The sequence below is a fragment of the Anolis sagrei genome, chromosome 2, assembly GCF_037176765.1.
Source record: "Anolis sagrei isolate rAnoSag1 chromosome 2, rAnoSag1.mat, whole genome shotgun sequence".
Classification (NCBI taxonomy): domain Eukaryota; kingdom Metazoa; phylum Chordata; class Lepidosauria; order Squamata; family Dactyloidae; genus Anolis; species Anolis sagrei.
This window is the reverse complement of record NC_090022.1, coordinates 138,118,268-138,244,321: the sequence shown is the minus strand read 5'-3', so window position 1 is coordinate 138,244,321 and position 126,054 is coordinate 138,118,268. Positions and strand designations below refer to the sequence as shown.

Sequence of the window (126,054 nt, the reverse complement as noted above, 5' to 3'; positions counted from 1 at the left end):
CATTTGGTTTTTTGTTTTTTTTAAAGGGATGAAACTGTACTGGCAAAACCACCTCCGAATATTCTTTTCCTCAGAAAACCCTGTGAAATTCATGGGCTCACCACAAGTTCACTGGTAAACTGAAGGCGCATACACACTTTGAAATTAAGTGCAAGCATTCTTGCATGCAAGGCCTAAGTATCCTAAAGGCAACACATCCTACCTGATCTTGGAAAGCTAAGGAGAGTTAGCTTTGGTTAGTACTTGGATGGGAGACTGCCAACAAATACCAAGTGCTGCAATCTGTATATTTCAGAGGAAGGAATGTCAAAACACTCTCTGAGTATTGTCAAAGTATTGTCAGGAGAGAATGCTTCTGGAACATGGCCATACAGCCCGGAAAACACACAACAACCCACATTCTCTTGAGTATTTCTTGCCAAAGAAACCCTATGAAGTTAATGGTTTCGCATATGTCAACAAGTGTCACACACATATGCCTACAACAGAGATTTCCAGCAGGAAGACAACATTCCTGGTGTTCAAGAGCAGAGCAGGGCTTCTTAAATTTTTTTCACTTGCAACTACTTTCCAATCCTAAAATCTTTTATGTGACTCCAGGTATATAGGTATATAAAATAGGTACAAGAAATCAAACATATACTGACATCAAATCAGCATTTGGAAGGCTGCTAAACAGGCTGATTTTCCTTTCTGTGGAGTACAGTGACCCAACTATTTGGGGTTGGAACCCACAGTTTTAGAAGTAGTTCTGTAGGAGGTGCTGTTGTTATGTCAATAATATAGATTTCCTCATTAAAGAGCCTATACTGTGTATATGTGTTAAGTCTTTCACAGTGCAATCCATGTTGCTCCTCTGGGTAACATATCTTTTTTTCTAATTAGGTAGTTCACACACAAACTAGCTAGACTTGGCCGCTCTCACAAACACTGAAAATCCATCTTGCCTCCATGATGGCTTCAAGGAAGGCTTACTGTTGCTATTCTAGTGAGGAGTCTTCTGTTTAAACAGATGAATGTAAGATCTTAGGACAGCAGAATCTGCGATTGTTTCCTCTCCTAGCTATTCAGTCCCTCCCCACTTGGCCATGAATGTATGGCAGAGTTGCCTTTATTTGGTGCTGTTAGAAGGCACCCTTGTGTATAGCTCTGATTATGGCTACCTCTGCAAGAGGGAAATGCTTCCCTTCCCATTCCTATTGGGCAAGCCCATATAGCCAGATTCGACAGCTAAGCCTAGTCAGGGAAAGAGCATAAATACTAGCCAAAATTAGGTCTTGTATTCTTGTCCATCGCTTTAACAAACCTGCCAAGTGGGGGAGAAGTACACAATGACTTTGGGCTTCTCATTGGTGAAGAAACAGGGCCCTCCCGCATTACTGTTTTTACCAAAATAGAATTAATAATGTTTTCCAGAAACTGACTACTTAAGATTAAAAAAAAACTCTTCATGGATCCCCTCAAAAAGCAACATCAAAAGGAAAGGCAGGAGTTTTCAGGAGGCTGTTAACGGAGTATTGTAAAGCAGATGTTTAAACTGAATACATTTCCCCTCCCTGCCCAAATTTGTAAAAGGCAAACAAACACAAAACTTGTCTATTTCCGTGTCTAATCAGTGGTAGTTCCCCCCTAAAGCCAAGAAAGCCATCCTAACCCTAAACCAGTGCTTGTCATCAGTAATGGACGGGATGAGGGCAAACAAATTTAAACTTAATCCGGACAAGACAGAGGTGCTCCTGGTCAGTCGGAAGGCAGACCAGGGAATAGGGATCCAGCCTGTGCTGGATGGGGTCACACTCCCCCTGAACACAAAGGTCCGCAGTTTAGGGGTCCTCCTGGACTCGGGGCTGAACCTGGAGGCCCAGGGGTCGGCGATGATGGAGCGGGAGGGCCTTTGCACAATTTAAACTTGTGCGCCAACTGTGCCTGTTCCTTGAGAGGCCGGATCTGGTCACGGTGGTATGCACCTTAATTACATCCCATCTGAATTACTGTAACGCACTCTGTGTGGAGTTGCTTCTGAAGACTGCTCAGAAACTTCAGCTGGTCCAATGAGCTACAACCAGGTTGCTCACTGTGGCTGGCTACAGGGAGCAGACAACTCCCTGTTGAAACAGCTCTACTGGCTGCCAGTCTGTTTCCAAGCACAATCCAAAGTGTTGCTTATGGTCTTTAAAGCCTTAGACAGTTCAGTTCCAGGCTGAACTGATCTGCATCCCCTTGTACAAACCTGCCCAGGCCCTAAGATCTTCAGGAGAGGCCCTTCTCTCGATCCCACCTCCATTGCAAACTTGGTTGGTGGGAACATGAGAAAAGGCCTTCCTTCTCAGTGGCTGCTGCCCAACTCTGGAACTCCCTTCTTCCCAGGGAAGCCTGAAGGGACCCCTCCCTGCTTCTTCTGGTGGCAGGCTAAAACCTTATTATTCAGGCAGCCTTTTAAAGGTTTCTAAGATCAAGCTGGGGTGCTGTGGTTTTAGTTTTGAATATGTTTTGAATAAGTTGTTATGGATGGATAAGTTGTCTCACCCTGGTCTTTCCACAGATATATAAACCCCCTTTTTCCCAGCTCCAGACCTCACCCTCTGAGGATGCCTGCCATAGATGCAGGCGAAACGTCAGGAGAAATGCCTCTAGAACATGGCCATATAGCCCGAAAAAACCCACAAGAACTTGTTATGGATTTTTAATAAAAATTAAAATGTTAATTTTTAAATACCAGATATTTGTTTGAATGTTTTCATATTTGTAGATTTTAAATGGTATTGTAATGCTTTTAATGTAAGCTACTTTGACTCTCCTTTGTGGACAGAAAAAGCAGCATATAAGCAAACGTAATAAATAATGATAATAATAGGTTCTCAGTAGGAGCCGGTACGTCTTCCCTAGTGCAGGGATTAATTCCTCTATCTGCCTTAGCTCACTAACATGACAATTTAATGTTTTTATATTAATAAAAATTAAAATTAAGGCCAGGGCTGCATTTCCACTGTAGAATTAATGTAATTTGAAGTCACTTCAACTGTCATGGATTGATACCATAGAAAAGATTTGTGATGTAATGAAGGAACTATATAAAGACAACCTGGCAGAAATAGTAATTAATGGCTCCAAATCAAGAACCATCTACATTAGAAAGGGCACAAAACAAGGATGCTTTCTCTCACCAATCCTATTTGCTATGGCAATAATGACCATTAGCCAACTTAATCAGGAAGGATAAAAAACTAAGGGGTACATGACTGCGGACAAACAAATAAAAATAAAATTATTGCTAGATGATCCTATAGTACTACTAGGTCCTCCAGAGGAATAGGTAATAGAAGTAACAATAATAATAAACTTTGAAAAAATTTCAGGTCTAGCCATAAATATTGAAAAATCAAAGATTTTACACGAAAACATACCCTGAAAAGAGTTAAAAGTTCAAACCATTTTGGGCACAAAATTGGGCAAAAAGAAGCTAAAATATTTGGGAGCCTATATTCCCAAAAACCGTAACAATATAATACAAATACACTATAACCAATTATGGGGAAAAGTTAATAAGCAAATGCAAAATTGGAAAAAAATGGAACTGGGATATAACAAATAGAATTAAGATAGTAAAGATGATTTTACCCAAGTTTTTATTCCTTTTCCAGGGTTTACCATATTGTATTCCAAGCAAAATAATTAAGAAACGGGATAATTCAATTAAAATTTTAGTACGTAAAGGTAAAGGTTGTCCCCTGACATGTCTGACTCTGGGGTGTGGTGCTCATCTCTATTTCTAAGCCGAAGAGCCGGCGTTGTCCATAGACACCTCCAAGGTCATGTGGCCTTCCCGCCGGAGTGGTACCTATTGATCTACTCACATTTGCATGTTTTTGAACTGCTAGGTTGGCAGAAGCTAGGGCTGACAGCAGAAGCTTACGCCTCTATCCCGAACAAGCTCAGCAGCTCAGCGCTTTAAACCACTGCGCCACCGGGGCTAATAATAATATAATAATAATAATAATAATAATAATAGTAGTAGTAGTAGGTGCTAATAAAAGTAGAATTTCCAATTCGGCATATTACGCTCCGCAGAAGAATGGAGGGTGGGGACCACACAGCCTCCAGAGTTATTTTGAAGCCTGCCAAATAGGGAAAGTACTGGAGCTAAATCTTGACAAGACAAAAAGATGGGCCAGAATCGAGAAATCAATAAATGGGTGGGATCACTATTTGTGTTTAAAGGAAGAGTAGACAATAAAGTATAAAGAAAATAAAAGGAGACCCACTGATTCCAACACTCGAATGTTTGAAAAATGGAAAAGTAAATGGTAAAGTAATTAAAAATATGGAACTCAGTGAAACAATAAAGATTGGTGATTTCTTAAAATCTGATGGAACAATAAAAGACAACAACTAGCCCATATTGCAAAATGTACATTAAAACTATGTTGGCACAAATGTGGGAAAATAGAAAACTTTACACATATTTGGTGGGACTGTGATAAAGTACAAAAAAATAAAAAGGAAGATGGGGGAATTATTAGGGATAAAATTAGAGATAAATAAAAAACCTATTTTTTAACTCAGAAAACAGAAGAAAAAAGTGGGAATAAAGAATGGGCCAAAAATACAAAATATATAATAGAAGCTGCACAAGCAACTGTTGCCCAGGGGTGGCAAGACCACAGAAAATGGGAAATAAAAAGCGGTATGAGTACTTAGCAGATGACATGCTGCAGGATTATACTATGGAAAGAATTAAATATACGATCGGATTTCCTAAGGGGAACATTAGATTCGAGTAAATACGGTAATTCATAATAAATAAAATATGAACTCTGATAGCTTGTGTTGTTTTAAGAAAAGGAATGACACTACGATAATTTTTTGGAACAGTTTATTAAAGCAATTGACAGGGAGAAAGAGCCAAACGGTTCTGGAGCTAAAGTGATGCAAGACAAGTCAGCCGAAGATTTACTTTGCTGCACTTCTATTCAGGAGCATCCTTCTGTAGATATTGTGTAATTCTCTAACCTCCCCTCCCTGGACTAAACCAAGAGGTCAGAGAATAGGGAACCAAACTTGTTTCATACACAGATAAGAAGGCACAGACATTTTAAGGATAAATGGGAGGAGGTTTTTACAGGAGAAGCTAGAGGTGATCTTCAGCCGCTCAGAACCATCCGCACCAACTCTGTGGAGAGAAAATAAGAAAATGGCATGAGAAACAGAGCCAAGAACAAAACACCAGGGGCCACGCTAATCCTACTGGGGGAACTGGGACCTGCCAGAACATGGGGATTCAAGGTTAGCATGAGAGTTTGTGTGGTGATGTTTGGATAAAGAATGATCTCTTTCTGCTCTGCACTGAGAGGCAGCTTCCATCTGTACTAAGTCCTACAACTGGGTGGGCAATGTTTGTTGTTTCAGACACTGCCGGAGTGAAATTCTCATTACCTCACTTTTGGCTAATCCCAATAGCATCCATAGGGATGTATTACAAAGAAATAAAAGCCACAACATGCTCCTACTTGCTAGGCTGGAGGCAACAATGTAGAGTTCTAGATACGGAGATTGCACTGGATACAAAAATAGAGACCAACAGGAAAAAAAAAAACCCCACAATCTCATTCAATCACAATTGCTGTATTTCACCTAGCAATAATCACACTTTTTGCCCTTGAAAAGGGGGGGAGGGTGCGACTATTAAGCAGTGAAAATTTGAAGGCCTACTGGACTTCCCCCAAATAAGCCCCATAGGTCTTGTGCATCTGTAGAGGTACAACTATTATGCAAAGAATCTAAATATACCACCAAAATGGGTGTGTGACTATTACATGATGGCAACTATTATGTGATGAAATACAGTATTTTTCTTTTCCCTGCCTGTTGGGAATCCTGGTTCAGAGCCTTGAATCTTCCTAATGTCCCTGCCCAATGCCCACAGCATGCCCCCCTCCTCTGCACCGATAATGTGCTGGGTTTCTACCCACACCCTGCCACCCATGAGTCCCATCCACACCCACTTTGAGGAAGAGAGAAGCCCCTTCCAACATTAGTTTGGAATTGCTCAAGCAACAAATAAACAAGGCGGCAACATGGGCATTTCTACTAACTATTTGCCAGGCGTTAGCTTTGGAGCTGATCCTACAAAGAGGCTCTGCTTTTTCTGCAGAGAGGAAAAGTAGTTGGAGAGAGACTCAGCTACAGCAGAGAAGGAACTCAGCTCTCTGGCCGAGCCTACCTAAGTAGAGAAAAGGGCAGCGGGGAATAAAGGCAGGCAGGCGGCAGCTGCAGCACAGGCCCCTAAAGGAAGACTGTCCAATGAACCTTTGGGGCAGGTGGCAAGTTTCCAGAAAAATGGCAGGATGAGGGCTATGAGACATGGCCAGTTGCCCCAGGCTTAAAAGGAGAACTACAGGCCCTCTCTTCAATATCATTTTAGGACAATTATCTGTTGCGCATCACACAACCCTAATTTTGCACTGACAATGTGTGGGGAAAATACTTGTGTTCAAGATTGAATGTATTCGTCTAGATGTCATATTGAGTACACTTCATCTCCTCAACAATTTCGGCTTCTTTTCTTTGTCACACCCCTTCTGCAGCCATACTGCCAAAAGTATCCCCACACACTGAGAGAAAGAGCCAGATAAATCTGGGGAGTGTATTCAATTTGCCCCACAAAATCCCAAGTGCATTTCTGAACATGTATGTATCCCTAGTGCCATGAAACAATGGGATACCAAACTGGCATCTGCTCTTGAGATACAAGAATACATTTAATCATTCTCTGACTTTTTTTGCAAATTAGAAACTTCACTTTTAGCCACAGCTGTGGAGTAGGAAGCACTTATAGGTGGTAGGAATATTTTGATTCTGGCTTCAAAACAAAAACATACAGATGCCCCATCTCTTTCATAGTATCATATCAATTTAGAAACATTTCCTGATTCAGACATTTTGATCAATCTACGTAGTCTGATGATTCACGTGGTGGCAATAAAATAGCCTGTGGTACATTGTATTGCAGTAAACCTGAAATTGCTGATATATGTTTGCCATTTATGCAGGAGGTAGAGTCTGATAGTAGAAAAGCAGAGGATTTGAAATCAAAGGCTTGATGTATTGACGGCAAAGCCTTGCTTTTAGTGTCATCAACCGCCTTCTTCACCTGCCTCCTGATTTTTTTCTGTATCCCTCATTAGAGGTGATTGGAAAGGAAATAAGAGTCACTGAGTCGGTTTTGGGAGAGGGTCCTATTTGATTATTATATTAAAAGCATTTGTTTTGTTTTTTACGTTAGCACTCCACAAACATATTTTATGGTGCCTTTTTTGGCACAGTGAGCCATTTGGTTCATGCATGTAGTTCTCCATGCAAAGATGCTTTAGAAATTACCACATGGAGAAAAGTTCATGCATGAAGTGACCTTCGTGTTTTCTGAATGAACACAAAAATATGGCTGTTATCTCCCATAGCAGCTCAGGCATGCCCCAGAAGCTAGATAACCAAACACACAGAGATCCAGGTTCTTAGCCCTCACCATGTCACCAAGGAAGGTGGTTTCCCCTCCATACTGCCACCCAATAGCCTACATTTCCAAGCCCAGCAAAGTTACGCAGGAACAGTCTTGCTTTGACCAGTCAGAGCTGCCTCACTTCCCCAGCCACCCTTGCTTTTGTATTATATCAGAGAATGAGCTACATGCAAAGTCATGCCAGAAGATCGGGAGGAAGATATTGAATGAGAGGGATGGAGGGAAAAATAGAGCGCAAACAAAAATCTTCCTTTTTTTAGGTTGACAAAAAAAGGAGGCTGTTAAAAAAAAGAGGTAGGTTTGAAGGAGGCGTACCCCATTCGAATTCACCCTGATAAGATGTGTCTCACAAATGCTGTAGAAAGGAAGAAACATCAAAATTGATCAAGCAAATGAACAAACAAAACAGACACATGGAAGGAACATTTAACTCACAAAACAGTGCACTTAAGGCTCAAGTACATGTTTCCCAATGTTACTTGTACCACACATTCCTAACACATCTTGCCTTTTGAACACAACTTTTACCTTCATAGCTTGCCTAAGGCATTTACACACCAGAAGTGCTACAGTACACATTTGCAGAAAGCCATATGCTTGAGCCACACAGACTATAGCTTGAAGCAGTTGCTTCTTTGGACTAGAACTCCCAGATTCCCCTCAACCACAGCAACCAATATGCTTGAAATTTCATTTGTTTTTATTGTTGTAGTAGTAGTAGTAGTAATAATAAATGTTTATTTATACCCTACCCTTCTCCAAGTACAGGATCAAAGGCAGACACAAGTTCTAGTCCCGCCTCAAAAAGGCAACTGTTCCAAGCTCTGATATGGACAGAATGTATGTCAGTAAATGAGCAATGTGATTAGAGTAAAAGCCCACTATCCACCCATCCCCACTTCAATTCAAAACACACACAATGTCAGAGACACCCGTTCAGCTTATTTCCAGTCTGGAAAAATATCGGGTGTCTCTCTTTACTCAGACTTGGAACAAGGTACGCATAAACCTCCTCATGAGAAAATATGTGTGATTTATAGGAAGCACTCTGTGAGACCTCTAATCACCCTCAGAGATAGGAGCCCCCGGTGGCGCAGTGGGTTAAACCCCTGTGCTGGCAGGACTGAAGACCGACAGGTCGCAGGTTCAAATCCGGGGAGAGGCGGATGAGCTCCCTCTATCAGCTCCAGCTCCTCATGAGGGGACATGAGAGAAGCCTCAAACAAAGATGATAAATACATCCAATCATCTGGGCGTCCCCTGGGCAACGTCCTTGCAGACGGCCAATTCTCTCACACCAGGAGTCACTCCTGACACGACCAAAAAAAAAACAAAACCAAAAACCTCAGAGATCTCCCTTCCTATAGAGTTGGGCCTCTCGAGGCAAGAGGAAAAGGTTCAATGTGCAGCAAATGGGAACATAACATCATACCAGCTTCTTACCTTCATAGTTAATGCAACCGTTGCTGTCTTCATGGCCAGCCACAAGCATCTCTACTTCCTCCTCTGTCATTTTCTCCCCTGCAGAGGAAAAAAAGTATTATTTCTCTCTTCACAACTACAGAGGCAGAAAGATTTGTTGTTCTATCTCTGTTAAAAATATATAAGCCTCATTTTGCTTCCGAGTATGCTCTGAAGAAAACCTGGGAATAAACAAAACACATGAAATTTTAAAAATGGAGTACTCCCAGTTGTCAAGTTTATAAATAATCCAGGCATATTGTTCAATAGCAAGCTATCCTTTAGGCATACCTAAGGTGACCAGAACGTGACGTATTTCTGCTCCCATCACTGTGCCGTTCCCCTCTTTGTCGAAGACCCTGAGTCCCTCCACGTAGTCTTCAAAACATCCCTGGTCCTTGTTCTTGGCAATAGTTTGCATCATGGGCAGGAACTGTTCAAAGCTGAGCGTTTTCATATTCATTTCTGGGGGAGGGGGGGATAAAAAAGAGTAAGAGGCGTTAAAAGATGCCACAGACTACTGTTGCTACCATATTGAAAATAAAACAATAAAAAATCAGAAAATAAGACAAGAAGCTTCTCTCTGTCAAGTATTCAGATGATGTATGCAGGCAAGAATGGAAGCCTTACACATAATCAGAACCTCTGAGATTTCACATTAGGCTATGAGGACTGAAGGAGAGGCACTTGCATTTTGTAAAAAAGGTATACCCTAGTTTTATTAAGTAGTGTACTAAAATGATTCTTTAGAAGTGTATTTTAGTATCAATATGACAATGTAGCTATTAAAAAACATTTGACATGCATCTGGCATATTTTTCTGTATAAAGATGACTTTGGGCCCTCTTATTTATCTTTGACAATTGATCTATGTTTTCCCACAAACAATGCATTGTTTGGACTTTGAACTTTAAATTTGAGCAATGTATTACTTTAGAGATATATTAATTTTTAATTCTTTCAAAATTTGTGAAACGCGCATACACATACATGGAAAAAATGATTAATGAACAAAACTAAAAAAAAAAACAACCTTAGATGCTAACAGATTGTTTTCTCTTGAGTTAGGTCTCATCCCTTATTTTGATGTGCTTTCCTTGGTATTCAGGACAAGTGCCAAGGTGTTGATTGGTGGGCAGTGCTATGGGTGCATTAGAAAGCCTAAATTAGCTCCCTAAAGTGGACTGCTCTTGTCAGGCATAGTGGAGGACGTTAAGTCCCACCGTCCATGCCCAACTGGCAGTCTCATCAAGTTAATGTCTGTGGAAGAAGGAAAGGGGTGGCTTCTTGTCCTTCCATCTCAAGTTGCAAAATGTTTTGAGTCAGCTCATACATTCAAGATCCTGCCCCAAGACAGCAATCCTTACTCTACACATTGTGGCCAAGAAAAGTACTTGCGTTTTAATACCAAGATGGTGTCTGACTTGATCCAGTCAAATGTGTGAATCCATGGCCAAAAGCACCCTCCCAGCTCCCTCTTCTATATGGCACTTCCTCCAGAAACTCTGAAAATGCTATGCTGGGGCCTAAGAAGTGTTCTGCTTCAGGAGAAAAGAAAGCCCCCAAATCAGGTAGAGGCATTTTCTGTAAAGAAAGCCCTGCACCCAACCCAATCTAAATCTGCAGAATTCAACTCTAAAATACACACTGCGGTGATCAGACCCCTTCCTCTTGTGCTGAATGGAGGTTAAGGACCTTTACACAAAGGACAGCAGCCAAATTATTGCTCACACAAGTGCTGTTACAGGACATGGGAGTTCTCACCATCACTCTTGGGGTTCCCAAGCACCTTCATGACTTCAGCATTGGTAGGGTTCTGGCCCAGGGCTCTCATCACGTCTCCACACTGGCTATAAAGGATCTTGCCATCCCCTGTTCTGTCAAAGAGCTGGAAAGCCTCCTTGAACTCTGTGGAGTGTCACGGAGAGGGAAGAAATAAGAACTCAGATAAAAGAAGACTTCAAGGCAAAAAGGAAACCTAAACACAGTTAGAGAGGGAGAATATGTCTTTCCATTGACAGGATGTCACATTTGAAAATCAGACATAAATCTGTCTTTTCCAGAGTAGTGTTCCAATCTTGCAAAGAACCTTCTTCTACGCATACACACCATCCAAAAACATACTTGCTATTCCCCGCACAATAGTCGCCCTTTTATTCACTCACCTGTGGACTCATCCCCTTAGAGCTACAGGGCTTTCCTCGGCTACAAAACTACTTCAACTGCAAAGGGGACAGGTGCATGGGCGGGTGAAGCCTCACTCGCCCACACAACTGCCCCCTTCCAGCCATGGGGCTTCACTTGCCTCGTAATAGTCACCACTGCGTAGTAGTCGCACCCACTCCTTTAAAAAAAAGGTGGGGGCAAAGTGTAACTATTATGTAGCAAAGTATGGCAGGTCACACTATACTACTGCAAGAACTTAGAAACCAGTGTGTGCAACATAGCTTAGCAGTCTTGCTCTACAGACAGTGGCTTCACAAGAAACTGAGGAAACAGAGGGCATGCTGACAGCACCTGATACCTTTTGCTCTGCAGTCACTTGTTATCAGGGATTTGCTATCAAGTTATGTATTATCCTCAAGAATGCCTGAGTTTTGCATTGATTAGAAACTGGAGAATAGTTGATCATGCATTACAGAAGATGTTGCATATGAATAGCCTCACCTAATCCTGGTCAGAGCTGGAGCAAGTGGACTTTTAGAGTCCCATCTTCTTTTCCCCTCTACTTGCCAGTCACTACAGGGCAGCCTTCTTTAACATGGAGCCCACCATCCCCCACCCCCATTGATGCTGCTGCTGATGAATATTGCAAGTCAGCAATCTGGTTTAAAAGTAGCTGCTTTAGGCTTATGGCTGGTTCCCAAGAAGAGTTCAAGAAGATGTGGAGTTTTGGGGGTATCTATTTATAATTTGATTTAGATTCTGCTTTTCACAAAGCAGGTAGCATTCATGGGAAGGTTAATTACATCTTTTAGTTTCTCTCTGCAATACTGAATTTCTACACTGAGAATTCTGGGAACCAATCAAGCAACATTGCCATCTATTACGAATTTCATGTTTCTCACTGTTTTCTGCCTATAAAACCTTAAACATCATCTAAATCAGACATGGGAAAACATCGGCCCTCCAGGCGTTTTGGACTTCAACTCTGGCTGTTAGGAATTGTGGGAGTTGAAGTCCAAAACACCCAGAGGCCTGAAGTTTGCCCATGCCTGATCTTAATCCATGCTCCGCTGTCTTTGATCTCATTTCTAGTGTGTGAGAAGGTGCTAGTGCTGGTGTCAACTCACTTGCATCCAAAAGCTTTCTCGCGCTCTTTCTAGAACCTCGCTATTCAACTTGATAGCCAACAGATGATATGCCAGCTACCTGAGAACTAGGCTGCTCCAAGCAGGATCCGGTTTCTAGAGGCACCAAGTTGAAGAAACTGGAGCCTTAAAGTAACCGAATCTACAAAGACAAACAAAGGCAACCCAGAATAACTAGACCAAATTGCCCTGAAAACATTGACTACTAAACCCTACTAAAAATTCACCTTCTAACGATCACTTCGTTTTCTTCCATTACAGATCTTTTCACACTTCACAGTTATATCACTATGCTCCCACTTTAAATGCTATGGCGGCATCCTACGGAATCCATGTCGGGATGTGTATATTGTAATTTGGTTAGAAGCCCTTCTCCCCTTGTGGGGAGGAAGGACAGGATAGAAATATATGTAATAAATAAATAAATAAGCACCAGAAAAAAATGTAAATGATCCTCCCTAAACTACAGACTCACAGAGCTGGAAGAGATCCCAAGGTCATAGTCCAGTCTCTGGCCATACAGGAAGACACAAGCAAAGCCCTCCTGGCTGATGTCCATCTAGCCTACAAATCTCATGATTCCACAGGATGCAGCGATGACAGTTAAAGCAAAATTATAATACTCAAATTGTGGAATATAAAAGACTCCTGGTTGGATAATGGGGGGGGGGGGACCCTATAGACCCTCTTGGGTCTATACCCATTTAAAATATTTTATCTGTTCTAGTTCCGGCAAGTCAACTTCTGTCAACTTGGATTTCTTTAAGAGCCCACTCTGTCATTAGCTAAACTGGAGCAACCAATAGGATGGGAGGGATGAACAGATGGGAAAAAACACAAAATAAAATGAAACACACAAACAGAGTTGATTTCTCAAATATTACTGACTGTCAATAGCCCCCATGTCAGTCATTGGAGTGCTTATTGTATAGTTTTTGCCTTTTTTTGACAAATGGGGTTTAACCCCTTTACAGTTCAGACTAAAATTCAACATGGATTCACAACTGCACTGTAATCGCAAGCCACTTCTGTAATTGTTGCTTCTCTGAAAAATATATTGTAATTTGGTTAGAAGTCCTTCCCTCAAATGCAATATGTTGAAGTAAGATCCAATCATCTGGCCTATCAGTTTATGTAACTAGGTGCCATCTTGTCTTTTATCTCCATCAACAAACCATCTTAGATAAGCCTTATTGCGGTCCAGTGACTCTTGAGATCTTTGGATGCACCTGGCTAAAGGAGTACAAGCCTTTTGTCCACAAATGTGTGACATTTCCATTTTTCAGATTAATATCCATTTGCTGCTCTAACAAAAGGAAGTGAGTCAACCCTCTTGAAAAGTTTTTTTCACACAGGGACAATCTTGGTGGCATAGAGTCCTTTCTTTGCTCCACCAGAGTCTAGATACTAAAAATGCCATTTATGGCCTGCAGTTCCAAGGCCCTATGCCTTGACATCTCTGGCTGTAAACTATGTGAATGCCAACAGCAGGCACCTCCTGGGCACTCATTTTGGCAGCCATCAGGCATTCTCAGTGATGGCTTCTATCAGAGTGGCAGGCTCCATGCACCAGAGGAACCCTTATATTGGGCTTTTTTAAAAAATTGGGCTGTAGTTAGCAAAGCCTGGATGTGCCCAAGAGTACACCAGAGGGGTTAAATGGCAGCTGGATAATACTAAGGATCAGCCACAAAGAAGTTTGATATGCTGCAGTGCAATGCGTGTGCCAAAGCAGGGCCACAGACTGAGAAGATCGGTTTTAGAGATTATCCCCTTCAGAGATTTCAGTGATGTGTTTACAGAGTCACAAATTCCGTAACAGCCAATTGCTCCAGACATTTGGCTAAAGATGCTTGCGCCTTAATTACCTCAAAGCCTCCCATTTAGCAGGTGTCATTAGGTAATCTCGGCCTTTTAACTGACAGGAAGGTTTCTACTGGGAGCACGTATTTACTGTTTCTCTCTGCCAGTCATCTCCTAAATTATGGCAGTATCATCTACGACAGACTCAAGAGAAACACTTCATAAACACTTGTATAGTTTTTTTTATTTCTTTCTTCCCTCTAGGTGTGCACATGTCCCTTAAAAAATTAAGCAACTTTTAATACATAAGTAAGGTGGCTTTTTATGAGACTTGTTATATATATCTTTTAACTTCTGCATGTTTTAATTGATTTTGAAATGTATTATTGAATATGAATTTAATTGCTTTACATTGTATGATACATGTTTTAACTTCTTGTTTTTGGAAGCCACCTTGTGTACCACTCTGTTAGAAAGGTAGCAATATAAATTAAGATATACATATACACAAATATATGTACAGCTTTGGCAGAACTGAACTATTTCTGTCTGTATTACTTCTAAAGTGCCACATACAGTGATGGTGTTATATAAATATATTATCATCATTATCATCTTGCTGCCTGTGGAAAACAGCTGTTAGCTTCCCTTACCCATTAAAATCAGTTGCAAACTTACCAAAGTAAGTCAAGATATAGGAAATTATCCATAACTTACTACAAAAAATATATGAGCAAATAATTCACCAACAAGGCTAATGACAAATCCATTGCCATGCACACCACGCAAAGACACACAGATTTTTTTCCTCCGACCCCAACTAGAGTGATGCAAATATACTTAGCATCCAAAACTATCAAATGAATCACTTTGGAAGCAATAGAATGCATGCATCTTATTGTAAGGAGATGCCATATAAAGGAAACCCCATGATCAACTCACACTGTGTGTGAGTGCTCAGTGAAGTGAGTTGTAGGTACATCTCTTTAAAGAGTGAAGTATATTATAACATAAAGAAATCATGCATGCTTTAAAAAATGCATACACAACCAGACTCTTTAAACTATCAGGAAAATGTGTGACACCCTAGACGTCAGATTGCATTTATCACCCCTCACCACAGGCTATGCCGAATTATTGCAGAAGGAATCGTAACACAACAAACATCTGGATGGCCACATATTCCCTAGCTTTGGGGTAATGGAATACTGCTAGACACAAAGGTCATTGCTTCTTCAAGAGCAAGGGGAAAAATCATTTTTGCTAACTTGTGATGCTCCCTTTAAGGTATTGTTCTGTCTTCATCCAGTATACCCCAAGTGGCACATTTATTACAGTTTGCAGTATGTGGACTGTGCAGATTTAATCATATAAGTAATTAAGAAAGCATGCAAAACTGGCAGGAAATCTTTTAAATTTAAGAATATGTCAGCAAAATCCTTAAAATGTTCATGCACAAATCATGCAGCATGTCACATACCAAGAAGACAACGAAGAGGCCCATGCAACCTTAAACACCAACACATCTATTACAGCATGTACTCTGGTAGTATATTGCCCACTTTCTCTGATACAAAAAATTCAGCGCTATATATATGAAAAAGAGAAGGAAGATTCTTGTGATATCTTTAACGATTTGATTTCAGCATACCTTTTGGGGGATTCATCTTATATCAAAATAAATTAGTTTTAAAGATGCCACAAGATCCCTTCCTTCTTTTAATACCAGCACTAAGTACATAGAGTTGGATGCGTGCTGCATTTATACTTCTGGCCAAGCATCTGAGAAAGTAGGCAAGAAAAACAAAAAGCTCATGATATAATAAAATGATCCAGTCTTTTGAGGTGCCACGAGCTCCTTTCTCTTTTTGCTGTTCCTTTGAAAACTGTCTCTAAGGAGGGAATCATGCCTTAGAAACAGGACATGATACCCCAATTCCCTTTCTAAATGCACACCTATTACAGCAATTTGAATCTCGGGGCATACCACAAGGGGCAGAGAAAAATTCAACTAGAAACAGAGCTTGACTGCTGCTCTTAAGACCTCTACACTTCGAAACTTCCTTCTTTGCCCAGGAATCTCTCTCCTCATTTACTCCGTCACTTGGGATCCAGGCAGGAATGTACCAGTAAGGCAGCTCCCAACCCTGCCTGCTCCAAAATGAGTTTCTTGCCCATATAAGGAAACCAAGACAACATATACTAGGCACCCATTTTGGCTCATTTGAAACCTCTTCCTTTCAAGCAGAGAAGCAAGCAGTTAAACAAAAAGTTGGGAGGTACAAGGCCATCCCCCAAGTCTTCCAAACTCTCCCAACACAAGGCAGGGGGTGAGAAAACCCTCCTTCCAAATTCAGCTGAATTCTGGAGAGGGAAAGCACCATTCCACCCGCCGTGTTCAATCATATCCTGTCTTTTTGCACAACACCCAAAGGGCCCCATTGCTTCAGAGAGCTGCCTGCCTGAGCCAATGGCATTCCAGTTTCAAATATGCACACTGAGCAGACTGAAAAGCAGACAGGCATCTAGCAATGGAGTGCGAAAGTGAATAATCAGAGGGATCTGGGTGGGTCTGCTCCCAACCGTTTGAACCAGGAAATACCATAACACACTCGCCATACCCAAGTGGGAGGAGGACAGTTTGCAGGCTAATCCTTTAAAAGCCTACGCAGAAGAGCCAGGATCAACTTTTAGAGAAAAGTAGAAGGCTCCTTAACATGGGAACAGGCAGCTCAACAAGGCCCCTTTCTACACTGCCATATAAAATCCATGTTACCTGCTTTGAACTGGATTATATGGTAGTGTAGACTCATATAATCTAGTTCAAAGCAGATAATGTGGATTTTCCGCTATGATAATATGGATTATATGGTAGTGTAGACTCATATAATCCAGTTCAAAGCAGATAATGTGGATTATATGACAGTGTAGAAGGGGCCCAAGATGAGAGAAGCCACACTTAACACTACATGCAGCTGGCTCTCTGTACCCATGGATCCTGCATCCACGGCTTGGAACTATTCTAAAAAAGCAACCTTTGAGTTTACCATGGGATATTTATTACGCTTTTGTGTCTAATAGGCCTTGAGCATCCATGAATTCTGGTATCCTGGAACCAAACCCCAGTGGATTTTTTTTATGTGCCAGGAGCTACTTGAGAAACTGCAAGTGGTTTCTGATGTGAAAGAATTGGCCATCTGCAAGGACGTTGCCCAGATGTGTTACCATTCTTGTGGGAGGCTTCTCTCTTGTTACTGTTAGTTCAATGCAAATGGTATGCACCAGAAGTTTAGTCACATTATTAGCAACAGGGACAAATGCTGAATTAGTCATATGAAGTCCAGTTTCCTCAAACACACACACAACTCACCATGAAGAGTCTGTGATCAAGGGTGAGGAAAGGTGGGAAGGAGAGAAAAGCTAGAAGAAATGGAAAGGAAAGGTGGGGGAAGAGCCACGAACCCAAACAGGCCTGGAAGGGGATCAAACGTGAGAAGACTCCACTGAATAATTAATGCAGTTAGGCATGACTTCAACTGCCCTGGCTCAAGGCAATGGGATCTTGAGAGCTGTAGTTTTGCAAGGTTTTGAGCCTCCTCTGTGGAAGAGTGCCAAAGTACAGCTGCCAGCATCCCACAGCATTGAGCCAGGGCATCTGAAGCGGTGTCAAGCTGCCTCAGTTCCCCAGTGCAGAGAGATGCGCCTGAGGAGAGGGGCTCTGCCTGGTGGCACCCCGACTACTTCCTCCTCCCTCTCATCCCCTCCAAAAAGAAGGAATAGCGGGGCCTACCTGCGGTCTGGTCTTCGGAGAAGTCACACTGCAAAGGAAACACAACCAGAGAGGTCACTTAAGGGGCCTTCCCCCTCGCAAAGCCCACGCCGCCCCTGCCTCATCCCTGAAGGTGACCCGGGATTCCTGGGGCAGAAGCCGCACCCTGAAGCCCCCACCGCTCTCCCCTCAGGCTCCCCCAACACAGGCGCTCCAAAGCCCCCCAAAGCTTGTCGCCCCTGCCAGGCACTCACCATGGCGGCGGCAGCGGCAACAGCAGCAGAGAGTTCCTTCCTCCTGGCCGGCGTTCGGACAAGTGGCACCTCCTTCCGCCCTGGGCGCGAGCGAGCTCTCTCCGCCGGTTGGTCACGGGGAAGAAACGCGTCCTCTGATTGGCTGGACGGGAAAGGCAGAGGGCGGGGGGAAGGGCCGCGCTCCAAGGGGAGGAGCCTCCCCTCCCACTTCTCCAGGAAGTGACTGCAGTCGGCCTCCTTTTTGCCTATAGAAGGGCGTCCCGGCCACCAAGCGCGCGGGGCGGTGGCTCGCGGCGGGGAGGCCGCTAGGGATGCCGGGAAATGTATTCGCCAGAGGCAGGAAAACTTGTTCGAGGCCTTGCTGCTCAGGAGCCCTGAGTTTAGAGTAGTCAGGAGGCCAGTCAGTGTCCTGTGAAGGAACACATTGGAGGGCCTTACAAGTGCCAGTAAGGAGGCACCTTCACTGTGGAAAGTGTGCAATTTGACGCCACTTTGACTATGTATTGTCCGAAGGCTTTCATGGCCAGAAGTGCTGAGTGTTTTCTGGGCTGTGTGGCCATGTTCCAGAAGCATTCTCTCCTGACGTTTCTCTCACATTTATGGCAGGCATCCTCAGAGGTTGTGAGGTCTGTTGGTAACTAGGAAAATTGGGTTTATATATCAGTGGAAGGTCCAGGGTGGGAGAAAGAACTTCTGTCTGTTTGAGGCAAGTGTGAATGTTGCAGTTGGCCACATTGATTCGCATTTAATGGCCTTGCAGCTTCAAGGCTTGGCAGCTTCTTGCCTGGGGGATCCTTTGTTGGGAGGTGTTAGTTGGCCCTGATTGTTTCTTGTCTAGAATTCCCCCTTATTTGAATGTTGTTCTTTATTTACTGTTTTAATTTTAGAGCTTTCTTCCATCCTTGTAATTCCATAGATATTTGTTGTTCATTCTTTTAGTCGCTTCTGACTCTTCGTGACCTCATGGACCAGCGCACGCCAAAGCTCCATGTCGGCCGTCACCACCTCCAGCCCCTTCAGCGTCAAGCCAGTCAGTTCAAGGATACCATCCATTCACCTTGCCCTTGGTCGGCCCCTCTTCCATTTTCCTTCCCAGCTTCATTGTCTCCTCCAAGCTTTCCTGGCTTCTCATGATGTGGCAAAAGTACTTCATCTTTGCCTCTAATATCCTTCCCTCCAATGAGCAGTCAGGCTTTATTTCTTGAAGTATGGACTGGTTTGATCTTGCCATCCAAGGCACTCTCAAAAATTTCCTCCAATACCATAGTTCAAAAGCATCTATTTTCCTCACTCTTCCTTATGGTCCAGTTCTCATATCCGTAGGTTACTACGGGGAATCTAAACCCAATTTTCCTAGTTTCCAACAAACTTCACAACTTCTAAGGATGCCTGCTGTAGATGCAGGCAAAACATCAGGAGAGAATGCTTCTGGAACATGGCCATACAGCCCAGAAAACTCACAGCAACCCACCACTTTGACTGTTCAGTTCTGTAGCATCTTGGAAGTTGTAGCTTTACAAGATCTTGAGCCTCTGCTGAGAAGGACCTCACCAAACTTCAGACACCAGAACTCCATAGCATTGAGCCACGTACATTAAAGTGGTGTCAAACTGCATTCATTCTACTGTGTATTTGGGCCTTGAAATATGATGGGGTAGACCCTGGACTGCAGTAATGCTTAATTATAGGTGAACCTACATGGAATTCATTTCCTCCTGAGGAGGGATGCATGGTTGCTATTCCCATTCTGGACATGTATTGCTGCTCTTGAAAGAAATAGGACGCTGAGAAGGTTTGTTTGAACTCTTGGAACAAAACACAAGAATTCAGAAATTTGGAAGTGAAATTGAAATTCAAACTCCTAATCTAGTAATCTGGAGATAAACATCCTGGTATAAAAATTCCATCTCTGGTAGGGACTTTTGAAATGTTAATGTCTACTTGGCACCTAGGTAGATGAGGAACCTAACTTAAATAACACTGGCCAACACACATTTTGGTGCCTCGAATCTTACACCTGTTTCTGAGTATATTCGTTTTGCTGATTACAAAAACGGCACCAGATTCTCTTTATCAGCTCTAGTTTTTGATACAGAACATATGCCATCTACCAGTTGTCATCTGCTCACCTACAGACAAATGTAATAACCATATCTGTAATAATTAGATCTGATGTGGCCTACCCAATGCCATTTTCTGAATCGGCGCCCCAAATAACCCCAGGAACAGGCCTAATAACCAAGACACCAAGAATATTGTTTTTGGATTGGACTGTGTAATTGATCCCATTGATGTGGATAGAACAGACTTTCTTCCAGCTAAATATTTTTATATTATTGCTGATGAAACCTACTGCATTTTGAGCAGAGAGAGCCTGCATCATGGATGGAATATGTGTGTGTCACAACTGTGTCTCATTTGCCCTTCTAACTTAAATTATATTTGTATAGACATTTTAGTGGTAACACCTGTCTAGATCTGAATAATATGTTCTACCTATATATACTAAATATATATTTGGGGAAGGAGAAAGAATGGAAAAGATAAACAACTGACTAATCCTCCCATACAGGCTTGTATTAATGTTGTGTCTTCAAGTAGTTTCTGACTAACAGCAAGTCTAAGGCTCTGTCAGAATGTTTTCATGTTTGGAGGGGCTTTGCCTTTCTCTGAGGCTGGGAGAGTGTCTCCAGAGTAATAATCCAGTGCCTAAACCACTACACTACGCTAGGTCTTGGACTCTTATTGTTGTTATGAATGAGAGACCTTCAAGCCAGCCTGTCACCAAACACCCTGCTCATGTAGTTTGTTCTCAGAGACAGATCTCATTGTCTATTACTACCTCATGTTAATAATACATATATAGATGATATCAGTAAGAAGCATACTACAGAAGTTTCCATGTAATGTCTCTCAGCCCTACAGTACATGGCACAGACAATCTAATTAATTGTGGAAGGCTTTCACGGCCAAAATCACTGAGGTGTTGTGTGTTTTCCAGACTGTATGGTTGTATTCTAGCAGCATTTTCTTCTGACATTCAATCTGCATCTGTGGCTGGCATCTTCAAGTATCCTTTCCATACAACCTGGAAACCACACATTCCAGTAATTAATTGTGATTGTGGGGATGTTGATATATTGTGGTTGTGGGGATGTAGGAATATAAATTAAGTTTTATTATTATTTATTATTATAACTCTCTTCTTGGTGCAGTTATCAGGCTTTAAATAAATATAAGGCGTTCAAGGAATCAACATGTATGGCATAGAAAGTACATACCTTTTCATTTTCAGGAGGCAAAACACTTCTTGGCTTTATTGATTTGTTCTAAAGCACTGAACCATATAGGCATGAAAATTAACAAGTGGATGGAGCCTGACTTTTTTCCCCTGCTGTCCAAAAATATAGGAGCTCTCTGGTTTTCATTCAGTTTCTCAGCATTTGAGTACAAGGAATGTGACAAGGAATGCAGTGACAAAACAGAAACTAGAAATATCTGAAAATCAAATTTTTTATTGTCCAGAAGGGAAAAAATTGTTTGTGTCTGCAGTCTCATAGATTTTGGTTCTGTACCATTTCAATGGTGCCCCCTTCTGGTTCAATGCGTGATCTTTCACTGATGTCCCCACATTGTAATATAAATAAGATTACTTTTCAGTCTAGATTGGCTGAGGAGGGCGAAGGGACTCATTGCAGACTTTGTTTACGCAAAGACAGATAGAAAAGGAATATCAACTGCACTGGGAAGCAAAGGACTGAGGAGTCCTGCTTGAGAGGTACAGCCATTCAGCACCATTTTAAGCAGCTCTGCGGAGAAAAAGATTAGTATGTGATTCTAATGTTCCTAAGGATCAAATGCTGACAAGTGTTGCTAAAGAAGAGCATGCAGCAGCAACTGATATATGAAGAAGTAAATGCCCAGCATAGTCTCATTTGACTTTATCTGTTGTGTCTTGGCAAACATTGGCACAAGTAAATAGTACTGCACTGATTGTACTGGTTGAGCATCCCTTATCTGGAATTCTGAAATCCAAAATACTCCAAAATCTAAAATTGTCCACATAGATTTCTGAGATAGAAAGCACCTTTGCTTTCTGATGGTTCAGTGTACACAGACTTTGTTTCGTGAACAGAAGCATTTAAAACGTACAATATTGCCCTCAGTGAATTGTATAAGGTGTATATGAAATGGTTACATGTTTAGACTTTAGTCCAGTCTCCACAATGTATCACTACACACACACCTACACACACACACAAATATAGATATTTCAAAATCTGAATAAATTCAAAATACCATACTTCTGATCCCAAGCTTTTTGAATAAGAGATACTCAGTCTGTATATGAATATTTGGGACTGTTTCATTATCTGGGCAGACTTCAAAAGGGAGCCTAGACAGACTAAGGATAGTCAATTTTATTGGGGGGGGGGGAGTTGAAGAAGGAAAACAATTTCTCCCATTTTCACTGGTTATACCCCCCCCCCCTTTTCCCATATGATAAACAATAGTTGTTTCGAGGACATCAACATGACTGGGGGGTATAACAGGAAAACAAATGGTTTAACTCCTTCAACCCACTTCCCCCTGTAATATGGACTATCCTTCTCTGTCTAGAGCTCCCGTGTGGCCTCTACCCAGGTAATGGAACAGTACCAAATATTCTACACCTTGAAGAATATTGTCTTTTGTCATTCAAGACAAAATATAAATGTAAAAGATGGTTTTCTGCCATCTGAAGAGACATTTTTAATAAGGGTTTAATATCTACACAGTTTGCTTTTATTTACTCTTATTGCCTCATGTATCACCCAAAATTAATGTCCAACATTGATAATATAAAGCCTGGCGTATTTCTTTTTACATCACCTCACTGCCTACCCATGTTTTTTTTTTCCTCAGAGCAAGACACATCTAGGTGAGAGCTATCAACATCCAGTATTAGAAAAAGTGCAGAGAAGGAAATATTAGTAGCTGTGGGAAACAAAGCAGCTAGTCAATCCATTCACACACACACATGCAACCCCCCTGCAATTTTATGTAGATATGCAACACCTACTTGTTGACATCTGTTCAGCTTGCCATGATGTGTTTAACAAAAGCTATGGGGGAAAAAGAAGATAATTGTTAAGATATTAAAATCATCCATCTTGTCATTTTGGTCCACTAGTTTCTTTTCAATATTGTGTTTTTAAACAACTGTCATACCTTCCAACATTGTTTCCCTCCATAATGATTTCTAGTTAGATCCTTGCTGGGGAACCATACTGTTGCCTTGTTAGAACTATCTGAATGGACCATTTTATTTATATTCTTATGGCAGCTAGTCTATATGAACCAAGCTTGGCTGAGTGAGGTTGCAACCCCAAGCTTTGTACCATGAAAAAACAGCAAATAGTTGTTTATTCCATCATCATCATCATAATCATCATTTGTGGGAGAGAAGTGTTTCTGGGTGTTTTTTATGTGTATTGATTAACCTTGGATATATATACACCAGTGTTTGCTAGTAGATTCCATGTCAGTGAGGCAGTGAATCCTCCCTGGGTTTTTCGTCCAGACATTAAAGTGTTCTCCAATGTGCTGAACCAAGGAGATTACGCACCTAATGATGGAACAGCCTATTTGACCCTCTCACCTTCATAATTAATGCAACCATTGGCATCTTCATGCCCAGCCAATAGGGTGTCCACTTCGTCTTCGGTCATTTTTTCACCTACAAAAATTAAAAAGGGGGAACTGCATAAAACCAGGGCCCGGTTCATGACATTCCAGTGGTTAAAAATAAATACTATTAAACACTTAACCAACAACATACAAAACATTATGATTAAAACATTTTGAAAGCACAACATCAAGTAGTAGGTAAAAGTAAAGGTTTTCCCCCAACATTAAGTCCAGTGATGTCTGCTTTGGGGGTTGGTCCTTTGGCCAGTGGTACAGCACACTAATAAAAGCAATTTTCTTGTTTAAAATATTTCTAATGACTTGTTGAACAAAACAAAAAGGTGTATTGTTAAACAGTGTTACTATCTTTCACTCCTTCCAGCTTGAAATGGCCAGTGCACATGTCATGCTTTGAGACTGAGTGATCTCATCCTTGGAAATGCATTCCTGCCTAGAAGAGTGGCTTAATCTCAAGGCATTTGCATACCACTTTTAAAACTATAAAGGCTACCTATAGACGCTGAGTGATCATATCCATAAAGTTGTAACCTAACTCATACAGAAATGTATACGAAATCATACTTTTGATTGCACAGGTTACAGTTTCTGTGGACAGCACCCAAAATCATAGAATCATAGAATCAAAGAGTTGGAAGAGACCTCATGGGCCATCCAGTCCAACCCCCTGCCAAGAAGCAGGAATATTGCATTCAAATCACCCCTGACAAATGGCCATCCAGCCTCTGCTTAAAAGCTTCCAAAGAAGGAGCCTCCACCACACTCCAAGGCAGAGAGTTCCACTGCTGAACGGCTCTCACAGTCAGGAAGTTCTTCCTAATGTTCAGATGGAATCTCCTCTCTTGTAGTTTGAAGCCATTGTTCCGCGTCCTAGTCTCCAAGGAAGCAGAAAACAAGCTTGCTCCCTCCTCCCTGTTGCTTCCTCTCACATATTTATACATGGCTATTATATCTCCTCTCAGCCTTCTCTTCTTCAGGCTAAACATGGCCAGTTCCCTAAGCCGCTCCTCATAGGGCTTGTTCTCCAGACCCTTGATCATTTTAGTCGCCCTCCTCTGGACACATTCCAGCTTGTCAATATCTCTCTTGAATTGTGGTGCCCAGAATTGGACACAATATTCCAGATGTGGTCTAACCAAAGCAGAATAGAGGGGTAGCATTACTTCCTTAGATCTAGACACTATGCTCCTATTGATGCAGGCCAAAATTCCATTGGCTTTTTTTGCTGCCACATCACATTGTTGGCTCATGTTTAACTTGTTGTCCACGAGGACTCCAAGATCTTTTTCACACGTACTGCTCTCGAGCCAGGCGTCCCCCATTCTGTATCTTTGCATTTCATTTTTTTCTGCCAAAGTGGAGTATCTTGCATTTGTCACTGTTGAACTTCATTTTGTTCGTTTTGGCCCATCTCTCTAATCTGTCAAGATCGTTTTGAATTCTGCTCCTGTCCTCTGGACTATTGGCTATCCCTCCCAATTTGGTGTCGTCTGCAAACTTGATGATCCTGCCTTCTAGCCCTTCATCTAAGTCATTAATAAAGATGTTGAACAGGACCGGGCCCAGGACGGAACCCTGCGGCACTCCGCTCGTCACTTCTTTCCAAGATGAAGAGGAAGCATTAGTGAGCACTCTCTGTGTTCGTCCACTTAACCAATTACAGACCCACCTCACCGTAGTTTTGCCATCACATGTAGTTTTGAAGTCTCTGACGTGTCATGTTTTTATTAGTGTGCTGGGCATGTATTTTTCCTTTTGTTAAAGTGTAGATTAGGAAATGCTAGGTTCAAAGATGAACTTGGGCAGCCATTTCTCAATCTGCTATCTAAAGCGGGGGGGGGGGGGGGGGGAATTATGTGACCCCATCCAGAGGTTGTTGAACTGGAACTCCCAAGCAGTATTACCAACTCTGGAGTTCCCATCTCCAGAGTAGGCACAGTGGGTTAAACCGCTGAGCTGCTGAACTTGCTGACTGAAAGGTTAGTGGTTCTAATCTGGGGAGTGGGATGAGCTCCTGCTGTTAGCCCCAGCTTCTGCCAACCTGGCAGTTTGAAAACATGCAAATGTGAGTAGATCAATACCTTCGGCGGGAAGGTAACAGTGCTCCATGCAGTCATGCTAGCCACATAACCTTGGAGGCGTCTATGGACAACGCCAGCTCTTCGGCTTAGAAATGGAGATGAGCATCACCCCCCAGAGTTGGACATGACTAGACTTCATGTCAAGGGGAAACCTTTACTTTCGCCTAGAGTAGAAATGGTCAGCAAAGCAATGTCTTCATCTTGTTGGCTTTTCACATTTTTGTTTAGATGTAAGCTGTAGCCATAGTTTTTCCAGAAGTGCAAACCTCTGCAGAGCCAGATTACAATAACCCTTTGTAGTCTCCTCCCCAAGCCATTAATGGGGAAGGAATATTGATCTATGGATGCTAAGATTTGGTCGGTAGCAAGATGGAATAAAGGATTAAAGGACTAATTCCATTCAGTTTACTTACAAAGAAAAACAAAATGTAAACGATAACTCAGTGCAATACTCTCTCCATTAGCTGTTTTAGTGGCTATCTAATTGGCATCAATTAAAGTGTGTAATTTGGGCAAGACTGTGTGTGGGAAGAAGGGGATCCTTTGAGGAGCTGTCTCTCTCCATTTTAACTGCATTCCAAATACTGCTCCTAATGCCAGGAAAATTTCCCTTTTTATTTGGCAAGGGTGGTGCTTACCGAGAGTGGCAAGGACGTGGCGCAGCTCTGCCCCCATGACGGTGCCATTCCCCTCTTTATCAAAGACCCTCAGTCCCTCCACGTAGTCTTCGAAGGTGCCTTGGTCTTTATTCTTGTCAACAGTCTGTAGCATGGGCAGGAACTCTTCAAACTCCACCCGTCTCGAATTCATCTCTGATTGCAGGGATGGGAAAAGACTGTCAGAAGGGGGAAACCAGGTCCAGTTCCAAACACTTCTTCAGACATTTCATATAGCATATATTCCCTAGTATAAGTTGAACTCATGTATGTCTAAGTCAAGGGCAAGTTTTGGGGCCAAACATATGGATTTTGATATAACCCATGGATATGCTGAGAGTCATGCTACCAGCATTTCCCCATTCAGGCATTCAGGGCCCTTTCACACAGCCATATAACCCAGAATCAGAATCATAGAATCAAGGAGTTGGAAGAGAGCTCATGGGCCATCCAGTCCAACCCCCTGCCAAGAAGCAGGAATATTGCATTCAAATCACCCCTGACAGATAGCCATCCAGCCCCTGTTTAAAAGCTTCCAAAGAAGGAGCCTCCACCACATTCTGGGGCAGAGAGTTCCACTGCTGAACGGCTCTCACAGTCAGGAAGTTCTTCCTCATGTTCAGATGGAATCTCCTCTCTTGTAGTTTGAAGCCATTGTTCCGTGTCCTAGTCTCCAAGGAAGCAGAAAACAAGCTTGCTCCCTCCTCCCTGTGGCTTCCTCTCACATATTTATACATGACTATCATATCTCCTCTCAGCCTTCTCTTCTTCAGGCTAAACATGCCCAGCTCCTTACGCCGCTCCTCATAGGGCTTGTTTTCCAGACCCTTGATCCTTTTAGTCGCCCTCCTCTGGACACATTCCAGCTTGTCAATATCTCTCTTGAATTGTGGTGCCCAGAATTGGACACAATATTCCAGGTGTGGTCTAACCAGAGCAGAATAGAGGGGTAGCATTACTTCCCTAGATCTAGACACTATGCTCCTATGAATGCAGGCCAAAATCCCATTGGCTTTTTTTGCAGCCACATCACATTGTTGGCTCACGTTTAACTTGTCCATGAGGACTCCAAGATCTTTTTCACACGTACTGCTCTCGAGCCAGGCATTGTCCCCCATTCTGTATCTTTGCATTTCGTTTTTCCTGCCAAAGTGGAGTATCTTGCATTTGTCACTGTTGAACTTCATTTTGTTAGTTTTGGCCCATCTCTCTAATCAGTCAAGACTGTTTTGAATCCTGCTCCTGTCCTCTGGAGTATTGGCTATCCCTCCCAATTTGGTGTCGTCTGCAAACTTAAGATCCTGCCTTCTAACCCTTCATCTAAGTCATTAATAAATATGTTGAACAGAATCCCACAATACCTGCTTTGAACTGGAATATATGGCAGTGTGGACTGACATATCCCAGTTCAAAGCAGATATGGTGGGATTTTCTGCCTTGTTATTCTGGGATATATAGCTGTGTGGAAGGGCCCTTTAAAATGCCAGATGTAATGCCATGGCGGTGAGAGAAAATAAGGTATCCATGCTTCTTTTAGCTTCTTCTGGAATGTACTAGGCTCTTGCTTTTGGTGACTCTGCTCAGAGAAAGAGGTCCCGTCCCCCCGCTCTCTCTCTCTATATGAGTTAATGTATATTAGTCACATTTACCCATGGATAAGTTGATCCAGGTTTTTTTACTAAAATTCTAGATTTACACATGAGTGTACAGAATACTGTATATCACACCACATTCTGAAACATCATAAATCTGTGTCCTCTTATTATGTGTTTTCTATGCAGGCAGAACTATTAAGTGAAGTGTTATTTTGCAACCTGAGGAATGTGAGATTTAAGGCTCCAGGGGAAAAGAAGAGGAAGAAGTTGGGAAAAGACAGGCAAGACTTTTTTTCAAAGATACCTTTGATCCAGCTGATCTTGTATAATGCAAATATAAAACTTATGCCATGTAAGGTGCATATTCATTCCACAGATGTTCTTGTTTCAGAAAAAACACAACCCCCGTCACTAGGTGCAGAGTGGTCCAGTCTTGCCCTCCTGACAGATGCTGTGTCTGCCCCGCCCTCCCCAATTCCCTTTTGATCATTCAACAATCCATGGTCACTATGCCTACTCAGTTGTCATTTCACTGGCTCTGATATATTAGGGTTTTGTATTCACTGAGATTTTTTGTATTGCTGAGCATTCTAGCTGGTATTGGCACTCATTAGTATTTGAAGCTTATTCCTGAACTTCAGAAATAGAATGAAATAAAGATTTGAATCCTTTGGGTACTATAGTAGACCCGTTGTAAATCTCACTGATTCAGTGGATTTCATCTAATTGAGACTACAAATAGGCTTGAGGGCATAAAGTTCAAGAACAATTTAAGCCCACCTACTAAAATTTAAGACCTGCGTGCTAAAGTACAGTTCCAATGATCAGGAATTGTGTCTTATATGCCTTGCACAGCTTCTAGCTTCTGTACCTACCCCTATAATTTTTCACATTTTTGATATTTGAATTCCAAATAATATAGAACCTTAAATTCCAGAAGCAACTAAATGATGTGAATATATATATATTCTCCAAAGTTCACTTAATTCACATCATTCAGTTTGTTGGGGTATAGCATAGCATGTTGTCAACTGATGTCATAATCCTCTCTTTCAAATCATGGCTTTGTGCTTTCTATATAGTTTGGCAAATATACATTGATTTTAGAGAAACCCATCAGGTTCAAGTATAATGTGGCTGTGCAGATCTATCTAAGGGTCTTGAAGATCTCCTGTCTTAGTTGCTTGCTCTGCACATGTTTTGTTTCCTTCGGTACCTTGAAAAATATGCTGATTTATGTAGATCAAGTGGATCTTAAAAGCACAACATCCTAAACTTGTGCTGTTGTTATTATTGGTCTAGTGGTCTGTCAAGGTCACATGCAATAATTCTAATTTGGCTTTGTACTTCTAGCTAGAGCCACAAAGTCTGATAGCTAACTCATGGCTGAATTTCCTGCTGTACAGTAAATGCCTTAAATTTGAAACCCAGTGCCCTCCTGTGGTTGTACTGAAAATTTTCTCTCTGTGTGTGATGACCATTGGGCAACTCACCATCGGGCTTGGGGTGTCCCAGGATTTTCATGATCTCAGCATTGGTGGGGTTTTGGCCCAGGGCTCTCATCACGTCTCCACATTGGCCCAGCTGGATTTTGCCATCACCGACCCGATCAAAGAGCCCAAAAGCCTCCTTGTAATCTAGGGAGATTAGATTGGACTTTTAATGTGGTTCTTTAGCGATGAGATCTTGAAATGAGAAATAACTGCAGAGCGCCAAGGGGTTTTCTGGAGATACAGTGAGGAGCTTATTTTTGCTGGCTGCCAACATCATGATTTACAGTATCCCAAGAAAAAGGACACCAAGAGCAGCAGGCATTAAAAAGGAGCAATGGAAGGTGGAGACCTATGTAGAGCAAGTTGTCCTTTTTTATAGCACTAAATATGGGGAATGGAAGAAAAAGGTGATATGGGGATACCACTGGTGACAATTATCTCCAATAAAATCTATTTCCAACTTTAGAAACAAAGAATTTATGGGAAGTAATAACAAAGGTGACAAACATTGAGATGTACACAATGTGGTTGCTTGGAAATTGATCCCTAAAACAGAGACTCAAATGAAAGTTACCCTCCAGGTTATGGAAAGCTCACACAATGGCTCCTGGACATATAGGTGCTTCCAGGTGGATGGTTCATGACTCCTCTTCACATGGGGCATTTTTGCCTCGTTTTGCCATTTTGTTGTATGGCAAGGATGGGGCCTGCCGTGTGCCATCACACAAAGCATGGCAGGCCCCGTCCACATTTCTCCCATGGAAGCATCGAAAGGCACTTCCTTCACCACTACAGTGAAGAAAGTGTAATTTGGGTACCTCCAATGGAGCAATCTGCTCTTATCTCCCCTTTTCCCTATTTGATGGGGGAAAGGGCAGTGGGGCAATGTGTGTTGCTACCCTTATTCCCATCAGATGGGGACAGTGACATCCTGCCCCCACCATGTAAAGGGAGAAGGAAAGAGGGTGCGCAGAGTGCCACAAGCCACCCCACACACCTTCCCATTTGCTGGCAATAGTCACATAACAGGTAATGAATTACTTACCCTCTAACTGCTCCTTAGTGAATTCAATCTGAAAAGAGGAAAGGAAAGTGATTTAAATTAATGTCATTCACCAGTGATAATTCTTAAGATGGAGAGACAAAGTAAGTTGAGAAAAGATTATTTGGTTTTGAAATAACAAACTGTAGGACCCATAAGCCTCTTTTGTCAGAGATGAAATGAATGCAGCCATTGGGGACATTAAGGCTGGGTCTACACTGCCCCTATATCCCAGGATCGGATCCCAGATTATCTGTCAGTGGGGTAGTACAAATATACCCTTTTCATTTACAGGAGTCAGCAACAATGCATTATGAGCTAGTCAAAACCGTTTTGCATACTTAAGAATTCCAGGTAGACATAGGATGCGTCTACATTGTAGAATTAATGCAGTTTGACACCACTTTAACTGCCGTATCCTTTTGCAAGGCCTTCAACCACCTCTGCCAAAGAGAGCTGGTAGCTCACTCAACTACAACCCCCATGACACCATAGCATTGGGTCATAGCAGTCAAACTGGTGTCAAACATTATTCCTTCTACAGTATAGATGTACCCATAAACATACAGGGCCAATCCCACTGTTAGGGGAGTTATGCAGAATATTTGTCTGTGAAGAAAAGAATAGCAAAGTGTTCTTCATTTTTAATGGCATTGTTTTACTGCTGTGGAGGGTACCGGAAGGATTTTCTCCCTCACACACTGAATAACGTGACTGGTCTTAGGTACCTTGTCCTTTGAATTCAGTGGATGGGAAACCATTTCCTGGCAGCAAAATGTCTTGGACCAGTGCTGAGGAGGTCCATGTGAATGTGTTATTTCACTCTTGCAATCACCTTGGAGTAATGCTGACTTTGATTGGACTATGGAAGGCTTCTTCAGTCTTGTGACTGGAAAGTAGACATGTTGGTGGCACCAGGGTGATATTGCCAGTTGGATGATAATGCCAGTTCAGCAGGGGGTTTCTACCACCGGCATCTAGATCAGGTTTAAATAGGAACTTGCTTTTTCGTCTCTTTGATCATTCTCCTTATTGGATCCTTTATCTCACTGTTTCAGGCATCCTGCAGCATTAGGAGGATGCGGCTGATGATTGAACGCCCCAATCCTGCCGCAACTTGATCCTCCCAGTCTCAGAAGGTGGCATCCCAGCAAAGCTGAGCCACGGAGGTGGCATTGAAATAACTGTTCCCTATAAAAAGTAGTATATTCTAATCCTACCCCCTGCTTGGAGCCACCTGTCCCTGTCCTGACTTTCTGAGAATGCAGGACAAATACCAGGCTTAGACCTGTCGTGAAAATAACAGCAGCCCTTTCAGGGGCTAAATTTATCTTTTCCCTCTAACCTGCTAACCTTCACTAGCTGTCCTTCCCAGTCGCCATTGTTAACACAAAAATCTCTGTTAAGAAGGGGACTGAAACTGGTTTTCTTTCTTGGCAGTTCTTAAAACAACTACAGCTACCATAATATGAATCAAAGTAGTAGTCCTGGCTTTCCATGAAGCACTGAATTAATATGGCCTTGAGGTATAAGATGGTGCTGAAATTAGGAAAATGGGACCTCAAAGATCCACGCTCTTGTCTAGGCGACTAAGCTCAGAGGTTCTTGATTTGCGTTACTGGATTGCTCAGACATTTAAAATGCATTAACTGCATATTATAAAATGTACACCTGCTTGGCAAAGCTGTATTTCTGTACTTGTTGTGTTTCTGGCATGTGGTGACCCTAAGGCAACCCCATCACAAGGCTTTCTTGGCAAGATTTGTTCAGAGGGTGTTTGCCCTTGCCTTCCTCTGAGGATGAGAAAATATGGCTTTCCCAAAGTACCTCGTTAGGAGTTAGTAACAAACCAGGGGGTCAAACCCTGCTGTCCAAGTCCTAGTCCAGTGGTCAAACCACAACACGCTGTTGGCCTTCTGTACTATCCCTCTGAAAATCTTGGCACTCAATTAAAAACACAAATTTTCCAAGCTGCGCAGAGGTTCTGTCAGGAAAAATATGTGGTAATGCAATGTTCTTCACCTACTGATTTTTACACAACTATTTCTACTAATTCTGTTTATTGTGGAGGTGGTTGAACTCAAGTCTGGGAAACTGACTCAATATCAGCAAACATCAGCTTAAAACATGGGAAAGAAGAAGGGCAGTAGAGTTCACTATTCTGTTTCCAACACTGGTGATCTTAGGTACCTTGTCCTTTGAATTCACACAAAACATGGCATGGTAGTTATAGTTGGTAGCCTTGTGTTTCTGCTGCCACTACTAAAAGTGCAGAGCAGAACTTGGAAAATTATTTTTTCCCTATAGTTCCCCGAATAATTCAACCATCGTGATCTTCAAAGTAGTTCAGAGTAAATGGCAGACTTGGTATCCCCCAAATTCTAAGGCAATAACTTATAAACATGTGTTCAACTCAGTGGGGCCGACAAAGACTTACCTGATTTGAAAACATTCTCATTATCGGGTTGTTGTAGATTTTTCGGGCTATATCGCCATGTTCTAGAAGCATTCTCTCCTGATGTTTCACCTTCATCTATGGCAGGCACCCTCAGAGGTTGTGAGGTCACTAACTGTGCTAAACCATAAATACCTATTTGGAAATGCTACAGCAAACTGCTGCTACAGTAAAACTCGGGGAGATGAGCTATCATCTCTGAAGAGGACCACATAAAATGTCATTCAACCCTGCAAAACTAAATGTTCTCTTCAGGCATCATACCCGAAGAAGCTCGTCCAAAGGTTTCAAAGCTTGCAGCACTTTTGATTATTTCTAGTCAGAAAGACCAACATTTTAACATTTTGATTCAGCTAGAGTTCATTTAATGTATTTAAAAAATATACTCTCATGAAATGCACTGATTACAGAGAATTCAGTAAGGGAACTTCAAGAAATTGTAGATGTGTGCTGGATTCATTGAGGGATTTAACTGCGAGTGGGGTGGAGAGATGCTGAGTTTGGTGGGATGTGATCACAAGAATTTTGTACAGTAAGGGATTTGCCTGCTTTTTGTGAGTCCTGCACCTTTGAGGGTTTTCTGGAGGTCAGCTATATAAATCGGTGCACACATATGCATGCATACAAACCCAGACATGTTAACTTGCCAAGATTTTCTCATTCTGCTGCCAATCGATTAAAAAAACCTGATATGTATTATTACAACGTAGAGGATGACTTGCCCTTTCTTTGCCTATTCTCATTCATTCACTTCACTCTCTCTGTATAAGAGGCTTTGAATAGCCAAAGAGGTGTAGTGGTTTTTAAATTGGATGAGGAATTTGAGAAGCTAGGGATTAAATCCCCACTTGGCCATGTAAACCCATGTAAACCAAGTTGCACACTCTCAGCCTTAGAGGAAGGCAAAACTCTTCTGAGCAAATCTTGTCCAGGAAACCCTGTGAAATATTTGCCATAGGTCAGAAATAATTTAAAAGCACCCAACAACAACAAAGCTACATTAAATGTATGAGGGTATGTCTATGCACTGTGTTTGTAAGAAGCCCTCATTTTAAAGGATTGTCAAAGGATGGGAAAACTAAATTGCCCTCCTCCCTGCAATTAAGCAAAACTACCAATGCTGAGTTTGTTGACCAAAAGGTCGCAGGTTTGAATCCGGGGAGCAGCATGAGCTTCCGCTGTCAGCCTCAGCTTCTGCCAACCTAGCAGTTCAAAAACATGCAAATGTAAGTAGATCAATATGTACTGCTCTGGCAGGAAGGTAATGGTGCTTCATGCAGTAATGCCAGCCACATGACCTTGGAGGTGTCTACGGACAACACTGGCTCTTTGGCTTAGAAATGGAGATGAGCACCACACCCCAGAGTTGGACACGACTGGACTTAATGTCAGGGGACAACCTTTACTTTTACCTTACCAATGCTTAGGACTCCACTGTATAAACCTTAGGCACACCTAATAATAGGAAACTACTCCTTGATCAAGAGAGATAACAGTCTGGCCTACAAATGTGGAGCTGCAACTCCCAGCATTCATCAACATGGGCTATGTTGGCTAGGTCAGCTGGGAATTGTAACCCACCAACATTTAGAAGATAAATGAATGGCATTTCCAGCATTATACCCAAAGCAAAGAATTGAGATCCTAGTTGCCTATTTCCCCACTCAAATTCACTTCCCTGCAAGGGTATATCTATAGAGGGAGGGAAATGAAGGCTTTGCCCCTGGATAGGAATTCTGCCCCCAAAATTAAATGTTCTTTCAACCCCCAATTTGCTAGAATTGCAGAGAATGGCATAATCTAGAACTCTGACACTTTCTGTGTTTATATTTCCCTTGGCCCTTTTCTAAAGGATGTCTAAACTGAATTTTTAAGTGCTCATTGGAGGATTTATTGCAATGCTAAAAATTTGGGAACTGAAAGAAAACATAGTCGGAGTCTGTGCAAAATGATGGAAGAATGTCCCTTTATGGCGCAGCTCCCCTTGTAAGAGAAGAAACAGTTGCCTGCCCTACTTCTTTTCCATACTCACCACCACTTTGGAGAGGTCAATTGGAGGCTCTTTGGGCTTCTCTGATGCTGGTCCCATGTCTGGCGTTTTGCCTTTAGTGGCTGGGGCTGCTGGCTTGGCTGCTGGCTTGGCTGGTGGGGCTGCTGGCCGCTTCACTGGGGCATCCTTCTTGGGCGGCATGTTAGCTGGCTTTTCACCTACCAGGAGAGTGGAGGGGCAGCCTCAGCAGCACATGGAGGCAGGATCCCTGGCTCCGGGGGCTGCCTTTGCCCTGTTGCAGTTTAAATAGCTTGGTTAGATGCTGTGTGATGTCAACCCAAGAGGAGTAGCTGGGCATGGGGTGGAGACAAGTCTAAAAATGGGAGCATCAGTCACCTTCATCAGTGCCGACTCCTCCCTCCATTCGGTACTGAGAGGTCTCAGAGGGCTTTGCTATGGCTCAAGCATCCTCTTTGGCATAGCCAGGCCTTCAACTTGTCTTTGTTGCATGAGACCAGGCAATTCTTTGCAAATCCACTGGCCCTCTGTAGCAATCATATGGGTTAGTAGAAAGCTAATAGGGCTGGGTGTATTGGCTTGTGAAAGTGGCCCCCAGGTCTGGATTAAATGATATTCAAAGACTGCGAAAACAGAGTACCCAAAGTATAATGTGAGGTGGGAGGAATGGGAATGAATGCACGTCTCTATCATAACATCCTTATCTAGGACTTTCGTCTACTTGTCTTGGGCTCTTTCAGATCTTGGCAACAAAAAATATGCAGGCTCCTGCTTTGTCCTCAGATTGGAAACAACAGCAACATAGCCGAAGGACATTTAAAATGCAGCCTAACAACACAATATTTTCTGCTCTAGAATTGGGGCAAAAGTGGGGGGGGGGGGAAATTGGTTGGTTTGAGTAGAGACAATTTATCATAAAAAGAAAGAATGCTTCACAGAAACAGGAAACACTTATTTATATCTGTGTGAAGTAAAATATGTGTTTTTAGGAAGGTCGCAGAAGGGAAGACAAGGACGTCTTGTGTTTGGCTGGAGAAAATAGTTCTTCCCTTTTGCTATATTTTTTCTGCAGTTGCATCACTTCAGTTTGGGAAATTTGGGAGGAAAGGGGACTGGAAACTATTTGAAGGCACACTATAACAACAAATCATCGTGTAGATATTTCTTAATGCATAATCCTGTGCCTTATGTCACATCCTCTTCTGTAGAGGAGTTACGCATCTCTGAAGAGGCTTCTGTGACAATAACAGACATTCAAGGATTAATCTTGTTTAAGAGCATTTATTACTACATAGGTAAAGGTTTCCCCTGACATTAAGTCTAGTCGTGTCTGACTTTGGGGGCAAGATGCTCATCTCCATTTCTAAGCTGAAGAGCCGGCATTGTCTGTAGACACCTCCAAGGTCATGTGGCCAGCATGACGGCATGGAGTGCTGTTAACTTCCCACAAAAGTGGTACCTATTGATCTATTCACCTTTGCTTGTTTTCGAACTGCTAAGTTGGCAGAAGCTGGGGCTAACAGTGGGAGCTCATCCTGCTCCTCAGATTCAAACCTCCAACCTTTTGGTCATCAAGTTCAGCAGCTCAGCGGTTTAACCACCAGGGGGCTTTATTACTACATAAGCAATATACATATTCGCAATCTAGTCTAGATATTTATTTTACCATTACCAGCAAAAATCAGTTATAGCAGCATGTCAGGGGTATCAGGAACTTCACTGTTGATCCACAATTATATGAACAGGCAGATAAACTTGTGACAGAATATTTTCTGGCCTGTTACAGAGTTTGGCAAGATTGAATAGAATCTTCAGTGTGTTACGTCTACAAATCTCAAAGCGTTATTTTTAATTTGCATTATAATTACAAACAGTTCAGCTAGAAGATCTGCTTGACAATTTTAAAAAACCTGAACAGGGCGGTGTGTAATTAGGATTGCTTTGCGAGGACTTTTTTTTGCTTCTCTGTCATGAAAATTATACATGGACCTTTAAAAAAAATCAGTTACCGTTTTTACATGTTTTAAATGTGACCCAGTCCAGCCAAGGAAGCCAAAAGGTTGGACACCACTGTTTTAGGGTATTTAGGTCCTACCTATATGAGCATTTGTATTGATTGTCTTTTTCCTTCTTTGTGCCATTCACCAATAAAAGGTTTTGTTGGGTTGCTGTGAGTTTTCTGGGTTGTGTAGCCATGTTCCAGAAGCATTCTCTCCTAATGTTTCGTTCCCATTGATGGCAGGCATCCTCAGAGGTTGTGAGGTCTGTTGGAATCTAGGCAAGTGAGGCTTATATATCTGTGGAATAATATCCAAGGTGGGAGAAAGAACTCTTGTCCGCCTGAGACAGGTGTGCATGTTATGATTGGCCACCTTGATTAGCATTTAATGCCCTTGCAGCTTCAAAGCCTGGCTGGTTTTGTGCTACTTAAAAAGCTATTTTGTAATGGTGTACACTTTCCTGGGCTCTTTCAAATGTGTTTCTTCTATTTTGGGGTGGGGTGATGAGTGCTCTACATAAGTGATGGCTAAACACAATATGCTTCTGAAGCTCACAGCTGTTTCAAAGTGAGGGTCTCAGCTCAGCTTAACTTCCTATGCTAATCGTTTTGAGCAGCCCTTCTCTGGTGCCACGTTCCTCTCCCCAAATGGGTACACTTAGAGGCAAAACCACAGGTGCAGCCTTTCAGGGAGATTAGGATTAAGGAGGCTCCTCCTCGGCTAATTCTAGGATTTTCAAAAAGCAAACATCATTAAATCCCACCTAGCAAAGCCTGCTTGGGCACATCGCTTGGGGTTCTCCTCGGGCTTTGCTTTTAAGGCTAAATTTAGGAAACACAGATTCAGAAGACCAGACCTCTGTCTATGCCTGGAACTCCACAGAAGCCTAAAAGGAGCATAAAGAGAATGGTTTCGGAGAATTTGAATTTATTTTAATAGAACAGGTGTCAAGCTCTCGTGGCTGGGACACGACGCACAAAAGCAAATAGGCGACACCTGCTAAAATCTCAGAGGCACATCTCAGAGTAATAAAATCATATTTACAAGTCCCCCAACTCATGCCTATCAGAACCAGAATAAATTGTTTAAAATGCGGTAGAAATGCATCCAATATACAAGTGTATCTTTTGACATTGTGGGCAACAAGTTAAATATGAGCCAACAATGTGATGAGGCAGCTAAAAAATGCCAATGGGCTTTTGACCTGCATAAATAGGAGGTCTCTTCCAACTCTGATTCTATGATTCTATGAAGATAAGAGAATTCAACAAAGTCCACTTTTAGGTATTTGTATATATGAAGAAGGTTTAAGCCTTGATAATTTGGTAAATTTTCTTACAATTTTCCCAGTGAATTCCCCTCCTTTGGCTTTATTATCACAACAATCCTGGATCAGGCTGAGCTGGTGTCTGGCTTAAACTTGCCCAAGGAGTTTAATGGCTCAACAGGGATCAGAAGCTGGATCTCCCAACTCCCACCTCAGCTGCCTCATCACTACACACAGTGTTTTTTGTAAGATACTATTTATCATTTTTGTAAAAATCAACTGTCATTTAGAGCAAAATAATATAGCCTAGCCGGAAGGATGGCGGTTCGACTCTGCAGGATGGGGTGAGCTCCAGCTGTCAACTAAAACTTCTGCCAACCTAGTAGTTTGAAAACATGCAAATATGAGTAGATCAATCGGTACCGTTTTTGCAGGAAGGTAACGGCGCTTCATGCAGCCATGCTGGCCACATTACCTTGGAGATGTCTACAGACAACGCCGGCTCTTTGGCTTAGAAATTGAGATGAGCACCACCCCGCAGAGTCTGATACGACCAGACTTAATATCAAGGGAAAACCTTTACCTTAATATAGCCTGGTGCTCAACAGAATCAAATTCTACAGACTTGTTATTTTCATTAATTTCAGACAGCTTTGACCTTGGGCAAAAAACTGCACTAACCAATCCTCAGAGGTCATGTCACATCTTAGCAACTACTCAAATGGAAATGAGAACTGCCTTGGGCTAAAACAAGCCAGTTATTTCTATCAAGGTGTGTCTCTATGATCAGATCACGAGGCTCAGTGAATACCAGTGGAAGACTTTGCGACTTTCAGATGCCAGCATCAGGCACGTTATGTGATTGCCAGAGAGCTCACAAAAGAGATGAAGCGCAAGTAGGTGAGCAGCTGAGAGCCACAAGGCAAAGCCACTGCCTCACAGTTAAGGAGGGATGATGGATGGCTCCAGTTGTCCTGCGAGGATGACCTCCCACACATTCCTAATGATGCTGCATTACAACTTTATTAAAGGAAGGGATTTGGGCTTGTGTTGGCAGCTCTCCCACATTTCCCTCTTAGAGCAACAGAGGATTGTGGGCATGTGTGTCTGCCCAGATTTTAAATTATTATTCCTTTATTATTCCTTAAGGTTGGCTAGGATACTAGCTGAGCTTGGTCACGAACCAAGCCTCCCATGGCAGCGTCAGCATCCTTTTGCATGTGTGCTAAAGCAACAACAACACAGATATTGGAGAAGGGCAAACTTTGGAAAAATTACCCTTGAAGCCATGGCTGGCATCTTTGCTGTAACATAGCCGGTTGTTTTGTGTGTGTGGTCTAAGCAGGAAGTCTCGTATTATACACATGCATACCTTCCAACTGTCTCAATTGGAAAGTCCCGCTTTATTATTTGTCAAATGCAAAACTCCTGAGAAACAATGGGAGGTAGAACAAATTCTTGGAAATACTTTTGTATTTACTCTTCCCTTCAATAGAGAAGCTGTACTTGCTCTTAATTATCTCAAGTACACAGCTCTTCAAACAGTGCTGCACTCAATGCAAAGTTACTCACCACCTCAGATTTCTGTTCCCATAACAAATGACTATTGATCCAACAATAGTACAATCACACAGGCAATTACAAAGCAAACTATAACATTGGTTCTCAACCTTCCTAATGCCACAACTCCTTAACACAGTTCCTCATGTTGTGGTGACCCCCAACCATAACATTATTTTCTTGCTACTTCGTAACTGTAATTTTTCTCCTGTTATGAATCGTAATGTCAATATCTGATATGCAGGATGTATTTTCATTCACTGGACCAAATTTGGCACAAATACTTGATGCTCCCAAATTTAAATACTCGTGGGGTTGGGAGGGGATTGATTTTGTCATTTGAGAGTTGTAGTTGCTGGGATTTATAGTTCACCTGCAATCAAAGATCATTCTGAACTCCACCAACGATGGAATTCAACCAAACTTGGCACACAGAACTCCCATGACCAACAGAAAACACTGGAAGGGTTTGGTGGGCATTGACCTTGAGTTTTGGAGTTATAGTTCATCTATATTCAGAGAACACTGTGGACGCAAACAATGATAGATCAGGACCAAAACTTGGCAGGGATACTCAGTAAGCCCAAATGTGAACACTGGTAGAGTTTGGAGAAAATAGACCTTAAAAATATAGACCTTGACATTTGGGAGCTGTAGTTGCTGGGATTTATAGTTCACCTACAATCAAAGAGCATTCTGAACTCCACCAATGATCAAATTTGGCCAAACTTCCCACAAAGAACTTCCATGATCAACAGAAAATGCTATTTTTTCTGATGGTCTCTGGCGACCTCTCTGATGCCCCCTCACGATCCCCCCGGGGTCCTGACCCCCAGGTTGAGAAGCGCTGAGCTAGAGTGTCTAGGGAGCAATGACAAAAAAGAGGGTGCAAGTTAGTATCGGAGCTGGATATGCCAATTGTATTGGGGCATTTAGAAATTAAAAGAACATTGAGAAATTATTGCTAGGTAACCTGAAGGGAAAAATATATTACTACAACACAAAAAACAATGATTAAACTGTTGGAAATAGCAATCTTCTTCAAGCTTCCTATACTAGTTATTTGTTATGTATCGAATTCATATTGCTTTCTGTATTGTATATGTGTCTGTTGGCATGCAGTTTTTCTTAACTCTGTGTTGTGGGAGGGGCTGCAAACCATGTGACCAGATCTGGGGCTTTTTCAGGACTTGGACTGTGTTTTAGAAACAGTATGCATTTAGAAATTAGTAGAAACAGAATGCTTTAGAGGACAGAGACTCAATTAGACTCTCATAACAGAGAGAAGCTTTAGACTTCGGACTCTTGATTTTAAGAAAGATACCTGTGTTATCTGCACAGAAAACTACTTCAAATCCTATCTGAATTGATAAGCAATGTACCTGTATGGTGAATACATAAAGTTTTTGAGTTAACCAGATAAGTTACTTTCAAATAAGTCTACTTATTTTTGGTCTCTTGAAAGCATGATTTAAACCAAGATGTTTTAAGGGGGAGTAAACGTTTTTTGGGCAGCTGAAAAGAACACTTCGGAGACTCCGCTGTTGTTTTGTTCATTGCCATATTTTTGTTCCTAACAGTTCAGAGATATCGGTTCTGGCCCAACTTACCTGTCCGAACGCATCTCCCCTTATGAACCTTCCAGGACTTTAAGATTGTCTGGGGAGGCCCTGCTCTTGATCCCACCCTTGTCAAAAGCACGTCTGGCGGGGGAGACAGGGCCTTCTCAGTGGTGGCTCCTAGGCTATGGAACGTCCTCTCTAGGGATAAAAGATCGGCCCCTTCCCTTTTAACATTCCGAAAAAAGTCAAGACTTGGCTTTTTGAGCAAGCAATTGCAAGTACAGTGACATAGGAAAATGGAACGATTAGACGATGTGATTGGTCAATGTTTTTTGCAAGGAGACGCTAATGATATATGTTTGTCATTGACTTTGCTATGGTTTAATATTATTTTAATTTTTTTTGTATTTTATGGTCTTGGTACCGACTGTGAACTGCCCTGAGTCACCTGTGGGCTGAGAGGGACGGTATATAAATATAGTAAATAAATAAATAATACAAATAAATAAATAAATAAAATTTAGTTATATCAGTTTAACAACTGAGAAACCTAACTGCCTTGCATGAATTGTTACTGCATATTTACCACTAAGAAGGTGGTTGACTTAAGCAAGTTTTTAACTCTTCTCAGGGAGAATCCTGGTTTTTCCAAAAGGTTATGAATGCCATTTTCCAAAAGATTATGGAGATTTTCATTTCCCCAAATAGATGACTTGTGTGTCTGCTTACTCAGCCTGATCTCTGCTGGGCTCTTAAACTGGGCTTGAACTGGGAAGTCCTTCAAATAACAGGCGGCCATATGCACATCAGTATCCACCACAACTAGTCATGTTGCCCACAAGTTGAATGTCACCTTATTGCAGGACTTGGATCTTTGTTAACTCTACTTTAAGGTTTTTCCCAGTAAGAAGTGAATATGGAAGCCCAGGACCAGTCAGGTGTCTTAAAGATCAGGACAGAATCTAGGAGCCACCAAGAATTGGAAATTGCTTAACTGAATTGTGTACCAGTTAAACTTCAGTTCCAATAGAGAAAGAAGCAGAGATTACTCTGACCAAGTTTTTATTGCTCATACGTTAACCACCGAGGCGGTATGTCTCGCCTTCCTCCTTTGAGAACAAGTATTAAGTGACCACCAGAACATAGTGCACCACCAGAAAAAAGTAGTGTGCATTATCTGTTATGGACATCAAAGGTTTTGTAACAAACCTAACTAACAAACATGGTGTTCTCACAGGGAAACAAATATATACTATTTTAAAGTGTATCAAATTTAGATACTTTAAAAAATGTGGACTTGACGTTGGTGGGAAAATAATTTTTCACATATTTGGTGCTTCCAAAGTGTAACATGCTTAGCATATTGAAATGTGTTCTGGAAAGTGTGGTACTTTTAGTATCAAGGTCATTTCCTCTCCTTCTGTCAGCATTTAGAAGCTCTAACCATTCCAATATGTGATGCTAATTTTGAGGGGTTGACCATCAGTACTGACAATGTAGAAGTGATAACTTCCAAATGTAGAGAAATGAATCCAGTATTGTTTCCTTGCCCTAAAACAAGGTTAGGTAAGACTAAGCTGTGTGTTACTAAAGTAAATGTAAGGTTTTCCCCTGACATTAAGTCCAGTCGTGTCCGACTCTGAGAGTTGTTGCTCATCTCCATTTTTAAGCCAAAGAACCGGCGTTGTCTGTAGGCATCTCCAAAGTCATGTGGCCAGCATGACTGCATGGAGCGCTGTTACTAATCTATCTACAAATAATGGAAAACAGTCACTGATGGCAAAAGCTTGTCCAGCCTTAATGTCTGCTTATCCAGTTCTCAAAGGCTGGGTTTTCACCTGCCCCTATTAATCCTACCTACAGCAATCTTATGTTGTGTCATGTTATTGTTAGCCACCTTGAATCCGTATGGGAAGAAATGTGGCATAAAAATAAAGAGAATAAGTAAATAATAAATACAACTAGCTGTGTGCAGGCTAGTGCATCTATATCCGGAGCAACCAAAAAGCTGCATAATGAGGGGCGCACATTCATGCCTACAGGAATAAACATATCTAGCAATTTATTGTCGAAAGCTTTCATGGCTAGAATCACTGGGTTACTGTGAGTTTTCCTGGCTGTAAGGCCATGTTCCTGACGTTTCCTCAGAAGTTGTGAGGTTTGTTGGAAACTAAGCAAGTGGGGGTTTATATATCTGTGGAATAATGTCTAGGGTGGGAGAAAGAACTCTTGTCTAATTGGCCACCTTGATTACCATTTAATGGCCTTGCAGCTCCAAGGTCTGGCTGCTTACTGCAAGGAACATGAAAGACACTGACTACTTCAACCAGAAAATCAGCCATAACAGAGCACTTGATGAACCAACCTGGACACAGCATATTTTCTGAGAACACAGAAATATTCGACCACTCTAACAACTACATGTCAGACTACACAAAGAAGCTACTGAAATCCAAAAGTATGTGGACAATTTCCACAGAAAGGAGGAAACCATGAAAATGAATAAAATCTGGCTACCAGTATTAAAACACTCTAAAATCAAAACAGTAAATAAAGAAAAATACTCAAAAACAGGGGAAATCTAGACAAGAAACCACCAGGGCCAGCTAATCACCTCCCAACAAAGGACTCCCCCAGGCAGTAAGCAGTCAGACCTTGAAGCTGCAAGGCCATTAAATGTGAATCAAGGTGGCCAACACTTGCCTCCAGCAGACAAGAGTTCTTTCTCTCACCCTGGACATTCCAGATACATAAACCCCACTCGCCTAGTTTCCAACAGACCTTACCACCTCTGAGGAGGCCTGTCATAGATGCAGGCAAAAGGTCAGGAGGGAATGCTTCTGGAATATGGCCATACAGCCCGGAAAACTCACAGCAATCTACAATGTCCTGCTTAGCATCTTGTGGCTGTGAGCGCTTCTTATTTTCCATAATTTCAGAAGCTTTAAGCAAAGCTAGGCCTAGTTGCTACTTATATGGGAAAACACATATGAAACCCCCGAGGTTTTCAGATTGGACTAGGAAAGATTGTGGCCTGTTGACAATAATGTGTTACATGGACCAATATTTGATTTCATTTAGGGAAGCTTCTTCTGATCCAGACAATGCAGCCTTAATTTGAATAATTTTCCCAGCCTCCCTTTTCTTGAATCTCCCACACCAACCATATAGATAATCCTGGAGTCTTGGAGATCTGCACTGAGTGTTGACACCACAGAATTGCAGACAGAACATGTAATTGTGTTGTCAAAGGCTTTCATGGAATCACTGGGTTACTGTGAATTTTCCAGGCTGTATGGCCATGTTCCAGAAGCATTCAACAGACCTCTTAATCTCTGAAGAGATCTGCCATAGATGTGGGTGAGACATCAGGAGAAAATGCTTCAGGAACATGGCCATACAGCCCAGAAAACTTACAGCAACCTAGAACAAGTCATGCTTCATTTCCCATTGCCTGGGAACACAGGTGAGGATAAGGAAAACCTGACACTAAAACCACGTTTTCTTCTCGTTTTTATTTGCTACAAGACATTACAGTGGTGGCGGCTACGAGAGGCACCGGTGCCAGAAAGACACTCTTACACTAAAGCCTGCTTGAGCAAAAGCATAAGGCGGAGCCTCGCTTTGGCATGAAAGGCAGCAATGGCCGGGCTCCTTACAGGCACATGCAGTCGTCTGTCCCCCCAAATGATGACATGCAGTTCTAGGGCGAGCAGAGACGGGTTCAATGAGGAGGTGGTTTGCTGTGTCAAACACATTTGCTACTGTTGAAAGTGTAGAAATAAGCCATTAAAAAGAACAACTCTTTGTAAATAGACCACAATAAATGTAGGTGGGGACTGTTTATTTTTTGGCTTTTTTTCAAAAATGTGAGAGCAAGTGCACATGAGCAAAAAAGAAGAGGGAAATCAGATTTCCTGTGAGCTGGGCTTTTTACAAAAAGAATTTGCCACACTGGTAAAATCTGTGTGCAGTCGAAGTTCAGAAAGGATGGCAAGGGGATGATTTTCATGGGGGAAGTCTATACATCCTGCGCCCCAGATCTCAACGTCTAAAACAGCAGGCAAGGACTACAGTTATTAGGAGGCATCTTTCAAGATTCAGCTTCCTGAGAATTGATCCCCATGATTGAAAAGGAAAAATCACGAAAGCAAGGTGATTCTTTCTCATAGCAACACTGTAAACGGCAATTCTCCACAAAAGCCAAACCCCAACGTTCAGCTGCCAGATAAAACAGGGGAAGAGATTCATGCTGCTCACATGCTTTATGGAAGGCATCCTCAGCAAAAGCGCAGCACAAGGGAGAATTGCATAAGGGTGAAGGCAAGGCCTTTATTAATGTTATTGATGTGGTGTGTATTACACATGGGCGACCCATGGTTCTAAAGTACTTACAAAACTAGGGGGCGCTGGTGCTTTGCTTCTAAAGTGTTGCAAAAGTTCTGGTGGCGAAAACTTCAGAACTCTAACAAAACTTACAAAATTTTGTTATAAATAGCAGTTCCTAACTGGTTCTGTCATAAAAATTGGCAATAAAATAATGAAATTTTGAATGTTTTATTAGAGTTCTGAATATTTTCACCACCAGAACTTTAGCAACACTTTAGAAGCAAAGCACCAGCGCCCTCTAGTTTTGTAAGTACTTTAGAACCATTTAGAATCATGGATTGCCCATGCCTAGTGTGTATGTCTGAGTGAGGTGAGCACTATTTTGAATACTGTTCATTCTACTTCTCCTATCCATCCCAAGCTCACATAGCAGTGCAAATGTGCAAGCAGTGATTTCTTGCTCTAAGAAAGAGGATAGAGCTCTTGAGTTCTTAATGCGTAGGAAAGCCCTAGAAGCTCATGTTTGAAGTTCTTCATGCTGCAGCAGAGAAGATGTTAACAGTCATGCTTTCAGTATATGTTCAGGAACCAGGAGCAGGGCTTCTGGTCTTATGTCCCCCATCCGATGTCTCCTTCCTTGAAGCAAACCACCTTTCACCTCATTGACGTCATGTCCGTTCATTCCCCCCACCACTTTACCATTCAAAATATCAAAGGAGAGTCAAAATGTAATTATTGCAAATTAATCTATGTATAGTTAAATAAATTCTGCATCACTGTAAAATCTGATTTGGAGCATGGAATCACATTTTCCTTGCTACAGAAACATACAAAGCCTTGAAGCTTTTGTAGGGAGGGGTGAGGTGGAGGAGGTTTTTCCACTCCACGTGCCCCATTCTGGGACTGGAGTGCAAGAAGGCACCAAACAAACATTCGTTTTAAAAACAGCACTAATAAAAAGTGGCACAAATAAAGATATTTCACAGAAGCTCTCTGTCCATCTGGATTCAGCAGCAGACAGTGGAATGGCACAAGATACCAAACAGACTCAACGTAAAGAAGTTGGGACAAACAAGGAACGGGTTCTGTGTGGCCAGGTGATCCTGAACTGCTGCTCTTAGGAGACAGGATTTGCAAAAATACAACATTAAAAAAATAGAAAAGAGACACAGTGCAAGTTGGGGCATCAGGTAAAAGCAGAGACGTCAGAGCCATGGATTCCCAAATGGGATAGAGCAGAGCACAAATAATTTTTTTAGCTATTGCATCTCCTCTTCTACATCTGTTTTTCAATCCTATCATTCAGTATGAGTGAATGCCACCAGAGAACCATATTAGCAGGAGAACTAAGACAGCTTCCCAACCACTCTCCACTTCTCCCTGGTGAGCAATCCCAGAGCAGAAGTTGTATCATGTTCCCTTTCTAGATAAAAATGGGTGGCTGCCCCACTCAAGAGACACCACTGACCATCCTCATGTATAAAAACCCTTTGGTTATTTATCCTCTGCTACTACTGTGGGGGAAAAGAATTGGTCCCTCCAATGCTTGGTCTCCTTATGCTTCTGTAGCTAATATGTCACACCTGGAGCTCCATTTACTGCTGGTCTTTGGACCTTCTCCTCCAGAAAGCATCTGGAGGACCTAGGAACATTACCCTCAATAGAAGGATGAAAAAGGCCCGCTTCTTTGGTCAATAAAAAAGGCAGCGTGTGGCTTGAAATGTTGAGAGAAGCACAAATGGTGAATGCAAGGAGTGACTCTTCCTGCCTTGTTCCTCCCTCCCTCCCCGTATCATCTCCAACAAAATTCACCCAGAAGTAACTTCTCTGCCCTAAAGAGCTTTACATGGAAAAAGTTGATTTTTTTAAAAAACAACAACACTATGATTGCTTAAAAACAAAACACTGAAAAGGCCACCCAGCAGGGGCAGAGGGCGGCGAGCGTGCAATCCTGCAGTGAAGGGTGGCAGCGGGTGGTGGCAGCAGCGCTCATGCCAGCTCTTTAACCCCATGGATGGGTAAGTTTCAAGAAAGGAGGCACCGTGGAGACTAGGAGCTGGCTTTGTCATCTTTTAAGTCGTACCTGTAAGAGAAAGAAAGCACTTTAAGAGCACAAGAAGAGTCCTGCTGGCACAAACCAAAGGCCTGTCTGGCCTTTCACAGTACAGAACCCCTGGGAAGCCCATAAGCAGAGGCTTTCCTGACTTGACATAAAACATCTCCAAAGCCATTGTTGCCAAGATTAAGTCAACACTATGCCCGGGAGAGGCTGGCATAGTTTGCCAATTGAAGTAGAATTTCCCAACCAAGGATTCAGTATATGAAGCAACTGGTGAGGTAGTCTAGTTTACATCCTCCAGGTACCCTGCTTTCCTGACAAACTCTGCTCAGAAGAAACTATTCCACTCATAAAATGGACTGTCATACGCAAGTCAACTTTCACCATCTTATTTCTAGACCGCCGCCTTCTCTCCCCAAAGGTACTCAGGGCCATTTATAGGCACAAAACCAAAGGCAAACATTAAATACCTCAAATGAATACAAACACATCAAAATAATACAAGATAAGGCACAGAAACAACAGTAAAGTTACAACAAAGAATAAAGCATCAAGATGAAAATAATAAAAGACAATCCAGTAAGATATAATAAACTAAAACATGAGTAAAACATTACAACATATACCCTAAAAGCAATTATGATACAATGACATTAAAATGGCTAACACCAGTATTCATTTAAGATGTATCGTACCAGCCATAAAATACAAGTGGGTTAGCCAGTGTACCAATGGGTTAAAATGTCCTAATCCTCCTCCTCTCTGTACTTAAGTAAGTTCATATGTGCATTTTCAGAATTTTCTTAAAGGAGAGGAGGGTGAAGGCCGTTTTTATTTCTTGAGGGAGGGAGTTCCAGAGACTGGGAGCGATCACGAAGAGGCCCCCTCTTTCGTTCCCACCAGCTGAGATTGTGATGGGGGTGGGACCGAGTTTATTTTTACAAGAATAGAGCTTCCATGGAAAAGGTCAAGTGTGAAAAAAAGAAAATTATAGTGAATAGTCCCAGGACTAGAGTGCTTGACAGCCCAAGTAGGAGAGAAAAACACAGTGCTGTCCTATGTAGCCTGGCTTGGCTTAATAGGGATGATCTAGAATTGAGGTGGGAAAACATGTGGCTCCCCAGATATTGTTGCACTAAAATGTTCCTTCACTACTGGATGTGCTGGGTAAGACAGTGGGGAGTTACAGCAATATTCCCAACTTTCAACCATGGCTTCTGGAATGATCTGTTTTCATATGCAATTCTCAATCCTAACTTTGAATCATGATTTCTCCTCATTATATCATTGTCCGTACCTTACAGTGCTCTAAGAAAGTCTCACACAAGGACAAGGCTCAGTCTGCTCTTCCTCAGGGAGGAAAATGGTGTGTGTGTTTGTGTGTGTGTAGCACAGGCATGTGCACATACACTGACAGGCTGTCTAAGCTCACTGGCAGCTATCTAGTCTAGTTTGCTGGAACCTGAATGCTATATCTCTGAACCTGTTTCTCCATTGTGTGACCTTACTAAATGGGACACCCTAGTCTATATAACCTTCATTTGATGTAATTGCACATGTTACCTTTGCCAAAGGTGACTGTACTGCATGCTACTATCCTTGTTCTAAGGAGACCCTGACTTCCAACTCTCCAACTCAAGAACTTTCTCCAAACTCTCTCTGGCCTCCCTCCCTTAGTGCACTGCATATAGGCAAAACATGACATGATACAGCAGATCAATGGGCCTAGCCTCTGACATAGTAAAGGATAAAAATACAAAGCTGATCTGGCCATTTGCCCATTTGCACATATTTTCTTATCCATTACCCCTGCTCAGGCAATACTCACCACTGGGCAGCACCCTGTGTCAGGTCCTTCTGTGAGAGATCAATGTGTACCTTGGAAATAAACAAAAAGGTTGGGGATTGATCATGTGCCTCCACCTCTTTTGCATGGTCTCTATTGGCTATTAAAGCTTAACTCTTGGCAATCACCATATCCATCTCCTACCTTTCCAATTGGCTCTCCTCGGGACATAAATGAGACACTGTTTTTGATGTAGGCCTCCAGCTTTCTCCGTTGAGCTTCTTCCAATGTTAGGTCCCATTCAAACCTGTTCAACAATGTTATTGTATGAATTTAGCTGTCTTTTATTTGCTTATCATTTGCTTTTTAAAATTCTCAACAATTCTATGTCCTGTTTTAAAATTTTAATGAAATAAAAACAAAATGGGAGGCACCTTAAGACGCTTAACTGCAGATAACTGCAGATATGACCAAATGTTCATAAATTGTCTTACTTCTGGCCCCAGCATACCATAAAGTTACAGTGGAAGACCTAAAGAATCTGAAGAGGTATCTTCTCTAGGAATTTGATAAATCTATGTCTATAGCAACTTTCAGGGGAAGTATACCATCAAATCACATGGACGACCCAGCAAATTCCTAGAGAGACCATTTTCTCACTAGGCTTGAGTAAATGAAACCATGGATATGTGTTCTGCAGTTATAGAGGTCTTACTTAACCATATCATCATTGAATACAAATTACCCCACCTGATCTTAATTCTCTTTTTGTAAGCTGACTAGTTGCAACAACCATAAAAGTGTGGCTGTCTCTTTACTGTCTCTTTACTAAATTAATTCATACTTACAGGTATAACAAGGAATCTAATGCATGTTAGCAACCAAAAGTATGTATCCAGAGCAATCAGGAGCAAGTATAAGCCAGAAGTAATGGTTGCTTATCTGTAACTGTTTCTCCGAGTTGTTATCTGTGAAATTCACACATTTGGTATGTGCCCACGCAGTCAGTTCGGAATCTTCTAGAACTCTAAGATACATTTTGACAGAAGCCCCGCCCACAATCCAGTGGGAGGTATATAGCCAGTGGGAGCGACTGTATGTTTTTGCTTGATTCTAACCTTTTGAAATTGTACTTTTACTTCCTTTTCTCTCTCTCTCTTCTAAAAAATCTAAAGTTAGCAATCCATAAAAATCCCATTGAGAGAGAGAGAGCAGAAGATCACAGGGGGAGAAATGGGGTCTGTCTACACTCACTATGGTGATAAATCTGAAAACAGATAATTTCAGGAGAAAAGGCATGAAGATATATAGCCAGTGGGAGGGGCTACCGCCTCAGTTCCCCATGGAGAGTGTGAGCGGGGCTTCTGCCCATATGTATCTTAGAGTTCTAGAAGATTCCGAACTGACTGCACAGGAAATACTATATGTGCGATTTCACAGAGACCATGATGGAGTAACTATCCTGCTCCCGTCTCTCTTCCATCCCCTAAACATGCAGTCAGCCATTCACTGACATAATCATTCATTGCAAAACCCTTCCTTGTAGCAGAAGATACTACACTATGCTGTCATCCTGCTCCAATTCTTGATACTATTCTCCTGCATCCCACTATCATTATCTAGGCCCACACAACAAAAAAACGTGATTTTATTTTATATCTACCCCTTGCTTCGTAGAGCAGGGGAGAAAGGTGTGCCCAGCCAATCAGGCTATATCTTGGTCTTTAGTATTGGACTAATCAGGCTCAGCAGAAAGAAGGAAGGAAGGGAGGGATGCAGATCCTTGATGGGCTGTGCAGTGTTTCCTCATTCTTCCCATTGTCCTTGTTCAGTGTTTCTTGTTCAGTGTTTCTTGATCTTGCCTTACACTCTTGGCCTTTCCTTTCCTTTTCAGTCACCCACCCACCAAAGGGTTCTTTCTTACTTCTCGTTGAACTCCGGGTTAAGAGTCTTCTTCCGCACAGCAGTCTTTCTCTTGGTGACACGGGATTTGTCAGGCAGCAGAATGAGGGAGACGTAGGGATCAGGAATATCCTTGGCACTTGACTTCAGATTCCTGGAATGTGGGAAATGCAGGGAAAAGGAGGTGAAGCTCAGACATAGTAAATAGCAACCTAAGCCGTTTGGGATCTACCAAGGACAATCTCTCACTAATTAAATACATTTCTTCCATGGCATAAGATGGTTTTTTTTAAAAAAGTCACCGTAAGAGTGGATCCTCTGCATTGCAACATTCAAATATAGGACAGCATTCTTACAGCCTTAGAAAAATCAGCTAAACCTTGGGATTAAAATACCTGCACCACCAGTAAAGTTTATCATATATCAGCTGAGATCCTACATTTCCCAGCAGAGCATAAGTTTGCTACGAACCATTGCCAGGTCTCATGGTTCTCTACTACGGTTAACTAGGGTCTTAGTGGATGGTGTCATCAGTTTGCGCCTGACTCTGATCCCATATCCCCTATTAGCCACAGAATGATCATTTTAGGGGGCAATCACATAAAACCTATGAGCCTGGAGGAGAGGAATTTAGTCATTGCAAAAGGTGGAAGAGAATATGCTCCTCCTCAATGTTTGTTTTTAAAACTCTCCTGAGGAATGTGAAAAACCCCAGCAAGTTGACCAAGAAGTATCTTCCAGTTTTCTAGACAAGAACATGTAAGTAGCAGAGCTTTCACTTTCCCATCCTATTCCCTCAGCCAAATGAAGCCATGTTTTGTTCCTCTAGTCAGTACCTGCAGGCATGTATGATGGCAATGAGTTTGCGGGCATCCATGTTGTACCAGACGGTGAGGTGCAGCTGTCCCAGGGGCGAGTCTGAGAGCTCCAAATTGCTGCAATGCAGAATTGCACACAAGTGTAGAGAGACATTAGCAAGGTGTGTGGGTGCATCATAGTAACATGGGAGGATCTGGGGTGAGGAAAAGGTGAGACATTTTTAGACACTTCTTGGTGGCATGGACGGCTAGAGGGAGGAAATGCAATGGCGTAAGAGATACAGACAGTAACACACAGATGAAGAGGAAAGCACAGTCTTTTCAGAGCTGCTTCAAGAGCATGGAAAGAGAATCCATGGCAAGATTCTTTGTTTTCCATGTTGCACCCACAGATGCAGACAGAGATCAATGAGGCGTGTAACTGGGGCAGCAGAATGTCATCAGCCATGAAAAGTTCTTTAGGTAGTCGTAGCTACCTACACAAAACAGCAGTGCAAGTTGGTGGGAAAGCAAGGCCATGGAAATTTTTTTCCTGCAGCTTAATTTTGCTGCAGAGAGAGGGAGACTTGCTGGTGTTCCCAAAGCCCAGATGAGCATTATGCTTCACGATGGAGGAGTGCTCACCTTGCAAAGTGTTAAATATATTACGTACATAAACAGCAAGCGTTGTCTGTCTCTTTCTGGCAAAAAGCTCCAAGACCACTCATCCGATCTGCATTAACAAGATGTTATTCAAGAGCCACAGTTGTACTGGCTTTAGTTTTACAGGCCTACCCTGGCCCTTTCTAATGTCCCTCCCCGCAAAACAGTTACCCCCCAGGAGGCTGCAAAGGTCCTCTGTGACAGGGAAGAAGCTAAGACAATAGAAAAGACAGAGGCTGTAATCACCACCAAAGCCTTCCCTGCCAACACAAAGCCACTGAAAGATCAGAACAGATTGAAAGCAGCAGGGCTGGCAGAGAGGAGAAAGAGGCCAAGAGCCAGGACGTCCAATGAGAAGGACGGGAGACACAGACAGCCAGGAAGGGGGTTGGAGGACCCTCTGCCAATCATATGGACACATCCTCTGTTGGTATTAAAATAAACTGTGCATCTAACAGGTACACAATATGGGGTGCCCGATACAGGGTACAAAAATACCCGAGCACTCCTGTTGAATGCCATTTGGACTTTTCCTTTGAAGACTTATTTTGAGAAGCAGTGCTCCATTTTCACTGGACTTGATTTGGATTTTTTCCATGAAAATTGTTTTGAGAGTGGTGCTCCATCTTCATTATTGTCTTCAGTCTACTTATAGCCTCATGACTCAATGCTTACTGTGTTTACATGATTTTTCTTATTGAATGTATCCCTGAAGCCTATATACAGTGGAATCCTTATCCAGACCTAGAACTGTTACGTTTGAGAGCAGCTGCTCCTTTTGATTTTGCTGTGTGCCACTGAATTGAGCTATGTACTGGGGATTTTGGTAAATGGAATACTATGTGCTCTTGATATTACACTTTGACATTATGCATAGATTGTTTTGTGTTTGTGCTGATACCTTACAAGTACTCTGGGATATTATATAGGAGTCAAAATCACTCAGCACCATTTCTGTCACAGGCAATATATAATTAAAGGCCATCATCTGTCTGTTCGGCAAACACAGGTCATAGAGCTGCCTTCTAAACGAAACAAGATGGCTCTTCTGCCTGAAGAAAGAAGATGATATCCTCTGTGAAGATATTGGACTCTGAATGCTCCAGGAACATGGCATTCTGGTCACTGAAGCACTAAGTTAAGGAGAGATGTGTTTGTCCTGTACAAGGAGGGCATATTTATACTGGAATAATCAGATTATGGGGTGGGGTGCTAGCCTTTTGGGACCCACTCTCTGTCTGGCCACATTGGACTCCATACTCCATCAGGGAACCTTCCGTACCTGTTGGCATGTGGCATGCGCTGGCGCAGTTCTTGCATGGATCTAGTGTCCCCATCCTCCTGGATGTACAGCTCTGTCTCAGAGCCCTTCAGCAAGCTCTCTTCATTGTCTTCACCCATCACAGCATGAAAAGCCTCCACTCCAGAGTGCTGAGAGACCAGAAGCTGTAGAGAGCAGAAGGAGCAAGGTGGTCAGAGTGGATTCACAGTAAAGCACTTGGCCCAGATGGAATAACAGCCATATATTACAAAACAATGGAAGAAGAATTGACACCATACCTAAAGGAAACAATTAATTATGCCTTGATTCAACAGAAAATACTAGAGACATGGAAGATGGCCAACATCACTATGATACATAAAGAACAACTAGACCCTACAGATGTGAAAAACTAGAGTGTGTCACACAAGAGAGCCCACACTGCATCCCGCCATTCACTTAGGGATATTAAGAACTGAGGTGGGGTGTGTGTGTGTGTGTGAAAGCAATATACTGTTTTTTCTTCAAAGTCTATTGTCTCCAGAAATATAAAAAAATAGATGGCAGAATATTTTCATTTTGAATGATGAACAAAACATTGAAGACAGCCGCTGAGATCTTTCACTATCAGATATAAGCTCAGCAATGGAACTTTGTCATCGTAGTTCCTTCTGATTATGTTGTTGTTGTTCATTCGTTCAGTCGTCTCCGACTCTTCGTGACCTCATGGACCAGCCCACGCCAGAGCTCCCTGTCAGCCGTCACCACCCCCAGCTCCTTCAAGGTCAGTCCAGTCACTTCAAGGATGCCATCCATCCATCTTGCCCTTGGTTGGCCCCTCTTCCTTTTGCCTTCCACTTTCCCCAGCATAATTGTCTTCTCTAGGCTTTGCTGTCTCCTCATGATGTGGCCAAAGTACTTCAACTTTGTCTCTAGTATCCTTCCCTCCTTCTGATTATGCCGTCCCCCAAAGTGGTACAGTTTCAGCCTGGCAGCTTCTTAGCCTGAAAGTTTTTGAGTGCTGGAGGTCAGGGTGCTGGAAATGGTGTCTACGGCACTTTCTTTGTTTTGGGCATGTTGAGAACAGGCAGTTGCAGAGACCCAACAGAGTCCTACCAAAACTACTAGTCTATAATGCACCTCGCAAATGGTAGAACACAGAAGATGTCATCTCCCAGCACTGGGATCTGCAGCTCCTTGAAACCTGCTAATTGAGACACTGGCCAGCTTAAATTGTAGATTGTTGGGGTCACGTTTGGCCATTAAGATGATAATGCCCAACAGTTATGGGATCACAAGTGCAGATTATGATCACATAATTACCTACTGAGCAAGATGCCAACCAATGTGATCACATATATCCTGCTTCAAAATCATTTCTAAAAGAGGAAAATGTTTAACTAATCCCTTGTACAATATCCTAGTCTTATTTTTCTTTGCTCTATAGGAAAAAAATGTATCTTGTTTGAGATGATGGAGAACTATATGAAGACAAAATATTTTTTCTTGTTTTACAACAGAAGTTTTTTCCCCCTGATCCTCAAATTGGAAAACTGAAAAAGGTTCCTTACAATTCAGGACCTGAAAGATTCATTTGAAACAAAGATATAAGAAGGCCTCAAAATGCTATGGTATCCTGGGACCAGAAATCAGATAATATAGCATATATACTCGAGTATAAGTTGAGTTTTTCAGCCCTTTTTTTAGACTGAAAAAGCCCCCTGCGGCTTACACTCAAGTCAAGGTTATTTATTATTTTGTTCTGTTATTATTATTATTTTATTACATTCATTATTTTACTTTGTTATTACTGTTATTACTATATTTCCATCATTTTACTCTATTATTGTTTTTTACATTTATTATTTTGCTCTCTTTATTTTTATTGGAAGGATATATAAGCATATTTACATTGAAGAAGGTTAGAATAATGATTTAATCAGAGTGGGACAATCTTATCTTAAATTACAGTTTTATGTAAATAGTCAAAAACATTTAACCTACTGATGCCTCAATTAATGTAATTTTATTGGTATCTATTTTTATTTTTAAATTTACCAGTAGCTGCTGCATTCCCCCAAAAATTCTGATTTTTTTTGGAAAAAAAATGTGTGGAGGGAACAAGTTTTCTTACATGGTTCCAAATTTTTGGGAAATTATACATCTCTGCCCTTACCCCAAGCTGCACTCTCATTAGGATCTGGGAGGTTGATCCGGCATTGTTGAGCTGGAACCATTGGTCGAGGACTAGCCCTTCTGCTACCAGTAGTTGCGTCAGGGGGAGGGAGAGCGACCCCAAGATGTGCCCGTCATCTTTCACCTGCAGGAGTGAGAAAATGGTTAGGGAACCAGTCTTCCTTCTATGGTAGAAACAGAAAACCGAGTCCCATGAAGTAGGGCAGAGCCCAATCCCTCTCTTAAATTACATTATGTAATAAGAATTTGTTCCTTGGTTATAAATGTCATTTCCCAATTGGTTCTTTTGTAAAAGCATGTAAAAAATTTATTAAACTGCAAAAAGTTTGTTTTTACGGAACATCCTGCATAACGTTTTGTTAAAGTTTTTCAATGAATATCTCACAGAGTCTCATCAATTCAACACAGTTTGTGGCAGCCACAAAAAAATGAAGTTTCTGGAGTATAACAACTACTTTCAAAGTAAGTACCGCAAAATTAAATAGGAAATAATAGTTTCAAACCTGGACCAGAAAGTTTTTCAAATATTGTTACACAGTGTTATTAAGAGACAGTTCTGTAGTGACATAAAATAGACATATTGAGACAGGGGCGGAGAACATCCTGTGCCCTTTCCAAGGACAGTCCTCCCTCTCTCTAAGCTACTAGTGTGCAGTTCCCCACAATATCTAACTATACTCCGTGTTGGATGGAGCACCTGAGAATATGAACTACCAACATTTCTGGAGTACTGAAAGCTGAGAACATCAGTTTAGAGGAAAGACCCCTTCCTTTGCTCATAATAGGACATTTTGCCAGAGGAGGGCTTCTTTGCCTGCTTTTTGGCCCTGTTGTTGTTGTTGTTCATTCGTTCAGTCGTCTCCGACTCTTCGTGACCTCATGGACCAGCCCACGCCAGAGCTCCCTGTCGGCCGTCACCACCCCCAGCTCCTTCAAGGTCAGTCCAGTCACTTCAAGGATGCCATCCATCCATCTTGCCCTTGGTCGGCCCCTCTTCCTTTTGCCTTCCACTTTCCCCAGCATAATTGTCTTCTCTAGGCTTTCCTGTCTCCTCATGATGTGGCCAAAGTACTTCAACTTTGTCTCTAGTATCTTTCCCTCCAGTGAACAGTCGGGCTTTATTTCCTGGAGGATGGACTGGTTGGATCTTCTCGCAGTCCAAGGCACTCTCAGAACTTTCCTCCAACACTACAGCTCAAAAGCATCGATCTTCCTTCGCTCAGCCTTCCCTAAGGTCCAGCTCTCACATCCGTAGGTTACTACAGGGAATACCATGGCTTTGACTAGGCGGATCTTTGTTGCCAGTTTGATGTCTCTACTCTTGACTATTTTATTGAGAATGGACATTGCTCTCCTCCCAAGAAGTAAGCGTCTTCTGATTTCCTGGCCACAGAAATACAAAGTCTGTCACGGCCTCCACGGTTTCTCCCTCTATTTTCCAGTTGTCAATCATTCTTGTTGCCATAATCTTGGTTTTTTCTCCTCAGGAGAGAGACAAGGTGGCTTGGTATGCCCATCCCACCAAGAACTTGCCACAATTTATTATGATCCACACAGTCAAAGGCTTTAGAATAGTCAATGAAGCAGAAGTAGATGTTTTTCTGAAACTCCCTGCCTTTCTCCATTATCCAGCAGATATTGGCAATCTGGTCTCTCGTTCCTCTGCTTTTTCTAAACCCAGCTTGAACATCTGGCAACTCTCGCTTCATGTATTGCTGGAGTCTTCCTTGCAGGATCTTGAGCATTACCTTACTGGCATGAGAAATAAGGGCCACTGTACGGAAGTTTGAGCAGTCTTTCGCATTTCCCTTTTTTGGTAAGGGGATATAGGTTGATTTTTTCCCGTCTGATGGCCATTCTTGTGTTTTCCATATTTGCTGGCATATGGCATGCATCACCTTGACAGCATCATCTTTTAAGATTTTAAACAGTTCAGCTGGGATCCCGCCGTCTCCTGCTGCCTTGTTGTTAGCAATGCTTCTTAAGGCCCATTCCACCTCACTCCTCAGGATGTCTGGTTCTAATTCATTCACCACACCGTCAAAACTATCCTCGATATTATTATCCTTCCTATACAGATCTTCTGTATAGTCTCGCCACCTTCTCTTGATCTCTTCAGCTTCTGTTAGGTCCCTGCCATCTTTGTTTCTTATCGTACCAATTTTTGCCTGAAATTTACCTCCAATGTTTCTAATTTTCTGGAAGAGGTCTCTTGTCCTTCCTATTCTGTTGTCTTCTTCCACTTCCATGCATTGCTTATTTAAAAATAATTCCTTATCTCTTCTGGCCCTACACTGGAAGAAAGCAAGTGGTTGGTATGACTTGCAGTCTTACACCCAGTTCTGGCTAGTCAAGGGTTCCTACATATGAACCACTATCTTACCCACCAGCATGAGGGGAGCACACATGTGCAGTCCTTAATCACCACCATTTTCTGGATCTGATGGGCAGGGAAAAGGAAAACCTTGCCAACTGCCTCCCACTTTTTGCAGGTTCTCTTTGTTTAGCCAGGGGCCAAAATAGTGGATTTACTGGTGGTTGAGGGAAAAAGGTGGAGAGACAGGCAGACAGAGATAGGGCAACAGAGATCTACCTGCAACTCCAAAGATTCTGTGTGTGGCTTCTTGATAAGGAAGGAGAAAGCTTCATCCCACACTGGTTCAGCTGTCTGTGAGGAGACCTGAGGGCAGAGACAGAGACCACAGAGGCCAGGGTAAAACCCTTCAACATTTGGAAAATACAAAACAGAAAAAGATACCCTGTTTTAAAGGACAGTTGCTGCTTTCCTCAGGAGGTCTTACGAAACTGGTCACACACTAACGAAATGAAGAGCAAGGTCATAACTCAATCTCACTAAGCTTGGGGAGAGCCAAGAGTGACCTATCTGGGCCATGTCTGTTCTCAGTTACAAGGATATTTTTAAAATAAAGTTGCTTTTCACTTCCATGTAATTAATTTGTGGGCACTTTTATTACTTGACATTTATTTGATTTATCCAGAGGAGTTTTTTTGCTTTTCTGTGAGCAGTGATTCAAACTCCAGTCTCCAGAGCCAATCTCAAATCACAACACTACACTGGGTCTCATTTATATTGATATACGTCAATACAAGGCTAATATTTGGGGTCTTTCAATTAAGTACTTTTTTATATTTCCACCTCACACTCTTTTTCGGAGCTCAGACATTTTCCTTCAAGATCAACAGTACTTTAGTGTCTTCTACATAGGCCTAAGGTCGGCAGCCATCAACAAAGTATTCAATTTTAGTTCAAGCCAGCTAAAGCATAGGCAAACATGGCTTCTTCCAAGCTATAATGGTCCCTTTTGTGACTCCATATGTTTCCATCCCCATTCCAGCAGCCTTCAAATAACTTCCTTCCACCTTTGTTCTCAGATCTACAAAGCAGTAATTATCACCTGCTGTAACTTGCACTTTCCCTGAGGTGAAAATGCTTCCCTGTGGTCTTTACCTTGGTCTTATAGGAGATGCCACGGACAGAGAGGCTGACAGAAGGATTTGGGGGTTTTGAGCCCTTCCGCATCTGGGAAAGACAAAAAATGAGTATAAGTGTTGTCACCGTTAGTGTCAATAGGATGCAGTCCTACAAAGGCAACAATATGTACTGTCCTCCTAAACACATGGTGGTTCTTGTGAGTGTCTCCTGGCTATAGGCCCAGAGCTACACAATAGGAAAAGGAAGGGAGAACCCAGAGGGAAGGATTTGTATAACGAATTGTCACTGGGTGGAGTGGGAAGATTATCGTTTTGGAAGACGACAGTGTAAATGCAAAGTTTTCAGTGGGAAAATAATGGACTTTGTTTGATGATGATGATGATGATGATTTTGCTCAATCTTCCTGAGGGGGCTCAGAGCGGATTAAAGTACATTTACGGCAAACATTCACTGCTGTTATACAATTGAAAATATATGTTTTCTCTCTACAATGTAAATAACAGACCCTTCCACCTTGTTTCCAGATACAAATAGGAAAACCAGTGGAACTCACAGGAATCCGAGTCCGTGCTCAGGAGGAACCCAAGTGTTTAAATCCTAATACAATGATCCATGTTCTACCTCTGCTCTTGCAAAAGGACAGTACTTTTTTGTAGCTTGTCCAAGTGGAGATCAGCCCTGAATTTGAAGCTCCAATGACCTCTAGAAAGAACAAAGAAAAAAGCAACTCATAGGATTCAAAGCACCACTCACTGGCAGGTCAGCAGCCCTGTCAAGGAAGACTGAGAGCAGAGCAGATGACAGCTCCTCACTTTTTGGCGTCTGGATCAAGCTGTTCACTATCAACACCTGCACAAAAGAAAACCACAGGATTAGGTTTTAGGCATGGCTTTGCATGGTCTGCCCACCATTAACGAACACTCTACAGAAAAAACACTTAAAACTTTGACAGTCTGCATTCATCATATGGTGACTCATCTCAAGACAGCCTTTTTGTCTCCAAAAAAAGGGATCCTCAAGTGGAAAGATCCCTGGCTACTACTGTTTCTCAACATGCCTTAAGGGTGTGCATACAACATTCAGCCACTTTACAAACCAAGAGTCATTTTCCCTCCCTAGGGAATCCTCCCGGTGGCCCCATTACCTGCTCCAGCTCTGCAGCACTGTATGTGGGGGGCAAGCACTCCAGCTTTACGTGGAGCCGTCCCGATTTCACATCCTCCAGGGGAAGCCACTGAAGCAGAAAAAAGGAGCCAGATTAGCACAACTGTAGAATGGGACCTTCAGCCTCCAACCAGGAACAAAGGATGAGGAGCACCAAAGGTGGATTCATCTTACCTCATCGACAAACTTGCTACCGAGCACTTGCCTCAAAGGGATCTTACACCTAAGGGGGTTTCAAGTGGTAGAGAAGGTCACTTTTGAGACAAACACGTTTCTTTCTGATACAAAAAACAATTAATTGGGTGCTTGGGGGGAAAATAATGTACAAAACCTAATCTTATTCCCTACCATCACCATGGGTTAGCTCATGATGGATTCTGAGGAGACAGATACTACAGAAGGTTTTTTGTTTCCATTTTAAGGAATTAGAATTTTAAAAATACAGTAGTGTAGTGATACTCTGGGTAAGTTTTGCTCAGGTTTTTCAGATTCTATTGACTGGCTACATCTGGACTCTTGGTGGAATTACCACCCATGATTTGAGTGTCTGCTACTGTTTCCCCAACCGCCAGATATTTAGAGAATTACTTCCACCCTCTAAAGTTTTCATGGCCAATTGTGAGGAATCAAAGTTGAAGTTTGGCTTTTCTTGTGCAAGGAGCAACTTGAGAACCTGCAAGTCACTTTTGGTGTGAGAGAATTGGCCATCTGCAAGGACGTTGCCCAGGGAACGCCTGGATGTTTTACCATCCTGTGGGAGGCTTCTCTCATGTGTCTGCATGAGAAGCTGGAGTTGTCAGATGGGAGCTCACCGCGCTCCCCGGATTCAAGTCGCTGACCTTTGGGTCAGCAGTCCTGCTGGCAGAGGGTTTAACCCATTGCACCACTGGGGGCTCCATGGGTTTGGCTGAAGAAAGAAGAGACTCACTAATTCTGCCTTCTGGATTTGATAGTTTTATACGTCTCTCAACCCTTTAATGCTGTGAAGCCTCATCAAGGGATTTCTGACTATCTAAGAACTGGACCAAAAGCAGAGGTTCGGTGACCCTATTCTAGCATGGTGTACAGGGTAGAAGATGAGAAAGAGATCACACTTATGGATGATGTAGGCGGCAGAGGTGGTATATGTTCAGTTTACATGAAAAAGAACACAATGTATGCTATGAAAACATAGGGGAGGAAACATACACGTAGTATTCTATGTTACTATTCTCTAGGAAATAAAATGTACTCCATGGATGGAAAAACATAGAGGATTGAACAAACATTCACTTAAATATATATTTTAATGTAGTTTTGAAATGTTTTAGACTTTTACATTTAGACTACTTTCCTGACTCAAAACTAGCATAAAATCAGTGGCTGTGGGACTAGCAAAAACTAATAAGAAGGGAATGTTATATCCCCTCTACTCATTACCTGGAGGATGCTGGCTATCTAAGCATATTCCCCTACTCTAATTCAAAGGCTAAGAGTGGTGCTTTTTCCTCTTTTGTTGAATTATTCCTGCTTGTTCCAGACTTACCTTCCCAGGAAGTCATCCTTATCCACATCTTTATCATACAGGTCAAACTCCACTTCCTGTCCTGGGATGTCACTCACAATGACCTGGAGCAAAGAGGAAAGTGGGTCACAACACAGACTAAGGAAGGGAATTGACTAGATCAGAAGCGAGTCCCCTGAAGCGTGAGAAGGGCAGAATATAAATGTTTCAAATAAATAAATAATAGAGTAAAGTAATAACTATCCTTGACTTGAATATAAGCCAAGGAGGCTTTTTCAACCTAGAAAAAGGGCTGAAAAAACTTGGCTTATACTCAAGTATATATGGTACTCCAAATCTGAAAAACATCTCAAATACTTGTGATGCCATGCATAGTGAAGGATGCCAGTAGTTAAGAGTTCAACAACATTAGTAGTGTTTAATCTTTTTTCTTCCAATTATTTCAGGATTGAGAAAATGGTTAATATATAATCCCAAAGAATCAGAAGAGAGCAACACAGTTCCCTGAGCAAATCCAACCATTATTCATCTGCAGCCAAGCCAGGGAGATCTAGAAGAGTTCGGCTTGATAACTGAGTGCAATCTCACCTCATAGATCTCACTCCAGCGTGGGTTCAGGTCCTCCTTAATGACGCGGCTGCGGAACTTCTGTCCCCCCAAACGCACTTTCACATATGGGTCCGATTTGCCCTTGATCATCCCACCCATGAAGTTATCCTTGGCAATGAGATTCTCAGCTTCCAGCAGATGAATGCGAACTACACTCTGAAAGTAGGATTAGATGTCAAGTGGTTTATAAAGTTTGCTTGGCAGATCTTCCGCCACCATCATCCAATGCAATGGGTTTCTCTATCTGAGGTGCCTAAACTAAACTAGGACAAACAACCACAGTCTGAATAACTATACTAATGGAGCATTCTGTTACATGTCATTTCTGCCTTGTCCACAACCTGATCCTGTTTGTGGATTACTTCTTATTTTTTGCCTTCTGTTATTTATTTGTATTTGTTCTTGAAACTCAAATATTAATTTCAAAGAACAATTACAACCAAGTTATTGCATTTTAGATTTCACAGTTCCAGCCTATGGAATCCTCTGGATTGTAGATTGGGGAAGCACTAGATGCCTCCAGATGAGACTTACAGGTGCTGTTCCCCAAAATGCATATCCCAGGATCCCACAGAATGGCATTGTGGCAGTCAAAGCGAACACAAAGCTTTAATTTTGTACTGTGAAAGGACCACAAGTTTCGTCTTTATCATCATAATGCAATGGTTTTCAGCAGCAGGGGCCGCATCATCACAGGATGTCTACGCTCAACGCTGCTGGAGAAATTATACTGTTTAGCCAGTATTGCACCACCTGACATCTGCCGGGAAGTATCAGCCAGCAATGAAAGGACCAAGGCATTGACATCTCCGACCTACCCTGTGTTTGGATATCAGCCAGCAAGCCAATGCCTAAGATTTACAGAGATATTTGAAGGAAAACTTCAGCAAGCGAGAGTCCAAAAGTGGCAGGTTAAAACCAGAATCTCAATCAGTGGCTGATACTGAATGAGAGACTCCCTTCTGGGCACACAGAAGACAGGGCAACGTGAAAGGCGCTGAAAAGACTGCGCTCTGGCACCACGAGATGCAGAGCCAACTTTAAAAAATGGGGCCACGAAGTGTGGAGGAGAGCAAACCACAGACCATCTATTACAATGCAATCTGAGCCCTGCCACATGCACAATGGAGGACCTTCTCAAAGTAACACCAGAGGCACTCTAAGTGGCAAGCTTCTGGTCAAACAACATTTAGTATAGTGCCAAGTTTAAACTTTGTCTGAGGTTTTTATACATTATAACTGTATTCTCTATTAACTACTGACATGATAAATAAGCAGGAGAGAGAAACAGGTGGGTCGGAGAATGGAAACTCAACTGATATTGGAGTATATATAGCAGATAGGCTTGAACAACTCCAGAAACGTTAAACCTATCAAAGTCTGCTAGCTGTGATGATTCTGTATAATGCTACCATTAAATAAAATGTATAGGGGGCAACAATGGAGGAGAGTAATTGCCCTTATATTCTGCTTGTAAGCTTCCCAGAGGCAATTGGTTGGCTTTTGTGGAAAAATGGAGACTGGTCTAAATAGATCGACTCAGGAGAGCCAGCCAGATTGCTTGCAGGAAGCTTATGTGTTTGTTTTCATGACAGTAAAACTATTTATGTTTTCATAGCAGGTGGGGGAAGTTTATTTGGGGATTGCTGACATTGGGACCACTGCATAAACAAAATAACTGGAAATGGTCAATGGTTAATGTTAACAAAAGGTTATCTGCTTGGGTGGGGGGGGGGGGATCCTGGAAGTCTGTTTAGTGAGCACTTCCAATCCCACTGGGTTTTTCAAATGATTTGTAATGGTTTTCATGTGAATTACTTTGCACTTTGCTGTCAATTTCTGCACAATCATATATTTAGTTATTTCGATCTTTAAAGGCTGTAAAACAGAATTAAAACAAAATCCAGTCTGCTCCTGAGTTTGGTTATGATCAGGGATACATCCTGTTTTATGTGGCTCCTCAGAGGACCCTACCAACTTGATATGACCTTCCCACCTATTGTACAGGCCCCCTCCTCACTCAAAAGGATTGATATCCCTCTCCTAAGAAATAATCTCTGTCTTTCCCAGCAGTTCTCCATATGGAGTAGGAAAACTGGAGTTGCTTGGAGGGGGTTGGCCTTACCTCCATGCCAAACTCGGCATCTGGACTGGCTTTGGTGGGGCGAGGAGGCTGGTCAACGCTGCTGCCCACTGTGGCACTTTCAGTGACATCCAGTTGTCCTGGAGGACATGGTCGGGTCTTGATGCAAACTTCAGGAGCATCCAGATACAAGATCTACAAAAACCGTAACATACATATAAGGAGGATTCCATTTAAGGAGAAGGACTTTCTTCAAGGCCTGTGACACACACATGTGTTCTGCTCCATACCAAATCTAATTTGAGGCATACTGGTGTGGGGTTGGTATTTCATCCCTACCCAAAACTGAAAAGGAGCAGAATGCCACCAGAAAGGGAGAAAGGACAATTGAAGTCAACCAACACTTTTTGAAATTCCCTTCTATACAATCATTAAAGAAAGGAAAGACCTCTTTGGTTTCCACACTGGCAAATCTATCACCATTTCCCCTTTAAAATGTAAGGTAGGGGTTTACCCGCATAACAACTTTCATGTAGATGCGGCTGTTGGGCCCAGAGTTCTCCAGCTGGAACCACTGGTCGAGGGTCAAATCGTCAGCGTTCAAAAGTCGGGACAGGTGGATCGTGAGGGAGCCCAGGGTGGTCTGCCGGTTGTCATCTTTGATCTGCAGGGAGGAGGGATAGGGGTAAAAAGAAGAGTTGTTTTTACTGTCCAAATGGAAAGATGGTGGAAAGTAAAGGCAGAAAGGGTGGCAAAGCTTACCTGTATATCTATGTCTTCTGCAGTTGGGTCTTGCATGAAAAATCGGAAGGCATCGTCCCAGACGGGAGAGACGGTGTTGTAAACAACCTGGCAAAGAAAGGGAGGGGAGATAAGGGAGCAGATATACCCTCTCACAGTGGTTCCCAACCTTTGGACCTCAAGGTGTTTTGGACTTCAACTCCCACAATTCCTAACAGCTGTTTGGGAACCACTGGGAAAGGCAAGGGGAGAAATACCTGAGACCCACCAAAGATACCAAATTGACTGAAGTTGAAGTAGTCCAAAGGGAGGGAAGGGAGCACTGAGGATCCCATCCATCGCAGCTCCAGACCCAATTTTGGATGAGAATACCTCCAGGGAGCAAATTTTATTCTAAGGCTTTTGCTGTCAAGAGGACTAAGAGTAGCAGTCTCAAATGGTCATCACTTCCACCTATCTATCTTGTTTACAATACAGTTCTCCATGTGACATTAATCACTTTATTGGCTATATTCTACAGAAAGAAAAAAAAACCTGAAAATCTGGCAAATACTTAGCAAACTCTATGACTGTATATCTACCAAAAATACTGAATTGGTGGAGATGCTTGGGAGGCAACCATTCAGAGCCGAGAATGAATCAGTCCAAGCCCTTACCTTGCTCTCCCGGGTGACATCGTGGACGGAGAGCTGCACCATAGGGTTGGGCTCTTTACTGGATTTCTTCAGCTGAAGGGAGAGAAAGCATTGCTTTACTTATTACTAAAATTAATATCCTGTCTTAGAGACTTCCATGCTACATATAAAAGCCAACTGGCAGCTGAATTCTCAACTTTGGTGACAGGGCAGTGTCCTTCAACAAGATGTGTGGCACCTAGTTTTCACTCCCCGTTCCTTCCCATTGTTGCTTCTCAGTGCTGATCACTCAAAGAAAATATGAAATGACAGGGCCAGCCCTGACATGTGAACATGGACTTTGTCAGCTTGTGGAGGAGAAAGCAGCTGGGGTGCCACTTTTGGCCTCCTGGGCCACCAGCTGTTACCTTTTTGATCCTCACAGTTGTTACTCTGCTTAAGCGCTGTGGGTGCTGATGGTGCTATATAAAGAGTAAAAGCCTCTCAGACATCACTTTTTGTTTATATGTTTGGATAACAAGGAAACGCAGAAACACATTCTTATAATCCTCTCATAACTGTGAAGAATATCCTCTCCCAGGGCCCAAACATATTCTAAAAGTGGGTAAGTGCTGCTATTAAGAGATTAAGAGACTCTTAAAGTAACAGACAGTTGAATACATGAAATCATTCCACATGATGGAAGGAATATCTTATATGTTACTGTTCATCAAATGTGTGACATTTTTCATGGCTTGGAAAGGGAAAAAAAAACTCCAACCAAGTTGGTGTCCATCGATGTTGCAAAAATGGCTAGCAGTGGTTCTCAATCTGTGGGTAAATCAGTGTGAATTTCTCATTTTGTCCAATCTCAAAGCTTTGTTGTAGCAAAGGCAGGATGAAAACATTCATCTAGCCTAATGGTTCTCAACCTGTGGCTCCCCAGGTGTTTTAGCCTACAACTCCCAGAAATTCCAGCCGGTTTACCAGCTGTTAGGATTTCTGGGAGTTGAAGGCCAAAACATCTGGGGACCCACAGTTTGAGAACCACTGGGCTATATGAATGTTTTCATCCTGCCTTTACCACATCAAAGCTTTGAGATTGGACAAAATAAGAAATGCAAACTGATCTACCCCATCCAGATCTGGCTGCAAGAAGAGACAGTTAGAGGTCTTGATACATCTATTTTAAAATTAAAAGACTGCCCTTCACCCCAAGGAGAATGCCATATATAAAAACTGAGCATCAATGCAATAAAACAAAATCTAAACAAAAAAATATGGAAGAACTGAGAACTGTAAAATGATAATTTGTAAGAAACACAAATCTGTATTTAAAATATAAAATTGTTCCATTTTTAAAAATTCCTATGAAACTAAAAAAAGAATAGAAAAGCTTTTTGGCTCCCTACCAATAATTACAGAGCTGGGAAAAAGCAAAGCTTGGTAAGGCATTGGGGCACCACTCCAGAAAAAGTTATGCTTGGTATTGATTATTAGAGGTGCATTTCTCTTAAAGGAAGTACAGAGAGAAAGAAGGGCCCTTTCTGATATGTTATTTCATGGGAAGGTGGATATCTTCAAGCAAAAGATTTCTTCTAAGCACTTACTGGGAGTTCTTGTGCTCTATCCAGATAGACAACCAGTATGGCAGCTGACGGGGGCTCTGGCTTAGTGGAGAGAGTTTTGTTCCACTGAAGAACCTTCAAGTAGTAAATAAAAAAAGCAATTCAGCTCTAACATTTCTTCCCAAACATCTGTCTATCACCCTGTAGTAGGCTATCTCCCCAGACAACGACAAAACTGTTGTGGCTTACAACTCAAAATGCACTTTCTCCAAAATGTATCATTTATCCTTCCTTTGTTATCTGTTCATTTAAGCCCAGGCTATATCATCCCTTCCATGATGGCTTCAAAGCCAGCTTCTCAGTGAGAATCCCAATTGCCTCATGAGAACCGAACTATATGCACCTCAGGATTCTGCAGTCTGTCCAGTGTCAGTGTCCTCTCACCATGTTCTCTCTCAAAGTAAATCAGTCACTGAAGAAACACTTCACAGAATGACACTAAACTATCTCAGTGGGCTTTGCTGTCTCCACTTTAAAGGGAACTTTCATTTCCTGGTTGTACTATGAACATACAGAAGTAATGCTTTTTTTCATGTCAGAGTGACTTGAGAAACTGCAAGACGCCTCTGGTGTGAGAGAACTGGCTGTCTCTAATCAGAGTAGATGACATCGGGCATTATTTGTTTGCATGAAGAGCAGTGACCTCCTCTGCAGCCCACTTTTCAGAAAGCGTCCTGGACTCTCCAGCCTCCACCATAAATGACAGCACTCACCTGATCCAGCTTGGAGGTATCAGACATAAGCGTGTGCCACTCCAGGCGCAAATGCACACGCGCCCGGCCACCGTCTTGCAATGGGAACCACTGCCATGGAAGAGAAGGTGAAAGAGAATGAAGGACATGGAGCCAATCTTCCAATTTTAACAGCTATGTCAATATCTCGATTGTCCCACACCCTGGGCGTCTTCTCTTTCCCATTTCCTGTCTGGGCTGTACCTTGTTCTCTCACTGTTAGGGTCATTTTAGACCGTTTGGATTCTGCTAATTGGTTTTGTGATGCTTTTTTTTTTTGCTTTGCTTTTATTTTTCAAATGTGCACACGCATTTATATGATTATTTTAATTTCCACACACTGTTTAAACACATGAACGTACACTAATTAAAGTGTGTTTAAGCAGTGTTTTGCATACATTTCAAAACCACACTTTAAAAAGGTGCCTATGTTTGGCCAACACCCATAGCGGACAAATTCTGGGCTGCAAGTTGCATCTGTCCTGAGGACACTCCACGAATGGCCTACATGGAAACTGGAAGGTTGTTCTCTCTTTTAAGCCATGAGCTTTCATCTAACCACATTGTCCAACAAGGCAAGACAGCAGCTTTTCTGTTTTAAATGTGGTTCCCTCTGTTATCCACACTTGAACCCAACTCCAGCTGATATTACCCTCAAGACACTTCACCAAACCATGACAAATTGCCATTCTTCATTGAGCAAGCCATAGATACTTTTTCTAGATTTAGAAATGCCAGCCCTGTTCTGATTTCAGTGCTCACCTCTTCTAGCACACGGGCCTGCTTCACTTCCCCAAAGTCCAGCTTCATCCTGAGAAAAGAAAGAAAATGACATTTGTATATCCAATACTGAAGCATGGCAGATCAAATTACCTTTGTCTAGACCAGGCATGGGCAAACTTTGGCCCTCCTGGTGTTTTGGACTTCAACTCTCACAATTCTTAACAGCCTACTGGTTGTTAGGAATTGTGGGAGTTGAAGTCCAAAACACCTGGAGGGCCAAAGTTTGCCCATGCCTAGTGTAAACAATCTCTCCAGATGCCCGTTCACTAAGACAATCTAACCTTCAGAGTTGAAGCCATTGACCCTGAGACCGGGACCTAAACTGTCTGGACTCCATCACTAGTCTCACTCCTACCACTCTGCACCAGCAAAAAAAGCCCAACAGCTCGGTCTCCCAGTTCCTCATCCAACTAGCTCTCACTCCCCTGCTAAGAGCTGGAAACAGGACCAGCTGCTCACCTGCCCAAGAAGTCATCCTGGTCGGGATCCTTGTCAAAGAGCTCCACCTCCAGCTCCTGCCCAGGCACCTCGTGTACAATGAACTGTGGGGATAGTGAGGTGGGGGTCAGAGCAGACAGGGCCTAGTGCGTAGGCCAGTGGGGCCCTCTTCAGACAGAGAAAGGAAAGGAGTGAGAGCTGTGTTGCATGAAGAGGTAAAGCTAAGCCAGGAGGGAAGGGCAGAAAGGAGGCTGAGCATCTCCCTAAAGATCCGCACTGAAACGTTTCCAGTTTAGTCGGCAGCCAATTACCTCATACATCTCATTCCACTTGGGGTTGAGGTTTTCGTCAATGACTTTGCTGGTGAAGACCTGGGTTCCCACACGCACAACGGCATATGGGTCTGACTTGCCCTCAATCATCCCCTTGATGTACTTATCCTTGGACTGCAGGTCCTTAGCCTCCATTAAATAGACACGAACAATGCCCTGGAAGGGAGAAAATGGAAGGTGCCTCAGGTAAAGGGCTCAGACCCCAGAGGAAACACCTGTCCCTGTCACAGAAAAAAATGTCTGCCTTACCCTGGGAATTGGGGAGCGGAGCTGAGCTGCTTCATGGAGATCAGGAACCAGGGGGATGAGCAAGCGGTTGGGGAGGACCAAGAAAGAGGCAATGGAGTCCATGATCATGGTGTCAGACAGTGAGCTGCAGAGAAAAGTCTACAGTTTTATCATACAATATCCTTCATTCTGTCACACGATTTATCTCCTCTACAACAATGCTATCCTAGAAGAACTTCTCTTGCAACTACATATCCTTCCAATCCCCCAGAAACTACGACTCCCAGGTCTACTTCTCACTGAGCCACAGTGGTTCAAGTGGCGTCAGAATGCATTCCTTCCACAGTGAATTCTTCCCCTAAACAAGGTTTCCTTCCCATTATTATTATATTTATTATATAATTTATATGTCTCCCTCTCTCTGGTTGGGACCCAAAGAAGCTAACAACTTAAAAAGGGATATACAATAGTAAATATTAAAACAGAATTAAACCAATTCAGTTTAGTTAAATTAGCTGACCCCTCAGATTCTGTCTATAAAATTTTCCCAAACAGAAAGGACACAAATTTTGAAATGCTCAAGAGGTCTGCTTAAGCTGTTCAGGTAATAAACAGAACATCTTTTGAGTGTTTTGTTTCACTTGTGAATTTCACTGAATGCTACTACGTTTTTGCTTGTTGTATATAATTTCCCCATCTGTGTCCCTATTACTCAGCAACTCTGTCACCTCAGTTAAAGGAAACCCAAATAGCAAAATGGGGCATTGTAGCCTCTTTATGAGTATATTCTTGGTTTCTACTCCATTTTTCTTTTCACTGTTGAACATGTTGTACATGTTCCTCTTTGACCATCTCTAAGGATCCAAAAAAGTTTTAAGGCAACTCAAGAAACATATACCTCAGTCCAGGGATGTCCAAAAGGTTGGTCATTCCAGTCCAGTTAATGTCCAGAGTCTGAGAGGAAAGGAGTAAGGTTCAGAAGTTAAAACCAATCACAGAGCACTGGGTAGGAATGGGCAGTTGAGACTGGAGTGGGGAAATTGATCAGGGCTGAAGATAGCATATAATTCTTCTCCCAACATATTGTACTTGGCTACTATGGGGCCTGATCAGGAGGTTGGACTAGATGTCTCTTGTGGTCTCTCTATGATTCTATGATAACATTATCTGGGGAATTGGCAGCTATGGAATTGAGTGAAATTTAATTGGTTTTAATAAGGAACTTTTTGCCAGCTGCAGAATTAAAAGTTTCCATGAAACTGCTTCACATCAGTCTTTGTTGTTCAAGTGTGGGATATTGTGACAGAACACTTACTGGCCGGCGAATGAAGAACATGGTGAGCGCTCCTACAATTGGGACATTGCCAATGAGCGGCTCCAGGATCACCCGTAACATGCCATGCAACTGAAAGAAAAAAGGGAACACGCTGAGATCCACTTCACAGTCAACAGGATTTTCATTCCTCTTCTCAGAATCGAGCTCAGGATCCAACTGCAATGCCATTTGGCCCAACAATGCTTCTAGACATGTTACCAGCGATGCAGCTCCTAATGACAAACAGCAGAGGGCAATCTGCCACACTCCACTTAGCACAAAGGCAAGCTGAAGTCTCTTTTTGGGAACTGTGTGGGGATTTGTTATGACTCATGGCGTTTATGCAAGGAAAGGATACCAATAAAAGTCTCCACTGATCAAATATGGATGGTATGGCTTTTGTCTTCCCCTCCATGTGGTCACCAAGCCTTTGAATTTGGAATTTGTTGCCACATATCACGATTTCAGCCTCTGCATCTCAACCAAAAGAACCCAGATTAGCAAGCCCCCCCCCCCCCCCGTGGTGCAATGGGTTAAACCATTGTGCCTGCAGGACTACTGACCAATAGGTCAACGGTTCAAATCCAGCTCCACATGTAAGGAGAGAAGCCTCCCACAGGATGGTAAAACATCAAACATCCGGGCATCCCCTGGGTAACGTACTTGCAGACAGCCAATTCTCTCACACCTCAAGTGACTTGCAGCTTCTCAAGTCACTCCTGACAAGGGGAAAAAGCCTCTGCATTGATCCATCTTACCTGCATGCCTTTCACTCCTGCCTTACAGAAAAACTTCTTCACTTCCACGTCAATCTGGACATCACCCGCGTAGCTGTTATCCAAGGAGCAGGAGGAGAAAAGAAAGGAACCCAGATTAGCAAGAATGAGCAAACGTGAGCCTGTGGTAGTGGTGGGCAACTGTGGAAGAGCAGGGGACTACATTAGCCTCCCAGGAGACCTTGGAGGGCAACAAGCCCTTTCACTTGCTCCTACAAAGAAGAAAGAATAAATGCCCCAAACCCCAGATGCGCTCTCGAGGACATTCCCCCACATGTTTTGGGTCATTTTAGGCACAGGAGAGGCCTATTTTTAAATATCAGGAAGTGAATGCTATCCATGTCCTGTTTTTTCAGGTTTCTATTGGGTTTAAATTAGCCCAGGTAGGGTCAAAACATACTGGAAATATCTCTTGTCCTCCCTAGGCAAACAATAATGTGAACGTATTTTGTGAAAAAACTATTTGATCCCAGGAGGATATGTGGAGACCACTTCCAACTATGGCGGAAGTGGTCTCCACATATACCTCCAGATTGCATTTTGCAAAAGCAAATACATGAAATGAAACAAAACCCCAACCTCCTATAGCAGTGGCGCTCAACCTGTAGGTCCTCAGATGTTTTGGCCTACAACTCCCAGAAATCGCAGCCAGTTTACCAGCTGTTAGGATTTCTGAGAGTGGAAGGCCAAAACACAGAGGAAACACAGGTTGAGAACCACTGTGCTAGGCACACACCCCATGGGGCCTGCAGGGAGCACTTAAGTCAACCCTGGTGTAAGAAAATTGTTTTCTCTTAACACCTACCCATTTGGGGTGCTTGCTAAAAGACTGCTAATATTGAGATTGAAAACATTAATTTAAACTATAGGTCTCCTGCCTGAATGATTATGGGAGTTGTAGTCCCTAACATAGGTTTTACAAGGTCTGGTATGTTCTCCTGACCCATCTGAACCCCATCTGGGGGAGCAGACACTTGTGATGCCCATGTACCTTGGAATACCATGAATCTCTGTTCTGTTCGTAGAAAGGAAGTTTGCATGCCTCAAGGCTGGCTCGTGGAGGCTCAATCCATGGTCTTGTTTCACCTCCTAGTCAACATCTGTCTCTTTCAAAAGAAGGCCACCTAACAAAGGTCCAAGCTGGGCTACCCCAGCGGAAAGGAAATTGTCTTTCCCATTGCAATGCAGACCAGAGATCTTGGTGCAGAACAAAATTTGCCCTCAGGGAATGTGCTCTTTAAAAAAAAAGGTGCAGTCCACACCCAACTACCATAATACAACTCGTCAATGTGACAAATACTTTGCTAGTCTTGCAGTAACAAACACTCCATTTTCATGAGCTCTGGATATTGACACACTGGAACGTGTCCAGAGAAGGCCAACCAACATGGTGAAAGATTTAGAGGCACAGCCCTAAGAGGAGTGGCTTAGGGAGCTGGGTATGTTTAGCTTGGAGAAGAAAGGGTTAGCTGTGTTTAAATAATTGGAAGGATGTCATACTGAGGACAGAGAAAGCTTATTTTTTGCCATAGGCGCAAGGGATTCAAATTGTAATAAAAGAGATTCCACCTAAACATTATAGGAATGGTACAGCAGTGGAACAGACTGCCTTGAAGTGTGATGGGGGCCTCCTTCTCCAAGGATATTTAAGCAGAGGCTGGATGGTCATTTGTAAGGAGTGCTTTGATTGTGTGTTCCTGAATGGCAAAACAGGGGTTGAATTAGATGGCACTTGGGGTCTCTTCCAACTCTGTGATTCTATGCTCTGAAAATGGAGTTAACACAACAATATATAAAATAATCATATTCACCTGATATTTAGATCCAGCAAAATTTGCTTTTTGTTCTGGCCAGTGTGGACCTTAACTCCAATGACTCTGAGGGGCTGTAAGTAGAAGAAACATAGTTATTGGCATTACTCCCACCTTCTTTGCTATTTTCCTCAGTGTGTTTGGGCAACTAAGTAATTGGCTACGTATGCATGATTGCATTTGACTTTGATAACTATTTGGTTCCTGTCCAGTTCCTGGCTGGACAGGAACCAAAAAGTTTGATAATTATTTGAAACCTGTCCAGCCACCTCTGAGCGGGTCAGTCAATGTGAGAAAAGATGCTCTCCCTCTCTGGAATATAGGTTGCTAGTTAGGGCAACTGTTAAACAACTATTAAACAATAAATTGATAGCTGCACCAGTGAGATGCTAACACAGCACATTTCTATGTTCATTACAAACTTCGTTTTCTGTCAGTTCTTGTGGGTTTTTTCGGGCTATATGGCCATGTTCTAGAGGCATTTCTCCTCATTTTCTCCATTTCGTTTTCTGTGTGAGGAGCCCCCAGTGGTGCAATGGGTTAAATCCTTGTGCTGGTAGAACTGCAGACCGAAAGGTCGGCAGTCCGAATCTGGTGGCAGCGTGAGATCCCATGTGTCAGTAGTCTCCCACAGGATGGTAAAAAACATTCCAACATCCCCCAAGCAACATCCTTGCAGATGGCCAATTCTCTCACACCAGAAGCGAATTGCAGTTCCTCCTAACACAAGAAAAAATTATCCGTGTGTATGAAAAAGTCAGGAAAAGGTAAGGAAAAGCTCTCCTTCTTTATTCATACAGAGAGAATGTGGTATGATAGCTATAAGATGAAGCTCTGCTCATGAGCACAGATTGAAAAAATGGACTTCTTTGGATTACAACCTCCAGCTAATATAGAGTGGTAATCTGAAAAAAAATATTTCCTCCCAGAAAGAATAAAACAAACCTGCTGGATTCATTTGGTTAGGATCACAAGACCATAGTCTATGGGATCAGTGTGTCTGTTTCTGTATGTATGTATGTATGTATGTATGTTCCTGGTTTCAATGGGGAGAGAAATACACCAGATCTAAACTGGTATCATTAACAGACTTGATCTTGGAATAGGGAAAGGATGCTCTGGGTCTAAGAAATGTAAGGCTATCCCTGACAAGTTCACAGGACAACTTGTTTCTGTAGCCCCAACCTATGGAGACACCACGGGTGGTACTCCCAATGCCCACAAAGATTTTCACAGGAGCTGTAGTGTAATGCATCTAGAGGAAGTCAACTTTAACCTCCAAACTGTACCAACTAATTTCTATAGGAAAACGCTACATGGATCATGTGATTTTAATATTTATACAAGGATGTTTTTAATGCTTTGTTTTAATGTTTAAATGTTGTTTTTGTCTTATGTGTAATTGTTTTAATACTTTTAATTTATAGTTATATGTTAGTGTTTAATTATTATGATTTTTTCTTTCTATATGTATATGGCATTGATTTTTTGCCATTAATAGGTTGTAAACCACCTTGATCCCCCCCTCTTGCTCCCCACCCCACCCCAGGGTGAGAAAGGTGGTATTTAAATCTAGTAATTAAATAAATACATATGCCACCATTCTTTTGATAAATGTATTTTACAGTGATTTTTCACTTTCTAAGAACAGAAGATCAAAACACCAAACCTAAGGGTGTCATAAAACCAGCATTCAAATATAGTAGTCAAGAGGGATAAATAAGGAATGTGGTAAGAGCTACCTAAGTCTACAGTAGACATTGGTTGTGCTTTTCAGGGGAATCTGAGCTTTTAAAATATTCTCAACCCCTGGATCCTACTCAGTGTCCAGAAGACTTTTAAAAAACAAAATACAACTGCATTAAGAGAAAGCTAGTATAGAAATGCAGTACATTAGTGAGTAATAAACAAAACACTGAGTCTTCCTTCAGAACTAAATTTGAGAACAAAATTGCAGATATGTGGGCTATTATGTAGCTCTACATCTAATGTGGAAACAGGAGGAGCATAAATGAGATAATGATTATATGTCTAAACTAAAAGAGGAGGATGTGAGATTGTGGCTCTCAGTCCATTAATATAGGATCACCACAACCTGAGGAACAAAAATAATCATTATGCAGCAAAATTGTAAAATTCAATAACACTAATTGTACTTTTTGCAGTGATACAAAATGTGCCGGTAGCATTATAAAAGAAAAGAAGGAATGCAGAGAAAATCTGCAAGAAAAGCAAACACAAACGCTGATATTACTGACAGTGTCCCAATGTTGGCTGCAATAAAAGATTTCTTTGCAGCTACCACTGCTGCGGAATAGGTTCTTATACAGGCACATAACCGTTGCCATAAGTCAACAGGCAACCTGAAGGCACATGAACACACAATGTACAAATTGTAGTTATGCTTTTGGAAAAACAAACAAACAAATCCTTTATTGTTCACTTTGGTGTAAAAAAGTGAGACAAGAGTTGTTCACGCAAATAAGTAATTAAACAAATAATACTTATTTTTATGACTATTAACATCCGCCCTGTGTCTCCTTGGGGAGATAAGGTAGAATATAAATAAAGTTTTATTAACACAACTTTAGGGAAGGTTGGTATCACATAGAGAATTACACAGTCATTATAAATTTGAGAAAGATGAATATGTGACTGAGGTTAAATTCATTGTGCTTATCCTATGGGTTCCTCGTTTTGACTGAATAGTCTTCTGCTGACATTACCTTCTCTCCCATGTCAATTTTGGAAAAGGTGAAAGTCTGCAGATGGGTGTTGGAGGCCCGGATGCTTGGGGCGATGTTTTCCACCAGTAACTTCTCCATGTATTGGCCAAAGAACGGCCAGGCCTGGGCCAGAATCTGCCACCGAGAAAAAGAGATAAAGGTGCTGTTGTTAGTGTTGCCATGCAACCATGGCTGGGGAGAAACAGCTGGCAAGGATGCACCCCTTTTCTCACCTTGTTGAGCCATTCCGCTTTCTCAACATCTGGGAAGCTGACCTAGAAAGAAAAAGAAACACTGATTAGCTTCAAGGTTGTGGTCTCCTGAACACAATAGGAACTCTCCTGTCCCAACTCTCCATCTCTCTCTCTCTCTCTGACGCACACATGACTCCTACATCATTTGTCCTATATTTGGAGAAAGGCAAGATAAAAATACAGTAAATAAAATAAATATTCCTGTAAAATGTGTACAGCAAAATGTGCTGGAATTTTCCATTTATCTATGATTCTGATACACAAGATAAACCTTCTAATAGACAGCCTTTCTCAACCTAGTGTCTTCCTCATGCTTGTTGGGAATGATGGGATTTGTAATATAACACTTCCAGAGTGTACTAAGATGATTTAAATTAGGGACAGATTATCTTGTAAGGGAAGAAAATATTTTCTGGACTGAGGGTCAAATTCATTTTCAGAGATACACTTGGGGTCCCCAATTCAGAGCTGAGCTGGGCCAAAGTTAAAAGAGCAGAACTGAAAATAAGGTCATAGTTTAATCTGAAGTTCTCACTGTCACTTATGAAGCCATAGGAGAGGCAAGACAAGTGGGAAAACCATTTTAAACCTGGCAAAATAACAAACAACTGTGCCATGGGGAAGGGGGAGTTAGCGGCTCTGGCAGATCCTAGAGGACCAAGATTTGAGTTTCCTTGCCCAGATATACATTGGCAAGAGAGTCCCAACCATCCCCAAATCCCCAGTAATGTTGTGCTGTTGCTTTTTAAAGCCACTGGCTGAACTTAGCAGTGGGTGTGGGATGAGGAGTTTTTAGCAGCTTGCTCCACACTTGTCATGTCTTCCCAATACTGTCAGCATCCTTTTGTTGCTCCACACTTTGGCAAGTCATTCACCTCTAAGTAAATGACGCTCTTGGGAAAACATTATCATAAAGGTTGCAATTCGATATACACAAGTTACTGGAGGGGAAATCCCACTGGAGTTGGTGAGGCTTGCTTTGAATAGATAAGCAGAGAGAAAACTGTGCGCCTTGCAATGTCTTGCAATTTTGGATTGCACTATCTTATCCAGCTCCTTTTTGCACACACAACCCAAATAGCCCAAGGTGCAAAGGGCTGGCCTTGCTCAAATTCATAAGACCTTCTCCAAACACCCACAGTTCAAGACCCACAGAACAACCAGCAAGGCTATCAGGGGGTGATAAAGCGGAACAAATGGCTGGAATGGGAGGCCGAATGCCAAGCGAGTCCGTGCTGCTTAGTCACTCATTGTCCATCAGTGGATCAGCTGCCTGGTGAAGCAGCTTTCCTAATCTGCTGCCTGATAACTGAGATGGAGGGGCGGAAGGGGGAGGCAAGAGATGCAACTTGGGGGGATGACTGGTGACATGAGGAAAGCAGCTGATCTCCTTCAGATCCTCAAGCCACAGGTTTTTTTTTAACTTGAAGCCACACCCTTCTTGTTCCCCAGCAAAAGCACGCTATGGTTGAGGCTGAACAGTTCACAGGCTCATATGCACAGAAAGATGCTCCTGAAAAGCTGCTCTACAATTGTGACTCTAAGTCTGATTATGTGTGTGTGCAAGCATGTGTGCGCACGGATAAGGAGATGGTGGTATGTTACAAAAACTAGAACAACTCAAGTGTTGTTCACAGAGAAAACTGTGAGAAACCCATGATTTCTGACAGAATATAAATGGGTAGCTTGAAGGCGCTTTTATTTTGTTGCTCCACCATAAGAAGGTTAAGCCGTGGCCTGGATCAGGACCGCCACACAAAGATAGCAGAGGACCAAAACGAAGCCTAAGGTGGTTTTGCTTACAAACATCCAGGGGCTTTAAAAAACTCAAAAAGGATCAACTGAGGCTCTTCCTCTCTTTTTAGCCTCTTGAATGGAAGAAACAAATGGCTGTATGTATAGGCTTAAAGTCTCTCCTACTTTTTCATGGTGGTTTCCTTCTTATATGAGGTGTTCAGCTGCACGTATATGTATTCCTACATATGGCTGCCTCCAGTGGCACAGTGGGTTAAATTGCTGAGCTGCTGAACCTGCTGACTGAAAGGTCAGCAGTTTGAATCTGGAGAGCGGGGTGAGCTCCAACTGTTAGCCTCAGGTTCTGCCAACCTAGCAGTTTAAAAACATGCAAATGTAAGTGGATCAATAGATACCACTCTGGTGGGAAGGTAATGGCACTCCACGCAGTGATGTTGGCCACATTACCTTGGAGACATCTATGGATAACACCAGCCCTTCATCTTAGAAATTGAGATGAGCACCAATCCCAAGAGTCAGACACAACTGGACTTAATGCCAGGGGAAACCTTTACCATAGTGTTTAACATTATCTAGTGTTTAACATAAGGATAACTAAGCCCTGCATGAACCTGTCTGCTCATCTAATTATTGGAAGTTATATTATGTGTTCCATCACGTGGTCTCTCTCGAAACAGGGACCAGGAAGAGACATGGCAGTTGGTGGAGTCCATACTATTGGGGTGGTGGATCTGTCCTCTGTCTGAATTTTAAAACAGCAATCCTCAAAACAGCTTCAGCACATTTGGAAGTGCCTTCAAAAATCAGACTAAAACTCCCAGCAGATTTGTGGTTTAGCTGACATGGAAGCCGCTCAGAGGATTTCCCAGTAGTTGTGGTTGGGCTTTAAAACAAATCCTGGTGGCTGGCCTGCCAGTTGGCCTACCTGCCTCTCTGCCTTACAGCCCTCCCCACCAAGGTATCTGAGTGCCTTGGTAGGGTGGTCCTGATTTCATCTGTTCTGCTAGCGTTGTCGCTTGTTCATGCCAAATGTCTCTATACTCCTCTTTTCATTGAACACAGATCTGAAATTAAAGTGGTCTGGCAACCCTTCTGTTTTTAAGATGCCTCTACAATTGTTGCAATGTCTGATCTTTTTCTTGTATATACATACATACATACATACATACGTGTGTGTGTGTGTGTATGTCCAACTCTGGGATGCAAGCCTTCCATTTTTAAGATGCCTCTACAATTGTTGCAATGTCTGATCTTTTTCTTTTTTTAAAATACATACATATACACAATTCTCTCTCTCTCTCTCTCTCTCTCTCTATATATATATATGCAGTCATGCTGGCCACATGACCTTGGAGGTGTCTATGGACAATGCTGGCTCTACAGTTTAGAAATGGAGATGAGCACCACCACCCCAGAATTGGACACGACTAGACTTAATGTCAGGGGAAACCTTTACATTTAATCTGGTGTTTTTAATCAGACTTGGTACTTGGGGGAAATGCAAAACAGCCCAAGTGACACATATAAAAAACAAACCAACAAACAAGCAAACAGTTAATACAATTTTATCTTCATTTTCACCCCCTCCCCTCCGGTGCCTTCCCCCTTAGCATACATTTAAAGATGCATTTAAAGTGGATACAAGCATGTGAAGTAGATTACTGAGAATTTCAATTACGTCCCAATGTCATATATTGGATAGTACACAGTGAGTCAGGAATAACCCCATTTCCACAAAGGAAGGCTTGCTCTGAGTAGACATGACTAAGATTTTGGCTATTCCCCCAAATTGTTTTTCTCTACTCTGAAAATGCAGTGTTTCAGGAAACAACTCCCAATTCACAGTAGTTTATGCTGCACAGAAGAATCTGGCGCTTTTACAAAGAGCAAGTCTATGTTATTTTGGGATGTATTAATTGAGGAATCACAAGACAAGCAGAAAATGTAACCATTTTGCATAACTTGATACCAACACACTTGAAAGAGGCAAGATTCTGGGAAAAGGTACTGATGAGTTTACAGGAGAAGGATGAAAATATTGACTTCGTTAGAAGAACATGCTTGTATGTAAACACAAATCATACACACACAGAAGGGTGCAAAGTATCCAAGTTACAAACATCTGACTTACAAATGACACATAGTTAAGAACGGAGGTGAGACAACAGAAAGTGAGAAAAATCTACCCTTCCGAAGGGAAATTCACCCCTGAAAGAGTTATCATGGGGAAAAAGGTGTCTCCACTGAAGCTTTATTACTGATCCTTATTTCTACAACAAGCCAATTTTTTTCAAAATCCAATTATCACAGGGACAGCATGTGAGGTGAAATTTTCTGAACAGGGCACAGGCAGCAAAAGAAGCACCACAGGGGTGTTAACTCTTCCCTATGTGATCCAAAGTGTTATCTCTCTCTCTCTCTATGTATATATGTATATATTTGGCTGGGTTTCTACTTAACACATGTTCCAACTTATAAAAGTCGATTTAAGAACAAACCTATAGAACCCACCTTGCTCATAACTTGGGCACTGCCTGTATATCCTTCAGTTAAGTAATCTAGATTATATTCTTCACTGCCGATTTATGCCAGCCCTACAAAATGTGGGGGGTTTTCAAGGCAAGGAATATGCAGAAGTAGTTTTCCCAGTTCTTTTTTCTGAAATATAATCCTTGAAACAAAACAAACCTTGCCCTATATCTTCAAACTGAAGAAAAACTTAAACCAGGATTGGATATTGCAAAAGCATGAAGTCCTGTGTGGGGGCTTCCTTTGGGACCCACACTGACCCCTCAAAGGTCCTGGCATACTTGCCAATGTTTTTTTCATCCTAAAATTATGTTGCAGCTATTCAACAGACTTCAGGATGTCAAAACACTAATTTGTGTTGTACAATGGGTGTGTCCTACTTTTTAAAAATCCACAAAATACAGCCTCTGGACATTGAAGATGTGCCTCCCGCTGGTGAAATACATGAGGAAATGGCTGGAATCCTTTCTGCGTACGTTTTAATCCATATGCAGTTGTAGGGTTTTCGGGGGATATGGTTGCATTAAATGGTATTCCACAAGCATAATCCTTTTGCATGGTCTTAAATCCTATTGTGAGTTGTGTCTAAATTAGAGTAGAACTGATGAATCCTGATGAATGATATACTGACTCGCCAATCAACAACCGATTCAATGGGCCTACTCCAGTAACAGGATCCCAACCATGCAGCTGCACATACTGGGGTGCCAGTGTATGCTAGTGTACCACTTTATTCACTCACATTGCAGAAAAGCCACTGGGCTTTCCTACACCACAGGACAATAAGAGGCTCACTGGCAGATACTAAATTGATGGTACAATGTAGACAGCAGAAGGGCAGTGCGTTGCAACTCATACATGGATGACACAGGGCTCATGCCAGATCCCAGAAAACATCTTACTTGATGGAATCTTAAGATGCCAGAGTGCAAATCAACAGGGACTTTAGTAGATTGTGTGTAAGAGAAGATGTAGCCCTGGGACTTTAAGAAGACCAAAAGAGCCCTGCAAGATCAAACCAAAGGTCTATCTAGACCAACATTTTGTTCCCAACCAGTTGCACCAAGATAAAACCTCCAAAGCTGAGTGTGAAGGAAACCACACCCTCCTCCTGATGTTCCCCACAACAGACAGAGGAATACTAACCCCGAATACTGAGGGCAATGTATAGCCATCACCACAAAAAGCCATTGATCACATTACTCATCAGCCACCTGTTTAACCTGCTATTAGAGCTGTTTTGGTTGGTGGTCTGCAACTACTTGTGGTGGAAAATCCCAAAATTTAGTAACAAAGCCTTGGATAATAGAGTAGGCCCTTGGTATCTGATGGGGTTTGGTCCCAGGACCCCTCATGGATACCAATATCTATGGATGCTCAAAGTCCTTTATATGCAGTAGTGTAGTAAAACTGTAAAATGACAAAAGCGGTGTTTGCTTTTTGGATTGTGTTTTAATGTTTTCAAACCATGAATGGTGGGATCCATGAATGCAGAATCTGTGGATATGGAGCACCGATTGTACCATATGACATTCCCCTATCCTATCACTTGTCCATGGTGCTTGCCTCTTTATTATTTGACCTTCACGCCTCTGAATCACCCTGCCGGCTTCCATTTTTAAAAGCCCAGTTTAAAAAATAACAACGAAACCTTGGCAGCAAAACAAATTCTTGGCACGGAATGTGGGTCACCTTGGTGCAGATACTGGGATGAGAAGAGGACTTATTTTTTGGCTCAGGAAGCATAAATCTCTGTCTATGGTTTACGTAAAAATACTCGTTCCAGGAAAAGAAGATCCAGCAGGCGGATGCTAACTTTTTACTTCCATGCACTTGAGAAAGGACACTGCAAAAAGGCAATACTGGGCGCTTTCTTGCTCATGGTGAAACATCCTAGTTAATGAACAAAGTTGCATTTAGGAACTACAATGCTCACATCTCCTCAATTAACAGGGTTGCTGACCTTGCTTAAAATAGAGTGGTACCTGGAAGTTGTTAAGTCCAAAAAGTAACTTTCCAGGTTTGGGGTTAATTATAACAGTATCTGGCCGGTAGGAAAATGTGGTATTCCTATTTATGGAACACATACATGGAGGATGGAGGGAACTAACTGAAAAGAAAACAATGAAAGCTGGTTTGAGGTGTAGGAAGATGGCACAGACAAGATGTGAAGCGTATGAAGCCTGGCAGCTGCTCCCCGGCAAGGCGTCTGGCACCCGCTCCCCACTCGGTGACGCTTCTGCGTTCCGATGCCATACCTGGTTTGTTGCAGCTGACTTCCTGCAGTTAAACTGCTATGGCAACAAACAAATACACAGGTGCCTGAGTGCAGATGGGGAAGCAACCGCAGGCCCTTGCAGCTTAATCAGAAACCCAAAACCAGTCAAAATGAAACCAACCAACACCCCCTCCACACTTCATTAATCTAGATTTCTTTGGTTTTAGCACCAATTCTGGATTACAGTGTGATCTCCCTGCCACCGTATACAGGATATGTTCCAAGACCCCCGTGGAAACCCGAAATTATGGATAATCGTGAGTCCTCTATTTTTACAATAGTTAGGCCAGTAGCATATCACAGAATCACACTGAAGGAGCTAGAAAAGCCCACAAATGTTTCCAGGGGGAGATATCTTTTGGAGTGTGGAAATTGTGGATATTGAAGCCATGGTTAAGAGAGTTTATCGAATATCATAAGAACATCATTTATTTATAATGGAGCCCCGGTGGCGCAATGGTTAAACCCTTATGACGGCAGGACTGCTGACCGATAGATCAGCAATTTGAACCCGGGAAGAGCGGGTTGAGCTCCCTCTGTAAGCTCCAGCTCCCCATGCAGGGACATGAGAGAAACCTCTCACAAGCATGGTAAAAACATCAAAACATACGGGCATCCCTTGGGGCAGTGCTCTTGCAGACAGCAAAGGCTCTCACACCAGAAGCGACTTGCAGTTTCTCAAGCCACTCCTGACTTGAAAAAAAAATTATAATATCAGACAAAGGACAAAAAAACACAACACTATAAATATACATAAACTCCCCAACAGCCACTGTCCATCTCAGCATATTTTAGGTGAACTAGGTTTTACAGATGTACAGAGGCAGGTAAGATAATAATAATAATAATAATAATAATAATAATAATAATAATTACAGTTGGCATCAGTGCAGCACCAATCTCTGGAAGACTAGTAAGAGATTTCTGACACCAATTATTATTTTTTAAAGCAGAAACACATTTATCTCGTTGCATCTTATATTGTTAATAGGAAAGAGATATTAGGATACTCAGGCATGGATTTTCAGCAGCATCAGCTGGTGGCTTTCAAGTCAATGAGGGGGCGGGGGATCCCTGGCAGGCTTTAATTTGAATTTTTATAGTATCTACTGGGATTTGGTTCCAGGAATCCTCATGGATAGCAAATCCATGGATATTCAAGTCCCATTATGTACAATGGCATGACATAGTGACATATAAGGGGTTTAGGCAATTGCGGTGGTGCAATGGGTTAAACCCTTGTGCCGGTTGAACTGCTGACTTGAAGGTCGGTGGTTTGAATCTGCGAGATGGGGTGAGCTCCCGTCTGTCAGGTTCAGCTTCCCATGCGGGGATATGAGAGAAGCTTCCCACAGGATGGTAAAACATCCAGCCATCCCCTGGGCAATGTCCTTGCAGATGGCCAATTCTCTCACACCAGAAGCAACTTGCAGTTTCTCAAGTCACTTCTAACATGATAAAAATATTTTATTTAAAATGGAAAAAACAGGGTTTGCTTTTAGGAATAATTATTTTAAAAATATTTCCAAGCTGTGGATGGTTGAATCCATAGATGTAGAACCTGTAGACATGAAGAGCTGGCTATATTTTGGGGATAGAGTTCAGCAACTGGATTATCACTCTTCATAGTTAATACCAGCATCGGACCCAAGCTTCCAACTCTGACTTGGTAGAAGGGAAGAAGCTATGCCTCCTGAATGCAGGTGAAACTGCCCAAGTTTCTGCCCAATTAAGGTCCCTGGTGAGTCTAGCCAGGACTGGAGGATCTTAGGGGAGGTTTGCAAACACCAACGTTGCATTTCCATATCCCAACAAAGGCAGAAATGGCCAGAAGGCTTTTTTTTTCAGCTTACAACATGCAGGAAACTTGCTATGATTTTAAAGGTACAGATGATTCAAGGAATTATCCAGATTTTCAATGTCAAAAAATATTGGACATCCTCTTGAGGCCACAAGAGTAACTGATGCTGCTCATATGCTACCCACGAGTCATCTTTTGCCCACTCGCAGTCTACTCACTCATAGGAAGAACCAAGTGGGAGCAAAGAAGCAACTAGTATATTTGCTTGAACATAGCAAGTCAATTCTGACTTCAGATTTTGAGCAAATACAGCTGTTCAGATTCAACACATTATTTGCCCAGTGATCTTAAAAAATTGTATTTAGAAAGGTCAGAATAAGAACTGAGGAAAAAGTAGGAACATAGAGCTTGGGATATAGCTTCCTGAGTTGCTTGCTGATCTCAGGACTTCATCTCACTAGAGAAGTGCTTCTCAACCTGTGGGTCCCCAGATGTTTTGGCCTACAACTCTCAGAGATCCCAGCCAGTTTACCAGCTGTTAGGATTTCTGAGAATTGAAGGCCAAAACATCTGGGGACCCACACATGGAGAACCACTGATCGAGAGAATGAATCTACTTTAAATCTGGTTTCTGCCTCCTGCAGAATTCCAGGGTTTGTAGTTTAGGGTTGCTGTTAAAAGCTCCTCCCTAAACTACAAACCCCAGAATTCTGCAGGAGGCAGAAACCGGATTTCAAGTGGATTCATTCTCTAGTGTGATGAGGTCCTCAAGAGAAGTTCTAAAACAAACCTTGGGAAACCGAGAAAGCAGTAGACTGGATGAGGAAATCATATGAATACATGCTTTTCTGTTTCACAACCCAGAGATGTTGTGTTGCTCCAAGGAAGAACACAGCCTTCCTATTTCAAAAGTCCTGCGTTGTGAATCAAATTCCTCGCCTTTACATTGACGAAGAGCTCCACAAAACCCCTCTGTCTAAAAGGTATCCATTTCATAATCTAGAAGGCCACAGTTTCGCCACATTTCTGCACAATGGGGAAGACGGCAACCCAGGCTCAGAGAAAGAGTCCCTTTCATCCAACCAGAGACAGTGGCCTTTCTCTGTTACGAAGAAGAGTCTCTAAATGTGTCGACAGGCTGACCAATACCGCAGACAACAGCCACTCCAGAGGTCTGTCTTGTTCCCTGCAATGATAGGAAAGAACATGCAGGGCAGAAGCCATTAACAGACTCCTCCGTCCTTAAGAGACAAAGGGAGGCTCTGTTCCACAAGCCGCAACAAGGCAATGGGGGTTGCATACAAGGCAAACTGAAAAGATCACAGCCATCGGTGCTCCCAGCTGTGATCCAGGGAGGCAGCTGGGCTCCAGATTGTCAGGCTGCCACCCTGACACCTTTCTTGTTCAAACCCCTAAAAGCAAGGCAAGAAAGCCACAAAAAATCCCCTAAGCCAAGAGAGGCAGTCTCTTCCGAGCAACTGCTTCGTTTCCTCTCTACTCAGGAAAACCATCAAAGCAGAGGCAGAAGGAAAGGAGGGGGGATGTGCAACCAAGGACAGAAAAGTTGTTTATAGCACCGGTTGTTAGAAGAACACTCCCCGTTAGACTCCAAGGGCAGAGCATAAAGACTCAGGTCCAAGGCAAAATCTGTGTCACTGCTCAAATCTTTCTTGTGCAATCTCACATAAGTAAGCCTACTGTGTTTATTCACCAACTGAGTATGTTTCGTTTTTGTTTCTTACTATCAAGCTGCTCCTTGCTGGTTGCTTATTCACTTAGTCATCTGCAGAAGGTTTACCAACTCCTCTTTATAAAAGAATATGGTTCACTGGGGGAGAGTGTTGGACTAAGGCTCTGGGAGACCAGGGGATGAATCCTTGCTCAGTTGTGGAAATGCCCTGGATGGCATTGGCCAACTCACACTCTCTCAGCTTCAGAGGAAGACAAGAACTAACTCCCCCTGAACAAATTCTGCCAAAAATCCCTCCATTATAGGTTCACCTTAAGGTTGCCGTAAATCAAGGTTTCCATCCTGGGCCCGGTCCTGTTCAACATCTTTATTAATGACTTAGATGAAGGGTTAGAAGGCAGGATCTTCAAGTTTATAGACGACACCAAATTGGGAAGGATAGCCAATACTCTAGAAGACAGGAGCAGAATTCAAAACCATCTGAACAGATTAGAGAGATGGGCCAAAAATAACAAAATGAAGTTCAACAGTGACAAATGCAAGATACTCCACTTTGGCAGGAAAAACGAAATGCAAAGATACAGAATGGGGGACACATGGCTCGAGAATAGTACGTGTGAAAAAGATCTTGGATTCTGTGGACAACAAGTTAAACAAGAGCCAACAATGTCATGCAGTGGCAAAAAAAGCCAATGGGAATATGGCCTGCATAAATAGGAGTCTAGTGCCTAGATCCAGGGATCCCCTCTTCTGCCTTGGTCATACTACACCTGGAATACTGTGTCCAATTCTGGGCACCACAATTGAAGGGAGATGTTGACAAGCTGCAATGTGTCCAGAGAAAGGTGACTAAAATGATCAAGGGTCTGGAGAACAGGCCTTATGAGGAGCGGGCATGTTTAGCCTACAGAAGAGAAGGCTGAGAGGAGACATGGTGAGGGCCATGTGGGGGAAGTCACAGGGAGGAGGGAGCAAGCTTGTTTTCTGCTTCCCTGGAGACTAGGATGCGGAATAATGGCTTCAAACTACAGGAAAGGAGATTCCACCTGAACATTAGGAAGAACTTCCTGACTGTATGAGAGAGCTGTTCAGCAGTTGAACTCTTTGCCCTGGAGTGTGGTGGAGGCTCCTTTGGAGGCTTTTAAACAGAGGCTGGATGGCCATCTGTCAAAGGTGTTTTGAATGTGATTTTCCTGCTGCTTGGCAGGGGGTTGGACTGGATGCCCCACTAGGTCTCTTCCAACTCTATGATTCTAAGGTACAATATGAAGGTACACAACAACCTTACACAGTTTTTTTTTTTTGCTTTGTGGTCAAAAAGTGAAAACACAATACAAGAAAGATACACAATTATGCATGTGTTTTTGTCTACATTTCTCATAATCTCACAACACTGGCTCTGCTGGTAAGGACTGATTGGAACTACAGGACAAATAAATAAAATCTAAACCACCCCATTGCTGGTTTACGAAATCCATAAGGATGGAGACAGATAATATTGGAAATAGGGTTGTGTGGGTGATTATGAAATTGTGCAGAAGCAAAGGAAAATAACAGCTGATGGCCAAAGATTGCAAAATGGTTATTTTTAGAGATATGTACAAATATTGATAAAGCTGGAAAAGAGAGATAAATGGGTTGGAATGGCAAGAGTTTACATTATCCTTGAGTACAGAGGAGGCAGGATTATGACTGGTGCCTTGGGACACAATTCCCCTGTGCACACCTCACTGAAATGGAGCGAAACATATAAACAGCCCTCCCAAGGAAGCTTCACTCATCTCAAGAAGAAGGCAGGGATTTTCTCCAGGGATTGTACAACCCTGACTATAAAAACAGCCACTGTATTAAGTGCCGTGGAAAGGTTGTTTAGATTTATCACACCTCCTGTTCTCTATCCCCCAACACAGGCAAAGGCTCTCTGCATCAATGGAGTCGGAATACACAGTTTGAAAATACCTCCCTACCAAACAAATATTGATTTTGCCATTTATATAAGGCACATCATTCTACTATTCCATTATGTATAATAAGTGACTTGAGAATCCACGAACTCTGGTATTCTATGGGGGTTCCTGGAATCACACCCCAGATACCAAGATTTCATTGTATAATATTAAATCTCTGGGAGATGATGCAGTTTAATGGTTACCGTGTTGAGGCCCAGAGTGCAGCAACACAGCTATAAATGCATATCCTGGATTTATGCACTTTTGACTATGATATATTTATGTTTAGGTGTCATGTGTCATAATCAGTCATGTCATGCAACTATAACAACAGCAAGAATACCCCTGTGGGCAGCAAAATCAGGCAATTCCAACTGGATTCCCCCAACGAGGGTCTTCCTCCAGAGGCAAACTAAGAAGGGGCAACTTGGAAGTCCCTGAACAGAAAAAAAGTGGAGTTGGCAGATCAAAAGACAACCTGGCAAAATGGAAGAACCCTCCACCTTGTGTGATTGTGGAGTAGAACAAACAACTCTGCACCTGTATGCTTGCCCACAATGCCATGTCTCCTGCATAGGGGAAGACCTGTTTAAAGCTACAGACAATGCGGTTTCTGTTGCCCATTTTTGATCTGAAATTATTTAGCTGCTTGTGCTCTCTTATTTTATCAGTTTTATACTTATTTATTTATGCAATGCTTTTGACATGAAATAAAAAAGACCCCTCTGGTACTGACACATGGCCAAAAGGGGGGAGACAGGATGATGGAAGGGAACATGAACCAGCCATAAATCTCAATTACAATAATAGAATCTTAGTGTTGGAAGAGACCTCATAGGACATCCAGTCCAACCTCCTGCCAAGAAGTAGGAAAATCGCATTCAAACCACCCCTGACAAATGGCATCCAGCCTCTGTTTAAAAGTCTCCAAAGAAGGCGCCTCCACCACAGTCTGAGGCAGAGAGTTCCACTACTGAACAACTTCTTCCTAATGTTTGGGTGGGATTTCTTTCCCTGTAATTTGAAGCCATTGTTTTATTGTGTCCTAGTCTCCAAGGGCAGTAGAAAACAAGCTTGCTCCCTCCTTCCTATGACTTCTCCTCACATATTTATACATGGCCATCATATCTTCTCTCAGCCTTCTCTTCTGCAGGCTAAATTGCCCTCATGTATGGGAATGGGACTCTGGTATGTGGGAAAGGGCTAGCTAGCATCAGAGGATTTCAGTGATTTATGACATTGTAGGTAAAACCCTATATATATGGGCTGTACTACAAGATCCTTGTATTCCGAACAATAAAGAAGTATGGTATCTTCAGCCACTGTGCATCTTATTGTAGTCTTTTGAGAGAAGACTAAATCCAGAACAACACAGCAGAAGCAAAGGACCATTACACTATGTAGGGAATGTGCTAGTCCCCTAATCTCCACTTACTGGGTTACCACTGCTGCAATTGACAGAGCTCAGTTCCCCAGTTGCTTAGGAAGCAGTGGCATCCTTATATGTGAGTGATCTCCAGAACAAGACAGAACAGCAATAGATACTCTGTTTATTCTGGAATTCCTCACACAGTACCGAAAGTGTGGTGCTTACGCATGTGTAAAGTTGTAACAAGATTCCAGCCATGAAATTAGGCTGCATTCCCAAATATACCAATACAATGGGCTGGTTGGTCTTACATCTGCTACATTCTCTCAGCCTGATCTATCTCAAAGGGTTATTATTGTGAGACTACAGTCTGGACAAGGAAGAACCCTGCATCATAGCTTTTGCTCACAGGATAGGAATGCAACTAATTAAGAAAACAGTGCATTCCATATTTTTCCCATTATGCATCACTATTGCAACAGAAGGGGAAGGAACAACAGTAGAAACTAAAAACCCAGGCAAAGGTAGAAGGAAATTATTTTGAGGTGATCTTCCTTCCCCCACATGTTCAATCCTAGAACAAAGTGCAGCCCCGTCTCACATAATTGGGCTGACTTTGGCTCTGTATGCAGAATACTTAATTGTCTGGAAGCAAACAGCCACATAAAATCAGAACCCAGCATCACAAATCAGTTAGTCCTGGGATAATAACCTCTATAAACAGTTCTGATCTGTCCCTGGCTAAGTTAGAGTGTGGAGTGAGTTTAGCAAGTAGTTATCAGGTCATAGACAGATCAAAGGCTTTTGATTGCCTTCTAATTCCCTCTATGACATTTTACTTAATAGAAACACAAGCGGGATTATCACCCCTGGGGGAAATTCACAGTTCTCTGGCAGCATTCTGTAATAGACTTAATTGTCAGGGATCTGCATTCTTCACCCAGCTCTGTGGGTTGGGCTGACTGTTGTCATTCCTCTTTCATTCAGAGGAAGAGCCTTCCAGGTGTTGTTGAACTCCAGTAACCAGCATCTCTCACCACTGCTTATGTTGGGCATGGCAAATGAGAACGTTACATAAAGCTCATCCCACTTTACCGCAACTATGATATCTTCAAGATAGGAAACCAAGTATTTGATTCTAGTTACTGCAAATCACAGCAATGGTATCTCAAGACACTTATAAACAATTGAACTTGAATGATGTCCAGAAATTATACTTGGATTTTAAAGGAAGCTATGGAAAAATATTTCAGTTGGGAGGCGCAACCTATCTCAGTCACTCTGCAAGCATGGGAAATATCTGAATGGCACAAAACCCTGTGTCCAAAATCCCTCGTGCCAGCACCACGAAAAGCTTCCATTTTCCTGCCCCTTTCCAGGGTCACTGCCAAAACCAAGCATTCTTTAGTTCCAGCTTGGCAAGCCTTCCATAATCTGTCTGACCCTAGAACAGATTTCTGGAGAAATTCGACCTGTTCAAGACAAACTAAGAACCGTATCATTCTGGAGCTGCTCCAATGGAAAGGAATTACGATAGAAGGGCCTAGACAAAAATGAGACACAGAAAGGGAGTTTTGGGTAATTGCAGAGAACTTGATTAATTTACTGCACAATTTCAATCAGGCCTTGGATTGAGGCCCAAAGTACACAGAGAAAGAGGGATGGGAGCAAAGGACCATCTGTTCCTGAGAAAGGAAACTAAGCAACTCGGGTGGAGCAAAAGCCAGCAGGATGAGGAGGGACCAGGCCAAGAGACTATTTGCAAACAGAGTCTGGGCACCTTACAACAAGTCTTTCAGGTTGCACACTTTAGGGGAAGGTATGCATCAGAGAAAAGCCTGGTTTGCTGGATAGCTTGCTTGTTATTGAGCTTCTCGTTGAGAAAACACTAGGAAGTTTCCAAATATCTCAGGGTTCCCTCTACGATACTTTTGGGTGTGTGAGGAGGGTTAAATAATATATCATCAGAAAGGTTCAGTATGGGGCACTGGAGGCAAACAAAGCTTCCCCATATCTATCAGTGGAGGGCCTCTGCTGGACTGGGATCCCTTTTGAGGTAAAATAAGCACCATGGAAAAGCAAGCCAACACTATTCACTGACCCAATCAGCTTGTGAGGGTTGGAGAAATGCAGAACCCATGTGTAAAATGTACAGGGATACACAAGGTAGATTACAAAAGCCACTGCCCCCTCTGCCCCACTATTTTAGCTTTGCCTCAAGACTATTTCAACGAAGCCTGTAAGTGGGGAAAGGAGTGCCAGGAAGCAAACACAGTCCAGATCCCCTTCCAAACCTGCCAGGCTTGTTCTAGGAGGACTAGATTGACTGTCAAAGTGTTTGCTTTCCTAAATGAGGAAAACAAATTGAACACACATCGGGCTACGGCAGGTTTCTCTCTTGGAAAAAAACTTGGCTGGGATTCAAGGCTTCTAACCAGCTTACAGACCTCATCACACTAGAAAATGAATCCACTTTAAATCTGGTTGCTGCCTCCTGCAGAATTCTGGGGTTTGTAGTTTAGGGAGAAGCCTTCAACAGCTTCACTAAACTATAAACCCCAAAATTCTGCAGGAGGCAGAAACCAGATTTAAAGTGGATTCATTCTCTAGTGTGATATCTCAGTAAGACCCTGAATCAGCTGCCGGTCTCGTGGTCTCATCATTGCCCTGGGCGAGTCTCATTGCTCAAGGCTGGCTCAGGGTAACATGCTAAGAGCAAGGACCTAGAGTCATACAAAGAACAATTCACATGTATTTGGAGAGGAGTGACACTTGGTGGTCTGTCATGACTCTGGGCTTGTGTTGCTCTCTGCTACAGATATACCTGGATGAAAAGAGGCACAACAGCTATGCCACAGTTACACACACACAAATGCCACACACTCTCCGCACCAAGCCTGAGGTTTCAGCCGCAAAGGAACCCAACATTAGGAAGCATCAGACACGAAGTGTGCGTGGGTGGATGGACCTGGGCAACGAATGAAATCAACAGTCACACAATCTTCAAGCAGGGAAGGAAACAAGAGACTTGCCACTGCCTGCTTTCTCATATCAAGAATGATTTGCCTGGTTTGTTGGTGGCTGCCTAGGAACCACATTGCTATTATAGCCATTTAATGCTTCAGGCTTTTAAACATTAAACTAATGTTTTTCCTGCCATTGCAAAACAGCTGACATTATAAGGCCCCCCCTTGGAGGACTATTTTACTCCATCATCCTATTCTGAGGAAAGCATGCGTGTTTAAAGTGTTTTCCATTGCTGTGGCTTTCAAAGACGTAGCCATGTTAGTCTTTTGTGGAGTTCAAATGTGTGAGAGGGATGAAATGTAAAAAGCAGCATTTTTCTGGATCCTGTTCTTTATAGCTAGGATGTCTTTTGCTGACCCTGGCCTGAAACTGAGCTAACTCAAGAGGAGAAATGTTAATTTCTACCCACACTCACTAACCAATGAATCCATGTAGACCTCCCCATAACCTGCCTCAGTACTTAGGCGATCCCTCGTTGGACGAGTAAGATGGTCTTCCATTATGGATTTCCTTGTGGGTCCGTATGTGGCTGTGGAGCCCTATTCTTGCTCTGCATCTTCTTCCGCAGTGAGGGCATTGGTTTCCAGGCGGAAGGCGGTCCCGGTCGGGGTTGGCTTGACGTGCCTTCCTCCTGGCACGTTTCTCTCTTTCACCCTCCACTCGTGCCTCCTCAAATTCTGCAGCACTGCTGGTCACAGCTGTCCTCCAGCTGGAGCGCTCAAGGGCCAGGGCTTCCCAGTTCTCAGTGCTTATGCCAGAGTTTTTAAGGTTGGCTTTGAGCCCATCTTTAAATCTCTTTTCCTGTCCACCAATGTTCCGTTTTCCGTTCTTAAGTTCGGAGTAGAGCAACTGCTTTGGGAGACGGTGGTCAGGCATCCGGACAACGTGGCCGGCCCAGCGGAGTTGATGTTGGAGGACCATCGCTTCAATGCTGGTGGTCTTTGCTTCTTCCAGCACACTGACGTTTGTCCGCTTGTCTTCCCAGGAGATTTGCAGGATTTTCCGGAGGCAGCGCTGATGGAATCGTTCCAGGAGTTGCATGTGACGTCTGTAGACAGTCCACGTTTCACAGGCATATAGCAGGGTTGGGAGGACAATAGCTTTATAGACAAGCACCTTGGTCTCCCTACGGATGTCCCGGTCCTCAAACACTCTCTGCTTCATTCTGGAAAATGCTGCACTTGCAGAGCTCAGGCGGTGTTGTATTTCGGCATCGATGTTGACTTTGGTGGAGAGGTGGCTGCCAAGGTAGCGGAAATGGTCCACATTTTCTAATGTTACACCATTGAGCTGTATTACTGACATTGGGGAGGGATTGGCTGGTGACTGCTGGAACAGCACCTTGGTTTTCTCAATGTTCAGTGACAGGCCGAGCTTCTCGTATGCTTCTGCGAAGGTGTTTAGAGTGGCTTGTAGATCTTCTTCTGAATGCGCACAGACGACATTGTCATCAGCATACTGGAGTTCTATAACAAATGTTGTTGTAACCTTGGTTTTGGCTTTCAGTCTGCTGAGGTGGAATAGCTTGCCATCTGTCCGATAGATTATTTCCACTCCGGTGGGAAGCTTCCCATCAACAAGGTGAAGTATCATAGCGATGAAGATGGAGAATAGAGTTGGGGCAATAACACATCCCTGTTTGACACCGGATTCCACTTTAAATGGGTCACTTTGGGAGCCATTGCTGTCCAAGACTGTTGCCATCATGTCATCATGGAGGAGCTGCAGGATGTTCACAAATTTGTTTGGGCACCCGATTTTGTGGAGGATGGTCCAGAGAGCGCTGCGGTTCACTGTGTCGAATGCCTTTGCAAGGTCGATGAATGCCATGTACAGAGGTTGGTTTTGTTCCCTGCATTTTTCTTGGAGCTGTCGTGCAGTGAAGATCATGTCCACAGTTCCTCTGGAGGGGTGGAAGCCATTCTGGGATTCTGGGAGGGTGTCTTCTGAGAGGGGCAGAAGGCGGTTTGCAAGGATTCTTGCGAGGATTTTCCCAGCGGAGGTTAAAAGGGAGATACCTCGATAGTTTCCGCAGTCTGTTCTTTCCCCTTTTTTGAAGAGGGTGATTATGGTGGCGTCCTTGAAATCTGCTGGGATTTTCTCGGTCACCCACACTTTTTCTATGAGCTGGTGGAGTTGGTGTGTCAGCTCAGGTCCTCCCTCTTTGAAGATTTCAGCAGGGATCCCATCCGGTCCGCTGGCTTTGTTATTCTTTAGTTGGCTGATGGCATTGCTGACTTCTTCCAGACTAGGCAGTGCTGCAAGCTCATCCCTGGTTTGTTGTTGCGGGATTTGTGAGAGGACCTCTTCGGCCACATTGGAGCTGCGGTTCAGGAGGTTTTGGTAGTGTTCTTTCCAACGTAGTGCAATTGAGTTTTGGTCCTTCAGGAGTTTGGTTCCATCTGATGAGCGTAGAGGCTGTATGCCATGGTTTCTTGGTCCGTAGATGACCTTTGTGGCTTTGAAAAATCCCTGAGCATTATGGGTATCTGCCAGGTGTTAGATTTCTTCGGCCTTCTTTGTCCACCAGATGTTCTTGAGTTCTCTTGTCCTTCTTTGGACCTCAGCTTTTGCACTGGCATAGATCTTTTTCTTAGCAGCACAGTTGATGTCTCTCTGCCATGCTTGGAAGGCTTTCCTTTTCTTGTCAATTAGCTGTTGGATCTCGATGTCATTTTCATCAAACCAGTCTTGATGTTTCTTGGCTTGGTATCCAATAGTTTCTTCGCAGGCTTGGATGATGGAGGTCTTCAGTTTGTTCCAATGTTCCTCAACATTTTCGGGGTGTGCTGTGGGTAGATGGTCCTTGAGTGCGGTTTGGAGATGGGCTCGTCTGGAGGGCTCCTGAAGGGCTTGGGTGTTCATTTTGCGCCTTGTCTTCCTTCCTTGGAGTCTGCGCTTGGGAGCGATCTTGATAGCCATCGAGGATCGAATTAGCCTGTGGTCAGTCCAGCAGTCGTCAGCACCTGTCATGGCTCTTGTGAGGAGCACATCACGGCGGTCTCTGGCGCGTGTGATTACATAGTCTAAGAGGTGCCAATGCTTTGACCGGGGGTGCTTCCATGATGTCTTGAACTTGTTTTTCTGGCGGAAGAGCGTGTTGGTGATGACAAGGTTGTGCTCCGCACATTTGGTGAGAAGCAGGATGCCATTCGAGTTGCTGTTTCCAACCCCGTCTTTTCCGATGGTCCCTGGCCACAGGTCGAAGTCTCGCCCGACTCTTACATTGAAGTCCCCCAGGAGGATGATTTTGTCCTCCTTAGGTATCCCCGATAGGACGTTGTCCAGCTGACAGTAGAATTTCTCCTTGATGTCTTCGTCAGCATCTAGTGTTGGTGCATAGGCACTTATGATGGTTGCCCGTTGGTTTTTGGCAAGATCGATTCGGAGGGTTGAGAGTTGTTCGTTGATGCCAGTGGGTGCTTCGGACAGATGTTTCACCAGATCATTCCTGATGGCAAAGCCAGCTCCGTGCAGTCTTTGGTCTTCTTCAGGCAGTCCCTTCCAGAAGAAGGTGTAGCCTCCTTTTTCTTCCTTCAGCTGTCCCTCTCCTGCTCTCCGGGTCTCCTGAAGGGCTGCTATGTCGATGTTGAAGCGTCCCAGCTCCCTTGCAATGATGGCAGTTCTGCGTTCAGGGCGTTCACTGCCACTGTTGTCCATCAGAGTCCGTACGTTCCACGTACCGAAGTTCATTTTTCTTTTTTGGCCGCAGGGTGGTGACCCCACTGGACGCGGCAGTCCAGTCAGGGATAAGTGAGGCAGACTATGTTTAGGGCACCTTTTCTAGCCCCCTCCCCATGTGGGGTGAGCAGAGTGGGTCCTCAATAGGGCTGCTCAGTCGCGGATACAGCTGCCGAACTACTCAACTGCCTCGGACCTTGAGGTAGAACGACTGAGTCCGTACCCACCGCCCATGTGCCAGTCTGTGACTAGGGGCTTCCAGATTTCACAGTCCTGCCCCCGTCGCCACTCGCTGGTCGCCATGGGACTTTGGTTGCTTGGTTTTTATTTTCTTTGGAAGACGCCTGTGTGTGGGTTTTTTTTAATGTGTGGAGGTCAGTGCACAACTGATCAACACACAGACTTCACACAAATGCCTCAGTACAAGACGGCAGTTATCAAGTCATACAGAATATATATATATATATATATATATATATATATATATATGAATTCATTGGGTTGCTGTGAGTTTTCTGGGCTATATGGCCATGTTCCAGAAGCATTATCTCCAGATGTTTCACCCACATCTGTGGCAGGCATCCTCAGAGATTGTGAGGTCTGTTGGAAACTAGGCAAGTGGGGTTTATATATCTGTGGAATAATGTCCAGGGTGGGAGGAAGAACTCTTGACTGTTTAAGGCCATTTTGAATGTTGCAATTGATCATCTTGATTAGCATTGAATAGCCTTGCAGCTTCAAGGCTTGGCTGCTTCCTGCCTGGGGGAATCCTTTGTTGGGAGGCGATTAGCTAGAATTCATTTTGCATCTCTCTATGAAATAGCATACATGAGCTGATTATAATAGTTAGTCTTTACCCTGGGATCACAAGGTATATGTCATATTTTTAATGTTTTATGAAGACTTCAAATTGAAGCACTTTAAGATTGAGTACCTGAGCTGTTTTTAGAAGTTAGGGAATATATTAAACATTGAAACAACTAAACCTACAAGAATCACAGATGCCCTGGCACATTTAATAATAATGAACAAAGCTCCTATTTCAAGTGGTAGCCTTTTGGGAAGGAAGGCAGACGCTGTGGATTACAGACAGCACAATGAAACCCTACAACAAGGGTGGGGATATGTTGTTGGTTGTAACTACTGAACTGCAAGTCTCATAATCTCTCTCTCCTTTATGTCTGCTGACTAGGGTTGCTGGGACTTGAAGTTCAACAACATCCAGGGGGCTATATGATACCTAAGAGACATACATGCCTGTCCTACAATACAGTTGTCAGCCAAACAATTCCAAGAACTGATCCTCTAGGGAAGGATGTGGATATCTATTTTCATTGCTTTTTGTCACGATGCCAGGAAATTAAGGCAGGTGATTTATGTATGTGTAAAACTGAATCACAAAGCTGAAGCTTCTCACTCACAAGGGGTTCAAAACAGTAAGAAAGATGCTAGACAGGCTTATATTTAGAAGCTCCCTTGGATGGCGTGCCTCAACAACACACCCACTGATCTTCATCGTTTGGCTGCAAAATGAACAGAGGCAACAACGTTTCCTCTGCAACAGAAAATAGAGTGGGTTGTAGGCTGTGAGTCAGACAGAAGCATTCCCAAAATACCACTGTCATTACACTTAAGAGAGAGAGAGAGAGAGAGAGAGAGAGAGAGAGAGAAGTTACCAGCCATTCTCTTTCCTATACTTTGAGGTCTTTAGACTGCAGAGGTTTTGCCTTCCCCATTATATATAAGGAGCCCCTGGTGGCGCAGTGGGTTAACGCACTGAGCAGCTGAACTTGTTGACCGAAAGGTTGCAGGTTCAAATTCGGGGAGTGGCATAAGCTCCCACTGTCAGCCCCAGCTTCTGCCAACCTAGCAGTTTGAAAACATGCAAATGTGAGTAGACCAATAGGTACCGCTCCGGCGGGAGGTACCGCTCTGGCGGGAAGCTAACGGCGCTCCATGCAGGCATGCTGGCCACATGACCTTGGAGGTGTCTACAGACAATGCTGACTCTTCGGCTTAGAAATAGAGATGAGCACCACACGATTGGACTTAATTTCAGGAGAAAACCTTTACCTTTTACCAATTATATAAAAACCAATTATATAAAAACAATCCTAAGGGAACCTCAACTGTCAGCTTATAGCCAGATTGGTTCAAGCCACATAATTGATTGGTTAACAATAACAATAGCCTCCAACCAATCTGGGAAGGACTTTTTTTTATTGCAAACTTGAAAAGGAAATGAGAGTGCTGGCTCCATTTCATCTTTTTACACAGTTTTCTCATATACATGCAAAATACCTAAGCAACATAGCCTTTGGCCAGACAAGTTTATAAAATACACTACAAGTTTATAGGGGATCTGCTTGTAAAACTGTATTATTATTAATATACATGTTTTTGATGTTATAATTGTCCATCCACTTCTATGGTTTTGATTACTTGCACCCTGTGGCCTCAGGAGGTGAGGAACCACTGCCTACGTCATGCCTGGTTCCCGAACATGGGGCTGCTATTTGAACATTCACAGGGCAGCCCAACCCTCAAGGGGTGAGCTGGGGGCCTGTTTGGGAGGCGGGCATGCCATGTGCTTCTCTTTCGCTGAGGGAAAGACACTTGTGACATTCAGGAAGAGGAGGAACTGATCGCGTGCACCACTTACCCTTCAGATGCCAGCTCCTTTTCTTCTTCCTGCATGCTGCACGGGACAGGTTTCTCAAATTCTTCCTGTCTACCTTCTGTTCCACTTGATATCTCCATCCCTATTTCCCAGTGAAAGAGACAATGGTGGCATGCAGGAAGAGGAAATTGACTGGGATCTGAAGGGTAAGTGAGCTGGTGTGCAGAGCCAGCTCCTCCTCATCTTCACCTTGGGATCATGGTAGCGTCTCCGCTCACAGTGGTGCTGCCCAATCTCCCTGCCAGAGATACATGTGGTTTTCCTCTTGCACGGGAAGCAGCTGCACTCATAAATAAACCCCATGAAAGTGAACAGACAGCTGCATTGCTACTTGAAACAGAAGAGGACAACAACAATGACAGGAACAAGGGATCTCTTTCACAACATCTGAAAAACCAATGGAAAATTCAAACCATGAATGTGTTGAAATAGCAACCTTTTCAAGCCTCCACTAGTATATAATTGCTACTGTGTTGTATATGTGTGCATTGGTATGTAATTTCACCTTAACTCTTTGTTGTGGGAGGGGCTGCAGACCATGTGATCAGGTCTGGGATTGTTCAGGACTCAGACTCCATTTAGGACCAGTTTTACTTCAGACTTCAGTAAGAACTGTATGCGCTAGACTACAGTCAGAACAGCTGTACAGAAGGCATTAGACTCCATTGGACTTTCAAACTAGACAGAGCCTCTGTTACACTCTCAGAACAGAGAGATGCTTTGGACTTTGGACTAAAGATTTTAAGAAAGATGCCCTGTGTTACCTAAACAGAGAAACTACTTCAAATTCTATTTGTAACTGGACTGATAAGCAAAGTACCTGTATGCTGAATCCATGAAGTTTGTGAGTAAACCAACTATGTTACTTTTAAAGAAGTCTGCTTATTTTTATCTCTCGAGAGCATGATTTAAAGGCAAATATATTTTAAGGGAAAATAGATGATTTTGGGCAACTAAAAAGAACACCTTTGAAACTCTGCTGCATGTGTGTGTGTGTGTGTGTGTGTGTGTGTGTGTGTCTGTGCATTGGTATATCTTTGTTCCTAACCATTCAAAGAGATATTTAGGATATCAGTTTAACAGCTGAGAAACCTAATTGCCTTGCATGAAAGCTATTTTCCCAAAAGGTTATGACTCTAACAGGTCATGCTTTTACCAAGAGGTTATGGCATCATTTTTCAAAAGTTTATGACATCCAACAAGGACATGCATTTCCAAAGATCATAAAATCTCCAAAAGGTTATGGAGATTTCCATTTTCCAAAAGAATGGGGGTGCTCTACAACCAGTGGGGGAATACATTACATCACCAAGTATCAATAAAAGTCAGTAGAAACAATACATGGAAGTATGCTATAAAAAGAGGAATGGGTTACAGATTCAATTAAGAAAGGGAAGATGAAGCTCTAATTTTACAAGTCAAATGAAAACTAAATTCAGGATAAAGTAAAGGTTTCCCCTTGACATTAAGTCTAGTTGTGACCAACTCTGGGAGGTGGTGCTCATCTCCATTTCTAAGCCGAAGAGCTGGCATAGTCCGTAGACACCTCCTAGGTCATATGGCCGGCATGACTGAATGAAGCGCCATTACCTTCCTGCTGAAGTGATACTTATTGATCTACTCACATTTGTATATTTTCAAACTGCTAGGTTGGCAGAAGCTGGGGCAAACAGTGGGAGTTCACCCCCTCCCTGGATTTGAACCATTGACCATTCGGGCAGCAAGTTCAGTTGTTTAGCAGTTTAACTCACTGTGTCACCAGCAAGTAACTCAGGATACTTGGAAGAAATAAATCAGCAACACCAAATGGCATACCAATAGAACTGCCTCAAGCTAAAGAGATAGAATCGAGTTCTCATTAAAATCTGGAAACAAATATGGAAAATAAAGGATTAGAAATACTCAATATATATTCAAGTCCCCAAGAAAAGGAACACCAGGTATTGCAGTAACCATGGGGCAATGTGATGCTCACAATTCTACAACAAAGACTTTTGTCCTACATGGAGTAAGAAAGGCCAAAAAGCCAAGCTGGGTCAGGAAAGGAGAAGGCACAAGGGGACATATTACAAACATACACTGGATAATGGAGCACACAAAACAATTTCAAAAGAAAATCAGTCTGTGCTTTACAGATTATAGCAAAACCTTTGACTGCATAGATGATTAAAAACTTAAAGAAATTGATGTGCACAACATTGGATTGCCCTGATAGATAGCTTGTAATTTGGACAAAATAAGGAGAAACATAATGCTTTTGAACTGGCAAAGAGGTTCAGGCAAGACTGCATCTTATTACCTTTTCTACTTAACTTGTACTCTAAACATGAGATACATAAAGAAGGATTAGACTTGGATGAAGGAAGGGTGAAAACTCAGAAGAACATCATCAACAATTCAAGATATGGACATGATACCATACGACCAAGAAACAATAGCAAAGTCTTGGAACTACGTATTATTAACTAAAGTTAAGGAAGAAAGTGCAATTACAGGTTTACAGCTGAACATCAAGAAAACAAATATACTGGCCATAGATGACTCACATAATTTTAAAGCAGATGATGAAAACATTGAAATAAAGTCATTTGAAGTATAATGTTAAAGAAGACGTCTATGAATAACATAAAATTAAAAAAAAAACACCCTGAAAAAAGGGTCTTTCAGTAAAACTTGCCTGAATTCTCTGTAGAAGTTAACTGAGACTGTTCTAGCTTGGACACATAAGAAAATACGATGCATTATAAAATACAATAATGTGTGGTAAGGTAGAGCGTAGCAGAAAAAGAGAAAGGTTACACCGCAGATGGATAGACTCAATGAATGAAGCCACCGCCTTGAGTCTGCAAGGCCTGAGCAGTTGGTGAGCACAGAGATTTCTCATTGATAGGGTTGCTATAAGTCAAAGTTGAATTAACTACCATTAACAACAAAAATAGAAGGCAGTAGGAAATGACAAAGGCTGTGTTACAGGTGTGCGGACTCAATCAAAGAAGCCACCACCCTGAGTTTGCAAGCTGTGTAGGGCTGTTGACAGCAAGGTGACTTTGGTTCTCCAGGTGTTTTGGACTTCAATTCCCAGACATCCCAGCCAACTTACCAGCTGTTAGGAATTGTGGGTGCTGAAGTCCAACACACTTGAAGGACCAAAGCTAAGGTATCTCATTTGTAAGGTCTCCATAGGTGTAACTCAATTTGATGATAATTGGCAACAACAAAATATCTAAATCTTTTATATTATATTTTTAAATCCTATATTATATCTATACATTAATGTAAACTACTTGGATGTTGTACCTTATGAAGCCCCATATAATGATAACAAAGCAATAAATATCCAGATAAGCACTTTAGCAGGCAATAAAAGTCAGAACGTCCCATAAAACATCCTTTGCTGCCAAGGCTGTTGAGGAAACACTTAAGATTTTCTGTGTTTACTTAGACAAGAGAGATTACTGTATTTCTTTGATTCTAATACATACTTCTCCCGCATATAAACATCTCTAAAAATGGGGTACATCTTGGAATTACAAGTGCTTTTTTATATATACAAATAAAGCTTTTTCCCATTGGTGGGACTGAAATTAGCATACATCTTAGATTTGATGGTGTCTTAGAATTGAAGAAATATAGTATTTTTCCCTTGAACTAAACCCAGAGGCAAATTATGGGCAATTCAACCACAAACCTAATTTAATTGCTTTAGCTTGTGTACCACCAGGTTTCTAATTGAATCTGGTTTTTAATTTTTGATATAAGCTACCTTGGGCACTTGTGTTGGTAACATAAAATAATTGCACAAACACATACATTACATACACACATACAAATAATAATTAAGGAAAATGTGCCATGACAATTTGGAATGCCTATGGTATATGATTTCTGGATAATGGGATTTTAATGTTTATATTAGGATGATTTATGCTTGTCTGAACGTTTACATTTTATGTATATCTTATGTTTAATGGTTTTTAATTGAGTTTAAGTTTAATGATTTTAAATTATTTTAAGTTTAATGGTTTTGAATTGATTTTACATAGTTATATGTAATAATTAGTTATTATGATTTCTTTGTGTATTGTATGTTGGCACTGAATTTTTGCCATTAGTATGCTGTAAACCGCCTTGAGTTTCCCCCAGGGGTGAGAAAGGTAGTATGTAAATACAGTAAATAAATAAATAAATAACTGTATGCTTGTTACACTAAAAAAGGACAAGGAAGCTGTATCTGCATATAAGAGAATCACATGCACTGTGAGCAAAGCTGCTCTGGATATGGGCTCCTGACTAGAGTTGAGCATTCCCAGAGCAGTGAGTCATACAGATGATGTACTTTAAAGCCTTTTTCTAGAGCAGAGGAGAAGGAAGATGAGCAGTTCTACTGCATTTTTTGCACTGGGTCACAGTCATGTCTACTGTAAAACTACTTTCCTCCAAAAGACAATGAGGGAGCAATGAATCATGCAGACAGACACACAGAAAACAGCCCTACTGTTGGCGTCTGTTTTTGTGTTTACATGCAATTATATATCTCACAGCACACTAGAGATCTTGCAGAACGTACTGCGTGTGTGTGTGTGTGTGTATGTATATATATGCTCCTCAGATTCTGTAATTTCAATAACATAACGCTCAAGAAGCTTTGTCCTGAATCAGGCAGGTGTGGGTTACTTTTTTTAATCTCTCTAAAAGGATCATTTTGGATGCACCACGCTAATCCCAGCTCAGAGAAAGAGTACAAATCAAAGAAAGGATGCAGTCATCTTTGCAGAGAGGCTTGCTGCCTGTTGCCAGACGAAATGCCAATGCAGAGAATTCAGTGTATATAGTACTAAGGCTTGCTACAATTCGCTTCCTGGACAGCATCCTTTGTCAGTGCCAACCGGAAGGTTATCTCCAGATCCTCCCCTGCAAGATTATTCAAGACCACATCCTCTGATACATGGACTTCCCAACATATCAAATGGAGTTGTTTTGATCTTATCCGAACCCCAACAGTCTATTTCCTTTCTGCTGCAAAACTTCTAATGAGACTCAGTGGTCTCCCCTCCCCTTCCAAACACTGCGGGGAGAAGCTTGAGCTCATTAAGCCTGAAAAGGCACAGATTATTCACATCCTCTTTACAGAAAGAAGCTTTCTAACAGCAGCTGGAGGGCTGTAAATCCACTGATTTAATGGGTCTGATGTAGGGGAGACTAACAACAGGTTTTGGGTAGGAGAAAGCAAAGTGTAAACACACATAAAACAGTCTTACCTAGCTCAACACCCTAGATGTGTTGGACTGACACCCCTAAGACTCCGGACAACAGCCAACATGGGGTTTGGCCACACTGGTCAGGGATGATGGGATTCTAGTATAACAGATCTAGAGGGCAGGCCAGTTTGTCGAAAGCTGGTGTAACATTTACTTCAATAGAAAACAGTCAACAACTTGTTGTCAAAGGTTTTCATGGCCGGAATAACTGAGTTGCTGTGAGTTTTCCGGGCTGTATGGCCATATTACGGAAGCATTCTCTCCTGACATTTCACCCACATCTATGACAAGGATCCTCAGAGATTGTGAGGTATATTGGAAACTAAGCAAGGGAGGATTATATATCTGTGGAAGGTCCAGGATGGGAGAAAGAACTCTTGTCTGCTAGAAGTACGTGTGAATGTTGCAATTTTAGAGTGAACAAAATGAACAAAATCTGGCTACCAGTATTAAAAAAACCCTCTAAAATCAGAACAGTAAATAAAGGGCAGGACTCAAAAAGCTGGGGAATTCCAGACAAGAATCAATCAGGGACAGCTAACACATCCCAACAAAGGATTTCTTCAGGCAGCAACCGGCCAGGCCTTGAAACTGCTGGCCATTAAATGCTAATCAAGGTGGTCAATTGCAACATTCATACATACCTCTAGCAGACACAAGTTCTTTCTCCCACTCTGGACCTTCCACAGATGTATAAACATCTCTTGCTTCGTTTCCAACATACCTCACAACCTCTGAGGATGCCTGTCACAGATGTGGGTGAAACGTCAGGAGAGAATGCTTCGGGAACATGGCCATACAGCTTGGAAAACTCACAGCAACCCAGTTAACAACTTGTTTACTCTTGGCAGAAGTCATTCCAAGATTCCAGATGCTAAAACTGAACCCAGTAAAAGCAGCTGACCAAGAGCAACAGTTCAAACCCTGGGAATTTGTGAGCAAACTCCAGAGTCTGATGTCACTAGTGCAGCAAATAAGCAAAAGAAAACTTTCCATTTATGGCAGGCTAGGAACACATTATTTTCCCAAGCAGAATGTGTGCCTGCCTTGGTCTTTGAAACATACCATACACACACAGTCAATCCTCCAAAGTGGAATGAGGGAGGAGAAGAAAGCACTTTCCTTTCTTCTCAAAAATAACCCTGCAGACATCTATGAGGCTTTTTATGTGCCTATGGTAAGGGGGTTTGCTTTAGTCCTCTGATAAAATATCCTGTCTGAAATATTAAGCATCACACCATTTCAGTCCTGACTGGTATACCCCCAAGCAGTGGTCACAACAAACATCACTAATTACAAAATACTGGAGGAGGGGAGTTTATAGATTTTAGGACTTCTTTTTAGTGCCTTCATATTCACTGGCACTGTTTGACAACTCTTTTACCATTATCCCTGTCTTCATACGTCATCCTCACTGTTGTTTTTTGGGTTGTTGTCTAACGAACTGAAACCATAAGATGCAGATCCTTGCAAACACCGACATTCGCTGGGAGTTCACTTCAAGGACAAAAACTTCTGAAGCGCTTGGAACATGGCCTTCCTTCCACACAAAGGTCACTGTTCAAGTGGACCAATCTATCCCATCCTTTTTCACATTGCACCCTCAGCAAGATATTAAAATAGACCCATAAGGGCACTGTGGCTTGAAAGTGTCTGCGTCAGCAACTCTGCTTTGCTTGTCCGCCTAAGCCCTTGGGGTTGTGAAATCCCAATTGAGAGCATCCAGTGTGCTTCCATGGCTCTGTGTACACCACAATTCTGAACTTTTAAGAAGTTGGGAGGATGTTACCAGTTACAACACAGATACGACACATTTCATTAAAAAACACACACAACTTCTACATTCTAATGGCTATGGTATAGCGAGTAAGCAAACAATGCCAGCTGAAGTATTTGTATCCAAAGAGATCAGGGATGTGGAACTCTTGGTCTTTCCCTTGATAAGCAGAAACAATACTAAACAAAGGACATAATTCAGGCAGTTTGCAGATTTTTGCCCTGCTTGCTTTGGCAGAGAGGGGAAGAATCAAGCCACTTTACCCTGAACCATGTTACTCTTGGTCAACCAGAACCATGAGTTACCCTCCTTACATTTGTGAACATAAATGCAAGAAAGACAACAAGCTGCTGGGAGCTCATCTCTCACTTTTTTATTACAGACTAAGGAGTTTGCTTACACACATCCTGTGGTGACTGTGGACCAGGTACGGGCAAACTTCAGCCCTCCTGATGTTTTGGACTTCAACTCCCACAATTCCTAACAGTCACTGTTAGGAATTGTGGGAGTTGAAGTCCAAAACACCAGGAGGGCCGAAGTTTTCCCATGCATGTGTAGACCAGTGATTCCCAAACTGTGGTCCGTGGATCGCCAGTGCTCTGCAAGAACAAAAACTATGATCCGTGGACTCAAAATTCCTACACCGTTGCCTTGAAACCACGTGATAGTGAGAGCAACTGGTCTCAGGAAACCCTCTTATAGTGCCGAGGCAACAGAGATGTTGGGAGGAGAGAGGCTGACTACCTACAAAAGATTACCACAACCACATCAGCTCTAGATTATTAAATATGGTTTTCTGTGGGCGAGCAGATGGTGACTACTGGTTGGCATATGTTCTGTTTCCAATGCAATTTTCTGAATCAGCATCTCAAATAAGCAAGCTAAATCTAAAATTGATCAAAAACTGATTCATAACCCTTTTGGTATTAATGTTGGAGAGTGATTCCTGGTCAAAATGGTCCCTGGTTGAAAAAAAAAAAGGTTGGGAACCACTGCTGTAGACTATTACAACCCTAAAGAATCAGCCCTCTCCTTTGCTAAGCAGCAGATTAATATTTGCACTGGGTTGTGAATGGAAGGATTAGTTTTTTCCATTTGCTGCTGCAGGACAGGTAATATTGGTCCATGTGAGAGTGGAAGCCAATTAAGAAGGATATTCTCAGAGGTTGGAGTTAGGCAACTCTGTAGATGTTGTCAATATGCAACTCCTAGTACTTCTCACAACTGGTTATGCTGTCTAGGATTGCTGGGGCTTCAACCCAACAACATATGGAGGTCTACAGTTCCCATCTCCACGCCATAGCCTGTGTGTTTCTGTATCATCTTTAAAATACTAAATATAATTTCGATAGGGTCTAAACACTAGCATCAGCTCCTATCTGATCTTTGAAGGATCAGTCCTGATTAATACTTGGATGGGCCATGACTAATGAATATCCAGTATCATAGGGCACTGCTTCTTAAAACTGTGGGTCCCGACCGACCACCCTTAGCTCAGTGGTTCTCAACCTGTGGGTCCCCAGGTGCTTTGGTGTACAACTCTCAGAAGTCCCAGCTAGTTTACCAGCTGTTAGGATTTCTGGAGTTGAAGACCAAGACATCTGGAGACCCACAGGTTGAGAACCACTGCCTTAGCTCAGTGTTGAAGTCACAGAAAATTTGGCAAAAGGGAAATGTTTCTGAATGTCACTCATTTATACAAAAGTCTGTTAGAAACAAAATGCAATGTTTACCCTGCAGAAAATGCTTCAACTGGACTCCACAAAAAAGAAAACCATCCTATTCATCAGGCTTTACAAACGTTAATTTATTACACTATGTAACACGATTTTTGTTCCTGGGTTATAAATGTCATTTCCTAATTGATTCTATCATAAAACATTGAAAACGTTTGTTAAACTGCAAAAACTTTGTCTTTGTGGTCTGCCCAGGTGCTTAAAAATAGCAGCCACAAAAATGAAGTTTCTGGAATATAACAACTACTTCCAAAGTAAGTACTGCACAATTAAGCAGGAAATAACACTTTCAAAGCAGGAACAGATTTTTTCCCCAGATTTTGTTACATAGAGTTATCAGTAAATGTTTGATTTTTATTACCTGATATCTATATCTATATCTATATCTATCTATCTATCTATCTATCTATCTATCTATCTACACACACACACACACACACAGGAACAGATTTTTTTCCCCAGATTTTGTTACATAGAGTTATCAGTAAATGTTTGATTTTTATTACCTGATATCTATATCTATATCTATATCTATATCTATCTATCTATCTATCTATCTATCTATCTACACACACACACACACACACACACACACACACAGGAACAGATTTTTCCCCCCAGAATTTGTTACATAGAGTTATCAGTAAATGTTTGATTTTTATTACCTGTTTTATATACACACACACACACACATACATACATACACACATACCTGGAGTCATGCAAAAAATTATTGGACTGAAAGGGTTGTGAGTAAGAGACCTACAATAGGGTATATCTTAAAGGGAAGGAGTGGAAAAATCTTCTCTGAATATTCCTTGCCTAAGAAAACACTATGAAATTCATGGGTTTGTTATAAGCCAACAGGAAACCTGAAGCCACACGTACACACACAATTGTGTGTCAGTAACAAAACACTGGGTAAAACCTCAGAGTGGAAATGAGAAGATGTCAACAGATACCCTGTCTGCTTACACGCGTATGGTCTTGACCTTAAGTTAATTCACTCCACCTCTGACACAGAAGGGAAATCTGACCATTTGCAAACACTTCAAGTGCTACTGCTTTCAAATGTAAGATCTGAAATCATCCTAGATAAGAATGACTTGCCCAAGGATTAAGATCTCCGTATCCTCTATGTGAGGTCAATACACCATGTTGAGACGTGGGAGAAGGCCTTCTTAGCTATGGCACTTCAACTGTGGAATGCTCTTTCCTTGGAGACTCAACTGGCTCCGAAACTCATATCATTTAGGCGCTAATTTAGCACCTGGCTGCTTAACAAAGCCTTTGGAGATCATTAATTCAAACCAAAGATTATTATACAGTGTGCCAGTGGTATTGCTGCAGTTTGGTTCCAGAACTCCCCATGGACACAAAACTCTGTGGGCACTCAAGTCCCGTTATATAAAACTCAAGGTTTGCTCTTTTTTTTGGGGGGGGGGGGGGTTAAATTATTTTCAAGCTGTGTTTCAATCCATGGATATGGACAGCCAAGTCTACATAATTATAAAAACTTCAAAAATACAAAAATCTGTTTTAACTCATTGCATTGTTTCATACATTTTCACCTTATTGTTTTTAGACTGTTTAACCCAGGGGTCCTCAAACTTTTTAAACAGAGGGTCAGGTCACAATCCCTCAAACTGTTGGAGGGCCGGATTATAATTTGCAAAAAAAGAAGAAAAAAGAATGGATTCCCATGAACACTGCACATACCTTATTTGTAGTGCAAAAAACACTTAAAAACAATACAATAATTAAAATGAAGAACAATTTTAACAAATTTACTCTTATTAGTATTTCAATGGGATGTGTGGGACTGCTTTTGGCTGATGAGATAAGATTGTTGTTGTTGTTGTTGTTGTTGTTGTTGTGTGCTTTCAACTCATTTCAGAGTGAGCGAGGGCTGGGTAAATGACCTTGGAGGGCCGTATCCGGCCCTTAGTTTGAGGACCCCTGGTTTAACCTGTTTTGTAAGTCACCTTGAGATCTCTTGCTGTAGGTCTGGGTATAAAACATTTTAACAAATAAAGGAATAAATAAATTTAAAAGTTCAGTTGTAACACTCTTGTTTCCTTATCAGCCCAAAAGAACCGGTGATTGCAACTCAAGGCAACAATACAAGGGAGAATGTGTCTATGAAACATTTTACTGTTAAATCACCTGAAAATGTTACTTTTTTGATGACAAATCTCAGAATCCCACGGCCAACATGATCACCATGAAGGAACTTAATGCTAGAATATTTATTCCACTGTAAACATGTGTCAGAAGCAAAGACGGATTTAATCCCACCTTCTCGCTCTAATATTTAGGGCAAAGGGTGTCTAAGACTCTTCATTGTTTTTTTTCCACAACAGATTATAGCTCCCCCCCCCCCCCAGATGTTATTTACAGTGATTTATAAGCACATTTTCCATTTCATATCCTAGATATCTGCAACTGTGATTGGGGGGAGGGCATAAATGCTATAAAGTTTAGCAGGATAATCAAATGTTATAGAGAGGGAGCTTTGAAATAAGTCTAGGGTTGCTATTTTTATTTGCCCATGCCATTGCTAAAAGGGACTGGACTGGCCACATCGTCTGAATGCCCAATCACCGTCTCTCAAAGCAGTTACTCTACTTCCCAAATCAAAAAAGGAAACATAATGTTGGTGGACAGGAAAAGATATTTAAAGATGGCCTTAAAGCCAACCTTAAAAACTGTGGCATAGAAACTGAGAACTGGGAAGCCCTGGCCGTTGAGCGCTCTAACTGGAGGTCAGCTGTGACCAGCAGTGCTGCAGAATTTGAAGAGGCACAAATGGAGGGCAAGATGGAGGAAATGCACCAAGAGGAAGGCACATCAAGCTAACCTACAACCTGGAAACCGATGTCCTCACTACAGGAGAACATACGGTTCAAGATTAGGGCTCCACAGCCACCTAGGTATCCACCACCAAGACACTACACTTGGCGGACCATCATTCTCAGACAATGAGGGATTGCCTAAGTAAGTAAACTGAAAGGGATAGCTAGACACAAAAGCGTGTAATCCTTCTGATTCTCAAGAATTCTCCTTACCCTCTGATAGCAACACAGAGCTTGCAAACAGCACACAGGTTTTGGTTCCATTAAATCGAATATGACCCCACACGTCCCATTTTCACAGCAAGCACCGGGTTCAGCCAGCACATTCCATCAACTCTCATTCTTTGCTAATTGCCCCGAGGAGATAGGAGTTTGTGCCAGAAGATATAAGAGATCTGAAATACCAGCTTGGCGCATCCAAATTATCATATAAAAGCAGCAATCCTCATGTGGAAAATGATAACCTACTAAACAAGATTAGGTATGCGGAAGCCAAATTACACTGCTGGTGATACTATTCTCAGGTCTTAATATGCCTAGCACATCAACCAAAGATCTCCTTTAAAAACGAAGGGAGGATCCCTCCCCTGAATGCGCTGACTACCAGCTTGCCACCTTCCATTGCCCTGGGGCAATTTGCTGTCAGGGAGCAAACACTGAGACTGGGCTAATGTTCTGTCATCACACCCAAACAGTGTATCCGTATCCACAAGGGAAAAGTTCCTGAAATTACTACCAAAATACTGTAGAAAACCTTGGATAACATCAAACTCTACTGAAATGAACAACTTCAGTCAGACATTATCTCAGAGTTGCCCCGGAGAACCTAGACTCCCTTCGACACCTAGCATACCAACTGCCTGGAGGAACTAGAAACTTCAGATATGGGACATATTTTGCTTCTCTCTTTTGCAGACCAAACATTTGTCCTCTTTTCCTTGTCCACATGTACCAAAAATGCAAAGAAAAGCCAAACAAGGGAAGAGAAAGACATACAGCCCAGCAACAACGCAGCAACAGGGTCCTATGAAACCTCAAAGCAGAGCTTTCCAAATATTTTATATTGCTGACACACCCGTTAGGCATGCATCATTTTGTGACACAGTAATCTGGTTTTACTAACAAACCAGAGGTTAAACCAACCCTTTGTAAAAGATATGGATGCATAAAGGTAAAGGTTTCCCCTGGCATTAAATCTTAGTCATGGCTTCCTCTCTATTTCTAAGCCAATGAGCTGGTGTTGTACATAGACACCTCCAAGGTCATGTGGCCAAGATGACTGCATGGAGTGACATTACCTTCCCGCAGAAGCGGTACCTATTGATCTACTTACATTTGCATGTTTTTGAACTGCTAGGTTGGCAGAAGCTGGGGCTAACAGCGGGAGCTCACCTCACTCCCGTATATATGGATGCATACATTGTAATAATAAAATGTATGGGGACACAACATTGCTTCATGAAAACCTTTCATTTATATATATTTAAATATGAATGACCTGTAAGATAATAATATGCATTTGCAAATGCTGTCATTTCTTGTAACGTTCATGCAAGGCACTGGCACACTACAGCTGACACATCAATGTGTCACGGGACACACATTGGAAAGCTCTGCCTTAAAGACAACCAATTTTTCAATATTTTGCTTTTGCTGCCACAGATAAAACAGGGCTAATCCTTTGGAAATTGGTAGGAAATGCTGGTGATGAGGGCAGGAGGAGGAGGGCGGCATATGTGAGAGAAACTGCACATTGAACCGAGGAAGGACATCTGCACATGCTCCAAAGATACAGCGAGGAGAAAAGGAGAAGGAAGATAAAGCAGGAAAGCCAAGTGGAATTCCCTTAAAGGAAACTGGGGGATCCAAAAGGAAATCTTAGGGAGAAGAAAACAGAAGATGAAACGGGAGACTTAGCATCCTGGCTGCGAAAAATAATTGCAGCCATGGCAGGCATGCAAACACATCAAGAGGGCTCGATACAGGCAGGTAACATAGAGGGATGCTAAATGCAGTTACCATGCTGCAAAAGGGTGTGTTCAGGACAAGCTGCAGCAACCAGCAAGGTGATGTCAGCTCCCTTCTTTGCCCTAGATGTGGGGCTTGGCGGTGCCATTCACCCCTCATGCAGATACCAAAATCCAAGGACACTCAACTCCCATTGTACGGAAGATAATGGCATAGAAATACGACATCCCCGATATAAAATGGCAACATTAAGCATTTCCTTTTTGGAATTATTATTCTTTTAAGGGAATAAGGTCAATCTAAAAGCATGGCTGGAAACCACAGATACCGAAAGTTCCCAATTGAGAACTCTTGAGTTCCCATACAAGCAAAACAGTTAGAGATTACAAAAGAAGAAAGCAGGGTCAGAGTGTGATGTGGCAACTTCTAGACCTCTCCTAGCAGGCCACCCAGGTTTTTTTATCATGCCAGAAGCGACTTGAGAAACTGCAAGTTGCTTCTGGCGTGAGAGAATTGGCCATCTGCAAGGACGTTGCTCAGGGGACGCCTGGATGTGTTACCAACCTGTGGGAGGCTTCTCTTGTGTCCCCACATGGGGAGCTGGAGCTGACTGATGGAGCTCACCCCTCACAGATTTAAACCGGCAACCTTCAGGTTGGCATTCCTGCTGGCACAAGGGTTTAACCCACTGTACTACCGCGGATCTTAGTAGGCCACTCAGGTTAAGGGTAAAGAGTTCCCTACTGCTCTTATACAGATCTCTTTGTGGATGGGACTCTGATGAGAGGCTGGATGGCTATCTTTTGGGAATACCTTAGTACAGTGGTTCTCAACCTGTGGGTCCGCAGGTGTTTTAGCCTACAACTCCCAGAAATCCCAGCCAGTTTACCAACTGTTAGGAGTTCTGGGAGTTGAAGGCCAAAACATCTGGGGACCCACAGGTTGAGAACCACTGTCTTAGTAGTATAGTCCTGCATGGCCAGGGGATTGAACTTACTGGTCCTTGGAAGTCTCTTCCACCTCTATGATGATAACATTGACTTATTCTAATCCTCACCATAGTCCTGTACAGCATATCAGAACTATCCTTATTTTGAAAGTGGGTAGCCTCAGGCGAAAGCTTTGCCTCCTTACTATCCAGGGCAAGAGACAAGCAACAGCATGGGAAACTCACACAAAAACAAAGCTTATCCACAGACACCAGTATTTTATTCCTTTTCTCACGGGTGAAACTCAATAAAGTTTCCTCCAGGGCCCTTCCGCACAGCCCTATATTCAGAAAATGAAGGCAGAAAATCCCACATCTGCTTTCTCCCCACTCAGATAATGTGGGATTTTCTGCCTTGATATTCTGGGATATAGGGCTGTGTGGTCGACTAAGGAAGCTGACAAAGCCATTATATATCCTGGGATATGCTGTCAAGGTTTGCAGGATGGAACAATCACTTCTTAATCATGATCAAGCATGACATTATGTAGGTGAATCTGAGATCACGGATGACCACAAAGCTGGACGGATTTTTGCTAATCTCACAGAGAGACTCAGCGCCCTTCCACACAGCCCTATATTCCAGAATATCAAGGCAGAAAATCCCACAATATCTGCTTTGACATGAGTTATCTGAGTCCACACTCAGATAATGTGGGATTTCCTGCCTTGATATTGGGCTGTGTGGAAACTGTGTGGTGTGATCAGCCCCAAAGGTGGTGAGTTTCATGTAAAAATAGAGGTAGGATTTGATATGACAGTCGTCCCTTCACATTTCTGGTTTTGATTTTGTTGCAGATTTCATTATTAATTAATCTGATTAAAACCTTATCTCTAGTTCTGCTAGTGCGATCTAGATTCTAGAGCAGGCATGGGCAAACTTGGGCCCTCCGGGTGTTTTGGACTTCAACTCCAACAATTCCAAACAGCCTACCGGCTGTTAGGAATTGTGGGAGTTGAAGTCCAAAACACCCGGAGGGCCCAAGTTTGCCCACGCCTGCTCTAGAGGTTTCTAGACAGAACACCTCTCTAGGAATCTCTAGATCCTCTATACGTTCTCCAATGTGTTTCTATGTTCAGCTTCCAGTGAAAGTTAACCAGAGAGTCTTAATGACATTCCTAGAAAGCATTCACATGGGTCAAACAAAACAGCTATCCTTTTATCAATGGTTTCCCACTTTTACAGTGCCCCAAATTGTGTGAATGTGGAGGGACGACTGTACTAAATAAAAGATCCTCCAAGCGACCAGGAAGGAAAGCTTTTAGGATGGATCAACACCGCCATATAATCGAAGAACCCTTCCACAAAGCCCTATATCCCAGAATATCAAGGCAGAAAATCCCTCATTATCTGATTGTGGACTCAGATAATCCAGTTCAAAGCAAATATCCTGGGATTTCCTGCCTTGATATTCTGGGATATAGGGCTGTGTGGAAAGGCCCTGGATGATCAAAGCAGAAAATCCACATTATCTCCTTTGAACCGGATTATATGAGTCTACATTGACATATAAGTTCAAAGCAGATCATCTGGATTTAATATGGCAGGGTAGATCTAGCCTAAGAAGGGAGATTTTAAAATCTAGGTTTCACTAAACATTGGGCACAAGACTGGACCTACACTTAACTATGATGGTAGAATTCACTCCTTAACTCACTCCTCCCAGTACTATCTACCTCCAAATTGCTTGTCAATTTATGGTGACCCCATACATTTTCATAGGGTTTTCTTAGGTAAGAAATACTCAGAAGTGAGTTGCTGTGAGTTTCCTGGGCTGTATGACCGTGTTCCAGAAGCATTATCTCCTGACATTTCACCCACATCTATGGCAGGCATCCTCAGAGGTTGTGAGGTCTCAGAGGTGAGTTCTTTCCCCTGAAATATAATCTGCAGCACCTGGGACTCATTGGTGGCCTCCCATCCAACCAGAGCTGACTTTAGCTTCTAAGATCAAAGAGGATCTTGTGCATTGAGGGTATTCAGGTCCATGGCAGCCCCCAGAAAATACCATGCAGCATTATGCGAGATTTCCCCAAACTCACAGTCATTTTTGGCCACATGGTAGGAAAACCAACACATCCTGAGTGGGTGGGCAAACCAGCTCTGAGTATTCCTTGCCTGTGAATATGCTGAAATTCTAGGGTTGTCATAAGTCGGCAGGTGGCTTGAAGATAGCAGGGGCAGAGGAGGGGCCTGCTGCATGCACACCATTAAGGGCCTCATCATGCTTCAGCATCACTTCAATCCATTTCAAATGCTGTGACTGTCTCCTGCAGAATTCTGGGGTTTGTAGTTTAGGGAGGGGCCTTTAATCTGCTCATTCAGAGAAGCTTTGGGCCTCCCTAAACTACAAACCCCAGAATTCTGCAGGAGGCAGTCACAGAATTGGAGCCCAATGGGGCAAAGGGTTAAACCCTTGTGTCGGCAGGACTGAAGACCAACAGGTCGCAGGTTCAAATCTGGGGAGAGCATGGATGAGCTCCCTCTGTCAGCTCCAGCTCCTCATGCAGGTACATGAGAGAAGCCTCCTACAGGGATGGTAAAACATCAAAACGTACAGGCATCCCCAGGCGACGTCCTTGCAGACAGCCAACTCTCACACCAGAAGCGCCTTGCAGTTTCTCAAGTGTGATGAGGCCCTTAAATATAGTATCTACTGGGATTTGGTTCTAGGAATCCTCATGGATACCAAATCTGTGGATGCGCAAGTCCCATTATGTACAATGGCATGATATAATGACATATAATGGGTTTAACTCATTGCGGTGGCGCAATGGGTTAAACCCTTGTGCCAAGTTTAAACTGCTGACCTGAAAGTCAGTGGTTCAAATCTGCGAGACGGGATGAGCTCCTGTGTGTCAGCTCCAGCTCCCCATGTGAGGTCATGAGATAAGCCTCCCACAAGGATGGTAAAACATCAAAATGTACGGGCATCCCCGGGCAACGTCCTTGCAGACAGCCAACCCTCTCACAACAGAAGCAACTTGCAGTTTCTCAAGTGCGCCGAAGCCCTTATATGTGGTTCCAAGACATGCACAGACTGTCCTGGATCCCCAAAGGCCTCATTTCCCATTTTGCAGAGTTAGGAGAGCGATGTGCAAAACCAGAAGAGGCCTTACTACAGATAAACACAGCCAGAGGGCTTGAATTCCTGCAGGAGGAGGCGGTTTGACACCCCTTTGGGTGGCTTGGGATCCTGAGACTTGTAGTTTGGTCAAGCACCAACCCTCCTGTTCAGACCTTGTCAAGCTAGAACTCCCAGGATGCTATAACATTGAGCTACAGGACTTCAAAGTGGTGTCAAATTGTATTAGTACTACTAGAGCAGGCGTGGGCAAACTTGGGCCCTCCCTTTGGGTGTTTTGGACTTCAACTCCCACAATTCCTGGCCTCAGGCCCCTTCCTTTTGCCCCTCAGCCGCTTAAGCGGCTGAGGGGCAAAAGGAAAGGGCCTGAGGCCAGGAATTGTGGGAGTCGAAGTCCAAAACACCCAAAGGGAGGGCCCAAGTTTGCCCCTGCCTGTAAACTGCGAGTCCCCCAATGACTGTCCCCTTACCCAGGCGGGCAGCTGGCTCTGGCTCTGCCCCAGGCTCCGTCCCAAGGCGGTGGCGCTGACAGCCGCCTCCTCGTCGCCCAGGACCAGCCCGGCCGCGCGCAGGGACTGCTCCTTGCTCCTCCGCCGCCCGCGCCACCCCAGGTAGAGGGCCACGCCGGCCACCACGAAGCCCACGCTCAGCCCGGCCCGCCCGGCCAGGTACACGGGCAGGAGCCACAGGAGGCGCCGCCCCATCGCCCCCAGCGCCGCCATCGCCTCCGCCGAGCCCAGCCCGCCCGGCAAGCGCCGAGACCCGCCCGACGGAGGCATGGGAGCCGGGTCCGGCAGCAGGGGGGCCGCTTCTTCCTCGGCGGAAGCCTTCTCCGGTCCCCGCTCCATCGCGGCGCGGCTCTGCGGCGCGGCTCCCGCGGTGGCTGCAGGCGGAGAAGCCGGAGGCGGGGCGGAACAGGGCCCCCGGCCGCGGATTGGAGGAGGAGGAGGTTCTATGGGCGGGGCTAGACCCTTCTCGTTGGCATTGGTGGGCAACCAAAGGGGAGGGGTTCCAGCGCGCCCAAGCCACGCCCCTCCCGTTCTGTTTGGGTGGCTGGCCTTCTGTGTTGAAACAACCCCCCCCCCCTCCAGTAACGGACCGAAGGAAGGCCTCGCTATGTTTCGCTCCCATTGGTTCTTAACGTGGGAGCCAGACCCCTGTGGGCCAATCATTAACCTCCGTTTGTTTTCATTGGTCAGCCGCTTCCAAAAGGAACCCCGGTGGCGCAATGGATTAAAAACCCTTGTGCCAGCAGGACTGAAGACCAACAGGTCGCAGGTTCGAATCCGAGGAGAGCGCGGGTGAGCTCCCCTCTGTCAGCTCCAGCTTCCCATGCGGGGACATGAGAGAAGCCTCCCACAAGGATGGTAAAACATCAAAAAAACATCCAGCTGTCCCCTGGGTAACGCCCTTGCAGACGGCCAACTCTCTCACACCAGAAGCGACTTGCAGTTTCTCAAGTCACTCCTGACACATACACAAAAATTGTTTCCGAGAGCGAAAGGTTTTGGGGGGTTTTTTGTATTGTGTATTGAATCACTGGGTTGTTGTGAGTTTTCCAGGCTGTCTGGCCATGTTCCAGAAGCATTCTCTCCCAATGTTTCTCCCACATCTATGGCAGGCATCCTCAGAGGTTGTGGGGTCTGTTGGAAACTAGGCAAATTGTCTTTATATATATGTGGAATTATTTTCTTTCAGGACAAAAACCAGTCATAGCAAAATAAATTATTATTTGGTGTGGTGTCTCACTTTTCAGAGAGTCACCACATTAGGATCTGCAAAAGAAAGTATCTTAATATTGGGTTGCTGTGAGTTTTCTGGGCTGTATGGCCATGTTCCAGAAGCATTCTCTCCTGACATCTATGGCAAGCATCCTCAGAGGTTGTGAAGTCTGTTGGAAACTAGGCAAGTGGGGTTTATATATCTGTGGAATGATGTCCAGGGTGGGAGAAAGAACTCTTGTCTGCTTGTGCCTGCTTGAGTGTTGCAACTGGCCACTTTGATTAGCATTGAATGGCCTTGCAGGTTCAAGGTCTGGCTATCTTAATGTTACTACTTTGATGGTATAATGTCCATCTCCTGCATGTTTACCAGATAAGGAACAGTCAAATAATAATTGCAAGTAACAGTTTAGCCTTTGTCTGACCAACAGAGCTGGCCTTATCCTATTTGCAACTCTGGGCACTTTTCTCCCTCTTTCCCATTACCCCCACAGTCACATCAACCCCTCTTATCATTTCCTTCTTGCTGCTTACTCACGCACAGACCACTTCCCTGCCGCTCAATCCCCAAGGCATTGGCATCTCACTTTCTTAGTGCTTTGTAAACACTAGACAGATATTTCAAGTGCTTCTTCTGCCTTGCTTTTGGTTGCATCCGCACTGTAGGCATAATACAGTTTGGTAGCACTTTAATTACCATGGCACAATATCTTCTGAAGGATTCCATGACTGAAAAAGTTTGGGACATGCTGCCCTAGATAATGTCTAGAGAGGACATATTTTATCAGAGAAGGAGAAATGAAACCATGGATACCGGTCCTAATGATACAAGGGTTGTGCTGTATTCACAATAATAAAATAGCTTAAAGCAACATACACCATGTCATTTTAGGTGGCCCTCTAGATGGTGGGCTCCAACTCCTGTATTTCTCGTCATTAGACATCATGACTACAGCGGATGTGAATACAGTACAATCCCTGTATCAGCCACGGTCAGTGGTTGCCTTGATGTGTGGTAAGAACACTTTTCCTCTGGGTGGAGCTACTAGTACTAAAAAAACTCAAAAATGAGGACGGTAAATAAAGAGGAACTCTAAAAAATAGGGGAATTCCTGACATGGAACCATCACGGCCAGGTAACACTTCCCAGCAAAGGATTCCCCCAGGCAGGAAGCAGCCAGGCATTGAAGCTGCAAGGCCATTCAGTGATAACCAAGCTGGCCAATTGCAACATACACACTTGCCTCAAACAGACAAGAGTTCTTTCTCCCACCCCGGACATTATTCCACAGATGTATAAACCTCACTTGCCTAGTTTTCAACAGACCTCACAACCTCTGAGGATGCCTGCCATATATGTGGGTGAAACATCAGGAGAGAATGCTTCTGGAACATGACTGGAACCCAGTCTATTTCTTCTTATGCAGTTACATTCAGCGTAATGGGTTTAGGGTATGGCTGCTTTTTTCTCCCCAGGCAACTCATATGTGCAAATTTTCATGTAGCCCTTAACGGTAGGAAGATGGTTTCCTGTTCTCTGTCGAAATTACCAGTAGTTGATTAGATTTCTTCTCAGATTATCTTGTTAGAAGCATGCCTGTTTACTGTCTGTGACCAGGCCCTGCATGATAATCAAGTGAACATTCAAAAACATAACTAACAATCGAGACCATCTCATCTTAGCTCTTTTACTCCCCTGCTACATACACACAGCTCCAAAATGGTTTTCATAAAAAGGATATATTGATATAAAATTAAGTTTTAAAGTAATCTTAGTTTGCTATCAAAAATAGAGGTTGAGTATCATTTCTCCAATATGCTAAGAACCGGAAAATATTCTGGATAATGGAATTTCCGCCACCAGATTTTGGAAATACCTGTATTTTGAATATATGTTCATAGTGAGATATCTCGAACATGGGTCCCAAGTTTAAGCATTAATTTATGTTTTACATGCACCGTATAGACTGAAAATAATTGTATACAATATTTTAAACAATATCTTGTGTACATTGAACCATCAGAAAGCAAAGGTGTCATGACCTCAGCAACCCAAGTGGACAATTTTGGAATTTGGAGAATTCTGGAATTCCTGATAAGTGGTGCTCAATCTGTAAACATCAAATCTGGGTGCATTATGTTAAATAATTCTGGTCTATGCAGACTATATTATTAATCTATTTATCATTGCTTTCTCAGCCTTTATAACAGGGGTGGGAATCTCTCAGTATAAAAACACCACTGGTTTTACTGGCAAGGGTTCATGGGAGTTCAGCATCAGACTTCTTAATAAATAAACAAACAAACAAACAATACTTTATTTATATTCTGCCCTTCTCACCCCAAAGGGGACTCAGGGCAGATCACAGTACATATTCATGGCGAGCATTAAATGTTGCTTTGTAGAGACAATACACAGACAGAACAGAAGGAGGTGGTTTATTTCGACTCAGTGTTTAGCTGGTTTTAGTGCCATGGAAGGTTGGGCTCGAGTCCAGGGGGTGCTGTTGCTCTCTATGACAAAGAGCCATCAGGACTTCTTCCTTCCCTTTGGACGCCCAGCATTTTCTGATCTTTTTTCTTTATGGCGTCGTAAAACACCTCCCCCACTTTTAGCGGTACCTAATTTCTCTAATCACAGGTAAAGCTGTTTTCAAATTGCTTAGGTAAACAATGTGCTAGGCTGACAGTTGGCAGCTCACGCCAACCCGGGGCTTTAAACTTGCAACCTTTTGCTTGATAGATCTTATAATTGTTGACGATAGAGCAACAGCACCCCCTGCCCATTTCATTTTCCTTTTGTGCCATACTATTCAGATTGTAAGTGTATTGATACCTTGATTTTATTGATAATATATATACTATTCCAAGATTAATGCCACAACACTACACTTCCGTCCCATGCCCTAAAGAAATATTTCTCGACCTTCCTAATGCCACAACCCCTTAATACAGTTCCTGATGTTGTGGTGACCCCTAACCATAAAATTATTTCCGTTGCTACTTCATAGCTATAATTTTGCTACTATTATGAATCATAATATAAATATCGGATAGGCAGGATGTATTTTCATTCACTGGAACGAATTTTGCACAAATATCCAATGAGCCCAAATCTGAATACTGGTAGAGTTGGGGGGAGGATTGATTTTGTCATTTGGGAGTTGTAGTTGCTGGGATTTATAGTTCACCTACAATCAAAGAGCATTCTGAACTCCGCCAATGATGGAATTGAAGCAAACTTAGCACACAGAACTCCCATGACCAACAGAAAATACTGGAAGGGTTTGGTGGACATTGACCTTGAGTTTTGGAGTTGTAGTTCACCTACATCCAGAGAGCACTGTGAACTCAAACAACATACGTAGATTCTCACCATAGGTTATTAAGCACTGTTTTGAGCTTAAATTGTTTTATATGCTACTAGCCGTCTCCTGCCAGACGTTGCTGTGGCCCAGTCTGTGTATGTTTTGTGTGTGTATATATGTGTATATATTTGTGTATATACATATATGTGGTTTTGTGCATGTGTTGTAATGTATTTTTTTAAGTTTTTGTCTTTTTAAGCCTCCCCCGTTGTGTTTTTTTTTTTAGTGTTTTTATGAGTGATGGTCACTCGTTGGCCTGAGAGGTGTCTTGTGTCCAAATTTGGTGTCAATTTATCCAGTGGTTTTTGAGTTCTTTTCATCCCACATACGAACATTACATTTTTATTTATATAGATTGGTATTATCTTCTCTTGTATTGTGTGTTTATGTTATGCATTGCTTTAAGCACATTGTGCCATATGTAAGCCACCCTGAGACCCTTTGGGGGAGATGGAGGCAGGATACAAAAATAATGTTGTTGTTGTTATAGCCTTTTTGACTGATAAACAGGCTACTGACTCTTGGGATTTCTGACACACAAAGTCATGAAGACAGAACATTTTCTTTTAAAATATTTATTTCAAAGAGAAAAGAGCCAAAATTCTCAGGAGCCAAACCATATGTCAATTCTGAATTGTGTGTTCACTTGGAAACATATGCAACTTTCCCAATATCATTAGCAAGAAAGGAAATAATACCCAAGCTTTCCAATTCATACTATCCATGTGTGTATTTCTATAGAAGGTCTATTCTTCTTTTTGTAAAACAAACATATGAAAAAAATGATTATATTCCTCACCTCTTTGTTATCAGTCTCCCCGTTGAAAGAAAAAAAATACATCAGGCTAAAATGAAAATAGCCTGGTTGGGCTTTTTACATTATTAAAAACTCATTCATCATGGATGACAGCTTGTGATTCCATTCTTCCCACTCAGTTGCGGGTAAATACCAGTATCACCAAGCTGTAAGAACAATGGCTCCATCTGGTGGCATCAATGCAGACAACAAAATTATAGAATAGGAAAGAAATGAGTGGCATTTGTAATGTATAATTGACGCTAGGGTTTGGGTAGCTTAAGAGTGCATCTACACTGTTGAATTAATGCAGTCTGGCTTCACTTTAACTGCCATGGAACAAGGCTATGGAATCATGGAAATTGTGATGCACCAGCACTCCTTAGCAGGGAACAGTAAAGACTTTATAAAACCACAACTTCCATAGCAATGTAGATGTGCCCTAAGATGCCTAAACCATGGAGAGTAATAAATAGGACAGGCAGAGTTTGTATCTTCCTTTGCTCTGCTTGGCATGAGTAGAAAACCAGGCTACCATACCAGATTGCTTGCATCCAAGAATGAAAAAATGATTTTGGAGGTCATTTGCAAAGTCACGTGTCTCTCTGTCCTGCCTATTCCATCCCATGGGCTTTGTCTGCCTGATGGTGTATGGGATCATGTAACCAAGGCCAATATTTGTAGCTTAGTCCTGCAATGGATAAAGTAAATTCACCCAGAGTGAAGCTGAAATACTATACATTAGTAAGGGTGACTACTAAGGAATAATGTTCAACTTGGAGGAGGCATGAAAATTGGAGAAAGGGCCATCGAGAATTTAAGATATGCAAATGACACCGTATGACAATCAGAAAATGCAAAAATATGGAATGATTATTGAAGGAAGTCAAGGCAGAAAGTGTAAAGGTTTACAGTTCAACATGAATAGGACAGGCAGAGTTTGTATCTTCCTTTGCTCTGCTTGGCATGAGTAGAAAACCAGGCTACCATACCAGATTGCTTGCATCCAAGAATGAAAAAATGATTTTGGAGGTCATTTGCAAAGTCACGTGTCTCTCTGTCCTGCCTATTCCATCCCATGGGCTTTGTCTGCCTGATGGTGTATGGGATCATGTAACCAAGGCCAATATTTGTAGCTTAGTCCTGCAATGGATAAAGTAAATTCACCCAGAGTGAAGCTGAAATACTATACATTAGTAAGGGTGACTACTAAGGAATAATGTTCAACTTGGAGGAGGCATGAAAATTGGAGAAAGGGCCATCGACAATTTAAGATATGCAAATGACACCGTATGACAATCAGAAAATGCAAAAATATGGAATGATTATTGAAGGAAGTCAAGGCAGAAAGTGTAAAGGTTTACAGTTCAACATGAAGGAAACAAAAATAAAGACTACGGGTGCTGTTACATATCTTTAAAGTAAATGAAGAAGGCACTGAAATAGTTCAAGGTTTTGCATACCTTGACTTACGACACTTCCCCAAATGGAGATCCCAGGAGACAATCCACTGACTCCATACCTGCAAAGGTCCAGATTTGCAGGTATCTTTTAAACTTGGAATAAACTAGTTTTATTCCAGGCTGAAATGGATTAGCCTGAAACATCATCTGGGTGCCTCAGGCCAATCCGTTTCCTATCCCACATGATGCAGCTGTGTAGTTTGGGCCTCAGTCCTGAATCAGGATGAAAACTGCAGGAAAGAAGTAAGAAGACGACTTGGATGGGAAGCTATGAAGAAACTAGACAAGATCCTGAAGTATAAAGATGTATCATCGATTATTACAATGGTCCCAGTCATTGAACTGTCAATTCCCTTGTTTAAAAATGGGTTAAACCCTTAAGCTGGCAGGACTGCTGACCAAAAGGCTGGTGGTTCGAGTCCGGGGTGAGCTCGGATCTGTCAGTTCCAGCTTCTCACATGGGGACATGAGAGAAGTCTCCCTCAGGGTGGTAAAACATCTGGGTGTCCCCTGGGCAATGTCCTTGCAGATAGCCAATTCTCTCACACCAGGAGCAACTTGCAGTTTATTAAGT

General features: G+C 42.6%; 2 protein-coding genes and 1 pseudogene across 4 annotated transcripts; all 3 read right to left on the bottom strand.

Moving 5' to 3' along the window:
• Positions 1 to 4,856: 4,856 nt before the first annotated feature.
• Positions 4,857 to 18,217, bottom strand: MYL6 (myosin light chain 6). Of its 2 annotated transcripts, XM_060764110.2 has the most exons (7): positions 18,115 to 18,217; positions 17,882 to 17,909; positions 10,742 to 10,885; positions 9,269 to 9,442; positions 8,960 to 9,037; positions 7,832 to 7,871; positions 4,857 to 5,170 (listed from the first exon to the last, which is right to left on the bottom strand). In XM_060764110.2, exons 1-6 carry the CDS (start codon positions 18,115 to 18,117, stop codon positions 7,843 to 7,845), a joined length of 456 nt encoding a protein of 151 aa, XP_060620093.1. In that variant the 5' UTR covers positions 18,118 to 18,217; the 3' UTR covers positions 4,857 to 5,170; positions 7,832 to 7,842. The 2 variants fall into 2 exon arrangements, with proteins under 2 accessions (XP_060620093.1, XP_060620092.1); XM_060764109.2 differs by lacking the exon at positions 7,832 to 7,871.
• A 3,392-nt stretch (positions 18,218 to 21,609) lies between these two features.
• Positions 21,610 to 35,793, bottom strand: LOC132768329 (myosin light polypeptide 6-like; annotated as a pseudogene).
• Positions 35,794 to 45,017: 9,224 nt separating this feature from the next.
• Positions 45,018 to 119,151, bottom strand: ESYT1 (extended synaptotagmin 1). 2 transcript variants are annotated; one of them, XM_060764112.2, is made up of 32 exons: positions 118,603 to 119,151; positions 77,685 to 77,726; positions 77,452 to 77,586; positions 74,726 to 74,799; positions 72,897 to 72,969; positions 72,139 to 72,228; positions 71,722 to 71,777; positions 70,845 to 70,968; positions 70,575 to 70,751; positions 70,285 to 70,367; positions 69,805 to 69,853; positions 69,025 to 69,114; positions 68,294 to 68,386; positions 66,726 to 66,797; positions 66,091 to 66,177; positions 65,843 to 65,992; positions 65,371 to 65,523; positions 63,225 to 63,401; positions 62,658 to 62,740; positions 61,307 to 61,355; positions 61,113 to 61,202; positions 60,722 to 60,817; positions 59,984 to 60,055; positions 59,108 to 59,194; positions 56,495 to 56,638; positions 54,340 to 54,503; positions 53,068 to 53,127; positions 52,434 to 52,532; positions 51,620 to 51,751; positions 49,900 to 50,002; positions 49,738 to 49,787; positions 45,018 to 47,933 (listed from the first exon to the last, which is right to left on the bottom strand). In XM_060764112.2, the coding sequence occupies exons 1-32, from the start codon at positions 118,978 to 118,980 to the stop codon at positions 47,900 to 47,902; spliced, it is 3,366 nt and encodes a 1,121-aa protein (XP_060620095.1). In that variant the 5' UTR covers positions 118,981 to 119,151; the 3' UTR covers positions 45,018 to 47,899. The 2 variants fall into 2 exon arrangements, with proteins under 2 accessions (XP_060620095.1, XP_060620094.1); XM_060764111.2 differs by lacking the exon at positions 53,068 to 53,127.
• Between the last annotated feature and the right edge of the window lie 6,903 nt (positions 119,152 to 126,054).

What these genes read in the sequence shown, in the direction of transcription:
- MYL6 (XM_060764110.2), bottom strand. An exon ending in TGGGAACCCCAAGAGTGATG is followed by an intron (nt 9,443 to 10,741) that starts GTGAGAACTCCC and finishes CCCCTCCCCCAG; the next exon opens with AAATGAATATGAAAACGCTC. An exon ending in TCACGTTCTGGTCACCTTAG is followed by an intron (nt 9,038 to 9,268) that starts GTATGCCTAAAG and finishes TTTCCTCTGCAG; the next exon opens with GGGAGAAAATGACAGAGGAG.
- ESYT1 (XM_060764112.2), bottom strand. Translation starts at nt 118,980, where the DNA reads ATGGAGCGGGGACCGGAGAAGGCTTCCGCCGAGGAAGAAGCGGCCCCC. An exon ending in TCCGCTCCCCAATTCCCAGG is followed by an intron (nt 70,752 to 70,844) that starts GTAAGGCAGACA and finishes TCTCCCTTCCAG; the next exon opens with GGCATTGTTCGTGTCTATTT. An exon ending in CAGAATCTTTGGAGTTGCAG is followed by an intron (nt 56,639 to 59,107) that starts GTAGATCTCTGT and finishes TCACTCCTGCAG; the next exon opens with GTGAAAGATGACGGGCACAT.